The sequence below is a fragment of the Platalea leucorodia genome, assembly GCF_965183815.1.
Source record: "Platalea leucorodia genome assembly, chromosome: 21".
NCBI lineage: Eukaryota > Metazoa > Chordata > Aves > Pelecaniformes > Threskiornithidae > Platalea > Platalea leucorodia.
The window spans coordinates 1,077,816-1,191,237 of record NC_138843.1 but is presented as its reverse complement, the minus strand read 5'-3'; the positions used below and the strand labels follow the sequence as shown (position 1 = coordinate 1,191,237).

The window sequence follows — 113,422 nt, the reverse complement described above, 5'->3', positions numbered from 1 at the left end:
CTCGGGGGCACCTGCGGGACCTGTGTGCCTGAGCTCATGCCTCAAGCCCATTGCACAGGGGCAATTTCCCCTCCTGGGGCACTGAGGGTCTCACCAGAAACACCCGACCTCGCTGCTGGCCCAGCCACGTCCCTCCCACGGGGAAACTGAGGCACAGGCAGGTCCCAGGCCTCCCTCGGGCTGCCCAGCTCTCCGGGGCTCGGAGCCGGGGCTGCTGGGGTGCCCGGCTGCTCCCCGTGCTCGGCATGGCGTGTGAATCGTGTTCATCGCTCCTAACGCAGCGCTGACCTGCAGGGACTTGCAGAGCTTGTGCCCTATTTTGCTGCTTTTTGTTTAGAAAGGAATGAGATTTGAGGGCTTTGCTCTGGAAAGGAGCTTTGCTGCAGGAATGCTGGGCCGGCTCCTGCCAGCCCCCCGAGCTCAGCCGTGTGCCCGGCACTTTGCCCGGTGTGCGATGAGCCCCGAGCCAGAGGGAAGCGAGAGCCCCGACCGTCGCCCCCAGCTTGGTGCTGACCCCCCGCTCTCGCCCGCAGCCGGAGCCGAGTGGGGCGCAGGGCAGGTGCCCCCCGCCCCCCTGCCATGGCCGTGGGCACCCAGCTGGGGCTGCTGCTCTGGAAAAACTTCACCTACCGCCGGCGGCAGCGGGTGAGCGGGTACCCGGGGCAGGAGGGCACCCAGAGCCTGGCACAGGGGCAGGCAGAGCCCTGGGCACCGATGGAGACAGGGACCCCCCCAACCATGGGTCTCTCCCCAGATCCAGCTGGCCATCGAGCTCCTGTGGCCCCTCTTCCTCTTCTTCATCTTGATCTCGGTGCGGCAATCCCACCCGCCCTTCAAGCAGCATGAGTGTGAGTGTCCTGTGCCCCGGGGCGGGCAGACCCCCGTGTCTGCCAGAGACCCCCTTGCGTGGGAGCCCCGGAGGGCCCTGGGGTGGCACTGGGGGGGACAAACCCGGGAGGTGGACGTGAGCCAGGGGCTCGCTGCTGTATCCCACTCGGGTGTGTGCGTGGCACCAGGGGTCCCGTGCTGCCCCCCCCGGACCCGTCCCCCCCTCTCCCGCAGGCCACTTCCCCAACAAGGCCCTGCCCTCGGCCGGGACCCTGCCCTGGCTCCAGGGCATCGTCTGCAACATCAACAACCCCTGCTTTCGGCACCCGACGGCGGGAGAGGCCCCCGGCGTGGTGGGCAACTTCGACGGCTCCATGTGAGCGGCGGGGGGCGAGGGGCTGCGGGGCCTGACCGGGCAGTGGGGCTGGGGTCTCACCGCCCGCCCCGCGCACCCGCAGCCTCTCCCGCTTGCTGGCCGAAGCCCGGCAGGTCCTGCTCCGCGTCGACAGGCAGCAGCTCCTGCGCAGCTTCGCCCGGCTCCTGCCTGCCTTGCGCCGGCTCCGGGGGAGCGGGGCTCAGCAGAGGGGTGAGCACCGGGAACGGGGGGCACTGGGGGAGCGAGACCCCCCCGGCTGACCCCTGCGCCCCCCAGCCCTGCCAGTGAGGGACTACCTGAGAGAGGACGAGACCTTCTCGCGGTTCCTCCGGACCAACACGTCTCTTCCCCCCGCGCTGGTGGACGAGCTGATGGGGGCTCAGCTCAGCCCCCGCATCGTGAGTGTCGGCGCAGCGCCCGCTCCCGGTGCCCGCGGTGCTGGGGGCTGCGGCGCGACCCTCCCTCTCCCGCCAGTTCTCCCTGGCGGGCACCCGCCTCCCGCTGAAGGCCGTGGTCTGCAATGCCTCGGAGCTGGGGGGCTTCTTGGCGGGGGGCGACGCTGCCTCCACCCAGCGCCTGCAGCAAGGGCTCTGCACCCTGCCCGGCCCCCAGCTCCGCGCCATGGAGGGCTCCTTCCTCTCCCAGCTTGACCTCCCCTGGCTCCTGGCGGTGAGCCCCCAGCCCGGCCGGGCGCTGGGACGCACTGGGTGCTGGAAGGCGCTGCGGCAGAGACCCCTGGCCATCCCGGAGGGGCTGTGACCCCCTTCCCATGCTCCCCTTGCAGGAACAGCTGAGCTCGGAGGTGGGCAGCATCACTGGCACCGTGGAAGCCTTGGGCACCTTCCTGCGGGATGCAGCATCCCTGATGGAGGAGGTAGCACCCCGCTCCCCACACAAGTGCCCCCCACCCACTGCCATGCACCCCAGCGGTGCCCCACTCCCCCTGGTGTCCCTGGGCATGCCGGTCCCCCGCAGCCCCGCTCTGCTCCCCATCCCGCTCTCCCCAGGTCTCCTCCATGACCAGCCTTGCTGAGCTGCGGCGGGAGCTCGGGGCGCTGACGGCCCCCAACACCAGCACCTCCGGCTCGGGCGCCTTCGCGGCCCTGTCGCGTGTCGCCTGTGGGCACCCCGAGGGTGGGGGGCTCAGGGTCCCCTCCCTCAACTGGTACGAGGACAACGACGTCAAAGCCTTCCTGGACCGCAACAGCTCGGAGCGGAGAGCCACGGATGCGGGCAGCGCCAGCAGTGAGCGGGCTGGGCTGCGGGGGGCTTGGCCGGGGGCTTGCTGGGCACGGCCCCCCGGGGCTGGCCGGGAGGCGGCAGGGGCCAGTGGCGGGGGGCCAGTGGCGAGGGCTCGGCTCTGTCCCCACCCAGGTCCCTTCTGCCGAGAGCTGCTCCGCAGCCTGGAGTCCAGCCCCCTTTCGCAGATCTTCTGGCGGGGGATCAAGCCCCTCTTCGTGGGTAAGATCCTGTACGCGCCGCCCGGCCCCGGCCCCGACAGCATCATGGCTGAAGTGAGTGGGGGGCTCCGGAGGGGCGGGGGGTCCCACGAGTCCCACCCCGGCCCTGCCTCACCCCCTGCCCCACGCAGGTGAACCGGACCTTCCGGGAGCTGGCAGTGCTGGGGGAGGCGGGGGGCGCCTGGCGGGAGCTGGGACCCCGCATCTACGCCTTCCTCAACGGCAGCCTGGAGATGCAGGTCCTCCGGGTGCGCGACCCCCAGACCCTCTCCCCATCAGGGACCGGGCTGCGGTGGGATGCGGGATCGGGGTGCGGTGGGGTGCAGCCGGGGCTCCTGGCCAGGAGCGGGGTGGGATGCATTGCTCCGCGGTACCCTGGTGCTTTGCAGGACGTGCTGCTGGCCCCGGGGACGGCCCAGCTCCTGGACGGGTTCCTCAATGGCACCTCCTGGAAGCTGCCGGCGCTGGCTGAGTTCCTGGCGGGGCCGGCGGCAGGGCCGGGGCTCACCTGGCACCGGGTGTACGCTGATGTCGACGTGGTCCTGAGCACGCTGTCGCAGTTCATGGAGGTGCGTGTCGCTGCAGCTGCCTGGGCGGGCTGGCTCCCCGAGCCCCGCTGAGCCCTGCCTGCCCTGCCTGCAGTGTGTCTGCCTGGACAAGATCGAGGCGGTGGCCACCGAGGAGCAGTTGGTGGCCCGGGCCCTGGAGCTGCTGGAGGAGCAGCAGTTCTGGGCAGCTGTGGTCTTTGAGCCCCCCACCAACGCCACGGCCCCCGCGCTGCCCCCCCACGTCCGCTACAAGATCCGCATGGACATCGACGATGTCACAAGGACCAACAAGATCAAGGACAGGTCGGGGGACGCCTGCCCCTTCGGTCTCCCCAACCACCCGAGCAACCTGTGCCCATGGTATTGGGGGGGGTCCCCCTCCCAGCACCATGCTCTGCCCCCAGGTTTTGGGACCCGGGACCCGCGGCCGACCCCTTCAGCGACCTGCGCTACGTCTGGGGGGGGTTCGTCTACGTGCAGGACCTGGTGGAGCAGGCAGTGGTGCGGGTGCAGACCGGGGCTGCCCCGCGGACGGGGGTCTACGTCCAGCAAATGCCCTACCCCTGCTACGTGGACGACGTGTGAGTGGGCATCGGGGGCGGCCCTGGCCCCCCGGGACCCTCGAGTGACCCGCTGCTGCGGGGGACGGGGCTGAGCATCCTGCAGCATCTCTGCCCTGGGGAGGCGGCGTGGGGCTGGTCCGTGGCCCGGCCGTCCCCTGCCCGGCGGTGGCCCGGGGCGTCAGGCTGGAGGTGGAAGGGCTGGTGCCATCTCCCCCAGGTTCCTGCGGGTCCTGAACCGCTCGCTGCCCCTCTTCATGACGCTGGCCTGGATCTACTCGGTGGCCATGATCATCAAGGGGGTAGTGCATGAGAAGGAGACGCGTCTCAAGGAGACCATGAAGACCATGGGGCTGAGCAGCGGGATCCTCTGGCTCAGCTGGTTCCTCAGCAGCTTCATCCCCTTCCTCCTCAGCTGTGCCCTCCTCGTCCTCATCCTCAAGGCAGGTTGCAGGGCACGGGGGACAGCGCGGGTTACATGGGGAGCGTCAGGGCTGGGAGCCAGTGCGGGGTCTCTGCAGGCTCCAACCTGCCTCAATCCGCAGCTGGGAAACATCCTGCCCTACAGCGACCCGGCTGTCATCTTCCTCTTCCTCGGCACCTTCTCGGTGGCCACCATCAGCCAGTGCTTCCTCATCAGCACCTTCTTCCCCCGCGCCAACCTGGCCTCGGCTTGCGGCGGGATCATCTACTTCTCCCTCTACCTGCCCTACGTGCTGTGCGTTGCCTGGCGCGACCACGTCACCTTCCCGCTCCGCGTCCTCGTGGTGAGCGGCCGTGGCTGCCCCCTCCCTGATGCCCGTCGCGTGCCCCGGGCGGGGGCTTTGGGGCTGAACCCCCCCGGGCCGGTCTTTCTGCCCACGCCGCCGTTCTTGCCGCCACCAGAGCCTGCTGTCACCAGTGGCCTTCGGCTTCGGCTGCGAGTACTTCTCCCTCTACGAGGAGCAGGGGGTGGGCATCCAGTGGCACAACCTGGGCACCAGCCCTGTGCCAGGAGACCCCTACAACTTTGCCACGGCCATGGGGCTGCTGCTGCTGGATGCCGGCCTCTACGGCCTGGCCACCTGGTACCTCGAGGGCGTCTTCCCAGGTGAGCGCGGCGCCCCCGGCCCCTGGCAGCCGCCCCTGCCCCGGCCCCGCTCAGCCCCCGTCTGCTGCAGGTCAGTACGGGATCCCCAAGCCTTGGAATTTCCCCTTCCTGAAGAGCTACTGGCTTGGAGAGCCGTCCTTGGCCGGGCACCCCCCGTACCCCACCAGCCCCCTCACTGCACCCCAAGGTGAGCCCCTGCCCCTGCCCACCCCAGAGCTGGGCTTGAGACCTCCTGCCCGGGCTTTGCCCCGCAGCGGGGGTCCTGCCCCATGGCAGGGGGTCCTGCTGTCTGTGGCGAGGGGTCCTGCCGGGGACGTGACCCTCCGGTGGCTTCCAGTGCTGGTGGAGGAGCCGCCTGCCCAGCTCCAGCCCGGCGTCTCCATCCGCAACCTGGTGAAGATTTACCGCGACAGCAGCCGCGTGGCCATCAACGGGCTGAGCCTGGACTTCTACGAGGGGCAGATCACCTCCTTCCTGGGCCACAACGGGGCCGGCAAGACCACCACCATGTGAGCTGGCGGGGCTGGGGTCTGCCCAGGGGGGCTGCGTGGCCACGGCCGGGGACAGGAGCTGAGCCTGGCTCTGCCCTGGCGCTGTCCCGACCTGGGTCCCCACGAGACCGGGCTCTGAGTGCCCCATGTAGAACAGGGCACCTGGGCCCCGAGCCCCACTGGTCCTGTGCTCCGTGACCCCCTTTCCCTGCCGCTCCCCCATCCAGGTCCATCCTGACCGGCCTCCTGCCCCCCACCTCCGGCACTGCCTATATCCTGGGCTGGGACATCCGCTCTGACATCGACAGCATCCGCAAAACCATGGGGATGTGTCCCCAGCACAACGTGCTCTTCGACATGTAGGCAGGGGCAGGGCAGGCGGGGGGAGCAGCGCTGGGGGCTGGCGCAGGCAGGGCTGCCCACCTCACCCCTGCCTGCCCCAGCCTGACGGTGGAGGAGCACGTCTGGTTCTACGGGCGGCTGAAGGGGCTGTCAGAGGAGCAGGTGAAAGCGGAGATGGAGCAGCTGATCCAGGACACGGGGCTGCCCCACAAGCGCCGGGAGCAGACCAGGAACCTCTCGGGTGCGTGTGGGGGACAGGACCAGCGCCCAAGCGGGGATCCGTGGCCCCAGCCCCCCCCAACGCTCTCCCTGCTGCCCCGCAGGTGGGATGCAGCGGAAGCTCTCGGTGGCCATCGCCTTCGTGGGCGGCTCCCGGGTGGTCATCCTGGACGAGCCCACGGCCGGCGTTGATCCCTACTCCCGCCGCAGCATCTGGGAGCTGCTGCTCAAGTACCGCAAAGGTCAGGGCTGGGGGGACCCCGCTTTCCCCTCTCTGCATCCGAGCCCCCCAGCCGTGGAGAACTGGCAGCAGAGTCTGTGGGGCGAGCAGGGGGACGTGCCGGTGGGGAGATGCCCACAGAGGGGGTCCAGCCCGCTGCCTGCCCCCAGGCCGCACCATCATCCTGTCCACCCACTACATGGACGAGGCGGAGCTGCTGGGGGACCGCACTGCCATCATCTCGCAGGGCCGGCTCTGCTGCTGCGGGTCCCCGCTCTTCCTCAAGGCCCGGCTGGGCACTGGCTACCACCTCACCCTGGTGAAGCGGGAGCAGGTTGGGACGGGCGGCAGCACCGGCGCTGTCCCCGGCACCACCAAAAAGGTGGGTCCCTGAGCCGCGCTGAGCATCAGCCAAAAGGGTGGCTGGTGCCTCCGTCCTGGGTATCGGGGGAACACCGAGCCCCGGGCTTGGGGCCGGATCCTGCCGCAGGGTGCCAGGCTCCGGCGCCCTTTCCCGCAGGACGGCAGTGACTCGGAGCACAGCAGCGACACGGGCCTGGGCAGCGAGCGGGGCAGCGAGGCCAGCGCCATGGGTGAGGGTCCCGTCCCTCCCTGCGCCCTCAGCACGGCGTCACCCCCCGGGTGCTCTCCCCGTGTCCCCCATCGGCTGGTGGGGGGCCTGTGGGTGCATTCAGCTCTTGGCTCCCCTGCACTGGTGGGGCAGAAGGGGCTCCCTGCCCTCCTGCCCCCGCAAACCCCCAGACCGGGGTGCAGGGCACACGCCAGCTTTGGCCAGCTCCTGTGCTGGCCACCAGCTCCTGCCCCAGGTTTCCAGCCTTCCCTGTCCCCCCAGATGTGGCCCAGCTGTCGGTGCTGATCCAGAAGCTGGTCCCCGGCTCCCGGCTGGTGGAGGACATCGGCCACGAGGTGCTTTTCGTCCTGCCCTACAGCGGGGCCAAGGACGGGGCCTTTGGGGAGCTCTTCCGTGAGCTGGACGCCCGCCTGGGGGAACTGGGCATCTCCAGCTACGGCATATCCGACACCACCCTGGAAGAGGTACTCGGAGGAGCCGCGGCTCCGGGGGTGCCCGCCCTCCCTGGAGCTCTGCCGGGGGCTGCCTGCAAGCTGGGGGATTTGCCTTGCCGGGCGGTGGGTGCTGGTGGCTGTGTTTAATGCCAGCCCCCTCCTGCCCTCAGATCTTTCTGAAGGTGGCCCAGGACATGGGGGTGGACGCTGACACGGCAGGTAAAATCCCTCGGTGCTGGCTGGAGCTGAGCTGGGGGGAGATGCTTAGCAGCCCAGAGCAGAGGGGTGCGGGTGTCCCCAGCACCCCATGTGGCCCTCACCCTTCCCAGGGCTGGGGTCCCCGCTGGGAGCACCCATGGGTGCAGGGAGGTGTCAGGCCGTGGCATGTGTCCCACCCTGCCGCTCTCACCCCCGTTTTGTCAGGCACCAGGAGAGGAGCAGCCCCCGGCCAGGGCGCGGACGCGGAAGCAGCCGACGGGGAGCTGGGTAAAGCTGAGACCTGGGACCCCCGAGCTGCCCAGCCCCTGCCGCTGGGTGCCCCCTGCCTTCACCCCCTGGGCTGGGGCCGGGGCCGGGGTCCGTGTCCTTCCAGGCACATGCCCACCCAAGCAGGCATCCCTTTGGGCACACGTCCTTCTGGGCAGGGGGAGGCTCTGGGACACTCGTGCAGCATCACTCCGGCCCGGCCTCGGGGTGTTCCCCAGGGCGTCGGGCAGGGCGAGGAGCAGGGATGGTGGCGGGTTTGGGGGAGTCCGGCTCTGCACAGGGGTTGGGATGGGACATGAAATCCCAGGGGATGTATCCAAGCCCCTTCTCCTGGAGACAGAGCTGGTGTGGGGGCAGCTGCGGGAGTCTGGAGGGGCTGCGATAGCCTGGGGAGCCGGCTCTGCCCTGGGTCGGTGCTAACCCCGGCCGGGCAGGCACCGGCGTGGCTATAACCCCTCTTTCTTCTCCTTTGCACTGAGCCCAAGGAGCCCGGCGAGGTAGGAGCTGGGGACTTGGGGGGCTGGGGGGCTCCCGTCGCGTCCCTGCAATCAGCGCCCCATCCCCGCTGGGGTGGGGGATGCCTCTGCCAGCGCACCGTCCCCCCGCACGCCACCCGGCACGAGTGCCTGCCCCTCGCCACCGGCTCGGCCGGGGCTGGGGCCAGACCCGTCTCTGCCCTTGCAGCGGAGGAGCCCCGGGAGACGGACCTGCTGCGCGGGGCGGCCGGGCAGGCCTGCCACAGGGTGCGGGGCTGGGCGCTCACCCGCCAGCAGCTCCGCGCCCTCTTCATCAAGAGGATGCTCCACGCCCGACGCAGCACCCGGGGCTTCTTCGCGCAGGTACGGCCCGGGGATGGGGCCGTGGTGCGGAGGGTGGGGAGGGGATGGGGCAGGAGGGTGTGGAGCCAGCCCTGACCCCCGGCCCCCGGCAGATTGTCCTGCCTGCTGTCTTTGTCTGCGTTGCGCTGCTCTTCAGCCTCATCGTGCCGCCCTTCGGGAAGTACCCGCCGCTGCGCCTCCAGCCCTGGATGTACGGGCAGCAGTTCACCTTCTTCAGGTGTGCCCCCATCCCTGTGTCCCCCTGTGTCCCTCATCCCTGTGTCCCACATCCCCTGTGGCCGCCGGCTCACTCCCACATCTCCTGGCAGCAACGACGCCCCGGAGGACCCCGACACAGCTCGGCTCCTGGGCGCGCTCCTGGCCGAGCCGGGCTTCGGCACTAAGTGCATGAAGGATGCTGGGGAGGCGTGAGTGCCTGCGCCCCACGGGGCCGGGGCTGGGAGGGGGCAGCTTGGGCTCGGCCCCCGCCTCGGCGCCTGCCTCTCCCCCAGGAGCAGCCCTGCCAGCCGGTGCCGTGCCGCGGGAGCCCCCGCCATCCCTGTGGCAGGGGGTGATGGCAGCCGCAGGCAGGGGCAGGTCCCGATGCCTCTGGCTCACACCAGGCTGGTAACGGGGGTCTCTCTCCCGGGTGCCCAGGATGGAGCCGTGCCCCCCAGCTTCCCACCCCGACGGCTTCTCAGCCCCGCCGGCCCCCCCGGCCCTGCTGGAAGCACTGCGGCAGGGGAACTGGACACGGGCCGAGCCGTCGCCCCCCTGCCAGTGCAGCGGGCCGGGGGCTCACAGGATGCTGCCCGACTGTCCCGAGGGGGCCGGGGGGCCCCCGCCGCCCCAGGTAACCCCCAGCCTGCAGCGGGGCCAGCCCGGCCCTGGGACACTGGAGCTGCTGGCTGCGGGTGCAGGTGATGCTCTGGGGAGGCCAGCGGGGCTGTGTGTCCATCCAGCCTGTCTGTCTGTCCCCCAGGTGCAAAGGGGCACGGGCGACATCCTGCAGAACCTGACGGGCAGGAACATCTCCGACTACCTGGTGAAGACCTACCCCCAGATCATCCGTCAGGGGTGAGTGGTGGGGCCGGGGACACCGCGGGGAAGACGGGCAGGGCTTTGGCACAAGCTGCCGCTGAGCTGGAAGCAGGGAGGGACGCTGGGGACCAAACCCAGCCAGGGCTGCAGGCAGCAAGGACACCGTAGGGTAAGGGGGAAGCGCCGGGGGGCTTGTGGCTGGGCGGGCAGGCACTGCCCTAACATCTCCTCGGGGGTATTTCTCCCCCCACCCCATTTCTTTCAGGCTGAGGAACAAGAAGTGGGTGAACGAGCAGAGGTGAGCCCAGGGAGCGGCTGGGGTCTCGCACAGATGGGGTGGAGGGGCAGGAGCTCCCCTGCGGAGCTGGGCAGAGCCTGAGCAATCTGCAGGCAGCGTCCTCATCTGGGCAACCTCAGCCGGTCACTGCGTGCCCCTCACCATGGCATCTGGGCGGGTGGGTGCCCAGACCAGGGTGGAGGGGCTGGGAGGGTTTCCATGGGATGGCAGGTTTGGAAGTGCCCGTCTCTCCCCCACAGGTACGGTGGCTTTTCTCTGGGTGCTGGCAGCTCCCAGGCCCTGCCGTCGGCGGCAGAGGTGGACAAGGCGGTGCTGGAGCTCCGGGCACTGTTCAATGTCACCCCGGTACGGCCGGGCCTCTGACCCCCCGGCTCGGCTCCGGCATCCCGGTGCCGGCCCGAGCCCGCTCCTCACCCTGTGTTCCCTCACCCAGGGCAGCCCCTCGGATCGGCTCCTGGGCAACCTCAGCCACTTCATCGAGGGCTTGGACGCTCGCAGGAACATCAAGGTGCGCCCGGCCCCGGGGCGGGGGGTCCCCCAGGGGCGAGAGCTGGGCGGCAGCAGGGAGCAGAGCACCCGGGTCCCCATCCAGGGCTGGAGCAGCTTGAGAGGGACCAAGCCCAGCCGAGGCTGGAGGGGAGCAGGAGCCCGGAGGGGAGCAGGGTGCTGCGGGCGCAGCCAGCGGCGGTGCCGGGGTGGGTGCCGGGGTGGCAGGGGCGCTCTGACCTGCCGGGCTCCCCTGGGCTGTAGGTCTGGTTCAACAACAAGGGCTGGCACGCCATGGTCTCCTTCCTCAACGTGGCCAGCAACGGGCTGCTGCGTTCCCGGCTGCCTGCCGGGACCGACCCCACGCTCTACGGCATCACGGCCACCAACCACCCCCTCAACCTCACCAAGGAGCAGCTCTCGGAGGCCGCCCTGTGAGTGCCAGGGACGGGGGCTCCCCCAGGCCCCCCCGTCCCCGGCTGAGCCCTTTCCTCCACGGCAGGATGGCCACCTCGGTGGACGTGCTGGTCTCCATCTGCGTGATCTTCGCCATGTCCTTCGTCCCGGCCAGCTTCGTGCTCTTCCTCATCGAGGAGCGGGTCAGCAAGGCCAAGCACTTGCAGTTCGTCAGCGGGATGAAGCCGGTCACCTACTGGCTGGGCAACTTTGCCTGGGACATGGTGCGGGACAGGGACGGGGACAGGGATGGGGACAGGGATGGGGTACAGCTCCCGGGGAGACAGGTCCCATTTGTGACCCCCACTTCTTCATGTCTGCAGTGCAACTACCTGGTCCCTGCGCTGCTGGTCATCCTCATCTTCCTCTGCTTCCAGCAGAAGTCCTACGTGTCCTCCGCCAACCTGCCCTCCCTGGTCCTGCTGCTGCTGCTCTACGGGTGAAGGGCCAGCGGATCCCAGCGGGGGCTCAGCCCGCCGGGGCTGGACCCCGGGGAAGGGGGGGCACAGGGGGCTCTGAGCGGGGCTGGGGGCAGCCCTGGCTCGGGGGGTTGTGGTGATGGGGTCAGGTGCCGGCTTGCCCTGCCGTGCCCCCCGGGACGGGAGGCGCACCTCGGCCAGCCCCTGCCTCTCTGCCCCTCCAGCTGGTCCATCACCCCCCTGATGTACCCAGCCTCCTTCCTCTTCAGCATCCCCAGCACCGCCTACGTGGCCCTGACGTGCATCAACCTCTTCATCGGCATCAACGGCAGCGTGGCCACCTTCGTGCTGGAGCTCTTCGTGGACCAAGTGAGCCCCCGGGCTGCCCTGGACCCCCGTCCCGTCCCTGTGGGGCCAGTGCCAGCCCCCCCATCCCTCTCCTCGCTGCCCCGGCAGAACCTCAACAACATCAACCGCATCCTGAAGAAAGTTTTCCTCATCTTCCCCCACTTCTGCCTGGGCCGAGGCCTCATCGACATGGTGAAGAACCAGGCGATGGCTGATGCCTTTGAGAGGTTTGGTGAGTCCGGGGGTGTCGGGGCTGCTCCCCCTCCCCAAAGCCCGGCCAGCGCGGGGGCCCTCCCCGGCGTCCCCCCCTCCTACAGCCCCTCTCACCGCTCGCAGGGGACAAGCACTTCGTGTCCCCCCTCTCCTGGGATCTGGCAGGGAAGAACATGTTCGCCATGGCCATTGAGGGCATCATCTTCTTCCTCTTCACCCTCCTGCTGCAATACCGCTTCTTCCTGCGGCTCGGGTGAGAACCGGCCGTGGGGCGGCCGTGGGGCGGCTGTGGGGCGGCCGTGGGGCAGGCAGCCCTGGAAGTGCCCCACCGCTGTTGCCCCCAGGCCGCGGGCTCTGCAGCTGCCCTCGCTGGGGGAGGAGGACCGGGACGTGGCCAGGGAGCGGGCGAGGGTGGGCAGCACCCCTCCGCACGGCCACCTCCTGCTGCTGAAGGACCTGACCAAGGTGCGTGCCGTGGGGCCGGCCCCTGCCCCGGCCCTCGCTGCGGGGCCCCAGCCTCTCCCGTACCCCCGCTCCCGCTGGCGGGTGACGGGTGGGGAGCACCCAGCACCGCCTCGGCTCTGCCGCGCAGGTGTACCGGCGCAGGAAGGCTCCGGCGGTGGACCGGCTCTGCGTGGCCATTCCCCCCGGGGAGGTGAGTGCTGGACAGACGGACAGATGGCACCGCGGGCAGGGCCGGGGCTGCCATAACCCTGGTCTGCGCCCCGCAGTGCTTCGGCCTCCTGGGGGTGAACGGCGCGGGGAAGACCTCCACCTTCAAGATGCTGACGGGGGACACAGAGGTGACGCTGGGGGAGGCCTGGCTGAAAGGGCACAGGTGGGGGAGACGGAGGGACCCCGCGGCCGGCCCGCTGCTCCCCTCTCCTTGTCCCCGACAGCCTGCTGTCGTCCCTGTCCCCCCCCGTGCTCCTCCTTGCCCTCGTCCCTGCAGCGTGCTTGCGCTCAGTTTTGTCCTCCTCCTCGTCCTTGCAGCGTGCTCATCCCTATTCCCACGGTGTGCTCAGCCTCGTCCCTGTCCCTGGAGCTTGTCCCCATCCCCACCGCGTGCTCAGCCGTGTCCCCATCCCCGCAGCGTGCTCACCGACCTGCAGTCCGTCCACCAGCACATGGGCTACTGCCCCCAGTTCGATGCCATCACGGACCTGCTGACGGGGCGGGAGCACCTGGAGTTTTACAGCCGCCTGCGCGGTGTCCCAGAGGAGGAGACCTCCAGGGTAGGGCCCGCGCCCCGGCCCCCCCATCCCCGGGGACCCCCATCCTCATCCCCGCCGTGTCTCTCTCAGGTGGCTCAGTGGGGCATCGCCAAGCTGGGGCTGGGGCCACACGCGGACCGGCCGGCGGGCAAGTACAGCGGGGGCAACAAGCGCAAGCTCTCCACGGCCATAGCCCTCCTCGGCTCCCCGCCCGTCGTCTTCCTGGTGAGCGGGGGCAGCGGGGTCCCGTGGCAGCGCCTGGCCCCTGCCCGGGCTGACAGCGCCGCCGGGGCCGTTGCAGGATGAGCCCACGACGGGGATGGACCCGCAAGCCCGGCGGTTCCTGTGGGACTGCATCCTCAGCGTCATCCGGGAGGGCAGGTCCGTGGTGCTCACGTCCCACAGGTGAGCCCCCACCTCGTCCTGGGGTCTGCGGCACCCCCAGAGCCGAGCACCCCTCTGCCCCCGCGGGGCCTCACGCCTCCCCCCCGGCAGCATGGAGGAGTGCGAGGCGCTGTGCACGAGGATGGCCATCATGGTCAACGGCCGGTTCCGCTGCCTGGGCAGCGTCCAGCACCTCAAGAACCGGTAACGGGACTCGGGGCTCGGGGAGGGCTCCGGCAGCCGAGGGGCAGCCACCCTGCGGGGACGGGGACGCGGCCGGTCCCTGCAGCGATGCCCCCCTCTCCCGCACAGGTTTGGGGACGGGTACACGGTGGTGGTGCGGGTGGGCGGCCCTGGGCCGGCGCCGGTGGAGAGCCTGATGCAGCACCGCTTCCCCGGCATCGTGCTCAAGGAGCGGCACGGGGGGCTGCTGCAGTACCAGCTGCCCTCCCGCGCCGGCTCCCTGGCCAGCGTCTTCAGCGTCCTGGCGGCCCACCGCGGCCCCTGCCACATCGAGGACTACTCTGTGTCCCAGACCACCCTCGACCAGGTAACAGGGGATGCGGGGCGCGAGGGCGCGGGGGCCGGGGTCCTGCCGGTGCTGCCCCTCACCCTGCCCTCCCCACAGGTCTTTGTGCACTTTGCCAGGGAACAGAGCGACGAGGACCCCGGGGGGTCCGCGGCCCCCGGGCAGGATGCGGCCCCCGGGCAGGATGTGGCCCCCGGGCAGGATGTGGTCCCAGTGATGCTCAGCCCCGGGAGGAGGCTGACACCGTTCCTGGAGGACGACAGCTACCAGGAGAGCGCTGTCTGAGCGGGACCCCGCGGACCCCCTCCCCAGCCATCACCGCAGCACGACCGGGGGGCCCGGGGCTTCTGGCCACCCCGGACCCCCAGAGCTGCGCGGGGGCCTGGCTGCATCCCTCCCACCGACGCGGGGCCACCGTCCCAGTCCGGGCCCTGGGGAGGGCCAGAGCGCCAGGGCAGGGCTGGCCCCAGCTCCCCCTCGGCGGGGCTGCACCCCCGGGGCTGAGCTGGGCGGGGGGGTCCTGCCCGGGTGCTGGGGGGGCCCTGGGACCCCTCTGCCAGAGCAGAGCCTGCTGTAAGAGAGCAATGAAATAAACCCCCGTGGCACCCCGGGGCTGGGTCGCCCTCGCACCGCTGCAGCCCCGCAGAGTGGCCGAAGGTCAGCCAGGGTCTTCCTCGCCCTGGATGGTGCCCGGGCAGGGGCTGGCGGCAGCGGGCTGGGCAGGGGTCCCTGCGCGCCGCCCGCCCTGGGGCTCCTTCCTCTGCGCCTTCTCCCCCTCCGGGGTGCCCCTGGGCGGGGCAGGGGTCTCACCCCCTCGGGGGACCTGAGCAGGGCTGGGCTGAGCCCCCCGGGCCGGGGGGCACAAAGGTTTCGGGGTGCCCGGCTCCCCCCTCGCCCCGGGACCCCTCGCCTCTGGCAGGGGGGCACGGACCTTCCCCCCGCGGCTCTGCCGGGCCCGCGGCGCGCCGCAGCTCCGGGGGCCGCGCTGCGGGGGGGTCCCCGCCCTCGGGGGGATCCTCGGCAGGGAGCGGGGGCCAAAAAAGGGGCCCCCCCGGCGTGGGGGGTGCGGGCGGGTCCGAAAAATATGGAACGCTTCACGAATTTGCGTGTCATCCTTGCGCAGGGGCCATGCTAATCTTCTCTGTATCGTTCCAATTTTAGTATATGTGCTGCCGAAGCGAGCACGAACTGCGCTCCGCCCGCAGCGGCATTTGAACCTCTCCCAATTCGTAATCTACTGGACATGGCGAGTGCGTCGTGCTCGGACTCCCGGCCTTTCCTCACGGGGTCACACCCCCAAGCGACGCACACCCCCGTCTCTACTCGAAATCCCCCTTTTTGTCAGAAATTTTGGCCTTTCCGCGGCCGCGCGGAGCGGCGGCTGCGCGCGGTGCATGGCGGGAGGGCTCCTACTTTGCATCTCGGGGCGGGGCGGGGCCGGCGCTTGTCCGCCACCGTCCCAGAGTTCTCCGGCAGCGCTCGCGCAGGCGCGTTGTCGCCATCGTCGGTGCCGGCGGAGGAAGATGGCGGCGGGGCGCTGAGGGGACGGGACCGGGCCGCTCCGCACCGCACCGCGCCGCGCCAGGAGCGCCGAGCCGAGCCGAGGCCGCCCCGTGCTCTCCGGGCCGGGCCGGGCCGCCCCGGTGACGGACCCCCCATGGCCGCGGGGCCGGCCCAGGAGCCGCGTCCCCGCTGGGCCTGCTCGGGCCGCGCCGCTCCCGGGCCCCGCCGAGGCAGCGGCCCGCTGAGCCCCGGAGCCTGGCCCGAGCCCCGCCGGGCCTGACTCGCCCTCCGCTCGGGAGGCGTTTGCGCGCAGGAGGCCGGGGCGGCGGCCCCTGAGGAGAGCGGGGCGGGGGCAGCGCCTGCCCGGCGCCGAGCAGCTCCCGGCCCGCCCGAGGCAGCGCTTGACTCTCGCCCCGCGGAGCCCCGAGCCCGCTCTGCGGAGGAGGAACGGCTCCTCCGGCCCAGGTCAGCGCCACCAGCGCCCTTCGGCTGCCGGGCTCCCGGCCGCAGGCCTCAGGATGTCCGAGAACCAGCCCAACGCCAACAACCACCACCCGGCCAACAACAACGGGGGCGGCGGGGCTGCCGGGGGCAACAACCGGGGCGTCCGCAATCCCAACCTCAACCAGAACCCCTTGATCAATGTGCGCGATCGCCTCTTCCACGCGCTCTTCTTCAAGATGGCAGTGACCTACGCTCGCGTCTTCCCACCCTCCTTCCGCCGCGTCTTCGAGTTCTTCGTCCTCCTCAAGGTGAGGGGCGGCTTGCGGGGGTTCATGGGGAGGAGTGGACGTTCCTCTCGCTAGCCTGCAGTCGGGCGCTAAGGCATAAATTTCCTTATAAACACAAAAAAGCTTGGCTCTGCTAGAGATCACAGCCTGTGTTTGCGCCACGTACCCCAAGCTGCCCACCGAGCTCCCGCGGGCCTCTCTGCTGCGAGAAAGACGTGAATGGCTGTAACCATCTGCGGTGGTCCCCACACCGCCAGAGCTCTGGTACCAGATCTGGGAACAAAAAGGCAATCCCTGAGCCAGCTTGCTGGACAGCCAGGCCGGTGTGGGTCAGGTCCAGGGGCGTGGGCGTGAAAGGTTTCTGTTGCCAAGCAAGCCCTCTTTTTGGGTATGTTGCATACGTGAGATATTTGATTGTTGGAGTTTTGCTGGAGTCTTGTCTTTTCCGGAAGCGATTAATGCACAACCCCATTTTAACCCCGTTTCTTTTTAGCAGTCGGCACCCTCAGCTGTGCCTGCAGCGTCACACCTCTGTGTAACACGATAAAAACCCGCCTGCTTTCTTGATGTGGGTGCAGGGTTGGAGACCCGCAGAGGGGCCTGGCGGTGTCCGCGGGGTGAACTGCCCGTAGGTGAAACCCTGCACCCTGGCTTCCAGGGCGCACGCTGACGCTTCTCCCCAGCACCGGTGTGGGAAATTAGAGTAAGGGGAAGGGGGAGAGGAGCTTGCCAGGTGACAGCAGCGCCCTTCTGCTCCGAGTTTCTAAAATTCAGCCACTTAAAGCAAGAAAGCATTTAGGACAACTTGTCTTACACTGCACAGATACGTTTTTTTCCCCTCCCAAGAAATGTTTAAGGTTTTAACATCTCTGGGTTTTTTCGCTCTTGTATAACTGGATTCAGGCAGACAGGGAGACTGGAGCGGGGATGGTGCTAACGGCGAGGCTGTCAGGCAGAGCGAGTGGTCCAGCTGGTAGCGGTTCTCGCTGCTGTCTGCTTCTGATCAAAGCGCTCCCGAGGAATTAAGAGTGTTCGCAGGCCATCTGCAGAGAACAGCCTGCTCCCGCCCGCGGGGTTAGGAGTCAGCCAGACTTCAGCCTGCTCTCGGCTCTGGGCACAGGGCGCTGGTAGGAGGCGAAGTCAGAGACCGTGGTCCCGCGCGCTGCTGTTCACGGGGTCCTGAAATCGCTCGTGGTTCTGCCGGCTTCGTCGTGGCTCCTCCGGTGAGGAGGGAGGTGTTTCTGATTTACCTTCCCTGGCGTCTTCCTATGCAGCTCCCCTGCAGATGTGATGTTTACCAGTCTGTTTATTCATAGCAAATAGGTCAAGAACGAAATGGAGCGAGGACGGCTAGCTTAATTAGGAATGGGCATCTTAATGCCGTTGGAAAGTGAGTGTTTGAAACTCAGCTGTACTGCTTACTGTACCAGCGTTTCTCAGAGCTTTCAGCTGTGAACTTTGGATGGTGTTGGGTAACATTGTGCTAGATTTGCTACCTTCACTAGGGAGCAAACTTTATTAATCCACTTTGTTTTGCTGTGTCTTTGTGGCTGTTCCTTGGATTGAGCCAGGGCAAGGGGGCTGGTGCTCCGCCAGCCCAGCCTCGGCAGGCCAGCTCGACCTCCGCTGTGGCAGAGCCCGTACCTCTCAGCGGCGAGTGGCAGATCTGAACGTGGAGCTGGCGGTTCTGCCATGGGTTTGTGTTGTCCCGCTCTTGTGGTGGGTCGTATTTGTAGAGATTTGCTTTATTCTGCCTTTGTAAAGTTGGGCAGTCTGCTCCGGGCTTCAACGGGAAACACTTTGTGCTGAGGAGGGAATGGTTGAAAGCCACGGATGCCTTTCTGTTTCTTTCAACGTGCTTTGGAGCCTCATCACACGTTGGTGCTGTGTTTGATCGGTTTGCCTGCGGTGCAGTGGCTTTGGGGACGGTGTGGTTTGCAGGACCTTACGTGGCGCTGGGGCCTGTGCGTGACCTGCGCTTTCAGCAGGACGTGTGCGTTGCACGGGTATCGGGGGCAGCTCTGGTCGTGTGAGCAGGAGGAGCTTGTCCTTGCTGCTGTCTCTGCTGTGTTCCCGTGTTGATACCGTAGCGCTGAAATTGCCTGATTCTGGGCTGCTTTATTGTTGATGCAGAGATGACCGGGGTTGGAAAGCATGAAAGATCTTGTCCTCTTGCAGATCCATTTGTCCAAATTAACCCAGTGTCTTTATGGGCAAAGAAGAGATGGTTAATATTGGGGAGCCTGTAAACAGGCCGAGGTTGGTTGGGCTGATGGTCTCTGCTTTGTTTCTTGCTGTGTGTAGGCTCTCTTTGTGCTCTTCATCCTGGCTTACATTCACATCGCCTTCTCCCGCTCGCCCATTAACTGCTTGGAGCACGTGCGAGAGAAATGGCCGCGCGATGGCATCTTGCGGGTGGAAATACAGCGCAACTCGAGCCGAGCCCCCATCTTCCTCCAATTCTGTGGTGTTGAGAAGTTCCCAGGAATGGTAGTTGAGCCCACAGCTGAGGAAGAGGAGGAGGAAGAAGAGGAAATGACTGTGGATATGTTTGAAAACAGCTCTATCAAGGTAAAGACGTGTTCCTTGTGTACGCAGGAGATGGGAACCTGGGTGTCGGTTGGGGGAGAAGTGGTTTGTTAGAATCTTAAGTATGCCGCTGTCCCTCTGTGATCCCTCAGTCACCTGGAAGCAGAGTGTGTTCCTTGGCTTTTCCCAAATCTCCGTGTTAGCCGTTGATGGTTTAAGATAGAAAGTAAAGCCTGAGAAAGTGGCCTCTTCTGTCCTGCTTTTGGTGGTGGAGGCCTTTGCCGGGGGCACAGAGGGAGCACAGAAGACGGGAACTGAAGTGACTGCTAACATGAGTTTCCCTGCCATGATTTTCCAACAGTTTGAGCTGGATATCGAGCCCAAGGTCTTCCTCAAGCCATCCCGGGTGAGCAGCACTGAGGCGCTGACCCACAACGAAAGCCAGGAGTTCTCGTTTAGTGAAGCAGCCACTAAAGGTATGCAGCCTCTGAGGGAGACTGTGTCCGAGTTTGAGATGCTAGCCAGAGCAGGTAAAGACAACTTACACTGCTATCCATGCTCTCTCCTTCCCCTGCCCCGTGCATCTTCCCCGCACGTCTCATTCCTTCTGGCTTCTCTGGGCACGTGCATAGTAACCTTAAATGTCTTCCCTGATGCATTCACCTGTGGTTAATCTTGTCAATACTAACACTGGATCCACAGCACGATCTTCCCTTCGGCTGGAGGGGGGCTGGGAGTTGGGGGCTGTCTGGGCTATAAAATTTGCTGGAGCCTCTTGCTCTGGCATCGTGTTTCTGCAGTGATCGGTGCCAGATCTCTCGGGTGAATGTGAACCTCCCTCTTCTGAGCAGCTCGCTCTCCTCTTGAGATCTGCAGGGTTCCCACTGACGGCGCACATTCCTCCTTGTATTAACAGGGTTTGTGCTGTATTTTGGGCCCCTGAGTCAACACCAGTACCTGGAATAGCTAATTAATCCTGAAAGCCACTGAGCAAGTTCTAGTGGATTGCAAGACACAGCGTTGCTGCTCTGCGTCGTTCAGGATATCATCCTGCTTTATCCCTCCCCTTGTTCCAGCACGACTTAAGCTGCTAATGTCTCATAAACTCTAGAGGGAGATTTAGTGGCTTTGTATTATTTCAAATGGAATTCCAGTGTTGGAAAACTTCTGTTTCTAGTGGTTAGGGGAGGAAATCCATTAAAAAGATGGATGTTAAAATAGAAAGGTGGCAATTGGATTCTTACTTAATTTGCCTTTTTCACCTATACTTTTGTCCCTGGAAAGACTGGAATTCTTTGCTCTTCAGAAGTACTGGGTGTTGTAGCTGTGCAGGATTGTGAGACTGGACACTGCAATGGCACTGTTCCCTTGGTCTTGCAGTGGTTTTGCTTGATGCTGATCCAGAACTTGTTAGTCCTGAATTTAAGATCATTCAGTCACATAAGACTAGAGAGCAGTAAATATTTTTGTGCAATACCTTTATTAATAGTTGCCTAATTTCTGTAAGAGAGTCACGTTGTACAGCGCTGTCTGCACTGATGGGCTGTGCCTCGATTTTCTGAACGCCTGGTTGGAAATGATCCAGCAGCGTGGTGGGAGAGAGAATTGGGCTGCCTCCTAACGTAGTTAAAGTCATCCTTTCACATGGGTCCCAAATACCTGTTTTTATTGTTTTTCCAGGTTTCTTGTGCTGTAAGTACACCAAATTTGATGTTTAGACAGAGTATTTTACCATGGAGAAATGTTTTATGATACAAAGGAAGTAATTCTTTTGTTAATATTTAAACACTTTATTTCCATTTGAGCTTACAACTGTTTTATAATGGAAACAGAAGAGGAAACAAACACACCAGCCTGTGTTTGCTGCCCAAGAAGTGGGATCAGAGCGGGGGGAGGAAAGTGGGCATTTCTGTCGGTGACGTGTCGCTGTAAGTCAGAAGAGGCCGGGACGCTTCTTCGAAGTTATTGTATCTGTTTAACGTTTTTGCTGTCTTGTTGTGCGATGCCTGACAGCTGCCTGCCCTCGCCTCTGCAAGATACGCTGTGACAGTTTGAAAGATCAGGGATTAAATTGCTTGTCTCCGCCATAAGCAAGAGGTTTTGTCCTTTCAGAGACAAGGTAGCAAAAAGCATCTATTTTGAACCACTCTTAATAAAAAAAAAAAAAAAAAAGCAAACTTCAGGCACCAAAATTTTTTTGGAAAGCTGTAATTGCTCCTGCCTTTAGTTTTGAGATTTGTAATTACAGCAGTGACCTCTGTCTCCGGAGAAGTGCGGTGCTCTTGCCCCATGGAGCGTTTGCTTGGTGTTCAGCAGGTGTAAAGTGTATTTTCCTGCTGTTTCCTAAACAAGGTAGAAAGCAGAAATTGAACAGAGCAAGAAGTGGCCTAGGGCTCGCCAGGCAAAGATGCGAGCAGATTCCGGGGAGCGCTCGACAGAGCTTGGAGCCACTGCCCTGAAGCTTTCCCAGAAGTTTCACGTTAAGGGCTGGTGTCAAGGGAATGTGCTGCAGTTTCAAAGAATTTGTATTGATTTGCTTTAAATTGGTTGAAGGAAGCCTGGAGCCTGTGTTTGCAACTGATTCTCTTTTCCAGAACGCGGTGGGAGGGAGGGAGTCCGGAGGTGCTATTTCTTCTTGGTAATTGTTTGCAAGCCCTGCTGTTGAGTCTCCCTTCCCGCCCTCTCTCTCAGTGTGGCCGCAGGAGGAGTACATTGTGGAGTACTCGTTGGAGTACGGGTTTTTGCGCCTGTCCCAGAGCACCCGCCAGCGCCTCAGCATCCCCGTCATGGTGGTGACTTTGGGTGAGTGAGGGAGCCAGCCCGCTCTGGTGCAGGGGTGGGTAAGTGCTCTGCAGAGGTACCTACGCGCGCGTTTTCTCTTTAGTCTTGTGGAAACTATTTATAACAGTTGATGGCGCTCATTTTCCGCGTAGGAGAGCTTCTTTATGGAGTCTTTATTGCTTTAGTAGGTCATACCTTTCCAAGAGGAGCAGTCTGAAATGGTGGAGCCTGTTTCTGTGAGCCCTAATGTTATGACCAGCAGTTTTCTCGTGGGGGAAGGAAGAGCCTCGTGGCACTGAAGATCTAGGCTCAGTGTGGAGCAGCAGCAGCGCAATGTTAGAGCCCAGTGGCGAGAGCAGTGGTGCATGTGTCAGGGACGATGCCGAGCAGATCTGCTTGGCACCGTCTCAACGTACTTCTGTGCCCCTGTTAGCACCAGCAGACCGCTTTCCTGGAACAGCGTGCTCTTCTCCTGGCATTTGCTCTGTTAAAACCTGTCCAAGTCAGAAATATGGTCTCAAACTTTCTCATGCCTGTGATCATAATTGATCTGTAATGAGCTGTAGTGCAGCAATCAGGCTAGAGTTCATTACTTGCTCCTAATCAAACTGAAGTACAGCTGGGCTGGAGTATTAGGCAGTGATCCCGTACAGGTAATGGGCAGTTTCCCTGTTAAATGTCTATTTACTGACCTGCGTTTTCCAATTCAGCCAAATTCCTTCGTAAGTTTCCTAGTCATTTACTGAAAAAATATTTGTGTTCATGCTTCCTGTTTTGCTTAGGTTTGGGTTGTTTTGACAAGCTGATCAGGGTTTGTGCAGTAGAATGCAGTACCAGCCTCCTGAGATGGAATCGAACAGCCTTCGTTAGTGCCCAGAGCTGTGGGGAGGCATTCGCGCGTCCTCCAGTGCAGCAGGACGGGTGGGGATGCGGGCCCCAGCAGCGCCGTGCTGGGGCCAGCGGATGGCTGAAAAGTCCCGGCCTGGCCCTCTGAGTCTTACCAGAACTTGTTTCTCTGGGCCATTAGCTGGGGTGAGCCTAGGGAGATAGTCCAAGCCTAGAAGGCAGACTCCCTTTATGTCTGTGCCAACAGAGAGTATGACAGCCCTGATGTAATTCTTAAGGCCTGATTGACGTTAGCGTTTTGACAGCGTGGCTGGATTTGTCAGGGTGTGACATTCTCCCTCCCAGTCCTGCCCAATTTAGTTATACTGCCAAAGGTCCGAGAGCAGACGCAGGTCTGCTGGCAAATGCGTCCTTCTGAGTGACGAGAAGACTCCGTGCTTGCCTTGCCGCCTCTGTGGCTTAGGGTATGAGCGATCTGAATGGGTTTTTTGTCTTCTCTCTAGATCCTACGAGGGATCAGTGCTTTGGGGACAGGTTCAGTCGCCTATTGCTGGATGAGTTCCTGGGTTATGATGACATCCTGATGTCAAGTGTCAAAGCTTTAGCTGAAAATGAAGAAAACAAAGGTAAGGCTTGGAGGAATCGCTTTCAGCAGCTGTGCAGAGCAGTTGATGTTTTTACGATGGATGCATGAATATTGTCTTCTGGCTATTGATTAATCTCTATGCAGGGAGCAGTTCCCTGTGTTATGTAGGGATGTTATTGTCAAGGACAAAATGAAATGAGCAGGAGGGGAGAGATATCTGCAAACGTGATTTCCTGCTGCCTTGTTGCACTGCATAACAATAAGGGTGCTGCCACGAGGAGGTGTTGCCATAGATTTGCTTTAAATCCTATTTCTTTAGAAGGCACTGGAAGTTTGTTCTCCGTTTGTGGGTTAGTCACACTGAGCTTGCGGCTTTTTTTTTCAGGTTTCCTTCGCAACGTGGTGTCTGGGGAGCACTATCGCTTTGTCAGCATGTGGATGGCTAGGACTTCGTATCTGGCAGCCTTTGTCATCATGGTGATATTTGTAAGTCGACAGGAGCCAGGCGTTGCCTGCACTCTGAGCCCGTGCTGGTCAGCCTGTGTTTGATGTTCCAGTACAGGCCTGAGCGCTCATCTGCTTTTAAAGCTAAGCTGGTGGCGTACGAGGTTCTACTCTTGTTTTTTTTTTATTTTTTTTTAATGTGGATTCTTAAAGTCCTAGAAGCGAACCAAACAGAGGAGCTGAAAGAGAATGAAATAACGGGGGTTTTGTCAAAAGGGAGACTCAGGTTCGAGAGTCTCTAAGTGTAGTTAAACACTCAGGTGCTAAGGCACGGGGTGCAGAAGTTTGTCCTCTGAGACTTTTAAGAACAGGTCTAACTAATTTGCCAGGAGTGATCAAGACAGAAGAGAGTCTCCTGCGATGACGTGTGAGGCGATTACAGATGAGCGTTAGACAAGATCCCAAGTTAAGCCTGTGTTCATAGTCTTGGGTGACCGTCTCCCTTTGTGTCTGACCGTCCGCTGATGCGGCTCCTTGCACAACAGTATTGTGGCCAGTGAGAGAGGAGGAAATGAGTGCGGGGTGGCCGTTGTCGGAGGCATCGTGAGCTGCTGGGAGGAGCACAGATGTAGGACGGGAAGGAACCCTAGCTCCAGCTCTGCTGCTGCTGTTTGGTTTGGCCCCTGCTCAAATATTCAGAATCGGTCTCTTTACAAACAAGTAACTTACTGTCTATTTCACTGCAGTAATACAAAGATTAATTGCCGTTTGTGAAGTCCTAATTACTCTGTGGGAAATGGGTCTGCATAGCTCAAACTAACAAACGTGGGATACGCGCAGCGCGCTGCGCAACGTTGCAAGTCCGAGCTTGCCTGTCCAGGCCTCTGCCTAGTGCGATTCTGACAGTGGCTCCCTGGACCTGCGCGGCTCTAACGCTGGCTTCTGTTCTCCTGTTTCAGACTCTCTCCGTTTCGATGCTGTTGCGCTACTCGCACCATCAGATCTTTGTCTTCATTGGTAAGGATTTTCTAAGGGGCTTAGGGTGTACTGGGCACTGCCTGCTCCAGCACAGCGTATTGTGTATATACTCTTGACTGTCGTCATTTAGAAGGGTCCTGCATGTAGCTGCGCAGGGAATGTATCCCCCCCATGCCCCCGTCGCCGTGCTTGCGAGAGCTGTTCTGTCTCCCGACAAGTATCGGGGCCGGTGGACTTGGGAGCGTGGACTTCACTGCACGCCGCAGTGCTCTGAACGGGGAGCAGCGTGGGGGTGGAGGGTTCCGTGGCCCCGCGTCCGCTTTGTGTTATACGGCGTCTTCCTTCTTGCAGTTGACCTGTTGCAGATGCTGGAGATGAACATGACAATCGCGTTCCCTGCAGCTCCCCTCCTCACCGTCATTCTGGCTCTAGTAGGTAAGGACGTTAGCTCGCTTCTTGTGTACGTACAGCAAGTCCCTTGGGGATCTGCAGGAAGTGTAACTCCCTGTTCTGGCAGCGGCAGGTGGTTAGTGTGTCCGCTCCTCACAAGGCGGAAGGCTCTGGAATTTGATGGCACAGTGAGCTGCATTGGCCTTCTGGGTCCCCTGGAAAAGCAGTTTATTTGGGAATCGCGTAAACTGAAGCTTTGTTTGTCACTTTAGTTCATTTCAGATTCATGCGTCCTGTGACCACGTTACATTAGCACAATTTGAATTTAAAAAGCAAACAAAAGAAACCCAGAAATCTGCGCTGTCTGCAGCCAGCCGATCCTCTGGCCTGTGTCATGGCTATGGTCAGCAGTGAAACACGTTTGCCCTTAGCTGCCGCTTTAAACAGAACCGATTTATCCTGCCGCGGTCTCTGCTGTGGTCGCACAGCCCCAGCTCTGGCTGTGACAGAGGATTCCATCACGTGCCCCTCTGGGAAGCCCGTGCCGATCTGGCGCCTGTGCGCTGCGGCGTGCTGATGTCGGCCACCCTCTGTCCCGTAGGTATGGAGGCCATTATGTCAGAGTTCTTCAATGACACCACGACTGCGTTTTACATCATCCTTATCGTGTGGCTGGCTGACCAGTACGATGCTATCTGTTGCCACACCAATACGAGCAAGAGGCATTGGCTCAGGTAAGAGCTGGCCAGGACCTCGTTCCCGTACTGCGCGTTCTCACTGCGTGTCCCCTTCCTGGTGGGAGAAGGCTGCTTCAGGTCCTTTTCCAGCCCTCCCAGGCAGGAGGGCTTCCACTCTGGAGAGCTTCTCTACGTCTCCTTGGGAGCTGCCCTGCCTGTCGTAGGGTCCAAAGTGCCGTCACTTCCACTGTGGTCTCATGCCTGGCTCTCAAGAATCGCCTCAGTCCTTTGCCTGCCCTTTGCTTCGCCCTGTTGAAGACCTGTTCGTAGTGAGGCAATTCTAATTACCTGTTAATGGGAGTCTGCACCACCCTGTGCAAAGTGCCTAGCTCAGAATGGAGTTAGGAGTAGCAAGAAGCTCACATTTGTCCTGTCTGTTGATATAGCCTGATATTTATTGCCTTTCTGTCCAGGTTCTTCTATCTGTACCACTTTGCCTTCTACGCTTACCACTATCGATTCAACGGGCAGTACAGCAGCCTGGCTCTCGTCACCTCGTGGCTCTTCATCCAGGTGAGCAGCTGCCACTTCTGCTGCGCCTCGGTGCAGCCAGCCGCATGCAGGCAGCGAATTCAGTCCTGGCCATTCCGCCCGCCTCAGAGGGGTCTGGCTGCCTGCGACTTAAACTGTTACGTTGCTGATTGCTCACGCTGCCTGTGCTGTTAAAAAGTGAAGGAAATCAACTGCAGTTGGTTCTTATCAAGCTTCTTGTCAAGTTGAGTTTGAGTAGCAATCTTTATTTATATGAGAGATTGAAATAATCCCTGGTTTGGAAATGGAACAGCAGAAGGTGGCTATTGAACAGCAGGAGTTTTTGGTCACTGGCTCAAATCCAGCCACGTGACTGGCAGTAGGCTGATGTCAAGTGAGTTTTGGAAGGTGTTGGGGAAGGATTTCTGTCCTGTCTTTCTGGAAGAAATCCCACTGAGGATCTCCCACGCAGAGGCTGAGGAGCTGGTCAGGTCTGTGCAGTGACAGTGCTGGCAAGACCAGCTCCAAACTGATGTCTCCAGTATCCTGGTTCAAGCAGACCTTTTCTGTGTCTCTGGCTGTTGACCTGACCCCTTTCTCTGCTGCAGGGTGGAGACAGGGAACTGAGGACGGGCCAGAGAAATGCCTTTTCCCTTCTTGTTCTCAGCCCTTGAAAGGGGAGGGGGGTGGTACTCCCTTGCCTGTCTTCAGAGAGAAGCTATAAAAGCAGCTTTCAGGATTCGTAGCAGAAGGGATAAATCTTTCCAAAATTTCAGATAACCGCTTGGCTATCAGAGCAGCCAAATTCTGCAGTCGCTGTCTTTACAGCGAGAGGAAAGCACAGTTTCCTAGGGTACGTCTGGGCTCGCAGCTCAGGCCCCAGGAGTGACTCCTTTCCCTTTGCCTTCTCCAGCATTCGATGATTTACTTCTTCCATCACTATGAGCTGCCAGCCATTCTCCAGCAGATCAGGATCCAGGAGATGCTGTTGCAGAACCAGCAGGTGGGCCAGGGGACTCAGACGACGCTGCAAGACAACCTCAACAACAACACTACAGCTGCGCCCGTTGACGTGGGGAGCCGGCGACCCCACCTGCCCGCCGGACCCCCTGGGGAGAGCAGCGGCCCGGCTGCCCTCACTCCCAGCGAGGCCTCCAGCGTCATCGCCGCTGCCACAGCGGCTTCTGTTGGCAGCGATCTGAACTGGGTAGCTGAGACGGCCGCCATCGTTACGGAGGCCTCGTTTCTCTCCGACCTGAGTGCTACCCTCCTGGAGCCGAACGTGGTGCACGACGCCATGGCCAACGGGAGCCCTCAGGATGCTGCCGCTGCCTCCAGTTTGGTTGCCCGCATCAGGGTCAGCAGCGACCACCCGGAGACGGCCATGGGCTCCATCACCATCGAAGTCACTTCAACATCTGTGGTGGCTGCGGCAGATGTTCCCCCCGCCGCAGAGGCGGCACCAGCTGCGCCCCTCGTCCCGCTGCAGGAGGAGGGGGCCTGCGTCCCCGGCCCTTCCCTTCCTGAGCAGACTGAGGCTGTCGAGGGCTCGGACAGCCAAGCAAAGCCTAGCGGCAAGAACTGCGTTGCAAACAGCAGCGTGGCAGAGACCCCTCCGGCCTTTGTGGAGGACACTGATCAGGACAGACGTTCGGGTCGTGCTCTTGGGGACCGGGGGGAAAGCGGCCCGTGCCCAGCACCAGCGGATAGTGCACCTAGCTCCAAACCTTGCTCGGAGCCAGACTCGAGGAGCCTGTCTTGAGTCCCCGTAACTGTAATTCTGGACTGCCAGGAAGGCATTTGGATTTCGTTTGTTACTGTTTCTCACTTCACCATCATCCTTAACCCATGAATTCCTCTTAGCAGAGGCAGAGCAGCTGGGACAGAGAAAAGGTGCTGCAGTGAACTCCCCTGAGAAAAGCACGCGTGCGCTTGGGTACAAGAGGCTGATGTGCGTGGGACTGCCGGGAGGGAGGGGCGAGGCGCTGGTCCCCTGGCCTGCGAGGCTCGGGGGCCTCATGCCGCGGCTGCGGGCGAGCCGGCTGCCTGCTCGAGCCCCGCAGTCGGCTCCGTGCCCCAGCTTTTCCTTGCCCCAGCTTTGCCTGCTGCGGTCGCGTTTGCGGTCCAGGTGCTGTTCACAAGTGTGAGCTGGTTTGTGACAGACCGCCTGTGTGTGCGTGGCAGCTTTCGGGTTAGAATAGCGGCTGCATATGAACAGGGGAGGGTGTTTTCCGACATCCTTGGGAGAGCCCCAGAAGGCAGAGGAGAAACCTGGTAACCTTTCCTTCTCCTTAAGGGGAAGAGGAGCTTAAGACCTTCCCCAGGCACTAGATCTGCTCGCAGCAGGGCAAAGCTGGGCAATAACCAAAGCAGAAACTCCAGTTCAGCCCCATTTTTTCTGCCCTTGAACTTCCCTCGGTCGGTGGGTTTGGGGGGTAGAAGCTGCCGTGTCCAGGTTAGAGCTTCCATCCCAGGAGAGAGGCGTTGGGCTGGGCTTGGGAGCAGCGGGGTCGATTCTTGTGCTGGTCGGCCCTGGAGAAGTGCCGTCCCTTCTGCTGCCGGCGACCCCGCGGGGGCTTCGGGAATTTGGCCTCTCTGAGGCATACGTGGCCAGCATAAGGCGGGAGCTCCTGGCAGAGGCAGATGGGCTCCAGGAATACCTGCTGGGAGCTGATCTGTAGCCTCGGTGTCTGTGGCAACGCGTGGGACGAGGGGGACAGCAGCTCTGTCTCTGTGCGACTCTGCTTTCGGCACCTGCCGCTGTGGGTGATGTAGTTTGCTTCTCAGTGCCTTGTCCCCCCAGTGGGACACGTTTGCATTTAAGATCAGCCCCATCCCAGAGGAGAGATCGGCTCGTCGCTGGCTGAGCTGTTGCATGAGATGGTTTAGCAAAGAACCAAAACACTAAAGCCACGACATTTCAGCTAATTTTCCCTCCTTTCCGCGGCAGCGGAGGCGAGGCTGGCTGTACCCGGCCCCTCTGCGGTGCAGCTGGGGGGCTGGGACCGGGACCCAGCCAGGGTTTATGCTTGTGGGTGGAGCGGGGCGAGGAGCTGTCGTGTCTGCAGGGCTGAGAGGAGCTCGGGGGAAAGGTGGTGGGAGAGGGCGGCGCTGGGAGGCGACGCCTGGGGCACTCTGCTCTTTGGGGGGAGCTGGGGGCTGCAGGCGCGTCCCCGAGATCGCCCTCGTCTCCCCACAGCTGGGCAGCGTCCGTGGGGGGCTCTTGTGTGCATGGGGGTGCTCCCACCGGGAAGGGGCTTCCCCGTCAGCACCGTGGGGCTCAGACCCCACTGCTTCACTTTCTCTCCACTTCCCACCCACGTAGCCCCCCCTTTTTTTTGGTTTTTTTTTTTTTGCCCCGAGGAGCCCTGGGTGCTGCTCTGGGGAGGGGGCACCTGCTCGTGACCAGCTCGTCAGACCCTTCTGCAGCCAGCCTCCGGGGAAGGGGCCTGGGGGGCAACGGGCTCGCCGCCTCCGGCGTGGACGGCCGCAGCGCAAGGAATAATCGTAGGCTTCTAAGAGGAGAGGGTGGGTGGGAGGGGAAGGGGGGAGACAAACCAAATGACTTGATGAATGAAGAGTAGAGTTCATTTTATTTAATTAATGTACAAAATGTATTTCTATGTAATAAATATTATCTCTAACAGCTGCTGTGGTGTCCTGCTAGCAGTTGTGCTGGGTTCCTGCTGGAGGTTGAGGTGCGAGGATCCTGGGTGCGGGTGCAGCGCGTCGAGCACCCGGCGCTTGGGGTGCCCCTGCCGCCCTCCTGGGGGGCCGGCGCCTGCCCCTCAGGGCTCGGGGGGCGGCGGCCGGGCACAAGTCGCCGTCGCGGCTGCGCGCGCCGGTGTTGGGCAGCCTCTTTGTGCGAGTGGAAAGGCCGCGGGGAGGGAAGGTCTGCTGCTGTGCTGTTGCCCCCGTCCTTTGACGCCCGCAGTTGGGCTAGGGGATATTGCGTCTCCTCCGCGGGCAGCGGCGAGGGCAGGGCGCTGAGCCTGCGGGCTGAGAACCGGGCCGGCACCGGCGGCGTCCACCTCTCGCCGTCGGCCCCGGGGAGGCTCCGTTTCCGTTTGAGGCGGCTCTGGAGATCAGCCCGGCTTTGCCTCCCTGGAGCTGGCTCTCCCGGAGGGGAGGTTTGGGTCTCGGCCCATTCTGCTGCCGCGTCAGTGCACTGCGGGACAAGGGCTACTCACCTTCCTCCTCCTCCTCCTCCTCCTGCTGCTCACTGCTGTCCTGCAGCGGGGCCGGGGGGGGCCGGGCCGCCGTGTGCCTGTGGAGGAGGGAGGGGAAGGGTCACCCTGGCCCCAGGCCCTGCTGCGCGGAGGCTGCAGCTGGCAGAGAAGCAGCAGACTTCATTTTTCTCCATCACCTTTATTTACAGGGTTTAAAACCAGAGCGTTGCTGAAGGGGCTGCCGGCAGGTTGCCGCAGTTTGCCCCGGGGCAGGGGCGTCTCACCTCCCCTTCCCCAAAATACCCCCTCGGGGGAGGTGAGGAGGAGCCCAGTGCCCCGGAGCCGGGGCCAGGACGCCCCTGCCACCATCCTGCCGCCCCACGGGCCTTTCTCCGGCTGTCCCCCTCTCTGCCCCGGCTCCCCACGGAGCAGCCCGAGCTGGGGGTGCTGGGGGGCTCCTCGCGGCCCCGGCCCCTCGCCCTGCCTCACCTCTCCTCCCGGGGCTCCTCCGCCGGCGGGGTGGGCAGCGCCCGGCCGCTCTTCGCTGGGCCCAGCATGGCCACCAGCTCGCTCTTCCTCACCAGGGCCGCGCACAGCTGCTCCCGCATCTCCTGGATCTTCTCCTCCAGCTCCCGGAGCTCGCTCTCGCCGGCCGCCCTGTCCGGGGGCCGCCGCGGCCGCCCGTTCCCGGGGTGCCGCAGGGACCCCTCGCCCTCGGGGGGGGCTTTGTCCAGCTGGAAGCGCACCCGCCGCGCTTCCTTCCGCAGGGTGCTCCAGGGCTGCCCCGCCGCCCGCCGCGCCTGGAGCTGGCACCTTTTGGGGAGGGAGGGAAGGGTTGAGCTGGGAGCTGGGAGGTCCCTCCGTGCCCCCCCGGGACAGCGGGTGCCCACGGGGAGGAAGAGGAGGGGGAGGAGAGCGGAGCAGGCGCCCAGCCCCGGCCGTACCTCTGCTCCAAGCCCAGCTGCTGGCTTTTCTGCTCCTCCGTGCCCGTGTTCAGAGCCCGGTGGATTTTCTGTGGGGAACACGGGAAGGGTGAGATGGGGGTGAGGGTCCAGGGCCGGAGGAGGGCAGAGGCTGTGCAGGGGAAGAGGGGCAGTGGCACGGGGCGGGGGTCTTTCGGGCGCCGGGCGAGCCCGTTCCCGCCGGCCCCACCTGGCTGGTGTGCAGCCAGTAGTTGAATTTCTTCTTGCGCTTGATGCGGGGCAGGACGAGGCGGTAGAAGACGTGCTCGCCCAGCGAGGTGAGCAGGGAACCGCTGAGCCCGATGCAGAGCAGCACGAAGAGCCCCGAGAAGTGGTAGATGCCCATCTGCAGGGTCTGCGGGGAGAGGGGGTGTCGGCCGGGCCGGGGGGTGGCAGCCCCCCAGGGCCCCCGCGCTGAGGGCCCGGCCGCCCGCACCTCCGTGACGGCGAAGACGCGCTTGCCGCAGGGCACCATCTTGTACCACTTGTCGTGCAGGAGGTCGATGAACCCGGCCGACTTGTAGCGGCTGATGAACTCGGAGATGTTGGAGGTCAGCGGCGAGTTCTGGGGGAGGCCGATGCCGTAGCCTGGCCCCAGCAGGGGAGGGGGAGAGAGCGGCAGCGCTGGGGCGGGGGCACAGCCTCCGCCATGGAGCAGGCGCCCTCCCCGCCCTGCGTGGCCATGGCAGGGCACGGCCCCAGCCGCAGCCAGAGCGCGCGCGCGCGCGCACACACACACACACACACACGCAGCCCCCCCCCCCCCCCCCCCCCCCCGCAGCCCCCCAACCTTCAATGGCGAAGGGTTTGCCCACGGTGAGCAGTTTGCAGTCGGAGTCGATGGAGACCTCGTAGTCCAGCAGCGACTTGTCCATGATGAAGGCGTTGAGCTTGGGGGGCTCCGTCCTGCACCCACGCAGGTGGACCCTCAGGGAGGGGGCCGTTTCCCCCCTTCCCCGGGGTCCCCCCAACCTGGCACCCCTCCCTGGGGTGGGGGGGAACGTGTGTGTGCAGGGTGGGGGTGCACAGGCTGCAGGGATGGGGCAATGTCTGCCCTGGGAGGGGGAAAAAGAGGGGACCCCCCCCACGCCCTCCCTGCCCCTCACTTGAGCATGGTGACGCCGGCGGGGGTGGTGGGGACGTTGTAGCGCCGCATGTACTCGTGCATCTCGGGGAAGCTCTTCTTGATGTACTCCTCGGCGCTGCTCTCCCACACCGTGCCGAAGCGGAAGCCCTGCGAGGGGTGATGCAGCTGGAAGGAGGCACAGAGCATCAGGACCCCCGGCTCCCTGGGGACCCGTCCCCGCGCCCTGAGCACGCACAGCCCCGGGCGGGGGGGGTCTGGGCAGCCCGTGGAGATGCAGCAGCTCTTGGCCCCCGAGGGCAGCCCCAGCGTGAGCACAGCCCACTTCTCCCCCGGCCCTGGAGCTGAAGCCAGGCTTAAACACCAGGGTGGGGGGGACATAAAGCTTCCTGGGGGCCTGGGAAGACCCCCACAGCCTCAGGAGGGGCTGCGCTGCAGGACCAGGGCTGGGGAGACCTTTCGTGTCCATCCCAGCAGGGAAGGTGCAGCAGGAAGGACAGAGCCCCCCCTCCCCTTTCCCTGGCCCTCAGCCCCACCTCACCCCCGCTGGAGCAGCCCAGACACTCTCCTACCTTCGGGTCGTGGATGCCCGAGAGCTCCTCAAAGGTCTTGTCGCCCACCATGACGGCCGCGAGGTTGGCCGTGTAGCTGGAGAGCACCAGGAGGCAGAAGATGGCCCAGAGGTTCATGAGGAAGCGGCCAGTGCAGCACTTGGGCGTCTTGCTGGAGACGGTGCGCCCAAAGAGGATGGCGTAGCAGAGGTTGAGGGCTGAGGAGTAGGAGAAGATCTTCATGCGGTTGCGGCCGTGGGGCGTCATGCCGTAGGGGCTCTTCCACTCGTACAGGGTGAGGAAGAGTGCCGTCATGTGCAGGGCCACGAAGATGCCCACCCACATGGTCCAGTGCAAGGGCCACATGAAGGCCCCGATAGGCGACGCCGTGTCCTTGGTCCTCACCAGGATGCCCAGGCTGGTGGAGAAGAAGGGGCTGGTGAAGTCGATGACTTTGCTCCGCGCCGAGTTGATGCTGAAGGAGGTGACGGCCATGTGGGCCGTGCCACTGAGCAGGTCCCCCACCAGCCCCGTCCAGTGTCCATTCTTCCAGGCCCCGTATTTCCCATCACCCACGATGTAGAGCTCGAAGTCGAAGGGCACGTCCTCGGCCAGCTTCTCCAGCAGGTCGATGCAGTACCCGTAGCAGCATTTCTTGTAAGCCTGCGGCACCGAGCCATTGTCGGCGCTGAGCTCCTCGAAGAGGGCGTCCAGCACGGCCGAGTCGTTGGTGCCGGGGTCCAGGCAGAGCTGCCCAGCCGGGCAGCTCCCGTCCTCATCCGCCTCCCTGGTGAAGACGAAGGGGTGCTCCACCAGCGTCACCACCCGCAGCCTCACGCGGGCCCCCCCGGCGCCCTCGCCGGGGCTCTTGCGCTGGCGGTGGCTCTGCCACATGCCCTCCTCCAGCTCCAGCTTGCCGTGCCGCCAGGTGCCCACCGTCACCCAGGTGGGCTCCCCCCGCGGGTCCCGCCGCAGGCTCCAGACGCGGTACTGCTGCTCCGTGCGCACCAGCGTCGCGTTCTCCATGCGCACGGGCCCAGTCCGGCCGTGGAAGGACGTGTTGGCCAGGAACCTGGAGGGAGGAGGGTGTCACAGCTCCGGCGGCACCAGCTCTGGGGCTGTGGCCGGGAGGAGCGAGGGACCGAGGGACCGAGGGACCGAGGGACGGGACTTGGGACCGAGGGACGGGACTTGGGACCGGGAGCCGGAGGTGCCTGACTCGGGTGCAAACAACAGCAGGGAGGAGCAGCAGGATCCGGCCCCGCTGCCCTGCAGCTCGCCGCACTGGCAGGGCCAAGCGTTATTAATATTTACAGAGCAACTGCGCTTGGGCAGCGTTAGGGAGATGTGAAGTGACACGTCCCCCCGCGCAGCCGGCATAAATCGTGTCCTGGGAGGGGAGCGGGGGGCAGCTGAGCCCCGTGGCGGCGGCTGCACACACTGGGGACTGCGCCGGGCTCTGCACACTGAGCCCTGGCTCCCCCCAACTCTGCCCTTGCCCCATCCTGGGGCTGGGGAACAACCCCCCCCCCGTGCACCCCGGTACGATGGAGCTGGGGCAGGGGCACCCGCAGCACCTTCCTTACCGGGAGAGAAAGAGCCCCGAGGACTCGGCCCCCGCCTGGTGCTTGTCGTTGCAGTTCACCATCGTCTGCAGGAGAGCCAGGTCGGGGCGGACGCGGGCGGCGCTGGCGATGGCCCGGGTCACCAGCTCCACCGCATCCTGGATGAAGAACTCCAGCGGCGGCCGGTTGACCTCCCCGTAGGCCAGCAGCCCCAGGGGCAGCCCCTCGGTCTGCAGCTCGCCGGCGCTGAGCGGGGAGCCCAGCATCCAGTGAAACTCCTGCGGCGGCAGCCCCAACTCCTCGGCCGCCCGGAAGATGAGCCGGGCGCGCCGCAGGTCGCAGCCGAGCACCAGCACGGGGCTGGAGAGGGTCCTGAAGCGCTCCCCGTGCTGCCGGAGGTAGCGGGTGGCCCCGGCCTCATCCAGGTAGCCAAGGTCCAGGATGGTGCGGAGGAAGAGCTGGGAGCGGCGGGCCCAGAGGTCGAGGAAGCCAGAGACGTCCCAGGGGTGGCAGAGCACCAGGTTGGTCTCTCGCCAGTCGTTGGCCTGCAGGACGCTCACCAGCACGTCCACCAGCGTCTCCAGTGAGCTCTGCCGGTCCATGTGGAAGTGGAAAGGGCTCTGCCGACACACAGGGGTTGTGGCTGTGCCCCTGCCCTGCTCCTGCCCGCGGGCAGAGCCCAGAGGCAGCACCAGACATGGTCCCTCCCGCCCCGGAGCCACCCCGTGCTCCCTGCCCACTCCCAGCCCCGTCCCAGCCCGGGTAGATGGTTCCCCCCACCCAGTGCTGGCCGTGCGCCCACCCACGAAGCCGGAGGGGTGCCCAGGGGCCGGAGGGAGAGCCCCGGGGAAGAGCCCCCCGCAGGCCCCCAGCTGGGCGGGCGAGAGGGCTCGTGGCCACCCGAGCAGCGAGCCGTGCCCCCCCCGCCTGCCCGCACAAGGGTCTCGCTGCCCGCCGGGCTCTGCCCCAGCGCCCCGCAGCCGGCACGCTCCAAGGACGCGCTGCTCGCCGGGCAGCGGACGGGCACGCGTGGAGGGCGGCGCGGCCTGCGCACGTTCACCGCCTGCCGGGGCATCCCCGGGGAGAGGCCGGCGGGACAGGGGCCGGCGTGGTCCTGCCCCGTGGGGTCACCTCTGCCCAGGCGCAGCCCGGGGTCAGCGCGCACATGGAGGGGCCCGAACGCGTGCGGCCCTGTGCGGAGGTGGTCTGACCCCAGAAGGGACCGGCCCAGGGGAGGGAGCGGGACAAATCCAGCCCCAGGACACAGCGCTGGGACGGGGCTCGGCTTGGCGGGGTTTGGGCTGTGAAACGTGGCACTGGCGCGTACGGACATCGCTCCTGGGCGGCACGGGGGACTGCGGGGATCGGAACCAAGGCACGTCCCCGGATCCCTTCTGGGGCTGGACTGGGTCGGACTGGGGCTGGGGGGGTGTGGGGCTGCCGGAGGAGCCAGGGAAGTTGCCTTGGAGTGGGAGCTGGGATGGGGCTGGGATAGAGCCAGGCAGGGGCCAGGAGAGAGATGAGATGGGGGCTGGGATGGAGCTGGGATGGAGCCCGGACAGAGCCAGGATCGGGCCCGGGATGAGGCTGGGATAGACCCAGGATGGGGGTCAGGATAGAGCCGGGATGGAGGTGGGAATGGGGGCGGGATGGGGCCGGGAGGGAGCCGGGATGCAGCGAGGAGGAGGGGCTGGGGTAGAGCCGGGATGGGAGCCGGGATGACGATCGGGACGGGAGCACGGGCGGGGAAGGGACGCGGCGCTGCGTCCCGGCGGCCCCGGTGCCCGCAGCCGCGCCCGAGCGCCCCGGCGGTGCGGGAGCGGGGCCCCCGGTGCGGTCTCACCTGCGCTCGGAAGGGCAGCGGCCCGCGGCCGTCGAGGAGGCTGACGAAGGGGATCTGGAGCGCGGCGGCGAGGAAGTCGAGCTGGAGCAGCTCCCGGCGGGAGCGGGGCAGCGCCAGGACGGCGGCCACGCCGCGCACCACCAGCGCCCCGCAGAGCCACCGCGCCAGCGAGCCCGGGTCCCGCAGCGCCGGGGCCCCCGCCACCACCTCCAGGCTGAGGTTGTAGGGCAGCGCCGCCCCCCCGGGGCCGGGGCCCCCCCCGGGGCCGCTACCGGCCGCCCTCGCCAGCGCGGCGCGGAGCCGGGCGCGGCCGGGGGCGGCGGGCGGCAGCAGCGCCCCGAGGCGCACGGCGGGGCCGGTGCGGGCCAGGACGCGGCAGGGCTGCGGGTGCCCCCCCGCCGCCCCCAGCGCCGCCGCCAGCAGCCAGAGCGCCCGCAGCCCCGCCATGCGCCCCGCCACCGGCCCCGCACGGCCCCGCACGGCCCCGCCGCTCTGCGCCCCGCCGGGGCGGGCCGGGGGCGGGCGGGGGCGGCTCCGGGCGGGTCGGCAGCGCTCCCGGCTCGGGACCCCGCCCGGCTCCGCAGCCCGGCCCCGCAGCCCGCCTGTGCGGGCAGGGCCCGGCGGGGGCGGGCAGGGCCCGGGGGCAGCGCCCGTCGCGGCAGCGCCGGCCCCTGGCCCCGGCCCCGAGCCGAGCGGGGGGGTCCGGGGCGGCCCCCGCAGCCCCCGCAGCCCCCGCCGGGCGCGGCCCCCGCACGCCGGTCCCGCCCACGCCCACGCCGGTCCCCCCGCCCCGCGCCCCGCACCCGAGCCGGGCCCCCCCGCCCGGCGCCGCCACCATGGGGTCCCCCGGCGGGGAGGGCGAGGTGCCCCGACGCCCCCGCGGCTGCCAGGGGGGTCCCAGCGGCTTTTGCACCACCGGGACCTTCCTCCTCCTCCCCCTCCTCCTCGCTCCCCGCCACGGCCCGGGCTGGGAAAAGCCCCTCGGCGGCTGCCGAGCGGGGCTGGGGGCCGTAAACTGCCCCCCCCCCCGGTAAAGGCCACGACCGGAGCCCTCCACCCCTCCGCAGTCAGAGAGGCAGCGTAAACTCGGGGGGTCCCGGGGTCCGCCCCGCTGCCCGGGGAGGGGGCGGAGGGCCCGGCGCTCGGCAGCAGCTCCGCGGCCTCCCCCCGCGGGGAGGGACCGCGGGGTCACCCTCCGCTCCGCCGGGAAAGCGGGGTCACCCTCCGCGGGGTCACCCTCCGCTCCGCCGGGAAAGCGGGGTCACCCTCCGCGGGGTCACCCTCCGCTCCGCCGGGGAAAGGGAGGCACGGCCCGGGGGCTACCGGGAGCACCAACATCAGCAGGGAGGCAGCGAGCCTCCACCAAATTAATAAGAAAGCGAGCAATGGAGCCAAATACCAGCTGGCAAAAACTATTGATCGCCAGACAAATTTAATGAGTCACAGCTAATGAATTCCCCCTGCCGAGATGGGCCCGGAGGGGGGAGGCCGTCGGAGCTAATCCTGCCAGGCACGGGAGCGCTGGCAGCCCCTTGCTGGGGGTGCTGGTCCCCCGGCGCAGGGTCCCGAGCGCGGGGCCCCGGCTGCTCCTTCCCCCGGGGGTGAACGGGGGCCACCAGGCTCCGGGCGCGAGCCAGCCCCCAGCCTCTCCCGGCGCAGCACCGGCGGGGGCTCGCAGGGAAGCCCCTTCCTCCCTCCCACTCTGCCCAAGCTCCGCGCCCCGACCCAAACCCCGCTGGCGGAACCGGGAGAGAGCGTGGGACAAGCGGGAGGGAGGGCTGGAGCGGGGGCGCAGGCCGCCGGCCCCCGGGGCTCCCTGCTCCCACCGCGGCCCCCGCGCAGCCCCTGGCGCAGGCTGCTGCTCCCGCTGCAGCCGATTAACGTCGATCCAAGCTGCCGGGGAAGGTGAGGAGCACCAGAAGAGCGAAACGCCACTTATTAAGCTAAAAGCATTATCTAAGCGAGCTGGCAGGAGCGCGGTCTGCACGGACGCTTGCCTTATTAAAGTGCACTTTAAATCAGCTGCGCTTACTTCTGGTGTATTGAACAGGGCCGTGCGGGTGCGCAGGGGGACGGCCGCGGCCCAGGGACCCCCCGCCGGCCCCGTGGGGACAGGGAGGGACCGTCCCTGCCGCCAGCCCGGCCAGGAGAGCGGCGGGGGGTTACTGAGCTGGGTGGCCACCAGCGGGGTGTTAAAGAAAAACCTCAGGCATCTTTCACTATAAAAAACAAATCTTTTATGTAAAAAATAAACCTAAACAAAACCCACAACCCCCGCTGCCATGCTCGCGACAATACAAAAGGCCGATTCCCCAGAACACCGTGAAAACAAAGTAGCTGGATCCAAATATATATAAATTGTCAACTTACGAGATCGGAAATAGCACCTTGCTGGCCCCCCCGCCCCTCCCCGGAGGAGTCAGCCCCGCGCCCCAAAACCACCACCCGCGCGCCCCGCGCCCACGGACGCCCCCAGCCCCCGCCCAGAGGACGGACGGGGCGGCGCGGGAGCCCCGGCTCCAGGCTTCGTACCCCAGGGCCCCCGCCTGTCCCCAGGCGGCACCGACGCTGCCCCTGGCACCCCCAGGAGCAGGAGCTGCTCAGCCCCCGCTGTCAGGAGAGCGGAACCAGCCCACAGCGGGATCCCGGCTGCGAGGGGTCCAGCGATACCGAGCAGCGTTTCCCAGGGCGGGATGGGCAGAAGGGGTCTCTAAAATCCAATCTCAAACCGGTATGAAGAGAAAAAACACTTTTCTGTCTGCACTGCAGGGTCAAGTAACAAAAAGAAACAACCAAGGGCCAGGGGAAGAGACGGGGAAGAGCAGGAGCTGCGTCCTGAACCCCTCCCTCGGAGCCGGAGATGCTCCTCCTGCAGCCGGCCGCTCCGCGTCTGCCCCCGCCGGCACCGAGCAGCGAATCGGGGTGAAAACGGTCCCTGTGTTGTCCCGCACGCAGCAGCCCTGCAGCCCCCGCGCTCGTCTCAGTCCCGTGCCATCAAACGGCCGCCAGACCGAGCAGGCAAACGCTCCGGCGTGCGCCGCGTGACAGCGCTGGCGAGGACGCGAGCCAGGCGAGCTTGCCCGGCTGCGTGCGCAGGTGCCCGAGGGCGGGCGGGTTCTTCCCCAGGAGCTGGGCAGGGAGAGGCAGAGGGGTGTGAGGGCAGGGGGTGCCTCTTCATTTGGCTGGTTTGGTGATGATGCGAGCGGAGAAGTCAAAGAGGTTCTTGTTGATTTTCCGGAGGGTGCTCACCTCCTCTTCCAGCTCACTCACCTGGATCGTCAGATGCTCCTGGTCTCCCACCAGGTTCTGCGACAGAAAAACGTGACAGAAAAGCTTCAGGCGCCTGGGTCTCACCTCTGGCAAGCAGAGGTGCGTGCTCCCCCGGACAGCAGCAAATCCCAAACTTCTTGTCCTCTCCCTCCTCCATCTCCCACTCAAGCTGCAGCCCCTCCCGCCTGCCCCGTCAGCGAATTCCAGGGCGCGTCCTTCCCCCCGGCTTTGCGCGGTCCCTAAGGACCGCCTCAGCTGAAGAGAGGACCCCCCACGGGATCCGTACCAGACGGACGCGATTCCCCCTTCTCGGAGCAGCGCTCACCTTTTCCCGTGTTGAGTACATCTGCGAGTACATCTTCTCTGCCTTCTCCAGGTAGCTCTCCCCAGACTCCTGCAGGGACCAGAGAGGAGACACTGGTACAGAAGACCCGGGCCCTCTCCCAGCACCCCCGGGCAGGGTTCCCCACTGGAGGGAACCCTGCGGGGTTCCCCTCCCGGCCCCGAGCCCCGCGGGCCAAAGCGGCGACCGAGCAGACTCCAGCAGGGTACGGCCAACGCTGCGGCGCTGGCAGAGCCTGGCTGGAGCTGGAGCCCCCTTCAAAAAGGGAAGGTCCGTGCCCAGGGCTGGTCCCCTCGAGTGTCCCTCATGCAGGGGTCTGCCAAGCTCCTCTCCCAGCACGGACAGAGCCCTTTGCCTGCGCAGGGGGAAGCGCTGGGCTCGCCACGCCGCAGGCTGCTCTCCCCGGCACGGTGCTGGGAGCGGAGGAGCCTGACTGACTGTGGGACTGACATTTCCAAAGCAGCACCCGAGCTGGCCCTGCACTGCCGGCGTGCCGTCCCCGCCGCCGAGCAAACAGCTCCTCCTGGACCGGCTGACACCTCCCCTGCACGGGGCTCATCCGTCAGCCATGGCAGGGCTGTCGCTCGCCCGGGGACAGATGCTGACAGAGGAGAGAAACTCTGGGACTGCCGGCAGAGAGACAGGGGACGGACGGACCGGCACGGCACGCAGCGAGGCTGTGATCACGGACGGTGCAGGATACCCCAGCGTGGCCGTCCCCAGACAGGGGGGTGACTTCAAAGGGACACCCTGCGCCCCAGCCAGGACCCTGCTCCACTTGGAGACCTCGGTCCGGGGGCTCCTCTCCCCCAGCCAAGAGCGAGGGAAGAGCCTGCCTGCTGCCTGCCTGGCCTGCCCGCAAGGCTCCCACCACACATCAGTTAACTGGGCAATTCCACTGCTTTAAAAAATGGCACTTGGGGAAGTTCAGCAGCATGGGGGAAGGTCAGAATAGGCCGTGGAGCTGCTGCCCATCAGCAGCGGATCAGCACCGACCAGCCACCGCCACTGGAGGAGAAATTTTGCACCCTCTGGCACAGACCCCCTGCCCGACCTCCGTCTCCCCCCCCCAGCAGCCTGCTCATCCCCGTACCTGCTGGTGGAGCCCGAGGCGCAGCGTCACTCCCTCGCTCCCCTGCTCGTCGTTGCTCTCGGTGCCGTGGAGGTGTTTGCTGAATTTGGGGAGAGGCACGCTGGGTTTCCCGTCCGGGTTGAACATGTTGGCTGGGGCCAGCACTATGAAGGCGTTTGTAACCGGACCTGGGATGGGACAAGAGGAGGGGACAGGTCAGACTTCTCCCCGCCGGTGGGGCTGCCTCTTGCCCGGCGCCTCAGGCAGCCCCAAGAACAGAGTACAACCCCTGGCACAGGCAGCTGCCGGGACTCCTGCCTTCCTCCCCAGCACCCGGGAAGAGGCAGAGCCCCTCTCCCCGTCCTGGGCGGTGGGGAGCAGGGACACGGCTCCGCAGCCTGGGCCCGGCAGGGAGGAGCGGGGCGGCCCGGCCGTCCTCCGCAGAGCCAGCCATCCATCAGCGGCTGCTCTCGCAGCTGTCTCCTGCAGTGATCTATCACACACTCTCGTTTGGCAGAGCTAATGAGCGCTTTAATTACTGCATTTACCCACACAGGCTGCTGCTTTCTGTCAGCAGCCCCCTCCGCCCCCCCTTCCGAACTCGTGCTCGCTGGCGAACTCCCACCGCTGCCCCCCACGCCCCAAACCTCTCCCTGTCAGGCACAGCAGCCCCCCAAAGACCCTCGCTGCCTGCAGCATGCCGCCAGCAGCCAGCGGGCTTGTGTGCGAGCAGAGCAGCTCCGTCACCGCTAATAAATCCCCGACCATCCATCTTCCCCCGGCCGAACTCGACAGCGTGAGGGAAAGGTTAAAAGGATCCAGATGCACCTGAGCGGAGGCAGGCTGCCGCAGCGCCCGCCCGGTGTCCCCACCAAAGGCAGCGGGGAAAGGTGCAGGACGGGGCTGCGAGGGAGCGAGCCCGGGGGGGCCTGGAGCTGCCCGAGGCTTTCGGTCTCTCCAGAGATGGACAAAAGCACCTCTGATGCAGACCTGGGCTCCCTCGCCATCATCTCCCCCTCCAGCTAGACCAGAGCCTGCTCCGAAGCCTGACCCTCCCAGGATCCAAGGCTGGATCCTGCCGGCAAAGCAAAGGCTCCACGGAATACTGGGTCCAGAAGCTGCAATGCCAGCAGTCCCAGGCTGGCCCCGAAGCTGCTCTTTGCCAACACTGTGCTGTAACAAACCATTGTTTTACTCTTGCTCCTCCCTAAAGACAAGATGTCTTCTGTTTCTTATGAAAATATCCATTAGTGAGATTACCACTGCTGGTTCGCTGGCACTTCGAGGAGCAATTTGAAAGGAAGGGACAAGAAAGGCGGAGAGGAGAAAATCACACGAACAAGCCCACAGATCCCCAGATCTGGTCACCATCCAGCACAGACCCCCCCAGCCGCGCTCAGGCTCAGTGCAGATCCGAGTCCCATCCAACCCCACCTCATCACGATGGCTCGGGCACCAGGCGGTGGGTGACACCCTGCCAGTGTGAGCAGAGGGACTGGACTCAACTGGGGAAGAATAAACAATCTGGCTCCCAACACTGGCAGCTGCCGGCCAGCCAGACTGGCTGGAGCATCCCCGGGGTGGCCTTGCACGATCGAGCCCTTGGGGACGGTCTGTGCCACACGGGGTTTGCAGAGAAGAGGACGGAGCTTGTGTGACAGGACAGGAACCAAGGCTCAGAGGGATTCTGGGGCAGTGCTAGCGAGAGAACTGGGGAGCGCTGGCCTCCCCGTCCCAGAGGTCCCCTGCTTCCCCTCGGAGCGGTGCCAGCCGGGCCGGGTGACCGGGAGCAGCCCTGCCTTGCCCGGCACAGTCACGGCTCATCACCCGAGGGCAGCAGCCCAATTTCTCAAAGTCCATCTGCCTGCCCATGCTCTGCCCCCCCGCCTGCCCGCCCCCGGCAAGGACAAGCAAACCTTGCTGGAACAGCCCCCTGCACCCGTCCTGCCTGCACAGCCACGCTCCCCTCGAGCCCTGAGCCACGCTCCAACCTCTCCGATCTATTTGCAGCACCATCATGTGGGGAGGGCAGCAGTTCCTGCCTTGCCCCCAGCTACCCGCTCTGCCCTGCGAGCAGAGGGACCTTGCTCCCCCAAGCACACCGGGCCAGAGGTTGCTGTCATGTCAGCCACGGCAGAAAAGCCCACATCATCCCTGCCTTGGGAAGGGAAAGGCTCAGGGAACGCGCTGGAGGGGCGAACAGCGGCAGCAGGGAACAGACCTTGCTGGGAGGCTCACGTCACTGCTCGGAGAGGTGGCGAGGAAGGCCAAGGGGAGGTGACGACCCGCTGGAAACCAGCGCTGCAGGGAACCTGCCGCCCCACTAAGACGGGGTGGCATGGCTGCTGAAGAGAGGCAGCGCTAGGACAGGAGAGCCACAGAGCCCCCGACGCAGGGAGGCTGCGGGGAGCCTGCGCTCTGCGCAGGGACCCTCCACCTATGGTACAGCTCCCCTGGATGGCAGCTCCCGGTCCATAACACAGCTCCCACCCTGCTCCCAGGCTCAGATTAAGAACGCAGCAGCAGCAGGGTGGCACTGGTGCCAGGGCCGCTGGGGAAGCCAAATCCCTGCCCGCAGGAAGAAGCGAGGCAGCAGAGGCTGCAGAAAGCACCCGCACCTCGTGGCCCTGGCACCCAGCGGCATGGCCAGCCTGGTCCTGCCCCTCACGGGAAGAGCTTGTGTCCATCCGCACTCCCCTGCAGCCTGAAAGAGGGTTTCAGTGCCTGGCTCGCAGCGAAAGCTTGGCCCCCTCTCCTCTGATGACTCACACAGCTCAGATTTTGTCTGCTTTCACCCCTCTAGTGCCAGTGGAGCACGGCTGGATGGGCGCTGCCGTAGGTCCCCATTAGAAACGGTCCTTGGCAGCAAAAGGAAGAAAGGAAAGGGTCTGCGGGCAGCCCGGCTTTCAGCGCCTGTCCTGGGGCAGCAGCTTGCCCCGCTCTGTCCAGGGGCAGCATCCCAGAGGAACGGGGTCTGACTTGCACCACTGTCGCCTTCTGGGAGGGTTTTAGGCAGTGCCCAGAGAGCAGCGCTGCCAGCCCCACCAGCGAGAGCGGTGTTAAGAGACCGGAGACCACCACGGTCATAGAAGAAATCCACTGTTAGCAACAGCTCAAACACAACAGGAGGGTTAAATCATCGGCTGCTCTGAGGCACCTAATTGCTGATCTGAGCCGGTAAAGGTTTGTTTGCATGGTTTATCAGAGCCATTAGGCTGAAATCCCAGACAACTGCTTATATTGGATTCTCTTCAGGCCTAATGAGCTCATGGGTGCTGTTGCAGGGGTCACAGAGACAGTCTCTTCTCCAGACACATCCTCCCCAGGCCTTAGGGTGCGTGTGGGGCAACCGCTCCCTTTGGAAAACAAGGGGGAAGATCCCGGACGTCCTCAGCAACAGGGTGAAATCTATGACTCACTCCCCGACAGTGCACAGAGGGGTTGTTAACAGACACGGGCAAGGTCAAAACATTACTGCAGACAGCTAAGGCGTCCCTCTAATGCCTCTGCCCTTCCTGGAGCTGTGAAGCAAGCAGCAGAGAAATGCCTGAAGTGCCCAGGGCAGCACCAGAGCAGCAGAAGTGAGACAGCAGTGGCCTTTGGCAGTTGAGGAGGAAAGGATCCTGGAGATAAGGGCATGCCTACCTTTGTGATTCATCGTCTTCAGGCACTGCTTGCTCTGGATGTCCCACAGTCGGACTGTTTCATCATGTGAGCCGGAAAGCAGCAGGCTGCCATCCGTGGAGACCGACAGACAGGTCACCTGGTTCCTGGAATGGGGAAGAGGAACTTTAAACTCGGGATGACCCAAGGACTGCCAGAACCTGGTGAGGTGGGCAGACGGGGGGCGATGAAGGGTTTGGCAGGTATGTCTGGTCCCTCACCTGTGCCCTTTGAAGACCTTCCCATTCTCCTGCTCTGTCTGGAAGGTCCGGTCTCTCTGGACCGGCTGCAGAAATGAAGGAAGGAAGGGAGAGAGCGGTTTGAATTCAGGAAGCCTGAAGCCAGCAGGTTCATCACTGTGTCTGAAGGGGGCAGAGGAGATACAGGGGAACCCAGGCCCTCCCACGCCCTGGCAGGTCACGCCAGTCGCATAGGCGGGGAGGTGACAGTAGCTCAGGGTGCGGTGCCAAGGCTGGGCACGGCAGCAGCCCCGAGCAGACCTGCAGCCCCGCGCACTCACCCAGGCGCAGAGGTCAACCTGGAAGATGGATCCGTCCATGCCGCCGCAGAACATGTGATACTCGGAGAGGTCGAGAGTCACAGCCATGATCCCCACATCGAAGAGCACGGAAAGCAGGAGCTCCCCAGATGAGATTTCCCAGAGCTGGAGTGAGAGGGTTCAGGACAATTAGGGGCTTAAATGTTAACGGCAGGATTGGAAGAACACGCTGCTGCTTATCAGCACCTGCCCGGCGGCAAGCTGGCAGCACGTACCGGCATCCCCTCCCTCCTGCGGATGGGGAAACCGAGTCCGAGGCACAACCACGGCAGAACCCAGGATCGGCCTCTTCGTGACCATGAGACCACAAGTTTCCTAGGCAGCTCCGAAACGGCCTTAACCCCATCCCGTGCCCGTCCTGCCCCCCAGGGCAGACCCCTCCCTGCAGGGCAGGAGGAGCAGGCTGCGGGCTCTGGGCTCCAGCCTGCTCTGCTCCCTGCCCTTCGAGACTAAAGGACATCAGCGAGGGGAATCAGAGCTGACCCCAACATTCCCCAGGAGAAGAGGGACTGCAAAGCATGCGGAGGCCCAGCCCAGCCCCAGGGCAGGTGCAGAGAAACTGCTGGTGTTTGGAGAGGCAAAGCCCATTAGGTCTGGCAGCTCTGAGTCATCACGGAGACAGCCAAGAAATTCAGCTACTGCAGCCCTCACGGACAGCTCTGCTGCAGCCCAGCAGAAACTCTGCTGTAACCCTCTGGGGCCTGCGCGCCTCTGGGACTCCTGTTCGGTGGGACTGAGCCGAGCCTTACCTTCGCTGTCTGGTCAAGGGAGGCCGTGGCAGCTCGTGCCAAGGGCCCTCCGAAGCCGCAGCACAAGTCCGTGATGGGGAGGCTGTGTCGGGACCACACGTGGCGAGGGTCAGGGATCTGGGAGGGCTCTGCCTGCAGCACGCTGTAGGGGAGAAGAGAGAGACGGGCTGGCACGGCAAGTCAGCAAGAGCAACGCTGGGGATGCCAGAGGAAAGCGGCTGCGAGGAGAGCTGGCCACGGCTCTGCTTCCTCCGGGATGGCTCTCCTGGCTGCGAGGACCAAGGAGGACACAGAAGCACATGCGATACCGAGGACGAGGGCCACTACTGAGCTCTCCATCCCAGAGGGGACAGAGACCTCAGCTGCCATTAGCAGCAAAAGGGCACAATCCACTCTGTGTCAAGCAGGGAAAAGAACTCAGAGCCATATGCCGCAGCCTGGGAAACTCAGATGAGACACTAGGAAACACCTCTCCGGCAGCGAGGATAACAACAGTGGAACAGCGCCTAAGGAGGGCACAGACTCATCATCACCAGCAGGCTTTACAAACAGCTTAGGCACACGGGCTTAGGCAGAGCTGATTCCGCCTCCGGGAAGCGGTGGCTGATCTCTTGTTCTAAGATTCCTCACCCAGATGCTCTCTGTCCCCCGTACAAACGGGCCGAGACCTCCCCGCAGGCCACCGTTACCTGTAAAGGTTCCACACCAGGGCCAGGCAGTCCTTCGCCCCCGAGAGGAAGTGGCTGCTGTCGTCGGTAAAGCAGAGGCACGTGAGGTCCTGGTAGTGTCGGTTCAGGATGGCTAGGAGGTTCCCGTTGGAGACCTAGAGCAAGGGAAAGGGCAGGACGATATTGAGGAAGGAGCACTGAGACGCCCCGGCATACCGCAGCGCCCTGCCCTCGACGGCTGTGGGTGCAGCAGCACCTGCAGCTCCATCCCCAGCCGGGCGTCGCTGTGCCAGGCGCGAGCAGAGCAGAGTCCCCGCGCTGTGGAGCCGTGCGGAACAGGGCGGTGGCAAACGGAGTGAAAAGGGAAGGTTGTGCCGACCACGTGAACCCATTTGCGCCTCACTGGTGGCAACTGACACGATCAAGGTGCAACCAGTACAACCACATACACTTATGACCAAAGGTAAATACAGCAGAAGACAGTTTGAAGAGGTCCTGCCAACATTAACTCTGGAACCTAGTGATGCCAGTGCCATTTCTCTGGTCAATACACAAGCATGCAGTAAAGATTTCCTGTTTACTGCTAATATTACTCTGATGGCTTCTTCCAATCTCCCACAACATCTAATGAGACGGCTGCGGGGGTTACGAAAGCCGCAGGAGGCTGTGTGCCACCCCAGGGGTTGCTGCACTTCAGCACGGCTGCACGGTCTCGGGCCAAGGGAGGTTTTAGGGTGAACGAGGAGTTCCCTAAATCCGGAGCTTTCCTTGTTGAAAGGCAACACCGCAGATAGGGAGGGAACTAAGGAGGCAGCGAGGGAGCCCTGTACAAAAAACCAGAATCAACTCCCTCTCGTTGTCTGAATTACACCTAAAAATAAAACCAAACTGCAATTCAATGGAGAACAAGTGGTTTCACAGAGAAGGCACAAAACTAGGGCTCCTGGGCCCATTTCCAGCTCTACGATGGTTTCCACGCAGCCTCTCCAAGGTGTCTGTTCCCTCTGCCAGGAGGACAGCGCCGTCACCCACTCCAGGCAGACGCTCGGAAGCGCTCACAAGGCAAGGCTAGCGGGGGGCAGCCAGAAAGGGACGCGTTCTGCAGCCGAAGCAGAGCAGAGACCGGCTCAGAGCATCACGAGAGCAACTCCCACTTGCTGCAGTCTCAGCCCAGCATTCCTTGTGAGGGCTTTTTTCCCCCAACATTGCCGCAAGCACGTTTTTAAAAGAAAAATCTGATGAATTAAGACAGAGCTGCCCACATAACAAGGCTCAGAAACATCCCCCAGGAGCGAGAGCTTTCCAGGTTAGACATCTCGGTGTTTAATCCCGGGGCTCAGAACAAGCTTGTTCTTTTATTTGCTTGGTGAAGTGCTTAGAACGTAGTGTAATCCCCACGTAAACACACCACTAATTAAAAACAGAAGGATGATGACCAGAGCCCAGCAGTCTCTGCAGACATCCAGATCACAAGTCACATACAAATATTAGGCTAAAATGTGGAAGGAAAACTAGGTCCTGTGTTTCTGCTCTGAGGGAGCAACATCTGACCCCTGAGGCATCTGTAGCAGCTCGGAGAGAGAAGGAAAGCACAGAGCCAGGCCTCATCCAGCACCTCCCACCACAATTCCTTTCCCTCCCTGCTTTGACGAGCTGCCCCGTGGTCTGCATGCCCGCGGAGGCCGCCGAGCGGCCAGCCCCAGCCCCCCAGGGCAACACGGAGCCCAGGCCACACCAGCAACAGCTGTAATGTACACAACCCAGCAAAGCCTTCGTCCCCCTGTGGAGCCCAGATAACGTGGATTTCCTGACACCTGAGGGGACAGGGACACTCGCTAAGCTGGACAGGACGCGAATCTCTACACCCCGCTGCCCGTGCCAGCCGGCAGCCCCCTTACCTCCCACAGGTAGATGCTCTCAGCAACCCCAGCCAAGATGTAGAGCCCGTTGGGGGAAGCCGTCAGGCAGGTCACTGGCCCAGGGCATATGATCTTCTGCTGGAGCTGGTCCTGGGGGGAGAACGAACACAGGGACCCTTCAGTAGGGGCTGGAGTACGGGAGGGAGAGAGAAACGAGGCCCTGGTTCAGTTGAGACCGGCCCGTGGGAGAAGAGGCAGCTCAGGCAGCGTCCGACGTGCTGCGGCTGCCTGCGTTTGAGCCGTGCCCTCAACCCACATCAGCGCTGCCGCCGTTCGGAGATTCAATGCCAAAGAGGAAGATGATGGAGGAGCACAGTCCGTGTGTGCAAATCACATCGAACTGCTCTGCATTTTGCTGGTTTTGTTGCAGTTGCTTCATGTTTAGCCCTGCAGGGAAAAGGTAAATTCCCCTCCCACCCTCCTCCACCTGCAGAGCTCCAGCCACACGCAGCAGGAGGGGTACCAAAAGGCAAGGGATCTGGATGCAGTGATGCTCCACAGCTGGGGAACCTTGGGGAGCCAGCAGAAAACAGGCTCAGAAGATTACAGCACAACATTGATAAAAGATGAAAAAAAGAGGATGCGAGCTCACAGCCTGGGAGAACAAGCAGCAGGTCCGAGAGCAGCTCCTCACCGCTCGGGGGGACTGGAAAAACCAGACCCTGAGCTGTGGCGGCGAGGGGGCTGCGCGTGCCGAGACCCCCGGGCTGCTGCTGCTCTCTGCAGCAAAACGGAGGGGAACGGCAGGGAACGGTGAAATCACGGCTGTGTTTGCTGCTGTTGGCCCTAGTTCAAGCGCAGGCGGGATGCAGGAGGAAGGGGGACGGCTGCGTAGGGACGGGTGAGGTTTGCCCGGCTGCTCCCATTTTTGGCTGGCCGGCGCAGAGAGCGGACGGAGGCGACGGGAGGCTCAGGGGAAGCAGGGCAGCCCCCGGGCTCTGCCTCGGCGGGGACGGCCGCGTCCCCGGGCAGCCCTGGGAGCCGTGCGGCTCCTCCCCAGCCTCGGGAAGGGGAGCCGCGGCGGGGGCGCAGCCTGGGCACGGCTGGGGGGCGCCGGCCCGGAGAGGAGCCCACCAGCCGATTCCTCCCGCAGAAAACACCGTTCCTGGCGGCTCCCGTGCGATCGGCCGGGACCCCCGGGAAGGGAGCCGGGACGCCCGGGAGCCGTGGCCCCGGGACGGGGGGGGGCAAGGCAGGGAGGGGCTGCGGGCAGGTCCCCCCGGGGAGGGGGGGCTCCGGGGCACCACTGGGGGTCTCTGCGGACAGAGGGGGGTCGGGGGTCTGCCCGTGGTGACGGGGGTCTTATGGAGGGAGGTGGCCTGGGGGTCCGACCATAGAGACGGGGGGGTCTGTATGGAGAGAGAGGCCCGGGGGGGGCCTGGCCATAGAGACCGGGGGTCTGTACGGGGAGCGGGGCCCCCGCCACGGGGGGGGGGGGCTCCGGGGAAGGAGGCCCTGGCGCATCCCCAGAGGGACGGGGGGGTCCCTCCGCGGGGCCCGGGGGCGCCCCCCGAGCCGAGGCCTCCCGGGCCCGCCCGCCGCGCCGGTACCTTCCTCTGGAGCTCCCAGACGTTGATGTAGCTCTTGCCGAGCTGGGCCCCCAGCAGGTGCTCGCCGCCCAGCAGCGCCAGCCCGCGCGGGCCGCTGTTGCCGCCGCGGTAGCCGGGCAGGGCGGAGCCCGAGTGCAGCTCCCAGACGGAGCAGTTGCAGAGCGGCCCGGCGGCGTCCGACACCAGCGCCACCTCCATGGGCGCCGCCATCTTCGCGGTCCGCCAGGGCCAGAGAGAGCGCGGCGGCCGCCTAGAGCGCCGCCCTCCCTCCGCCCGACGGCGTGGCGCCGGCCAACCAAGAGCGGCGCCGCCGCGACCGCGCGGCTGCGCGGGGCGGGAGCCTCCACAGCGCCCGCAGGCGGCCGGAAGCTCAGCAGGGTCCGCCCCGGCCCGGCCCGGGATGGGCGACCCGGGGCACCCCGTGGGCACCCCATAGCCCCGCAGGCACCCCAGGGACACCCCGTATCTTTGTGGGCACCCCACAGCCCTACGGGCACGCCGTGGGGACCCCATGAGCACCCTATAGTCCTATAGGCACTCCATAGGGACCCCATAGCCCTACAGGCACTCCATAGGGACCCCATGGGCACCCTATAGTCCTATAGGCACTCCATAGGGACCCCATAGCCCTACAGGCCCTCCATAGGGACCCCATGAGCACCCCACAGCCCTGTGGGCACCCCGTGGGGACCCCATAGGGACCCCATGAGCACCCTATAGTCCTACAGGCCCTCCATAGGGACCCCATGAGCACCCCACAGCCCTGTGGGCACCCCGTGGGGACCCATAGACCCACGGACACCCCATAGCCCTATAGGGACCCCACGGACACCCCACGAGCACCCCACAGGTGCTGGAGAGGCTCCCCACAGCCCTGTGGGCACCCCTGGACACCCCCAGGGACAGAAACCCCAGACAACACAACTTTTTTTTTTTTTTTTAATATTTCATCAACTTTACAGGGTTACAATTGTCTTAAATATTCTGAAGTTTAAATACAATCTGTATAATAATGTTATTATAAAATGTAAACTTTCAGTGTTTTTATTTTATTTTATCTTTTTTTTTAATAATCAAAAGTTTCAATACCTGAATGTTTGCAAAACTGAAATATTTCACCGGGGGCCCGGGTGCGCCCAAGGCCGCCGCTCTCAGAGGTAGAATGTGGTTTTTATTCTTTTTCTTTTTTTTGTCTTTTGTGTTTTTTTTTCTTTTTCGTTTTTTACCTGAGTTAAGATATGCACGCTGGGTAAATGCATCTGCAGCTGTGTCCGTTCCTTTTTTCTTTCCAAACCCCAGAGAAACTGATTTAGGCTTTTTTTTTTTTTTTTTAAATCGATATGCAAAAAGAAAAATAAAGTGGAAGGTAATATGCTTTCAAAAAAAAAGGGGGGGGGAAGGAGGAGGGAGGAGGAAGGAGGGGAATAAAAATAATTAAAAAAAAAAAAAAACCAACCAACCCAAAACAGTGACTGTACAAATGCAAAAACTCGCTAAGAAAATCTAACACCCACCCTGGGCACGAGAACCCCCGGGATTTCTCCCTGCGGGGAGCTGGATCCCGACAGCAGCAGGAGCCGGACGGAGCCCCCGGACCCCACGGGACGGGGTCCACGAAGCCACCAAGGGGCATTTCCAGCTCTGGAGAGGGGGGAAAAAGGCTGGGGAAAAAAAAAAAGGCTGGAAAAACCCCAAATCCCCTGAGATCGCCGCTTCCCCAAGCAAAAAAAGGGAGGGGGGTGTCCCGCCAGCACGGGCCCCCCCGGCACCCGGGGAAGGGGGAAAAAACCCTGTGCTCGAGGTCGAAACCTGAGGAATTGATACCGAGTTGGGGGAGGGGGTGTTTCGGTATCGGGTCGCGATTGTGTCTCACGCAGATGTGGGTGAATGTTTCGGGGGGGCAAAAAAAAGTCTAAAAAATTGCAAAAAACTGAAACCTGGCCGGCTGGAGAGAGAACGATGCTTAAAATAAATCCTGGGGCTGGGGCTGCGGGACGCTCCGGAGGTCCCGAAGGATGCTCCATGTCCTTGGGGACGGCCGGAGCATCCCGCAGCCCCCCCGGCGCATCCCCATCATGGATAAGAGCTCCTGCATCCTGTAGCTAAACTGGATATTTTATGCCGGTCCCCTCCAGACCCCCCGCCGTACACCGCCCGGATCCTGCTCTCACCACGCTGCTGATTTCTGGAGGGAAATATGCCCAAACTGGCTTTGCACAGCAGCATTACGGGGAGGGGGAATAAAAGCACAGATTTGCTAACACAGCCTGGCTCCCGCTCCGCTTTCCCCCGCACCCGGTGGGGACGGTGGGTGGGATGCAGGGGGAGCGTCGGCCCCGCGGTAAAGCCCGGATTGCCACTGCGGTTCGGTGCCGGGCCCCTCCCCGGCGTTGGCTGGGGGCTTGGGGGGGCAACGGCTTTCAGCTCCATTTTCTCTGCTGAGAAAATAAAGCAAGAGCCTGAAAGCAGCGGGTTCCCAAGGATGCGCCGGCCAGGTGGGCTGGGCGGCGGGACAGGCAGCGGGACGGGCAGCGGGACGGGCAGCGTGTACCCCCCGGCATCCCCGAAGGCGGGCACAGACCCCCAGCCCCAGCCCCTGCGCAGAGACTGGGGAAACTGGAGGCTGGGGGTGCGGGCAGGCTGCCCGTGCCGGGGGCTGCCAGCTCTGCCCGCTGCCGGCACGGCCGCGCTGGGACGGGACCCCCCGGCCCCTACAACCCCCAAGGTCTCGGGGCGCCCGCGGGGGTCCCAGGGGAAGGAGCAGAGCTGGACCCGGCCACCGACAGCAACGAGAGGAGAGCAGAAAGGAGGTTACGCGGTTTCCAAGCTCCCGTTTCCCTGATGAACACTAATATATATCATTTGCATGTTAAAGTTCGATTCTTTTCTCTTCTTTTCTTTTTAGAGAATAAAATAGAAGCTATTTACAACAAAACAATCAAACAACAACCTCTTAAAATCCCATATAGTGAGTGTAGTTCTCAAAATAAAGGGGGAGGGAAAAGGATCTAAATGAATAAAATATCTCCCGATTTCCAATTTTTTTTTTTTATCTTTTTTTCCTTTAGAGAGTGCCGGGGGGTTTCACTAAAGCTCGCGTCGGCAGGCGTCCGTGCGTCTGTCTGGAGGTAACACGAATTAAAAAATAATAATAATAATAATAATAATAAATGTACAGTGCAAAGTGTGATGTGAGTGAGGTAAACGGTCCCGGACCGGCGCGGCGCAGCGGGATAGCCGGCAGCTCCGGCAAAACCCCCGGGCTAAAGCTTTTCTCCTCGCAAAGGAAAACCCAACCAACATGAGAACAAGGCCGGCCCTCGGCGAGACCCCGGCGAGACCCCGGCCCCCCGCGCCCCGACCACTGCCGGGCGAGGGCGAGCGCTGCCCCTGCCCCGGCCACCGGCGCCGGCGAGGGGAAGGGGCCGGGGGCGTTAAGGCGAAGCGTTGGTGGAGGTAGAGCTGGGGGGCACGGCCAGCCCGGCCGGGGCTGCAGGGGGGACGCTGCCACCGCCGCTCCCCACCCCGCTGCCGCCACCGCTGCCGCTGCTCCGGCTGCCGCCGCTGCCGCCATTGCCTTTGCTGTAGGCAGAGGAAGGGAGCGAGGAGGAGGAGGAGGAGGAGGAGGAGGAAGGGCCGGGCGTCTGGGCGAACAGCACACCTGGGGAGAGAGCGGGGGGCTGAGCCGGAGGGCGGCAGGGCCGTGCCAACGCTGCCTGCGCAGACCACGTCCGCAGCCAAAAACGGGGCGAACGCCAGCGGGAGCGAGGCCGGGTGGTTGCGGCGGCGGAGGCTGCTGGGGATGGCAGCGTCAGGCAGCCCCCGGGCCGTGCCGGCGGCAGGGGAGCCCCTCACCTGTGTAGACGATACCGTTGATCTCAACCGACATGCTGATGCTGTTGGTGCCGTTGCTGCTCAGGCCGGTGGCGGAGTCCTGGCGGTTCTCTGCCGGGGGAGAGCCGGGTTACGGACCCCGCCGGGACCAGGGGCCACGGCGACTCTGCCGGGGCGGGGGACCGGGGCCGGCACTGACCTGGCGAGCGGGTGCCCTGGCTGTTGATGCGGATGCTCATGGGCAGCTGGGCCGTCATGGCCAGGAGGTTCTGCTGCAGCGCCCGCTGCATCAGCCGCTGCTGCTCGTCTGTCACCAGCGCCATCTTCTTCTCCGGGGGCTCCCCCGACTCCAGCTTCTCCCGCAGCTGCTCCAGCGCCACGGCTTGGGCGGCCGCCGCCACCTGCACCGCGGCCGCCTGGGCTGCCACCACGGGGTGGCCGGCCAGCGAGACGGGGAGCCGGCTGGGCATGGAGATGGGGATGGGGGAGTCCTCCTCTGCAGGGGCAGAGCGGGCGGTCAGGGATGCAGGGGACAGGGACGGATGGGTGCCACCACCCCGGGGCATCCCCGGCCACGGCACGCCAGCTCGGGGCCCCTCGGTCCGCACCAGGGGCTGCCCAGCACCTCCTGCCCCTCCAAGGGGAGCCAGAGCTGGGTGACCAGAGTCAGGGTCCCCGAAACAAGCCCCAGTGCCCAGAGCCCAGGAGGGGACAGGATTGTGACCCCCCAGCCCGCTGCACCCAGCTCTGCCCCTTTCAGGGCTGTGTCCCCAGTGCCGGGAGGGGGCTCAGCCACAGCCTGGACCCTGCGGCAGCCATTACCTTTCTTGATCTTCTGGACGGGAGCGATGGACCCGCCATTGGTGGCGGAGGCCAGCCCCAGCGCCGGCACCGGCAGCTTGGGGGAGGAGAGGAGGCCGTGGGTGCCGCCAGGCGAGTAGGCGAAGAGGGAGCTGCCGAAGCCCTGCCGGCGGCCCTCCCGCCGGTTGCTGTCGATGGCTGCCTGCAGCTCGTTGGGGTTGCTCAGCCCTCGCTTCTCACATTCGTAGGGGTACAGGTACTTCATGTACCTGCCGGCGGAAAGGGATGGGGATGGGGACGTGGCGGCTGGGCACCCCCTGCCCGTGTGCCGCCCCCCCCGCCCCATGCCACCCCTTCCCTCTCCACCATCCCCGGGGCCGGGGTCCCCCCGCATCCCGTGCGGGACAGAGGGAGCGCGGGCAGCACCGACTCCGCTGGCGTTGCCCCCTCCCCAGCCCACCGCACCGCGCCGAGCCCCCGCCGCTCACTGGGTGCGCAGGGTGAAGGCAGCGCTGGTGATGGAGGTGGGCAGGTTCAGCCCCTTGGTGATCTCCCGCCACAGCTTCTTGTTGATCACCTCCACCAGGCCGCCCTTCTCCGTTACCAGCGTGTACAGCATGTACAGGTCCAGCACCTGCTTGGCCATGATGGGGATCCGGTTGACGGGGGTCCCTGGGGAGCGGGGGGAGGAGAGAGCGGGTCTGGGCTGCTGCTTTCTCACCCCCGGGGCAAAGGCGGGGGGAAGCCGGCGAGACCCCCCGCAAGGCAGCCTGGGGGCCAGGGGGCTCCTGCTTCTCCCTTCCCTTCCAGCATCCCCTTCTTTCCCCCGCGGGACCCCCGGCCTCGCTGCCACCTCGCTGAGCATCAGCCCCACGCACAAAGGAAACAGAAACTCGCAGTTTTCAGCCACAGCCCCCGAAACGGGGCCGAGCACCGTTTCTCAGGCTGAGGTCGGCGGCACCCGGCAACACGAGTTATTTATAACGGTGGCGGCGCTTTCCCAGCCGCGAGGGTCCCGCCGAGCCGGGGGCCGCACGTGCATGGGGGGGTCATCCCTCCAGTGACGGGGAAGGGGCTGCAGCACCTCCTCCCACCCGGGGGTCCCTGCCCTCCGGTGGGCAGAGGGGGCTCAGGGAGGACCCTGGCGGGACGTGGCCAGCTCCGGCAGTGCTGGGCCAGCGGCTCCCCGGCCCCCCCGCGCACGCACACGTGCTTCCCCCATCGCCCGCCTGACAAAAGGCTGAAGGCAGCGATGCGTCAGCATTTCCAGCGCTGTTTTCCACGCAGGAACCAGACCCTCGACCAGGCGAACGCTTCGCTTTCAGCCCTTTCCACCCCCTCGGCCCCCCGGCACCCACCCCCTGCCAGCCCGGGCAGAGCGAGAAGGCAGCGGGGGGCTTCGCCCTTTGCGATAACCCGGGGAAAGGACGGCGGCGGGAGGCAAAGCCGGGGGCGACGCGCCCAGGAGGGGCCGGACCCCGCGGGGAAGGGGCCGCAGGTCCCAGATGCGATGGGCGCGGGGAGCGGGGCCGGGCGAGGGGGGCCGCAGGCGCCAGTGCAGGATCCAGCCCAGCAGGTTTGACCTCGCTGTGCAGAGAGGTTAAAAATTAACCAGCGGCCCGGCCGGAGCTGTGACCTCAGGGTTGTAACGAGGGGCGAGGAAATGAGCCCCTGGCCCCAGGGAGGGGCGGGCGGGCGGGGGGGCTCACCTCGCTTCTGCATGAAGCTGAAGAGGTCGTCCAGGAACTCCTTCCTCCTGGGGTCGCCATCCAGCTCGTACAGCTGCGCAAGGAGAGCAGAAAAACGCTCAGAAAAACCCCTTACCTGTGCCCCCCGCTGCCCGGAGAGCCCCGACCCTCCCAAAGCAGCATCCCTGGGGCTTGTGCCCACCGCCTGCACCGTTCAGCTCGCCGTTCGGCTCAGGGGGGCCCCGGCATGGGGCCCCGGCATCCCGAGGGTCCCTGCGGCTGGGGGCTGACCTGCGCCCATGCCCTGGCAGAAGCCCCGGGACGGCGGTGCCATCCCCTGCCTGCTCCGCTCAGAGCTCAGCCCCGAAACACCGGTGCCGAAATCGCGGCGCTGCCTCACGCTTCACCCGCAGGCCGGAGCAGCTCCCGTGCTGCAGGCACCGCCATCGGCCCCCGGCTCCTCCCGGGAATGCCGATCCCGGTTATTTTTAGCATCCACCTTGTGCTCAGCACAGAGTGGAGCAACTCTTCGGTGTGATCCCTCCTCCGCACCTGCAGTGCCGGAGGGAGCCTGTGAGCTCCCGTGCCACTGTGCGAGCTCGTGTGCCGTGCTGCCAGCTCCTGCGCCATGGCGCAAGCTCGTGCCTGCCGCGGTGTGCTCAAGGGGTGTCCTTGGGGGTACAGCCCTGGCAAACGAGGGCTGTGACGAGGCGAGGAGGGTGCTGAGCTGGACCTGGTTGCAGGACGCCCTCCCGGCTGTGGCACACCACTGGCTGCCATGCTGCCCGGCAGAGCCTGCTCCCTTCTGCCCGGCAAGGCCGGCGCTGAGCACGGTCTGCCCCGGCGAGACTTCGCGCCCATCGGGCAGCGGCCGTGGGGCTGGCAGCCTCTCCTCCTGCAAAAGCATCTCCCGCTCAGGCTGCCACGCTGCTCGCGGCACAGCTGCCAGAGCAAACCCGGCAGGATGAACCGCACCGCGCTGCACTGCGCTGCGCAGCCAGGACATGTCTTTCTGAGCCGGGGCAGGCAGACCCAGGCAAGGCTTCTGGCACAGCCGCGCCTCGAGCACCCGGTTCTGCTGGGGCAGCTTTTGTTGAGACCCCACCCCACGCCCGACAGCCCGGCACATTCCTGCCTGATTTATGGCAGCAGGATCTGCTGGCCTGAGCGCCGCGGCACGCAGGCAGGCACGCCACGCCGGCTCTGCCTCTCCCTAGTGCTGGCAGCCGAAGCCCAGCACGGTTTCTGCCTGGAGGCAGTGGCTGGTGGATAACCCCCCCCAAGGAGGGGTGTCAGAGCAGGGGCTGCGCGGGCAGGAGCTGCCCAGACGCCACGGGGATGGATGCCGCAGCCCTCGCCCCGGCCCCGCTGCCCCCGGCCCCTTGGTGCCGAGCGGCTCCCGCTTTTCTCAATGATAACTTTGAACAACTGCCAGCAGAGCCGCAGCCGCGGCGGCCGGGAGGGGGCTATAAATATTACCACGTAACTCACCAGGCACGCACCGCGGGGCCGCCGACCACGCGGCGGCACATCAGCAAATTAACCGGGTCACTGATACACCCGCTCGTCCCGTGGGCATGCCCGGCACGGCACCCTGGTGGCACTGGGACCCGTGGGCGGCCGTTGCCCCGGCTGTGAGCGAGGGGTATGACCCCCCTCCTCCCGCTGCCCCCCAGGGAGGATCCGGATCCCGTGGGGCTGAACTCGCCCGCCGGTGCCGATCAAAGGGATCAATGGGGCCGCGCGATAAGAGGGGCAGGGCGCTGCAGGAAAGCCATAAACCCCCAGTTCCCCTGGAAACCTCGCAAGGCTCGCCCGGCCCCCAGCAAACCCCCTGGGAGGGGGCAGGAGCCGCCACCGCCGGCCCAGGCTCCCCAAAGCCCCTCTCCCGCCCCAGCGAGGGGTGCGCATGCAGGGGTGCCCGGAGGGACCGCAGCACAGGGGAGCGGAGCGGTGACCCCCGGCAGGGCAGGGACAGGACGCGGCGCAGCGGGCACCGCCGCGGTTTTTCAGGCTGAGCCGCGCAGACTGCTCCCGACCGGCCGAGGGATGTTGGGCCAGCGCCAATCCAGCCTCCCCCGTTTCCTCGAGCGGCTCTGAAAGCCGCACGCAGAGAAAGGGCTTCCCCGGCGCCCGCCGCCACGGCACGATCCTGCAGGGTGCTGAGCCCCGCTCCGCTCACGGGGCTGCACTCGAGCCTGCGGCTCCACCGCCCCGGGCACCTCTGGCACCCACCATGGCTCACCCCAAGCCTAACCCCCCCGCCCCGTTAACCCCGCTAATGGGGCGACAGCCCCGCCTGCGCAGCAGGAGCTGGGGCAGAGGCTGCAGCCTCCCGGCACCGGCGATGCCCCAGAGGTGCTGCACCACAGCATCGCAGGGACCCCCAGCATCGCGGGGACCCCCAGCACCGTGGGAACCCCCAGCCCACGGAGCGGCACCAGCGCCGCTGCGCGTCCCGCGTGTCAGATACAGGCGCAGCAGGCGGTGTGCCGGGCGGCCGGGGCGCGCTCAGCCCGGCCAGGGGATTAAACCCGGGGAGAGAGAAGTGCCATGGCGCAGCGGAGGGGAGCAGGGGCTGGAAAACCATCGCCCTCCTGCTCGGGAAAAAGGAAAATGTGAAAAACCAGAAGTGCTGGCAGCATGGAGCCATGCCCCCGGCGCTGGCAGGGTTTTGCCCATCCCCAGGGAGAGCTGGCAGCGGCGTTGGCCTCGGTCCCCGTGCCATCCCCAGGGCCTGGGGTCCTGAATCGCAGCGGGGCACGGGCACGACCGGCCAGCACCAAACACGGAGCCGTCCCGGCGCAGCGCCCAGCACAGCACGAGGGGATCACGAGCAACCTATTAACCTGCAGAGCTCTAAAAATCGATTAGCCGTTTATGAAAACATCGGTTCATTCAATTTTTATAAAGCCAGCTCTTAAATAAAGCTGCTCTCCCCCAGCTGCAGGTGGGAGCTGCGGCCGCGTTTGGGAAGGGATGAACGCGCCAGTTCGTTTACTGCTGTGACCCCCCCGGCTGTGAGCCCCCCCGGGCTCAGTCCCAAGGGGAACGGATGCGTTTAAGAGGATGAAAGAAAATTAACCATCAGCTGAGGAAAGCGTGCGCCGGCCAGGCCGCGGGGATTAGCGTCCTTCCACGCGCCCCCCACCGCCCGCTGGCCCCGGTGGTCCCATGCTGAACTCCGCCGGCTGTGGCCACTCTCCCCCTGCAGCCGGGACAAAGGCACGGGGGGCTACCAGGGCCAGCGAGCTGAGGGAGCCCCGTTCCCGCCCGGCGCCCTCGAGGCCCTGCCGGCACACCCAGCCGCGGCTGACGGGCAAAGGACATTTCGCAAGCTGCCGCTTGTGGTTACTGGCGAGATTTCGACAGCTCCGCTGCGCTCAGCTGCTGCTCGCCAGCCACCGCCACCCCGGAGCGGGAAGAGGGGCTCAGCCGGGCCAGGGCTCCCCCGGCTGCACCCCCAGGAGTCCCCCTGGACCCTCGTCTGGCTCTGCCGACACCAGCAGAACCGCCCGGCGCGAGGGCAGCTTCCCAGGGAGGTCGGCCAGCAGCGCCGCGAGGCAAGGACGTGCTCTGCTGTGGTCAGGACGTGCCCTGCCTGCACCGTGGCGGGCGCTGCGTGACCGAGCAGCATCCGCCGAGCTGCCCCCGTCCCCCCTCGCCCCCCGGGCACAGGCAGAGACGTGGAAGAGGGCAGAGACGAGCGACTTCCAGCAGCCCCTCGCAGGATTTCCTTGCATTGACAGCATCCCGCGTTCGCGGGGACACCTCGCTGGCAGCCTGCGGCGCTCCCGTGCTGGCGAGGACGCAGCCGAGGAGCCGTGCACCCCGCAAACACCAAAAAGGCAGCGTGGGCATCGTAGGAAAGCTTAGATATTGGGTCTCAAAATAAAAATTGAGGAACAGAAACATGTTCTTGTTTCAGCAGCATGCGAAACTGAACACACAGCCGGGCTCGGCACGGACCGGCTGCCGCTGGCACCACCAGACTGAAATCAGCAGGTGCTGATCCCCGGCTGGTGCCGATCCCCGGCTGGTGCCGACGGCCTGCCCGCCACGCTCGAGCACGGCTTCTGCTCGGCACAAAGCACGGTTCCTCGCTGGGGAAGCGTGGGCGGAGGTGGTGAGGCTCAGTGCAAAGGTAACGCCGGCCGCCGGGCAGCGAGCTGCAGGGAGAGGCTGCCCTGCCGCCGCTGACTCAATAGATTTACATTTCATAATTAGGGAGGCCGCAGGGAGGTGGAAACGACTTAATCTGTAACGCAGCTGCCCCGAGAATATCCTCTTACCGTGGGGAGGCCGCCCGGCCGCGCCGCCCCACTGACGGGTCCCCACGCCGAGAGCGCGGTGCCAGGGGATGCTGTGGCACAGCCGACCCCAGCCCGGCCAGGGGGACAGGAGATGCCCCCCACCTCCCCAAGAGCCCCCCAAGCTGGGGGATCCGGTCCCGTGCAGCCAGTGCTCCCAGTGCTCACCCAGCACAGGGCAAATGCCCGGCGCCACCGGCACGGCTGGCTCTGTGCCGCAGTGCCAAACCCGCCTCGCCGCCGGTGCAGCCCCCGTCAGCTCCAGCCCTCCGTCCTTGCGGCCGGCTGAGGACGAGGTGCCAGATGGCCATTGCCAGCAGATATATAACTAAGTGGAGGAGGAATTAGGAAGGCGGTGGGTGGGTGGGCGGTGCTGACCCCGCACCCCAGCGCCCCGGCAGGATGCCGGCCCGGCGTTTGGTGTGGATGACCGGATTAACGTTTCAAACCAGATTACAGGAAAATCCCAACCCGTTGGCTTTCAAAGGGCTGGCGGGGAGGCGGCCCCTCGGCAATGCCAGGAATGCAGGAGAGAGCCCTCGGCACGGGAGCAGTGCGTGCCGGGGGTCCGCCGGGAGGCACCGCGATAACACCCCCTCCGGAGCAGCCCCCCGCCCTACTGACGGCCCCCCCGAGCTGCGGGCAAGGAGCACAATTAAAGCAGGGAGGGGAAGCGCCATTTAACGAGGCTCCAAGAGCACAGCCCCGGTAATGCTGGGGCTTATGCCAGAGCCAGGCGAGTCTCCCCGTCGGCAGGAGCCCCCACCAGCAGCCACAGGAACCCCCCAACCAGAGAGCAGGGGTGTGCGGGGCTGGGTCTGCAGAGGAGTCCGTGTCCCAGCCTCCTGAGCCAGCGTCCCGCGTCCGAGTCAAAAACAACCCCCCCCCCAGCTTGGTTCCGGGTTTTCAAGCCTCAGGGAATAATTTTCAAGTTTCTTTTCCATTGCCAGGAAGTCTCGACACTCTCAGCTTTCCTCCCTTCTCTTCGAAACCGGTTTGGGACGTGCACGCCGTGAGCTGGGGGGGGACAGACCCCCCAGGGCCACAGCAGCAGGGCCGGGGGGCTGGTGACTCCTCCAGCAGGGCCACCGCCTTGCAGGGGCTGAAAAGGCCTGAATTTCTGTATTTGGGGAAAAAATACAACAAAGGCAGGCGCAGGGGAGAGCCCACCCCGGTGAGGCGCCCGCGGCAGGTAGCAGGGCGAGCGTCCTCCCTGATTGATTCCAGCCGGCGGCGTGCGGGGAGGGGGCTCCTTCTCCCTCTCTTTCTTTTCTTCCTTCCTTCCTCCGAGCCGCCCCCGGGGACGCGTCCCTTTGTCCCGCTGACAGCCGAGGGGCGATGCCGGGAGGGGGAGAGAGACCGTGCACGCTAACGAGTTATTTAACGAAGAATAAACACGCGGGTGGTGTTTCCCGTCCTGCTCCCGGCCGGCGCACGCAGCCCCCCGGCACACCGAAGCCAGGACCTGCGCTCGGGGGCGGGGGGGGCACTTATTCAGAAAAAGAAAGTTATTTGTAAAAACTGGAGGGAAGGGCTGGCGAGGAGCCCCAAAATGAAGTGTTTCGGGTGACGGTGGTGAGGTGGTTTCCCATAAGATGGTGGCTGAGTCAGGGCTGGGGGTGCCCGAGGCCACGCAGCCCCTTCCCCGGGCAGCGCCGTCGCGGTGAGCGGGGGCAGTGCCAGCGTGGCCCCCCGGGCGCGGGGGCGTTGGGTTTGCCGGGCAGATTCCTCCCGGCAAAGGGAGATATTGGCCCTGGCACAGATCCCGCCGCAGATAAAGCACTCAGCTTAGGGACAGGTCACCTCTCGCCGTCCCCATCCCTAATCCCCTGCAAGCCCCCCCAGCGCACGCCCTCTCCTCGGGAAGGGGCTGCCAGGGGGCTGGGGCGTGCGCCCCCTCCCCCAAACCCCAGGGGCGGCCCCCCACCACCTCGCTTGCCAGCTCCAAGGCCGGCTGAGAGCGGGATGGTGCTGCCGGGAGCCTCGGGACGAGGCCGGCTCCTGCCGCCAAGGGCCGAGTCCGCTGACCGGCCCGGCGGGATTCCTGCCACCGGAGTGCTGCCGGGGCCGCCCGGGGCGGGGGGCCACTTCTGCGGGGGGAACCGGGGAGGGGGCCGAGGAGCGCTGGGCCCTCGCCGCCGCGCTTCCCGTCGGCACTATTGTTCCCGCTGGTTCCCAGCATTGTCCCCTCCGCGGGCCGGCACCGCCCGGACTGGGACACGGCCCCACCGCAGGTGCCTCTCCACACCGGTGCCCCCTCCTCGGGCCAGGGGCTGCAGGACCCGGTGGGCGGCAGATCCATCGGCGCTCCTGCGGCACAGGGACAAACCCAGTCCCAATCCCCAGCCATCGCCCCAAAGGGCTGAGGGTCCTGAGACCACCTGGGCTTCCACCAGCACCTGCAAACCCCCCGAGTGATACTGCAGCCGCATCCTGGCCGTGGTCCCGTGGGAGCCACCCCACCAGACGCAGGGCAGGGGACAGGGACCAGCAGGAGCCCACAGCACCGCGGGCAGCGTCCCATCCCAAACCGAGCCCCCCGACGGGACGGGGTCCCACGCAGCCCCCATGCCCGGCCCCGCCGCCTCCCCGGCCAGGCTGCCGGGAGCAGCCATACGGGCGACCCAGGGGGACGCGGGACGGTGTCAGCGCTAACATGGCGGGTGTCACCGCGCCGCGGAGGGGGACGTTGAATGGGCGAATTAGTCACCGTTTAACCTCCCTGACCCCCCATTGTCCGTGCGCCGTCGGCCGCCCTCCCCACCACGCCGCGGGGCCGCTCCTGCCCGGCCAGCCGGCAGCCACCGGGATTCTCCGTGTGGATCCACATCCAAACACTGGAGCCATCCCGGCGCAGCACGCTGCTGGGCCCAGAGCAACGCTGGCTCCCAGGACGGCTGCGCCGTTGCTGTTTTTCCCCTTCCTGCAGAGGAGGAAGCGAATCCTGCTGCAACTGCATTTCAAACGACGGTTTCAGAGGGACCTGCTGGGCGGCAGCTTGCCCGGCTCCGGCTAAAACAAAAACCGGTTCAGTGTCTGAACGCTGACGCGTGGCACAGGCTGCCGAGAGGTCACCGCCGAGGGGCCGGGGGAGGCGGATGGGAGTCAGCCGGGCAGCGGCGGCTCTCCCGGCCCTCACCGCGTGCGTGCCGGTGCATGCCCTTGACACATGCTCGCTATCGCACCGGACCTTGTGCAAATATTAATTCAGTGGAGTCAGGCAGTGTTGAGAAAGCTCGTCCCAGGGAGCAACACCCAGGGCCCGGCTCTCATGCTGCTGGTGCAGCTCCCCGCCACCAGCCGGGCGGACCCCGGGTGGGCGGCCGAGCCGGAGCCACACAGCACGGACCCGGGGAAACCACGGCCAGAGCAGCAAAGCTTTTCCCAATGAAAAAGTGGTGCAAACCTTTGGGGCACCTGGCGAGCCCCCGCCTCGGGCCGTCCCTCCCCGTGTGCCCCCAGACCTCCCCGTGGTGACACCCAATGGGGCTGGCAGGTCGAGACCCCCGGGCGAGGACCCGGCCTGGGTGCAGGGGCAGCTGCGCGGGCAGAAGCAGCAGCTCCGTTGGCCCTTGCAGGCGAGCTGGGGTTTAAATTCCACCATATGTAAATGATCGCCTTAGAAAGGGGATCGCTGTAAGCCAGAGCAGATGAGTCACCCGGGGCTTCCACCACCCGGCTGGGGATTTGTCTAATTGCAAATCTGTTCCTGAAATGCGAGGTCCCGCACCTCCGTCTGCCCATGGGACGGCCGCTCCGCCGACCCCGCCAGCGGTCCCTGCCGCGGCGGGGGTCCCGCCAGCCCCGCGTGCCCCGGCCCTGCCCGTGGGAGCTGGAAGGGGTCCAGCAGCCGCAGATGGTTTTGACAGGCAGCCAGCTGCAGGCCATCAGCCCTGGGAACCACCACCGCCGAGCTGCTCTGCCAGCACCGAAACCTCGCTGCTTCCTTGCACCACTGGTGACCCACGGTGGGGAGGGGGACAGCAGGGGACACTGCCGCAGCACCAGAGCAATGCTGGCTCCGGCAAAGCTGCTGTCCCACCGCAGCACCGGAGCGGGCGGCAGCCCGAGGCGGCACACCGCAGGTATTCGAGACTCCGAAAGCAGGCGCTGCTGCCTGAGCCGGGGTCTCCACGGTGGCCACGGGCAGAGGGGTGCTCGGGGGGGACAAGGAAGCCCTTTCCTGAAGGGCCACTATCACCGGTGACAGGGTCACCCCCTCCCCGCCGTACACATGGGGAGCGGGAACCGGCGCGCCTGCCCCTGCCCGGGGAGCAGAGCCCTGGCGCGGGGTGGATTACCACCAGCTCCGTCCAGAGCGGGGACCCAGGCACCGGCCGATCAAGTGACTGACTGGAAGCGTCGGGGAGCGGGTCAGGAGCCGAGCCGGGAGCTGTGCCCCGACCCCCCATCCGGTGCCCCGGCAGGCTCAGAACCCGGGGAGCGGCCGCGCGGGCAGAGCAGGCAGGTGCGCTGTCAGGGACGTGCCCAGGGGAGAGCGGGGAGCTCCCCCCGTCCCCGAACCGCCCCTTGCCCCGGCCCCCGATTGCGGCACGTCCGGCTGGGCCCCAGGACCGGCTGCCATTGCTCCTGCGGTTTGGGCCAGAAATAGGGTGATGGAGCAACGCCGTGCCCTTGCCCAACCACTCCACTGCCGGGCGGCTGTTTGCTTTGCTGACAAAGGACCTGCTCTTGTCTCTGCTCTTTTTTTTTTTTTCTTTTAAATAAACCTTCATTCCTGTTAGTTCAGCTGTGCTGGAGCTGGGAGGCGGCCGCCTCCTCTGCAGCCCTTGAATCAGCCCGGGGACTGGGGCCCTGGGGGACACGGGGCGCTCAGGGGGACGCCAGCGGCGATGCCCAGGCTGGGGGGAGCCAGCCCAGCTCCCGAGCCGAGGGGTGCCGGGGGGACAGTCCACCCAGGAGCAAGCCAAATCAGCCAGGCAAAGGCGCTAGCCGGGCACCCGGGGCAGGAGGGACACATCTCCCATCCCCACCTCGTTAATTATCCCGGGTCTCACTGGGACAAACGGCCTGACGCAGTCCCTGGACGCTGGGCCTGGCACCCGCAGGCTGTGCGGGCACCCAGGCGTCGGGCTGGGGGAGGCACTCGGCAGCTAAGCTGCTCTCGCCGAGGAGAAGTCCCTGACCCCCAGCCAGGGGTCCGGCAGGATTACGGCTCTGGGAATGCTCCCTGAGCGCTGTGAGCCGATTACCGGGCTGGATCCCTGGCCAGGAACACCCTTCGGCGAGCTGGACAACGGCACGGGGCGAGACAGGCGATGGCTGTGCCGGGGTCGCGGGGGAGGACGCAGCCCTTCTCCCGGCACGGGTCCACCTGCGACTGAACCGCGGCCCCCGGCACCCCGTCCCACTCTGGTCCCCTCCTCGCCCCCGTTATCTGCCGCCAGCCTGGCCAGGCGCCGCAATCGCCTCCTCCCGGCGCAGAAGGGCCGGGCTGGGGGCCCCAGGGCGCTCCCCTTTATCTGTGCCCCTGCCACGCCGCGGCACCAGCCGGAGCAAAACTGCCTTTGGGGTGGGGGGACGGCGACCCCCGGCCGGGCGATGACGCTCGGGTGCCCCTTTCCCTGCGCAGGGGCCCCCTCGCCCTCCCCGGGGGCGGCTCATCCGCTCGGCTGGCTAATGCAATAAAGCTCTAATCAATATTTTAAAGAAAGTAAATGGACCCTCCCACCATTGTTAAGAGGCTGTGGGGCCCTCGCTCCCGACCCTGCTCCCCCAGCCAGCTTTGGGCTTCTTAAATAAAAATAATCCACGGGAGAAAGGGGTTCAGGGCCCCGCACCAGGGGCTCTGCCACCCGTGGGGGCAGAGGGGATCCCCCATGCCTTAACCAGAGCCCGGAGCTTCTGCGTGGGGCTCTGAGCCCCGGGGGTCCGGAGGAGAAATGGGCTTTTCCTCAGCCCCTCCCGCAGTTCCCCTAGGAAAATCCCAGCTTCGTCTTCCCAGGAGCTGCTGCGGCCCCGCCACGTGTGCAGCCCCGGATGGTCCCCAGGCCGGGGAGCGGGCAGGGCACGGGGTCCGGTTTTGCCCCTGCCGTGCCCAGCGTGCCGCCCGCCGAGGTTGCAGAGTTGCTTTCGGTTTATTTTTTTTTTTCCCCCTAACCGTTGCACTTTGAAATGCCGTATCTCAAGATAAAGGCTGAGGTTTTCGCCCCCCACGTGCCACTGGCATGGTTCAGACGTCCCCATCTGGGACAGTTTAAGAAACCTCCCACCCCCCCAAAGCACCGGCACCCCACCGCCGGCACAGCCGCCCCCCAGCACCACGCCAGCTTCTTAAAGCCTCCAACGCTTCCTGCGAATGGAAGCCGAGACGGGGGGTTAAACATCGGCCTGGGGCACCCCAAACAGGGCACCCCAAACGGGGCCCAGGGGCTGCTGCAGCCATGGGGAGCGGAGGGCGCACCGGGGGTCCGGCCCCCCCATGCCGCCGGCCGCCCTCCTGCGGGACGCGGTGACGGGGTGACTGGGTACAGGCGCCCGGGGGGAGCGCAGGCAGCTGCTGCCTGTTGCAGGCAGCACAGGAAACTCCAAAAGGGGCAGAGGCAGGAAACTCCGGCCCCGTGGGCTGCCGATGCGCCCAGGGCTCACGCTCCCGGTATTAGTAGGGCGCAGTAATAGCAGTTAACGAAACAGAAAGGTCAGGAGGGGGGTTCTCCGTGGGGCAGCAGCAGAGCCCCCCCGCTCACCCGCTGGGGCATGGACATCAAAGCAGGTTTTTCCCCGGCAGCCCCATGCCGACGGCAGCAGCTCGCCGGCCAGGCATTACGCAGCAGTTTGTGGCGGCATGCAGCAGCACCGGATTTTTGGCAGGGGTTGGCTGAGCCGCTCATGCTCCAGCGGCTCGTCAAAGCCCAGCTCTCACTGCAAGCATTGCCCTCCGGAGCGGCGGCATGATGGCAAACGCCCATGGTGCAAGCCCCAGCACCTGGCCATGGTGCCCTGAGGGGCGGGTGCCAGGGCTCACCCCCCATGGCACAGCCCTCCGTGGCCGCCCACGGCCAGCTGAGACCCCCACGGCCGAGCCCAGCTCCAGGCTGGCAGGCCAGACACGCCAGCATCGCCCCGGCCCCCCGGGGACCTGTCGTGCCTTTTGGGGTGAGGCTAGAGACAATCCCAAACAGGAGCAAACAGGCCCTGGCCTGGCCGCGCAGCCCGGCATGGCAGCACCGTGGGGCAACGTGCCAACATCCCACTGGACCCCTCGGCCCCCATGATGCCGCCAGTGAGGCTACAACAGGCACAAGATCAAAACGAAAGCAAGCCTGCCCTCGCTGCCGGCCAGCGTGGGAGGATGACATGATGGCCATTCCCCACGGGGAGCCTCCTCCCGCTCCAAAAATGCCCCTTTGCCCCCCAAGGAGCCATCACGCCCTCGGCAGCCGCTGCCCCCTGAACCCCCCGCCGCGCCGGGGGCTCCTTTGTTCTGCTGCCTGCGCGGGCAGCGCCCCAGGTCAGCTGCCGAGCTGACCTCTGCCTGCGCAGTAGCCGTCCCCGGGGATGGGGAGGTGCCACGCGCCAGCTCCCTAACCTCCATAACTCTTCCTCACGCCCTCCCCTTCCTCCCCCTTGAACTGGGCCCCCTCCTCCTCCTCCCTGACCCCCCACGGCTCAACGCAGCCAAGCCTCAGTTTGCAGGAATCTGTCCCACATGGGTCAATAAAACCTCGCGGTGGAGGACAGGGACAGCCGCCTGGCAGGCACGGGGCACCTGGGGTTTTGGTGTGGAGATGGGTGCAGGGACTCGGATGATGGCAGTGCCCGGCAAGGACCGCGTCCCCGAGCACAGGGCCAGGGAGGCCGGGGGGCCGAGGCCAGGCTGTTCACCGGCACATACAGCGCTGAAGCCAAACCGCAGCCGCAGGGAGACCTGCAGAGTCCTGGCGGTGGTGGGGGCCAGACCACCAGCCCTGAGCTGCCTGGGGGGAACCCGAGCCTGCTTGGAGGCAGGGAGAAAGAAATCGGAGTCACCCGCCTCCCCAGACTGAGCCCATGCAGCTGCAGCTCGGCCCCAGGAGGTGCCGGGGGGGCCCGGTTCAGCCGACGCGTGCAGGAGGCCACACACTCCCCGCAAGCTTGTGGGAGAGCAGAGGTGCTCCCAGCCTGAGGAGCAAATTTGCAAAAAAAGAGGAACCCCAAAATAGCCCCTTCCTCGAGCAGCGTTCCCCCACTCCAGCGGGAAGGCCCAGTGCTGGCACGGCCGTGCTTGCGGCACCATGCCCCCATGGGCTCTCCCGCGCGGGGGGATGCGGCCGCGGTGCACCAGCACCCTGGTGCTGCCGGGGTTTCCCCTAACGCGCCTCTTCCCCGGCGAAGGGGCGGCAGCAGTGGGAGCAGGGGCAGGGAAGGGGTAAAGCATCCCCTGCCAAGCAGCGCCGGGGCCACGGCGGCCGCCCCACGCCGACGCTCGCTGTTTACATTCCTGCTGCTCCTTCCCAGGCCGCGCCGGCCCGGCTGCGCCAGCTGGGCTGGAGCTGGAGCGCTCGGCGGCACGCGCTGGAGGGCGGCCAGGAGGAGCTCCCAGCCAGCGCCGCGCCGAGCAAACCCCTGGCCCGGGTCCAGCGGCCGCGATCCAAGCACCGGCACGCTGGCGGGCTGACGGGCCGGGGAAAGCCTCTCCCGGTCGGACGCTTCGCCTCCTCTCCTCTGCCCACGGCACAGTGGTGGCAGCCGCTTTCCTCCCCCCTCCGGCTGCTTCCACGATTAACTGCCGTGCAGGGCTCTCCCTGCCCACCCCGGGAAGCTTTCCGCTGGGAAGCGAAAGCGGGGGAGCGCAGTGGCTCAGCCCGGTTCACCGGCACAGCTTAGGGGGAAGAGGTGGGGAGGGGGCAGAGGATGCGCTGGGACTCGGGCTGGCGGCCCCAAGCGCTGCAGCGGGGGACTTAACGGAGAGTACGGCACAGTCCATGGCACGTCTACAGACCACTGTGGCAGCGTGGCACAGGTCCTGCAGGCACTGCCAGCCACCCAGCCCCAGATTTTCCTGTTGGATCCCGAGGGCTGGGAGTGATTACCAGACCCCCGGAGCTGGCGCACAGGTCCAGTACAGCATCAAGCCAGTGACAAACAGGAAGATCACAGCTGCGGTATCAAAAAAGCCTTTTCACAGATACGAGATCACGTCCCCGGCCTCTCGCTCCCCGATGGCAGGAAGCACAAAAGAGAGAAACCACAAGAAGAAGAGGCAGCGTGGGTGCAGCGGCACGAGGGACCCGCGGGGCAGAAGCATCCCTCCTTCCCCGCAGCCGGGCAGGATCACGCCAGGGACGGCGGCCGCACGCTCCACGTTCACTTGTGCTTCCTCCACCAGCCCCATGATGAGGCTGCCCGCATCCAGATGTGCCGGCAGATCCCGGCAGCCCCTTCCCCCTTTTGGGGAAGGGGCAGGGGCCGTCGCATCCCTCCCGAAAGGCCACCGTGCCCTGGCTGCTCCATCTGGGTCCCATCTGCTGCTGTTGGCTCCCGTCCCTTCCCCCAGCCCGAAACTCAGATGTATTTAAACATACACATCAAAGGCACCGGGCAGCCCCCGGGGAGCCCCAGCTCGCAGCACATTTCCTTCTATTAGCCAAAAGCGGGGCGCAGCGAGCTCCAGCGCCGGGAGAGAGCGGGAGCATGCCTGCCTCCTGCCAGCCCGGCTCAGCCGGTGCAGGGAAGGCGGCGGAGGGGGCAGCCGGGGTGCTTTCTCCCTGGTTTCACTTTTCAATGGCATTTTGGCAGTGGCAGGGGGGCAGAGCATCCACACGGCCGGAGCCGTCCCACCTGGCATCACCTCTGCGGTGATGGTGATGGGGAGGAAGCCAGGTCCCCACCAAAAATGGCTTAGGGAGGGTGGAGAAGAGGAAAACAGAGTCCCTTCAGATCCGCAAGTTTGGGGTGGTTTTTTCCATCATTTTCAGCAAGAATCCTCCCAGGACCCTGCGGCAAACCCCATCACGCCGTCCGCCTGCACTGGGGCCAGGCCACGGTGCCAACTGAGACGCAGGATCCCACCGGAGCCACCGACCAATGTGACGGGGAGGGGCCGAGGCTGAGCCCAAGCACTAAAACCCTGGAGAAATCCCACACTTTCATAGCGGCAACAACGCAGCTCGATCGGAGAAGAACGTTGCCGGAGGCGGCACTGCCAGAGGCGTCTCACCGCGGCTCGCAGGGACGCACAGCAGAGCTGAGGAGCGGGGGGGGACGGGCGCGGGGGGACACGCGCGTCTCGGCAGGCACCTACTTGCTTGAACTGCTCCTCGTAGGTCCAGTCGCCGTGGTCGGGCGCCGGCGGCGGGGGCTGCGCGTGGCCCAGTCCGGAGGGGAGCCGCTCCTGCCCGCCCGGCAGCCGCTGTGGCTCGCCCCGGTAGTGCTGGGGCGCCGGGGGCTTGCGGAGCAGCAGGGATCCCGCGCCCGCCCGCACCGCCTCTGCCGAGCTGAGCCCTTCCTCTCCCATGTCTTCCTCCTCCTCATAGTCTTCCTCTTCTTCCTCCTCCTCCTCTTCCTCTTCCTCCTCCTCTTCGCCCAGGTCCTCTTCAAAGTCATCTTCATCCCACTTGCCCTTCCTAGAGCAGGGAGCAGAGGAGAGATTTGGTCCCACGCTAGGCAGGGGGCTGGGTCCCCAAAGCCAATCCCTCTCCCCCGCCTGCCCGCCCACCCCACGGGCGCCCCACAGCCGTGGGGCTGGGACCACCCGCCCGGCACACGGGGAACCCAGCAAAGCCCCGGCAGACCCCGTCGGCGGGTGGCAGCCCCGTGGGGGACTGCCGGCCGCCGGCATCCCAAGACAGAAGCTCCGGCAGCAAGCGGAGCTCTGCCAGATGGCTCCCAGCCTGTTCCCTGCCCCGGCGAGGACGCGGGCTGGGAGGAGGCAGCTGCGAGGGCCCTGCATAATTTAAAGCCAGAGCAGGATCCTCTGTCGCGGCCCCATGTGGCTCCCTGGGCAGAGATGAAAGGTTGCCCCACACCAGCCCGGCATGAGGAATCACGGCTGCCGAGCCGAGCTGCCGCTCTCAGCACCTCCTGCTCCGGGACATCCCGATGGCGCTAACCCCCCTCCCTGCCCCGAGCTACACAAACCCGGCCGCCCGGCACAGCACAGGCGGCCCCCGGCAGCCTCCACCGCCGCTCCCCTGCCCCAAAGGGAAGCCCGTGTCCCCAGCCGGCCATGCCAAAGCCCACTGGGGCCAGACCGCGTCCCTGCCCCTCCCCCGAACCCCTAAGAGCTGCTAGCCTGCGCTAGCGTATACTCACAGATCCTCCTCATCCTCCTCGGAGCCCATCTCCTGGTGGTACCCGCCATCCTCCTCCTCCTCCTCCTCGCCGCGCTCCTCCTCCTCTTCCTCGGAGGCCTGGCTCTCATCCGACAGCCCCGGGCTGGACGAGTGACTGAGGCCAGCGGCTGCTGCCCGCATGGCAGCCAGGGCGGCCATCTGCGCCCGTTGGATGTGGGCGCTCTCGGGCTCTGCTCCTTCCTCCGAGGGTGCCAGGGCCGGATCCTGGCTGCGGCCCCGGGCCGGGGTGCTGGCAGGGGTCTGCCCCGGGGCCGGCGGGGGCTGCGCGGGGGGTGGCGTGGAGCGCTGCTGCTGCTGCTGCTCCTGCTGCCGCGCTTCCAGCGCCTGCTGCAGCCGCGCACGCTGCTGCCGCTGCAAGTTCTCCATCACCGCCTGCAGCTTCATGGCTCTGCCGGCGGGCGGCGGGTCCCCGGGGGAGCGGGGGGCGATGCACCCAGGGGGCAATGCCCGGGAGGCGCGGGGGGCAGCGCCCGGCAGGCTGCCGCGCTCCAGCGGGGCTGGAGGCCAAGGCTGGGCAGCGCTGGAGCGGGCAGCCCTGCCAGGGGGCTGCCGGGGGCGAGGGCAGCGGAGCGTCCGCAGCACCGTCAGGCTGTCAGGGCAGGAATCGCTGCCGGGTCAGGGCAGAAGGATGTGCCCCCTGACCCCCCTCAGCCTTGCTCCGACGTCTCCTTCGCTCGAGGGCTCCGACAGGATCTGCAGGCACGGGACCACTCAGGATCAGGGCCACTCGGGATCAGGGTGCTGCCGCTGTCGGCCGAGCGCGCCCCAGGCAGGCACCGAAACCTTCGCAGGCTCAACAGGCAGCAGCGGCAGCCCGGCACATCGTCCCCTCCCTCGCCGACCGGGCACTTTCCGGGGGGACGGCAGCTTCGGGGTCAACACGGCGTCCCTCTGCTCGGGGCCAGGCGTCTCTAGTCCTCGGCCGGCTCGGCTTCCGGCAGGCGTCGGCGCAAACCTGCTGGGAGAAGCGGAGGAGAGGGTCAGCGGAGCTGCCGGCAGGAGCTGGCGAGCAGGAAGGAGTTAAAGACAGCGCAGGAGCCTCATTAATCTCGAGCTAATGAGATAGGGAGGCCGGGCCCTGCTGCTGGAGGGGGAAGGGGCCTGCCGGACCCGATAGCCCTGCCTGGCCCTGCAGGCAGCGGATACCAGGATAGCAGGGCCCGCAGATAACAGACCCACAGGGAGGGCGCTGGGAGAGCCGCCCGCCGCGTCCCCCACGGGGGACAGGGCACGTCCCCACCCGGGGACACCAGGGACATGCTGCACGAGAGCGAGGGGAGCAAGGGAGCTTGGCTGCTGTGATGGCAGGAGCAGGCAGAAGCAGGCAGCTGCCAGGGCACGAGCGGCACCGGGGTCCGCACGGCGCGGCAGAGGGGCCCCTCGCCCGGCAGGGTCCCAAAGCGCGGGGGGATCCGCCTGTCCCCGGGGCTCCAGGGCAGCTTCCCGTGGGATGGGCAGGCAGAGCCTCGCTCCTTGAAACCTCGGCAAACAGGCTGCTGCCGGCCGCCCCCGCGCGCCTCCCCTTCCCCGGGGGCTGTGGGTCCTCCGGGGCGACGTGGGGCTGCGCGCGGCTCATCCCTGCTTCACCCAGCCGGCACGTTATGGCCAGGCCCCGCGACACCCCCAGCACCCCGGCCTGGAGACCCCCGCAGCACCAAGCCCCAGTGCAACCAGCAGCTGGCCCCAGCTGCCGGACAGACAGAGCTCCACCGGCAACAACTTTGGCACAACCTTGCTGCGCCCAAGGCAGGGAGGGAGCTTGCTGCGCTGCTGCCGTGGTAGTGCCACGTACGGGCATTGACTCAGCCGGGCAATCACCCCGTTTCTGCTGCCGGGGGGCCGGTGGAGCGCGTGCAGCCCGGGACCCTCGCAGGGACTGACCCGGGGCGGGACCCGGGGCCGGCTGGGGACGCTCCCCGGGGACACGGGCAGCCCCCGCGGCGGGGGCAGGACAGCTGGCGGCACGCGGGAGCTGGCAGCTACGGCATGATCCCGCAAATTCTGGAAAGGGGAACCTGTTTCCAGCGCGGGCCGGTGCCGCTGCCGATTGGGCGGCCAGGTCGGAGCCGCTTCCCCCGCGCCTCGCTGCGGCGGCGGCCGCATCCGCTCGCAGCCCTGCCGCGCTCTTGCTCGCGAACGTGCTGCCGCTGCGGCCGGCCCGGGGTGCCGGCTGCGCCTCAGCCGCTGCTGCCGCCTCCGAGGGGAGCCGGCCCCGGGGCAGCAGGACCTGGTCGGCCACTCGGGCGCTGCCCAGCCTCTGCCCGTGCCTCAGTTCCCCCTCCTCTACCCCAGCCACCTCCATCTTGCCCATGCTGAGGGGAGGCGTTGGGGCAGGGACCCTCCCCTCTCTGCACAGGCAGGGCTGCCCGCATGGGGCTGCCCCGGCGCAGCGGCCACTCACCGGCTGCGGCCACGCTCCCCGCCACGCAGCCATCCTGTGCTGCGTCTGAACTCTATCCCCTGCGCCTGCAAGAGCCACGAGCAAAACCAGAGCGAGACTCGTCCCAGGCACGTGCTCCTCCGGCCGCACTCCGCTGTGGCTCTGCCTTGCCACGAGTTGCCAAATTACTCAGTGCCAGCCCCGGCGGTGCCGAGAGCTGGGAGCAGAGCTGCCTCCTCGAGCTCCCTGGGCCGTGGCCGTGCCGGGGCCACGCTGCCGCGGCCCTGTGGGGAAGCAAAGCCCAAGCGCAGCTGAAGCCTGCCGGCGTGGCGAAGCCGGAGCCAGGGGACTGTCCCTTCGCAGAGAGGCCCCGGCCCGGTGGCCGCGGTGACCTTGAGCCGTGCCCCTTTGTCCCTCCCGGCTACATGGGGCCGCGGGGTCTCGGTGCCTCCCCGCCGTGCGGGCGGTGCCGTGGGGCGCGCGGGGGATTTGGGGCGGCGGTGGCGGCACCCGCATCCCGCGGGGCAGGTGCTCGAGAGCGACAGCGGCTACGCCGCGCTAAAAATAAGCGGCGGTGGGTGGGGGTGTGACGGACGGGGCCTTTGTGCCACCAACACCGGGCCCGGCCGTGGCTGGACACCCTCACCCGCTGCCCCCGGACCCCGCGGCCTGGGAGGGGGCTCCGAGGGCAGCACCGAGACCGAAGCGAGGAGGAGGAGGAGGACGGGGAGCCCGGGCCCAGCTGGTGCCCGTCCCCGGCGATGGACGGGGCTGGGGGGCGGCGGGAGGGACCCCGGGGCGGGTAGGGGGCTCGTCCCCGGGGCAGAGCCCGGCCCCACTCCCGGTGGCACGTGGCAGCGGCTACGCCTCGCTCGGGGCCGGTGGCCCCCGGCTGGACCCGGCAACGGGGGGGGCCCGGCCCCGCGAACCGGGAGGGAACGGCCGCCCCCGGCACGGAGGGACGGGCCCGGACTGGACCGGCGGCTCCCACCCAGCCCAGCGCGGAGGAGCCCGGCCCCGGCCCCCGCCTCCGGCCGGAGCCCCGGGAGGCCGCGGGCCCTGGGCTGCCCCGGCCGGGGGCAGAGGGCGGCGGCGGCAGCGTCCCGTCCCCGCGCTGGGGGCCGCCGGGCGGGGCGGGGCGCGGGGGGCTCTAACCGGCCGGGCCGGTAACGCCCGCAGGGGACGGAGGCTCCGGGCGGCCGGGAGCGGCCGCGGGCGGGGGGGAAGCGGCCAGTAACCGGGCGCGGGGGGAGGGAGCGCCCCGGTCCCGCCCAGCAACCGGTCGCGGGGGTCCCAGCCCGCCCCAGGGGACGCGGCCGATGCCCGGCCTCGGTCCCGGTCCCACCCAGCCCCCAAGTGCGGGGGGAGACCCCGACCCCCGGTACCGGCCGCGGGGTGCGTGTGTGGGGTCCCGATGCCGGTGCGGCGGCGCGTCCCCGCTTACCCGGTAGAGGCCGTGCGCCGCGAAGCCACATAGCAGCCGCGGCCGCCCGGGGCTCGGGCTGCGGCGGGGCCGGGGTGCGCTCGGTGCCCGCACGACGGCTGCTCTCCCGGCGGGCGGGCGGCAGGGCCCGGCGCCGCCCCGCCCCTTCTCCCCATTGGCTCGCCGCGTCTGCCCCTCCCCCCTCCGCCCCGCCCCGCGTTCTCATTGGTCCGTCGCGCCCGCCGAGCCCCGCCTCGCCTTCCTATTGGCCCGTCGCCGTCGCCGCATGCAAATACCGAGCGCGGCGGGGCCGCGGGGCCGGCCGGGAGCGCAGCCGCAGCGCCGCCCAGCGGCCGGGCGGGGGAGCGCCACTGTGCGGGGCGCGGCCCCTTTAAGAGGGGCACCTCCGGTGCCGCGGGGCTCTTAAAGGGGCCGCGCCCCCGGGGCTCCGCCGTCACCGAGCCCCCGTTTTAGCGCCCCCCCCCCCCCCCCCCCGTGACCCCGCCCGCACCGTCCCGGGGCGGGGCTCGGCTCCCTGCGGCTCCACCCCCTCCATGACGCCACTTCCTGCGGGGACGCGGAGGCCCCGGTGCCGCCTGTGCCGGTCCGGTCCGAGCGGGGACCATGGTGGTGCTGCGGGGCGGCGCGGGCCCTGAGGAGCCCTACCCGTGAGTGCGGGGCCCCGGGGCCGGGCTGGGCCGTGGGGGCGGCTGGGGCCTGCGAGGGGCCGCCCGTGGGCCCGGTTGCGGCCTCGGCTCCGTCCCCGCTTCGCCCCCAGCCCGCGCCGCTTCCTCCCGCGGGCTGGGCGGGCTCCGCTTCTCCGGGGGGGGACCCCCGAGGGCGGCGGGAGGGGGCGGCCGCCGCGCCCCGCGAGGGCTGCTGCCCCGTCGCCCTGGAGCGGGAAGGCGCCCGGGCCCGGAGGCGGCCGTGTCAGCGGCAGGAGGCCGTAATTAGGAACGGGGGTTAATTAGTGTTTACCCCGCCGAAGGTCACGGGTGCTCCCTGGGGAGCCGGGCCTCGGTCTCTCGGGGGGCCCGGTCCCGGTGGGCGCAGCCCACGGCCGGGGGCCGCTGGCCCTGCGAGCCAAGGCGAGCCCGCCGCTCCCAGCCGGGGCTAGCGGGGGCCCGGGACGGGGCTGCCGGGAGCCCGGCAGCCGCGGGGCGGCTCGGCACGGCGGGGCTTCTCTTCACCGGTGCCACGGCCCGGCAGCGGGGGCTTTGCTTGGGGCGCCGGTGCCGCGTCCCGCTCGCTAGGCGATAAATAACAGGAACCGGTTAAAAACAGCTCTCCTGTCGGGGAAGAAGGGGCTTCTTCTTTCTTGGAAACGCGAAGCGGAGGAGAAGCCGCTGAACTTTCTGTGTGGGGCCCCGGAGCTGCGGAGCTCGTCCCCGTGTTTGCTCCGGTCCCCGGGGAACGAGCTCTGCTGGGACCCCCGCTCCCGCGGGGCGGCCGCGGCTTGCGCGGGATGGGATCCCGATGCCAAAAGCGGAGCTCGTCCGAGACCGGCTGCTGGCTCCTGGCTGGGCGCCCGCTGCTGTAAAGCCCGGCTCTGCTGGCACAGGCCTAAGGTCACTGTCACCTGTGAGCCTCCCGGCTTGGAAACGGATCCCGCAGCGCCGGCGGGCGGGGGCGGCAATGCCGAACGGTGGACGTGGCAGCGCAGGGTGCCGAGGCGGGGTGCCAAGCCCGCGAGCACGCACCGGGCAGCCTCGGCACCGCCGCAAACGGCCCCGGAGGCTTTGGGGAGCAAGAGGCGTGTGCGGCTCAGCAGCCCGTTCTGCTGGCGAGGAGCTGGGGCTGCGCCTGTCCCGAGGCCCAAGCCTCGGTGCGGGCAGGGGAGGGCTGGGCCGGGGGGTCCCGGCAGCGCCGGGGGTGCTCCCACCCTGGTGACGCGCAGCTGGTTTTTAGCATCTTTTTTTCCCCCCGTCCAGCAGAGGCTGGAGGATGAGCCCTCCTCCTTGTCCCGCTGCCCCGAATTGGGGCTCCCCCGTCTGTGAAAACAGGGTAAATATTTACTGCACGTTGCCTCGGACCCCTTCTCTTTGAAGGGCTTTTTCTGTGGCACAGCCATCCCAGGGCCGTGCCGGTGAGCCGTGCCGGCGCCTGGTCGTGCCAGGCTCGCAGCTGCTGAGCTCTGTGTACTCAAACCTCCCAACTGGGGCCAGCAGTAAGGTGACTCCTTCTGTTATTATTTTTTTTTTAACCACCTTTGTATCAAAACTTGATCCGCGAGTGCTGGTCGCTCTCTGTTTGCAGCTTGGGTTACAGCTCCCCACCCCGTCTGTTAGTCATCGCAGGGATACGTGCGTCCCTTTTATTTCTTCCAAGGCCACCTCTGCTGCTGTTTTCTCTCCAGCTGGAAGGGGGAGAGGTGGGGCTTTTCCCCCCCCCAGCAGCAGAGGCCCCATCACTGCCCCTGTCCAGGGGAAGGAGAAATACAAAAATCAAGGCTTCGGTGTGGGTGAGCAGCTGGCTGCCTTCCCGGGCTGGCAGGCTGCAATCGGGCGGCACAGCCCGCTCTGCCCCGGCTGCTGCGGGCGGCTGTGCCAGCGCCCGATTGCGGTGCCGGCTCTCCCGGGGCGCTGGAAAGGAGGGGACGCGGTGGGGACAGCCGTGCCTGGCGGGGGAATGGCCCCGCGAGACCGTGGCGCTGCCGTGGCCGGGGAGGACAGCGGTCAGCCTTGCTGCAGCGGTGCAGCTCCCCTCCAGCCCTGCCCTACGGTCCTGTGGGGGTGGTTTGTTTTGGTGGCGTTGGTTTTCTCGCCCACCTTCTGCTGCGCTAAAGGAAATCCACACAAACCGGAGGGGAAGCTGTGATGCAGAGACCTCGGCGAGTGGGCAAAGAACAAGCGAAAAGATAGTGAAACTTCCTGTCTTCGGCGGAGTTTTAGTGAACTTTGAAACCAAAGCGGTTGTGTTAAATGCCCAGTGAGCTTCTTGCTCATCACTTGGTTTAATTTTCACAGGACATCATCTAAGTTTTATGGTCGTTCCTAAATTGTACCTACGTCTGAGTAACGCCCTGACCATAGAATTGTTGTTAACAGAAGCCGAACACCTTTGGGTGTACCCGGGAGCGGCGCAGCCTTCCTCCCGGGGGCTGGAGCTTTATGGCAGCGGAGGCGCCTGCTGCCTGTTCCCACTCTGGGCGGTGCTGGGGTGGCCGGTGTCTGCTCCAGGCCCCGCCGGCTCGTGCCGCACAGCAGCTGGTGGTGCCGTGCGCCGGCCGCATCCCCGAGGATGGAGAACCAGGGAAACCAGCCCTTGCTGGGGCAGGGGAGCGCCTGGCTCCGGGGTGGTGGTGGGGAGCAGCCGCAGCAGCGTAACGGTCTGGAGGGAAGAGCCACCCCAGGCAGTAATTGTATGGCCAGGGCGGGTGCTACCGCTGCCTTCGATAATCAGGTGATAGGGCCCATTGCCGATCGCTGCGGAGGCCGCGTGGCAGCATGGCGCCGGCGGCTCCAGCGGCACGCTCCCGCTGGGCGCTGGCAAATGCAAGGTGCAGCGGGTGTCTGGCTGCGTGGGGCACCTCGGGGTCCCTCCCCAGCCTCTGCTCCACAGAAATGAATCTCTACGCCTTGCCTTGCATGTTGGTGGAGTTAATTACCCTGAACGTCTAGCTGCTAACGCGCAGCTGCTTTACACAGACCATATCCTTGGAGCAAGCTGTGGTTCAGCAGCGTAGCATGCCGTGAGGCTGTTAGCTGTGACCGGAGGGGTACAGGGCCCCGTGGAGGAGGATGCGGTGCCTATTGCACGAACGCTGATGGCTGATGCTCTGCCTCCTGCATCGTCCCTGCCAGGGGCTCTCCCCGTGCACCCCCCTGTCCTCGCGCTGCTGCAGCCACCCTGGGGTCTCAGGTGGGCTCAGTCCCTTCTGCCGCCTGTCCCTGCAGGAGGATCGAGGACTGCCTGCCCCCGCTGGAGGACTCCCCATCCAAGAGGTTCTCCCCCTCCAAGCGAAAGCAGTATTATATCAACAAGGCCATCCGCAACTCGGACCTCATCCCCAGGGCCAAGGGGCGCAAGAGCCTGCAGAGGCTGGAGAACAGTAAGGATCTGGGGCAGGGTCTGAGTGCTGGCTCTTCCCGGGCTGGGTCCCTTCCCCAGGGCAGGCGGCCGCTGCCCCAAGCCCTCCGCTGTGTGGCAAGCAGGGGGTGCTGGGGGCGCAGGGCCTCTCCGAGGGCGCTGCCTCCCCTCTCAGGGGCTTTGCTCTTTCCCCCTAGCTCGCTACCTGATGACGCTTCTGGAGCGAGATGAATGCGGCAGTGACGAGGGAGAGCTTGCTCACTCCGCCACCCCGAGCATCTTCACTGAGGCCTGTAACAACGAGACCTACGTGGAGGTAGGCGCAGCCACCCGCCTGCTCGGGGCTCGCTGGGGCGGCCCTGGCACGGCACGTGCAGTTCTGGCAGTACGCAGTGTCCGTACCTCCTTCCTCCGACCCGAGGAGCCCTCTGCCTCCCCAGCCCGAGCTGCTGTGCCCTAGCTCCTGCCCGGTGTCAGGGTCGGGGCTGGCATCTGTGCATTCAGTGCCTGGCTGCCGCTGCGTGTGCCGGGGGGGAGATCAGGTCCTGGGGCCCCTGGTCCTGCAGCCTGGGGGATCTCTGGGCAGGTCGTCTTGTGGAGGATCCGCACAAATGTGCGGTGCAAGGGCTGAGTCCCGCTCGGAGCCTGGCCAGGCCGGCTTAGTGGAGGCTGCTGCCGAGTGCCCCAGCGTACAGCGTTGTACCTGCGGGACCACTGACGCTGGGTGAGCTGCAGCACTTCCTCCGAAACCGGCCCCTTGCCAAACCCCTCTTGCTTCATGGTGTTGCGATACCGGCTCTGTAACCGAGCGTTTTGAAACTTGGCTCCTCTCCGGTTTGATGCTCAGGGCTTTGGCTGCAGAGCGACCTGCGTGGTCTGTGTGCGCTCTTGGCTCTGCAGAGCTCCTCTCTCCCTCAGTCAAGCCAGGCTTAGGAAGCCTGATGTAGATGGGGGTTTGAGGCTGGCTTGCACGGATGGGCTGCTGTGTCAGCACTTGGACTCCCAGTAACTATTAAAAAACCACTTTGTATGTTGGCTCCAAGTGTTAAATCTGCATCTCCTCCCAAAGCAGTTGTTAGAAGCTGTAATGGATGATCGGGAGCCGGAGAGACGGGGAGAAAGGTTGTCATTGCTGCAGCTCGTGTCCACCGTGGTCTGCCTCCGCGCTGGCTGGGGCAGCGTCACAGCTGCGGAGCTCTGCCCAGCCCCGTTCGTTCCCCGCTGCGAGCTGCTGTTCCTGCTCTGCCTGGGCCGTCCCTGGGGACGGGTGGGTGAGGAGGGGGCTCGCGGGCTGCCAGGTGGGGCTCTGAGGGTGGCCGTGCACCGCTGGGTGCTCCCCGGAGACCTCTACAGTGGGGCCTGGTGACTTGTGTTGTCAGATCTGGAACGACTTCATGAACCGGTCGGGAGAAGAGCAAGAGCGAGTCCTGCTCTACCTGGAGGAGGAGGCCAGGAAGAAGCACAAGAGGAAGCTGCCCATCAAGAATGAAGACAAGTGGAAAGGTGCTGGGAGGGGAGGGGACGCTGGGTGGGGAGAGCCTCTCCCTTTCCTCCCTTGCATGCTTTTTGGGAAGGGCGCTCTTCCCTGAGGGCCGTGTCCTGCTCCCTGCACCATCCGCTCGTGGTGGGGCCGGGGGATGACTGAGCAGACCCCTTGGGTGCTGCAGCGGGGGGTTTGTGCCTGGCAGACCCCCATGTACCCGGGAGGGTTCGTGGGAGTCGGGAGTAGCCGGGGCGATGGGCACAGCAGCCGTCCCCCGATCGCAAACCCCCAAATCTCAGCACCCTCCAAACGCTCCTTTGCTGGGGAGGGCGTTGCTGGTCTGGGGGTGACTTTGTGCAGATCCACAAACGAAGGAGGTGGCCAGCTGGGGTCCTCTGGGGCGGCTGGGGGACGTCGGGCTCCTTCCGCGAGGTGATGCTGTGTGGCTGCAGCCGGAGGCGTCCCGTGGGCGGTGGGGACGTGAGCAGTGTCTGAGTCCCTTCTATCTTCTCTCCGCCGGCTCCAGAGCACCCTGCCTACACGCCCAAGGAGTGCTTCCAGCGCATCAGCCGCCGCCTGCGCTCCACCCTGAAGCGGGGCAGGATCCCCATGGTGAGCTGGGGGCGACTGGGGGGCGGCGGGGCTGGGGCAGGCAGGGCTCCGGCTGCGTGCTGCCGCGTGCTGCGCGAGCGGCTGCCTCCGGAGCCACGTCGCGAGGGCTGTCCCCTGGCCTCGCGCGCGGTCACCGAGCCAGACGAGTGCCTGGTTTCAGATGAGCTCCTGGGGAATGTGCTCCAGTTCTTGTATGACCTCTGCAGTGGCGGCCGATTGCAAACAGACATTCAGCTCCCTGTGCAGATGGGTTTTCCTGGCTCAGTTCAGATTTTTCTGGTAGTTACAGGTCACTTGTACGTGGTTGTTTCCCAGTCTCTGCTTGACGAGCAGCAGGTGATGGGGGAATCCAGTGTGTTTGCCCACAGGGGCAGCAGGGGAGCCTTTGGGGTCTTCAGAACGGCCCACATAAGGCTATTTGGAAAAACTCAAATGCGTTTTGAAAGGGGTCAAAGTGCGTAAACCGCTGAGCAGACTATTAAGCCTGAACGGAGAGGCAAGCGTGGCCTTGTGCCGCCTGGCTCGGGGAGCCGAGCTGCCACGCGCCGCCCCTGCGCCGAGCTGCCTGCCCAGACGCTTGCTCTCCTGGGCCCCGGGGGTGCCTGGCTCCCTGCTCCCTCTTCTCAATGGTGCTGTTTTCCTGCTCTGTTTGTTTTCCTTGCTCTAATTAGAGTCTCTAAAAGCGGTCTCGGCTCCTCCTGCCCGCTGGCTTCTGCTCAATTTGTTCTCAAATGAGACTTGCTTCTGCTGCTTGTCTCTGGGGTCACGGTGCTCCGGAGAGCTGCATCAAGCTGATCTTTGCCTGTTGGGAGAAAAGGAGACGCGAGGCACGAGGCTTTCCTGGCTGCCGCCGCTATGAGCGCGGGGGACGATGCCAGCCCTTGGCACACAAAGTGTGGAGTTGGCAGGGGACAGATTCTTCCCTGCCGCGGGGGCTGGAAAGGGGAGTTGTCTCCTCTCCTTGTGCCTTCCTGCTGTCTCGCATCCAGATGATTTGCCTGGGAGCTGCTGGCGGTAACTCCTCGGGAGTCGGAGGCCCTGTCGCGCTGGGGCTGTGCGGACGTGGCAGGGGAAGGCGGTTGTGGTCACAAAGTGCCCGTGGCTCTGCCCGGCCCTGGCTGGGGCAGCAGCTCCTCAACGGCGGAACGCGGGCGCCGCGAGGGGCGCAGAGCTGCGTGGGGGCGGGTGGCTTTGCCCGCGTTGGGGTGCACCCGGCGAGCGCCGGCTCCCCTCGCCCGGCTCCTTGCTCTCGCCTGTTGCCGCAGGGTCTGAGCAGGGTCCGGCCACCGCTGCCCTCTCCTCGCTGACAGCCCCTGCTTCTCCTTGCAGGGGACGCTGGAGGGCCTGGAGGAGGAGCTGCTGGCCTTCTTCTCCGTCACCCCTCACTCCGTCTACACAGCGCTGATGGACAACAGGTATTTCTGCCCCTCGGGCTCTGCAGGTGTCGGCGCTCCCCACGGAGCCGGGGCCGGGGTCCTGAGCCATGCGCACCCCGTGCGCGGGGGTTCCCGGCTCGCCACGGCCTGAGCCAGCCGCCGCGCACGCAGGCTGCTCCGCCCGGGCTCCCTGTGCCCCAGCCTGCGCCCCAGAGCTGCCCCTGGCTGCAGAGGGGCGCTGGGGCGGAGGAGACCCCTCGGGCTTCCCTCGGCCAGGCTCGGTCGCCAGCTGGGGACGCTCGCCTGGCCCGGCCCCTGCGGAGCCCCCGAGGGAGGGATGTGCTGGGGGATCCCGGCACAGGGGCTTGTGGCACTTTGTGCTCCTGGTCTCTGATCCGTGGGAGGGACCGGGGCAGGGCAACACTCGGGAGATGCTGGTCTGAGACACGGCAACTCTAACCCTGTCCCCCGTCTCCCCCAGCTTCGAGCGACTCCTGCTCCACGCGCTCTGCCAGTACATGGACCTTGTCTCTGCCAGTAAGAGCCTCATGTTTGGTTTTGGTTTTGTTGTTGTTTTTCCCTTCTCTTCATCACTATCTCTCCTCTCCAGCTCAGCCTCTTCCTCCCTTCCTCCTCCTGGCCCCACCTTGCGCTGCAGCTCACAGATAACCCCGCTCTCCGGCCTCCGCTGCCCGAAGCTCCCTCGGGAGCCTCGGCAGTGGTCACGCTGCTTCGCCAGCACTAGTGGTGGGTGGGCAACGTCAGCCGCTGCCAGGGGTTGAAGCCCAGCGGCCAGGGTGATGGCCAGGCCCAGCTCTGCCTGGGGGTGTCCCAGTCACAGCAGCGCTGCCATTTCTCCTCTTGTTTCTGGGTCTGGATGTCCCGCGGCTGCTCACGGGGCTGCCTCCTGCGGCCGCTGCCTCCTCCCACGGAGAGCAGCCGTGCCCGCGCCCTGCCTGCGGGTTTCCCTAGAAGGTCTCGTTGCCAAGGCAGGGGAGGAGAGGCACCGGGCTCTGTCCCTGCGGAGGAGTCTTCACTGCTGAGCGTTTCATTAGCAGCTGCTTGTGGAAAACAGCATGAGAGCGCTAATGATGTGAAGTGGAGCCCGTGGTGCCGGCAGGGAGGCGTGGAGAGGGCTGGGGGGGGGACAGTTGCCTTCTCTGCAGAGCACGGGGGAACCCGTGCTCGCTGCGAGCCGCAGGCAGGAGGGGAGGTAGCTGGGCTGGGAAGGCCGTGTTCGGGACCCACGGCGGGGACGGTGGCGTGCTAATTGCTCCCTCTCGCCCCCAGGTTCGGACATCGAAGGGAAACGTCAAATGAAAGTGAGCAACAAACACCGTGTCTTCCTGCGCCCCGAGCTCCTGCTCTCAGACTACCTGGGGCAGATGAGCTGATGCCCCGCGGGACGCCCTGCCCCTCGCTTGGTGCGCTGAAGGCTTCCTTCATCTGCTCCTGGCCTCTCCCAGCCCTGCTGTCCCCTCGGATCCGGCCCGCTGCCCGCCTCTCCCCTCGCCCGAGCGGGGCGCGGTGCGGGCCAGCCCCCTCCTCGCACCCTCCTTGAGGGGCTCGTCCTTCCCCTCCTCCAAGAGCAGATGCCTGGTGCGGAGCCGGGGGCTCACGCTGCGCCCGGCCGGCTCGCGGAGCAGCGCTGCGCTCCCCTCGGGATGCCGGGGCTCTCGCCCGCGGGGCGGCAGCCAGCGCGGCCCTGCCGGCTATCGCCGCGCTCCAGGCGCGAGGTGTGGTTGGAGCGGGTGCCTATCTGTCGTGCTTGCCCTGCTCCCTGGGTTGCAGCGCTGCTTCCCGGCCGGAGCTGCTCTCCCTGGAACTGTTTGTGTGTCTATTTATAGCCCAGGTGCTTTTAAAAATAATCGGGCTGGGCCAAAACCACCTCTGGCACTGACACTCGTGGGGTGGTTTTGGTCCAGATTTTTCTGTGGTGAAACAGCTCCTCGCGGCTGCTGAGCAAACGCTGAGCCAGCGGAAGGGCCCGGGGGCCGCCGCGTTCCCGGCGTGGCGCGGCGCTTTGTCCAGCACCCGCAGCTCTGCGCCCGGGATGGGGCGTCGCGCAGGGGGGCGCGGGCAGGGCGCGGCCTGGGGAGCGCCCCGGGGCCCCGCTCCGAGCCCCCGGCCGCTCTCGCCCCGCTGGTGTTTCGGCTGTTCCCTACCTCGCGCGCCAGCCTGGGGGTGGTCCGGTGCCTCTGGACCTGCCTGCACCACGGGGCGCCGGGCTGTTTTTAAATGTAATATAGCCTGTGTTTTTTAACGTGTGTGCGTGTGGGTATGTGTGTGCGCGCTGGGGGAGCGCAGCCGGGCCCCGGTGCTCCCCGCCCGCGGCTGCCGTGGGGGCAGATGGGGCAGTTTGTGGGTCTCCCCGCGTCCCCCTGCTCACAGGGGTTCATCGTGGGTGGGGGCCCTGCTCTGCCCCGGGGGTGTCGGACCCCCGCCCCGCACTGCCTCTGCCTGTGGCGGCAGCACCCCCTGCCCCGGTCGCCTGCTGGGGGTCTTCGCTGGCTGCTCTGGCCCTGGGCTCCCTGCGGGCCATGAGGACACCGGCCACCATTGAGCGAGGGGACCCCGGGGCTGTGCCCGGGGGGCAGGGGCACCCCCCAACCCCCCGTGCGCTGTTTGCCTGTGACTCGGGTGGTCAGCAGCAATGACCCCGGTGGTCAGCAGCAATGACCCCCGGTGGTCAGCAGCAATAACCCCGGTGCTCGGGAGCAATAACCCCCGGTGGTCAGCAGCAGTAACCCCGGTGGTCAGCAGCAATAACCCCGGTGCTCGGGAGCAATAACCCCCGGTGGTCAGCAGCAATAACCCCGGTGGTCAGCAGCAATAACCCCCGGTGCTCGGGAGCAATAAATGACGGCGCTGCCGGGCTGCGGCCGTGTCTCCGCCGGCGGAGGGGGCTCGGGGGCGGGCGGGGGGCCCTCGGGCACAGCCCGCAAAAGGAGGGGGCGGGCGGGTCCGAAAAATATGGAACGCTTCACGAATTTGCGTGTCATCCTTGCGCAGGGGCCATGCTAATCTTCTCTGTATCGTTCCAATTTTAGTATATGTGCTGCCGAAGCGAGCACGGAACCACCCGCTGCCGCCGCGGTATTTAACGTTCCAGAAGTACGACACAGTCCGGATAGGGCGATCGGTTTCTCGTGCGGATAAATCCCTTGTGAGCCCTCCCCCGAAAATCCCCGACCCCTGAACCCTTCGCTTCGCTCGGCTTCACCAAAATCTCCCAAATCCACAGGTTTTTTTTGCTGTCCATGCCCGCAGTGGGTTCTGGGTAGGCGTCCATGCAAATTAGAGCCCCTGACTGGCGCGCCCAGCGCTGGGGGCCTCCGGCCTGGGGTGGCCGCGGCGGTGCCTGAGCGGGGCGGGGGCGCAGGCGCGCGGCGGGCAGCCCGCGGGGGCGGGGCGCGGCGGGGTCCTCGCGGGAGACGGCGCGGGCCGGTGAGTGCGGCCGCTCCCGCCCGGTACCGGACCCCGCGCCCCCCTCGGGGCCCGGCGCCCGTGGGTGCCCCCCGCCAGCGCCCCGGCCCCCCGCTCCCCCGCCGCGGGCCCGGCTCCCCCCGCCCTGAGGGGCGCCGGGGCTTCTCCCGGTGCGGGGCTTGTGCCCGCCCGCGGCCTGGGGGGCTGTGCCCCCCCCCCTCCCCCGGAGCCTGGGGTCCCCGCCCGCCCCTCGGGAGCGGGGGCTGACCCCCCTTTCCCCGCCCGGGCGCCGGGGTCGCGGTGCGGCGGGGCCTGGGCGGGTCTCGCTGCGGGAGCCGGTGCAGCCGGGCCGGTGACCCGCGGAACCGGCTCTTCCTCGCTTCCAGGGAGGAGCGGGCGCCTTTCCCCGCTCCGCGCGGCTTTGCCGGCGGCGCGATGGACCTGGCGTACGTCTGCGAGTGGGAGAAGAAGCCGAAAAGCAACCACTGCCCGTCCATTCCCTTGGTGTGCGCCTGGTCCTGCCGCAACCTCATCGCTTTCACCACAGACCTCAAAAACGAGGAGGAAAAAGGTAGGCGCTTGTGGAGGGCCGGGTTCCGTCCGCTGGGAACTCGCGACGCGTTCCGGCGAGTCCTGCCATCGGGAGCTGCTGGGCCGGGTGGCCGGTGCTCCGCTTCGACCCGGACACCCCTCCGCTGCACTAATCAGCACAGGAAACCTGTGCTCTTTCTTTCCCTTCCATTCCCGAGATTTGAGGGGTATTTTCTTCGCTGGGGAGTGGTTCCCGCTCTGCTAAACCAGGGCAAGCTCTGCGCTGGCATCTGGTACGTCCCCTGAGTTGCCAAGCACAGTTGTTGTCCTTCCCAAAATTGCTTGATGCAAAATATTTTATGTCTTCCACTGCATCAGCGGAGGCTCCGTGGGTTTAGAAATGCCCAGCTGTGCAGCTGGTAACGGGGGACGGCGATTCACTTCTCTTTTCCTGTAGATCTCACTCACATGGTCCATATCATCGACACCGAGCACCCGTGGGACGTCTATTCCGTTAACTCTGGCCACGCTGAAGTCATCACTTGTTTGGAGTGGGATCAGTCAGGTGAGCTTGGATCCCTTCCGTTATCCCTGCGTCCCGCCGTTCACGTGCGTGCCTTCCCTAAAACGACGGTATGCGATTTGTTGTGGAGAGGGAGTTTGCCTGCCGCTTTGCAGCCACGAAATGGCTGCCTCCGTTCGAAGTGCGCCGGGGCGGTTGGATTTCTCGGTTGATTTCTTGGCTGTACCCCCTGGTTCTTACGAGGCGCCGTTGTCGTAGGCTCCAGGCTGCTCTCGGCAGACGCGGACGGCCACATCAAGTGCTGGAGCATGACCGATCACTTGGCTAACAGCTGGGAGAACACGGTGGGCAGTATGGTGGAAGGGGACCCGGTCGTGGCCCTGTCCTGGCTGCACAACGGCGTGAAGCTGGCCCTGCACGTGGAAAAGGTTTGTCCCAGCTCTGCAGGGGACCCGCTCAGGAAGGCTGGCTCGGGTCGCTAGCAAAGGGCTTGGGAAGCCTCTGCCTGTGGTCCTCTGCTCTGGGCTTCCTCCGTGGCCTTGGGCCAGGCGGGGAGGGGAAATTTTCCAGTCAAAAAGAAAAGTCAGATTCCTGGTTCCTGCTAAATTTCAGCGGGGGCTGGATGCCTGTTTCTCCTGGCACTTCAAACGTGTCTTCCTTAGTCTGGCGCGTCGATTTCCTTGGCTGTAAAACGGAGATAAAAGCATTTCTTTGCCTACCAGTAGTGATTCATAAGAAATACGTTCGAGGTCCTGAGGTTTGATCCAAGGATTTGGGAATGGGAGCCATATGCGCATGGAGATAAGCTGCTCGTTTAGAAACGTGTCTAATTCTGTCAGACTCGAAACGAGCAAGTCTGCCAAGTAGAAGTTACCTGCTTACGTTTTTTAAACATTAACTCTTAGGGCGTCCCGCAGAGAGAAGCCTTTCCCTCTCTGAGCGCTGGAGGGCCCGAGGCCCAGGGACGCAGAGGGTTGCACAGGGGTTGGTGTCGGAGCTGGATTTGGCCGCAGAAGGGCAGAGGGGCTGTCGGTCTTCCAGGCTCAGTCCACGTCAGTGAGGTTGGAGCTCTGCGTCCGGGGTGCTCCGAGGGCTTTGCTGATGGGCCGGGGCATTCCTGCTGCCGCCTGCGCAGCTGGAGCCGCTCGGGCAAAGGGGCCTCTCCAGGGCCACGTAGCAGAGCGGGGCGCGTGAGCTCAGTGCCCTCACCTGGCTCCGCTCACCTCCGCGGCCCGCGCTGCAGCGACTTAACGAGGAGAGCTCCGCAGTCGTGAGCGCGCTGCGAGTATCGGGTGCAAATGTCTTTGTGTTGTTGATCTTTGTTCGCAGTCTGGAGCATCGAACTTTGGTGAGAAGTTTTCCAGGGTCAAGTTCTCTCCCTCACTGACGCTGTTCGGTGGGAAGCCCATGGAGGGCTGGATTGCTGTCACCATCAGTGGGCTGGTGACGGTCTCTCTCCTCAAGCCCAACGGGCAGGTGCTGACGTCCACAGAGAGCCTGTGCCGCCTCCGCTGTCGCGTCGCCTTGGCAGATGTCGCCTTCACTGGTGGGGGGAACATCGTGGTGGCCACGTCGGATGGCAGCAGCACCTCCCCCGTCCAGTTCTACAAAGTCTGCGTCAGCGTGGTGAATGAGAAATGCAAAATAGACACCGAAATCCTGCCTTCCCTCTTCATGCGCTGCACCACGGACCCTGCCCGCAAAGACAAATACCCAGCAATCACTCACCTGAAATTCCTTGCTCGGGACATGTCAGAGCAGGTGAGCATCTGCTGCTAAAGCAAGCAGGAGGTAAATGAATAGCGAGGAAATAGCTGTTTGCTCCACCTTTGGCTTCCCCACATGGCTCTGGAGGTGAACAATCGTGTCCTGCAGTGCCCTTTGCGTTGCTGTTTCTGGAAGTGCTGCTGGTTCAGCTTCGCTGTCGAGCAGGCTGCACTTAAAAGCTCTGGGGGTGTAACGGCTGAGCCCGCCAGTTCGTGGAAAAGCAGCCTGAAAAGCCCCCTCCTTCGTTAGCCTGATTATGCTTTGCTTTGTTTGTTTCCTGGATCTGGCACTGGCCGTTGGGGGAGCTCTGCCGGGCTGTCCGGGAGGCTCTGGGATGTGAAGTCTTTCATCTTTAGGTCTCAGCTTCAAAGCAGCCCCTCTCCAGAGCGCTTAAACCTCTTGAGCTGTGTCACTTAATTTAGTAGCTTAACTCTGTTTGCCAGGGGATTGATAGTATGATTCTGGAAAGGTACGTGATTCAACGAAGCCCAGCCTCTCCTCTCTCTCCGCTGGTTAGGACGGAGTGCCCTGTTGGAGAGCGCGGTGTCTGCTCTGGCTTCAGAGTCAGTTCAGTTCCTGCCCTTTCCTTTATGTTTAGTTTACGATGTGCGTGAGTGACATCAGCAGGTCACAGCTCAAGAGAGATGAGATCGTTTGTGATGTGGAGAGGCCCGGGCTGTGATAACACATGGCAGAGTTCTGCTTCTCTTTCCTTCTGGCTGGAAGTAGGGACTTCACCATTACGTATTGCTGATGCAATCCTCTGCTTTTCGCTGGTGGAATATAAGCTAATTAGGGGAAGGAGCCTCAAAATAGAGGGGAGAGGGAGGAGCGGAAAATGCGACGGGATAGCGTCTTTCCCTATTGTAAAGTTTGTGTGTGTGGTTGCAGTACGGGTTTCTGTTTTGCAGGTGCTGCTTTGTGCTTCCAACCAAAACAGCAGCATCGTGGAGTGCTGGTCTCTGCGGAAAGAGGGCTTGCCAGTCAATAATATCTTTCAGCAAATCTCCCCTGTGGGTGAGTTTCTGCACCGGGTACCCTTAAAAATAGGAGCATGGTCTAAGTGAAAACGCAAGGCAGGTTCTCGAGCCCGTTATCGCTTATATGGGATTATCCAGAATCCTGTCTTTATTTTTCAGGTGTTCTCAGTCACATGCTCTATTCCATCTGTTTGCATCTTAGGGCACAAATTGCTGGTTTCAGGAAGTGGTTTAATTGTTACTTTCACTCAATAAAAGACATTTTCTGTGTTATGCTGTGCAACCACTCTTCCTGCTGAGAAGCAAGTGAGCCAAGCCTTCTAAAGGAAAAAGATCATGCAGCAAAGCTAGTTTAATCAAGCTATCCAGTCTGCATGTTTTTTCCACCTGATTTCAGATATAACAAAATCAAATCTACGCAGTTTGTTCCAGTGAAGTATAAAGGATTATTGTACGTAAGGATTTTTTTTAATCACCACCAGCAGAGCCTTCCATCAAAAGAGATTTAGCAAAACAAGTTATTGGTTTGGGTTTTTTTTCTGATCTCAGTAAGTGTACAAATAGGGAAATATGAGGGAAATATACTGGTCTGGTAGAACGAACAAATAGTCAGGGCGTGATCTGTAATCCCATGTAGCTGGGGAGCGTGGGCGGAAATCAGCGGGGGGGGCACGGCATTTTCTGATCCCTCTGGGGAGAGGTGTCTCACTTATTTACTTATTTTTCAAAGTTGGAGACAAGCAACCCATGATACTGAAATGGCGGATTCTTTCTGCCACCAACGACTTGGATCGGGTTTCGGCTGTGGCTCTGCCGAAGTTGCCAATCTCCCTGACCAATACTGATCTGAAGGTGGCAAATGACACCAAATTCTTCCCTGGATTGGGTAAGGAGTCTCTCTTGTCTTTCTCCTAAATACGTAGCTTCTGCCCGAAACGTCACCTTCTTCATCTTCTGAACTGTAGCTGAAGCGAGAATGTGGAGCAAACCGTATGAAATGCTGATAGGAGAACTTTCAAAGGCAGGGTATCTTCCTAGCCGCCCCATTTAATGCCCATGGAAAGAGGCGTATCTCTGTCGAACGCTGACGTGGCCTCCAGATACAAACGTGCCCGTGAGCCCGCAGCCTTTTGAGTGCTCTGTTGTTGCCGCGTGGGCTTTCGGTGGCGGCTGCTCCTCTGGGCGAGGTCTGGGTTATACCCAGAGGAGCTGCTTGCTCAGCCTCCGTCGTCTTCTCTCCCCAGGTCTGGCTTTGGCTTTTCACGATGGCAGCGTCCACATTGTTCATCGCCTGTCCTTGCAAATGATGGCTGTCTTCTACGGCTCTTCCTCCCAGCGCCCGGTGGACGAGCAGACCATCAAAAGGCAGCGAACTGCTGGTCCCCTGGTTCACTTCAAAGCCATGCAGCTCTCCTGGACGTCTCTGGCCTTGGCTGGCATTGACAGTCACGGGAAGGTATTGTGCTCTGTTACGGGGGGGCGTTAGTTCTTCTCGTCCGGGCTCTCTCTTTATCTCTCTAAGTGGCAACAGATCATTCAGAAACGTTCTGGGAATGTTACTTCCAGCTGTATGATCCATGTTCAACAAGAAGGGATGTGTCCTGTTACAGCAGGAATTGTATCTTCGGGGCAGGGATGAGCGGCAGTTGCCCATGTGTTGCGTGGTAGCTTTGTGGAGCGTTTTCAATCCGGTTCTTGATACGGATTTCCCTTTGCCTCCTCCCTGCAGCTGAGCATGCTTCGTATCTCCCCCTCCATGGGCCATGTGCTGGACATGAACATGTCCCTCCGTCACTTGCTGTTCCTGTTGGAGTATTGCATGGTGACTGGCTACGACTGGTGGGACATCCTGCTCCACGTCCAACCCAACATGGTCCAGAACCTGGTGGAGAAGCTGCACGAAGAGTATATGCGCCAGAACGCGGCCCTGCAGCAGGTCAGCGGGAGCGGGAGCTCCCCGGCTTCCCGCAGAGGGTGGGCACGTGGAGGGGTCTCGGTGACCGGGAGGGGGGAGTAGTAACTGCCAGTGCTCGGAAGTCAGACGGCTCTGCCTACCTGGCCGTGCTGTCTCTGCAGACTCTGCTCGAGCAGTATTTGAGGCGTGAAGAACCTCCGTTTAAGCAGTGTTCGTTTTCGCTAACGTTAATGGGTCTCTACCTGTTGGAAACTTCTGGTGAGGTGGTGGAGTCTATTTTTGGCAGCGATTCTGGGAACGGTAGCACTGTTTGTACATGCACAGGACGGTATTCGCTATTCATGTCATTCTTGTAGCAGAAATGGAGAGTAGAGAATAAAGCAGCTTGCTTTAATGAGCTTATTCTAATTCTGCCTTTACTTCTGTATTGTTCCTGGTGCCTCTCTGTCAATCAGGTCCTCTCCACGCGCATTGTTGCCATGAAGGCATCTCTCTGCAAGCTCTCCTCCAGCACAATAGCCCGTGTGTGTGACTACCATGCGAAGCTGTTCCTGATCGCCATTAGCTGCACCTTGAAATCGCTGCTACGCCCGCACTTCCTGAACACCCCGGACAAGAGTCCCGGGGACCGACTCACCGAGATCTGCTCCAAGATCACGGATATAGGTAGCGATTGCTCATAACATCAGGCACTGCGTTCCAAGAGCCTTGTATCAGATCGTTCCCCTTTTGGGTTCTTTATGAAGTGTCACGGGCTCATAGTAACTCCCTGGGTCTGAGGAAGAGGAGGGTGGCCTCTCTTGGCACCGCGGGGACAGGGGGTGAAGTTTGGATCCATCTTCTTCCTGAGCCAGGAGATGTCTTGCTTCTGTTTCAGACATTGACAAGGTGATGATTAACTTGAAGACGGAAGAATTTGTCCTGGAGATGACCACGTTGCAGTCCCTGCAGCAGCTCATCCAGTGGGTGGGAGATTTCGTGCTCTACCTGCTGGCCAGCCTTCCTAACCAGGTGAGAGCCTGGGGTCCTGAGAACAGACCAAGAAGAGCAAAAAAGTCTGCGGGCAGTGTTGGGGTAGCTTTAGCCAAGTCACACACGAGCCCGGTGTTCCTATCGCAACAGGCACTTGGGAGAAGGGTGTGAGAAACAGCAGAAATACAAAATGGCCCTTTCTGTGCCCAGCTGGGCATCGGTGGTGTAGTGACGGGCAGCCACATTCAGAGAAGCGGGCTCAGTAGCTGCCTGACTTGTTTAAACCTTTTACGAACCTCTGTGTGCCTCTGACCTCCACGGCATCCTCTGGCAGCGAGTTCCACAGGCTGCGTGCAGCTCGGGAAAAGGAGTTGTCTGAAAACAGAGCGGTGGTTCCAGCAGGCTGCGTGTGCGTCCCAGTCTCAGCTGGTTTCTCCCTCTGCAGGGCTCCCCTGTGCGGCCGGGACACAGCTTTCTGCGAGACGGAGCGTCCTTGGGCATGTTCAGGGAGCTGATGGTGGTGATCCGTATCTGGGGACTGTTGAAGCCGAGCTGCCTCCCCGTCTACACAGCGACCTCCGACACCCAGGACAGCATGTCCCTCCTCTTCAGGCTCCTGACTAAACTCTGGCTGTGCTGTAAGTGTTTGCCAGTTTCCCTGAACAAAAGAATCCTTCCTTAATGTGGATTGCGCGTGAAAGGAATAATTGCGGGGCGTAACTTCTGAGCGAGGCTGTAGTGTTTAGAAAGGGCAAGTACAGCTGCCAAGTTTATTGTTTTCTGTGCTGTGTTGGCGGATGGAGGAGGAAACTGCACGCAGCTCTCTTGAACTCTAAGTGAGAAATTTAAAGATCACGCTGGTTCTCTCTCTCTGCTTCATTTTCCATGCAGGTCGTGAGGAAAATCACATAACGGAGCCAGATGATACCCTGATAGACGAATGTTGCCTTCTGCCCAGCCAGTTGCTCATTCCCAATATTGACTGGTTGCCCATCAACGATGGCATTATCAGCAAGCTGCAGAACAAACAGCTCGTCCGGCTGCAGTTTGGGAAAGCTCCTGGGCTCGTTGGTCACACCGTCTCGTCCCAGTTCGATGCCTTTGTCAGGTACAGAGACCTGAAACGAATGGTGGCGCGGTGAGAGAGGGTGTCGGGAGGGCTGGGATCTCTTCCCAGCTCTGGGAGGTCAGTGGCTTTGGGACGCCTGTGGTTTTTGGTTCGTCCGCTTGCTGGTGTGACCCAGGAGCAGTATCCTCTCTGCCTAAATTTGTGTCTTAACTTGCAATGGGCTGGGAATTTAAAGTAGTGAAGAGATGGCAAATGGAAGGGGGGAAACGCTCCTTTGCGATTAGGTTCCTGTCAGCATGGCCTCGAATCCCATGGCGCTCAGTGGACCAGGTAGTCAAAGCCTGTGTCATGTTGGCCACTGAAATGCAGCTCACTGGCCTGGAAACAGCTTTTAGAAAGTGATATTCTAGAAAAGTTCCTGTTCTTCTTCCTACCCAGGGCGCCTGGACAGCCCAAAATTGATCACCTGAGGCGGCTTCATTTGGGAGCATACCCAACGGAGGAATGCAAGTCGTGCACCAGGTAAGCAGTGCAAGCGCAACCCCTTCAGTGCAGAGGAGGGCTCGGCAGAAGCTCAAACTGTTCTTTTTGTCATTCAGAAGCTCTCCTAGTCTCTATTTACCATCCTAGCCGGCATCCCAGTAACGTTGTATGTTAATTGTGTCTGCAGGAGGAAATGCTGCTTCTCTCATAAGGCTTTTGGTGTATGGCGCTGCCCCTTGCACTGGAAGAAAGCCGTTGTGGTTGTGTTTAGGGCATCCCTAACCTGGGAGACCGAGATCCTTACAGGGCTTGCTGAAGAGCAGCTCGCTGACTCGAGATGGCTGCTGCTGTATCGTTGCAGCATGGCTGTTAGATTAAAAACCTTATTACTTTGCCTGGTGCAAAGTAACCCCAGCTCCGTGCGAATTAGCTGCATTCGTCATTGCCAGTGACTGAACTACATTTCCTCTGAGGGCTGACTTGTGCATCGTGGAATAAATACGATGCTGCTTTTGCAGGAAAATCTGAGGGCAGTCAGGCTGCACAGGTAAATGGAGACCAGAATCTGGCCTGGAGGAGTCTTTATTAGTGATGAGAGGTCCCCAGCTTGTTTTGCAGGTCTGGTCTTTAAATAAAACTACCTGTGTTCTTGGGGAGGAGCTGCTGAGAGGAAATAACCACGGTATCCATGGTGCCATTTTTGGGTCATCTTTCAAACTAGGTTTGCATTTTAAGTCCTTTTGTGCTGTCCTCTTCATCCATCCTCACAAAAGAGCCTGGATTTCAAAATAATGGTGCAGGGAGCAAACTTCCATCTAATCATGTGATTGAATTAGCTTTAATTATTGGTTTTAATAGAAAGTCTCTGTAGCAGATCATTTTTACAAGATGCCTGTCTGCTGTTTTATGTATAAATAGCAGCTGGGGTCTGTTGTGTTGAAGACGGCCTCCTGTTCCAAGATAACCTCTCTTCATTTAAGATAATTGCTCGCATGGTTTCAGCTGGTTTTCAGTGCTCACAAATGTCACCTGCAAATGACAAAAGCTGGTTTCCTCCTCCTCGGAGACCCGCGCAGGTGCCCCAGCAGCGCTGGCTTTTTTTCCTGGGCTTCTGTCTCTCCTGGGCCTGGCTGCACCTCTCTTTCCTTCCAGGTGTGGCTGTGTCACGATGCTGAAATCGCCAAACAAAGTCACCGCGGTGAAGCAGTGGGAGCAGCGCTGGATCAAAAACTGCTTGTGCGGGGGGCTGTGGAGGAGGATGCCCCTCAGCTACCCCTGAGCCCCCCGCCCGGGGGCACGGGGGAGCAGCGGGCGCCGCAGGGGAGCTGCTCCGAGCCTCCTTCCTTGGAGGCCTTTGGGACCGAGGAAGCGCAGCCCTTCTCCTGCGCTCTCCCGAAGCATCGTCCTGATGCCGCCTGCGAGGCGGCGCCGAGCGGCTGAGCAGCAGTGCTGCTGCTTGTCTTGCCTTGATCTTTCTGCCTTAAAAAAGAGGGGAGGGAGCTCTCCCTCTTTTCCAGGGAAGAGCTGGGAGGGCATGCCGGAGGCTTCCCTGTCCGTGTCAGCTGGGGCCAAGGGCCTGGGAGGAGCGAGCCCGGCTGCAAGAGTCTTGGCCGGGCCCCGGCGCGCGCCCGTGCGTGGGCAGAGAGGTGATGGGTGGTGGCTGGGGGTGAGCAAAGTCCCCGTGAAAGGGGACTTGTGTTCATCCTTTGCTCCCGGCTGCTTGGAGGTGAGCGTGGGCTGGTTCCTCCCTGTTGCCCTGCGCTTCTCCAGCCTTGCCCCTCTGATGGGAGACTCCGCCGTCGTACCCGTCTCTCTTTTAACGGAGCGATTTCCCCCTCCGGAGGAGCAGGAGCACAGGAGTGCTGCTGCCTGGAGCAAACCCCTCTGGCTCTCACTGAACCAGCAGCTCTTTTGTAAATAAAAGTTCCCTTAATTTTGTACAGAATGTTTGCTTTGTTTTCAAAACTCCAGTGCTCTTTCGTGTGACTTTGGTCGTTCAGCGCTTGGCCAGGATGACTGGCGCACGAACAGAGGCGAAGCAGGAAAGCCCTGGTAATTGCATGTCCGTGAGGAAAGGAGCTGCCGTCATTTGCAAAATTGGAAGGGGAAATTAATGTTTTCGAGCTTCTGTCAGGTTATTATGGACACCAGAGGAGAAAACATCAAGTCGTTAGGATTGTTGTAAGTCCCCGGCGTCGGACAAAGCCGGACCCTTGAGCGTGTCTGAGGAAGAGCGTTGCTGCTGTACAGCGCTGCGCCGCTCCCAAGGTCAGGCGAAAATCGCATCAACCCCTTGCCCTCGCGACAGCGCTCAGCGACCCCTAGAAATTCCTAGAAATTGCAAATTAAGGGTGCTGATGGTGCATCTGCTGAACGTAGCAGCCCTGCCTGCTCCATCTTTAGCTGGGTGACCGAGGCTGTCGCTGTGTGCTTGCTCCGCTCTCTGAGGCCCTCGGTTCTTGGGGTGGGCTTCTGATTGCCTGGATATTTAATTTTAAAAGCCTCCCGCGCGTCGGGGCGTAGCTGGCTCGCTGCGCAGCGCAGCCTTGGGGCTCCCAGGCAGCAGGAGCTCCTTCAAGCTGTTGCTGCGGGTTTGCCGGAGCGGGAGCTGGAGGGGGGAGCTGCCCTGGGCTCCTGCCGAGATCAAACCAGGCTGAGGGCGGTGGAGAACCGGGCCGAAACCTCCGCGCTTTGCCGCCGCGCAGCAGAGGGGCCCGGAGCCGATTCCTGCCCGGCCGGCCGGCTGCTGGGCACCCCCAGAGAGCCCTGACGGGAGAGCAGGCCCCGCTTTCCCCGTTCCTTTCCCTCGGGAACTGCGTGTTCGTCGGTCAGTGAAAAACGCAGCTGATGGCAAAGAGCTCGTCTTGGCTCTGCTTAACGTTTTGCTGTACGGAGCTGGTCTCTGCCTCGCTGTTCTGCTGGTAATTAAGGAAAGTCAAATGGCTAATTAGGAAACTACACCTTCTTGTTAAGGCTCTTTTTCCCCTGTAAGTAAAACTGTAATCAGCCCGCGCCTTCGTTAATCTTTTTCTCAGCCAACAGGTCGGGGTTAACGTTTGCTGCTGTTTGCAGGGAGAGGGGAGCGAGCGGCCGCTCTGGGGGAGCGTGGATGCTCGGTCCCCGCTTCGCCTCCCGCCCGGGCTGGAGCCCGCGGCCAGGAGCAGCTCCCCGGGCGCTGGCCGAGCTCCGCCGCGGCTGCGCGCACAGCGAGGGGCGGAAGGTGGGCTGTGAAGTCCAGAACCGCTTTCTCCTCCTCCGTCCCCCCTGCCAGGGCCTCCTGCCCGTCCCTCGCCCTGCGCTGGGCCGCGCGCCGGCCGCGTCCATCGCTCCTTGTCCCGCTCTGCCCTGCTCCCAGCTGGGGATGCTGGAAGGGTCTCGCAACTCCCTGCCGCGATGCTGCTGCCCCGCTCTCGTCCTTCGTGCCTTCGCCCTGGCCCTGCTGCCCCTAAGGACTGGGGGAGCCGCGTCGGCGGGAGGGCGAGGGGCTCCTCTGCGCCGAGGTCCGGCGCTGGCCCTGCCGCGGGGGGGACACAGGACAGGCGCCAGGGCCTGGCCAGGGCCGCGGCGGTGCCGGCCGCTCCTGGGGCCGGAGGAAGGAGAGGGGCTCTGCCTCACCCCCGCCCCTCTTGAAAACAAGCGTGGGCCAAGAGCCGAGCGCCAGCGTCTCCTGGTCCAGCCTCCTTTGCCTCTCCCTGGGACAGGGAGCGAGGGTCCCGGCACGGACCCTGCCCGCCCTCGTTGCCCGCCACCTTATCAGCCATTTGCAGATTCTGTTTCAGCACAATGACCCTGCCGGAGGCCCCAGCTTCGGACCGTACCGCCCGTGGCCGTGCAGCAGGATGTGTCCCCTGCTCCCCCGAGGCGCGGGCGCCCGGCCGGGGTGATGGGCTGGGGCTGCTCGGCTGCGGGGCTCGGGGGTGGGAGCGGGGCCCCGAGGGGTGCTGGGGTGTCGGCGGAGTCCACGCACCCCTTGAGGAGAGCCCACGCCGGGGCAGAGCTGGGGTCGAGCGCTCACAGCGGCGAGTTTGGGGGGTCTCAGCACATGGCCAAGGCGAAGGAGGGGATGGGGCTCCCTCCAAACGCATGGGCGGTGGGGAGCGGTGGTGGGGAGCGCAGGGGGCCCTGGCCACGCCGTCCCCACGGGCTCAGCATCTCCCCACCTCGTGCCCAGCTCCTCCCGCTGCTGCCCGCACCCCCGGGGCAGGGGCTCCCCTGCAGACCCCCCCACGGCCCCGGCAGCTCTGCAGGAATCGTCATCGCTTTATTGCAGCGGGTCGCGGTCAGCGATACAGGCGCATTCAGCAAAGCCTGTGGCTTGCGCCAGCGTGGGGGGCTGTGACCCCCCGCCCTCCCCCAGCTGGGCCCTGCGCTTTGCGAGCCGGGGGCCGGGGACCCCCGTCCCCTGGTTTCTTGCTGGCCAGCCCTCCTCCTGGCGCGGGGGACGCTCCGGGAGCAGGTCGGGGCAGCAGCGGCAGCCCCCAGCAGCAGCGCGGGTGCTCTGGCTGTGCTGGCAGCAGCAAGCCGTGGCGTGGAGCCGGGCCCCTGGGGACGGCTCAGCGAGTGTCTCCCTCCCCAGCCGCCGAGGCCATGACGCTGTCGATCCAGGCCGCGTACGGGGCGATGCGGGTGTAGATGGCGGGTTTCTTGTAGTTGCCGCAGACGCGGGAGCCGGCCGTGACCACCCCCTCGGCCACCCCGCTGCAGACCAGGGGGCCGCCGGAGTCTCCCTGCAGGACCAAGGCTTATCAGCACCACCGAGGGGTTTTGCTGGCTGTCCCAGCCCGTCTCCCACCCCGACCCTGGAGCTGGGGGTCCCTGCCTGACCCAAGGCTCTGCGGGGGGCAGAGCTTCAGCCCCTGGGTGCTCTCAGCCACGGGTTTCACCCACAGGAGCCGTGGGTTGGGGTCAGTCCTGTCCTCCCTCGCCAGCCCTCGCTCCTCCCCTGCTCCGGCAGCCCAGATCCCGGCTCTGCCGGGACGTGGTGGGGCAGGTGGGGGGGGGCCTCCAGCGTGGCCCCGGCATCCTGGCAGACCCACCGGCGGGTACCCTGGGGCACGCTGGGTTGTGCCCGTGGCCTCATCCCTGGCTCCAGGCTCACGGGAGCTCCTTTGCCGCGGCCAGCACAGGGCAAGGAGCCCCCATCACCCTGGGGACGCAGCCCCGTCCTGCCCCGCAGCCCCACCCCCTCGCCTCTTCTGGCTGCGGGTATCCCCCCGCCCCAGACCCCGAGTGGGTCGGCAGCCCCAGCCCGTGGGTCCGGCCGCGGTTCCATGTCCGGGAAAGGAGGGAGCGGGAGGCCGGGGGAGCGGTACCTTGCAGGTGTCCTTCCTGCGGGAGTCGGTGCACATCATCTTGTCGGTGATGGTGTGGTCGTGGTAGGTGCGCTGGTTGCAGATGTCACGGCTGATCACCGGCCGCTCCACCTCGTAGAGCTTGCCCGGCCGGCGGCCGCTGTGGCTGGTGGTGCCCCAGCCCGCCACCAGGCACATCGTGTCGGCCGCCACGTCCCTGTCCTCCCGCTGGAACGGCAGCACCTGCACGTGTGCGTTGAGCTCCGCTTTCTCCTCCAGCTGCAAGAGGGGACCAGTGTCAGCAGGGGCTGGCTACGGCCCGGGACCCGGTGGGGCACGGCGAGCCCAGCCCTGACGCCGGGACGGCCCCGGCCTTGGCCGTGCTCCAGGCTTCACCGTTCCGCCCACAGCCCCCGGCGCCGCAGCCACAAGAACCACGGGGAAGACGGAGGCATTTGGGTGCAGCCCAAATGGGAGAAGCGAGGACGGTCCCACAGGACAGGGAAGAGGGGACGGAGCAGTCCCAGCCTGGCCTCGGGGGCTTCCCCCATGTCATCAGGGACCCCACGGGGTCCCAGGGGGCAGAGGGATTTGCAGGAGCAGGGAGGAGGGTCCCGGCGGCCCCAAGCCCACCTGGAGGAGGAGGAGGTCGTCCTTGTTATTGTGGATGTTGCTGCCGGGGTGGGGGATCTGGGCGCGCACCCGGTACAGGCGTTTGTGGGGCTCCGGCTCCGTCAGCGAGTGGGCGCCCAGGAGGACCTGGAAGACTTTGCCGTCCCTGGAAGAGAGGCAGCGCGTGGGGCACGCGGAGCTGGGGCTGTCACTGCACCCAGCCACAGAAACAGGGTGCTGTGGGGTGCCAGCGAGCCCCCACCGGCTGCCGGGAGCTCCCGGGGGGTCACCGCGGGCGGGAGCAGAGCCCTGGTGCTCCAACACCGGGGTCGGGGCTATGGAGCAGGATTTGGCCTGAGCCAGCAGCCACCCCCAGCACAGAGCAGCCCCCACGCTGACCCCTGGCACTCACGTCTCCTCGGTGCAGTGGGCAGCGCTCAGCACCCACTGCTCAGCGATGAGGAAGCCCCCGCAGACGTGCTGCCCGTCCAGCTGCAGCGAGGCCATGTACGGCCTCAGGTGGGGCTTGGCCTCGTAGCCCCCCAGGATCCGTCCCCGGGGCTGCCCTGTTGCAGGCGGGAGAGAGGCTGGGTTAGCGGGGCATCGCCCCAGCCAGCCCGGACGGAGCACGGGGCAGGGTCACCCCGGCAGCCCCCTCCCGGCGTCCCTGGACCCTTCCCCGTGCCCCACGGCAGCGCCTGGCTGCGGACGGTGGCAGGAATCGGGGGGCTGGGCAGGACCCCCACCCCATGCTGGGGACGTCGCTGCCCCAGCCTGTCCCCGTCCCGGGGTGCGGGGGGACGCGCTCACCGTTCACCAGGGCCCCCAGCAGCAGCAGCAGAGCGAGGACGAGGACGGGAGCAGAACTCAGCCCCATGGCTGCGGTGGAGCCCGGCGCTGCCTCTGCCCTGGCCGTGGGGTCCGTGGGCTCTGTGGGACGGACGCGGCTCGGCCGGGGCCGGGGCTGGGGCTCGCTTTTATGTCCAGCTTTGGGGCGGCGGCGGGGCAGGAAAGGGCAGCGCAGGGGGAGCCGGGGGGGTTTCCGCAGCGTGGGCCGAGTGTTTTTAAATATTCAGCTTATAAAAGGGATCAAGAGTTCCCGTCACGAACAGCGCAGGGAAGGAGGAAACAACAGCCTGTCCCAGCTGCCGGGCCTGGCACCCGCTGCGGGGGATTTCTGCGCTGTTGTTTTCAAAGCCAAAACCGAATCCGGCTCTTGGCACGTGAAGGCTCCGGCACATGCGGCAGCGCCCAGGCCTGGCCCCAGCACCCCCGGACCAGGGACCCCCGCCCGGCTGCCCGGGGAGGGTCGGCGGGAGCGTGGCGGTGGGTGCCGGGTGCCGGCGCGGTGGGTGCCGGGTGCCAGCTCGGTGGGTGCCTGGGGCCGTGGCGCGGAGCTGAGCATCCCCATGGGTTTGCCCTTGGGGCTGGCGAGGACAGAGACAGCAGGGCCAGGACCAGCAGCACCTGGAGGGGGTCCCCACGGGAGACCCCTGCCCCGCGGGGAGCTCCTGCGAGGGCTGGGGGGCGGTGGCGGTGGTGGCGGTGGTGGCAGCGGTGGCGGTGGTGGCGGCGGTGGCAGCCCCGGTCCCCTCTGCCTTTCTCCCCGGTGCCGCTGAGCGGAGCCACCGCCTCGGCTCCCGCCCGGGCCCCGCGCGTCCCCGCGCCCCGGAGCCGCGCTCGCCCCCGTCCCCAGCGCCCCTCACCCGCCGCGGGTCTGCCCCGCGGCTCGGCTGGGCTCCCGGGGAACCGGGCAAGGGGCTGGAGCCCACCCTCCTCCTCCTCCTCCTCCTCCTCACGCACCGCGAGCCTTCACAGCTCAAAACTGCCGGGTTGCCTTTGTCCGGCCGCGCAGACACCCCCCCACCCCGAGCCATCGGCCGCCCGAGCCCCCCGCACCTGCCAGCCCCCGACCCCCAGCACCAAGGAACTCCCGGCCCCGGCCGGCCGGGGACACCGGCGAGGAGGGGGCCGGGCCGCAGGGGCCGGGGTGCGAGAGGGGCGAGGGGTCCCTCCGCGGGGGCGGCTTCGGCTTCCCGCTCTCTCCCGCATGCTGGGCAGCACATGGCGGGAAGGGGTCGGACCACGAGGGCGGCAGGAGAGCGGCGCGGCGTGGCCAGCACCGGCGGTGGCCCGGTCTGGCTCAAACCGGGGATTTTCCGCAGGGAGAGCGGCTTAACCGTGGCTTCCAGGGATTCGGGATTTAGACGTTAAATACGCCGGGAGATTTCTGCCCACTTAGGGCCGAAAATGGAACAAGGGCAACGCGTGGTGGCCGGCGCCGCGGCGTGGGGCCGCGCAGAGCCCGGGCGGGACCGTGAGTGGGTGGGCGGGGGGGAGGCGAGGGGCCGAGCGTGGGGTGCAGGACGTGGGCACGGGGCGTGGGGGACGGGGTCGGGCTTGGTCAGTGCTGGGATCCGCTGCGAGCGTGGGGCGGCAAAGGCCGGGGAGGACAGGGCCTGGGGTGCCTCCTCCTCCGCCGAGAGGTGCTGGAGGTCCCTGGGGGAGCACAGGGAGTGGCACCCGCTCCCCCAGCCCTGAATCTGGGGAGACGCGAGGCTCCAGCTGGGGCTGGCCTCGGGCTCCATCCCCGCTGCGCCGGTGCTGGCACCGGCCTCGCCGAGCACAGCAAAAGGGTTCGTCCCCAAGTCACCCCCGAGGCCCCCGGGACGCAGCGGTGCCCGTGGGGAGGGCGGGTGCCCCATGGCCCCCGTCCAGCGGGGCCCGGGTGGGTGCCGGGGGCTGGCAGAGCTCCGCGGGGGGCTCGGGGGGTCACGCACCCACGCTGCGGGAGCCCCGGCTTGGCAGCCCTGGGCTCACCCCAGCCCCGGGGTGGGGCAGCGCGGCGAGGGAGGGGGCTCTGCAGGGCAGGAGGGTCCCCGGGGCGGGGTGCGACCCCACTGCCCCGCAGCACATGGGGGAAGGGGCGGGGGGCCCCGCGCCCCCGGTGCCTGCAGCGAGCCCCGGTGCAGCGCAGGCTCGGGGGCAGAGCGGCGCGGGGTCGGTGCTGCGCTGCCCCCGGCCCCGCCCGCCCCTTTGTCTCGCCCCCCACCCCGGGCCCGCGGGGGCGCAGCGCCCCGGGAGGGGCCGGGAGCGGCGGGGCGGGGCGGGGGGCGGCGGCGGCGGCGGCGGCGGAGGAGGAGGCGGCGGGGGCGGAGGAAGCCGCCGCTCCCCGCGCTCGGCCGAGGCAGGAGCATCCCGGCTCCGGGGGAGCCCCGCGGCCGCCGCCCCCGCCGCCCCCGGCCCCGCTTGGCCCCGGGGCGGCGCAGCAGAGGTGAGTGGGGGGGCGCGGGAGCACAAAGGGCCGCGCCCCCCGCCCGCCCCCGCCCGCGGCTGCGGCCCCGCCGGGAGCGGCCGCCCTGGGCCCTGCCCGGGGAGCCCGGCTGCCCCCCGAATCCCCCCGCTATTGCCCCCCGACCCCCCCGCCGTTGCCCCCCGCCGTTGCCCCCCCCGCCGTTGTCCCCCGCCGTTGCCCCCCGTTGCTCCATCCCCCTTATCCCCCCCCGCCTTTGCAGCCGGGGCTCGGTGGCGGTTTCGGGGGCTGGGGCCGGGGGGTGCCCGGGGACCCTCACCCCGGCTGGGCTCTGCGGGCGGCACACCCCCCCTCCACGCCCTCCGCAGCAGCCTCGCCGCCTGTCGCGGTAGTGGCCTCCTGTCGCGACAGCCGAGCCTCCGCCCCACCTGTTGTCGCAGCCCCCGGCTCGGCCGGGCCCCCCCCCGGGTTGCTGGGGGTCCCCTGGGGCGGCGATGCCCGGGGGGTCCCGGCGGGGGCAGCCCCCCGGTACCGGCAGCTTCTCCCCGGTGAGCGGCAGCGGGGCGAGCGCGGGGCTGCCCGGTTCCCCCGTGGGGTCGGGAGCCGGGGGTGACGCTGCTGCCCCACGGCAGGGCAGAGGCGCAGCGCGGCGGGACCCCGGCGCCTGCCCCAGGACCATGATCCCCCCCAAGGAGAAGGCCAGGGCTCCCAAGGACAGCATGACGCTCCTGCCCTGCTTCTACTTCGTGGAGGTGGGTGTGGGGTGCGTGGGGTGGGGGGCTCCTTCCCCTGGCCCGGCCCGGGCATGGAGGGGACGGGGGCTTCGCCCCTTCACGGCGGCGCGGCGCGATGCCAGTGCCCGTCGTACCGGGCGGCGCGGTGGTCCCGACGCTCCTGTCCCCAGCTGCCCATCGTGGCCTCCTCCATCGTGACGCTCTACTTCCTGGAGCTGACGGACCTCTTCAAGCCGGCCAAGGTGGGCTTCCAGTGCTACGACCGGGCGCTCTCCATGCCCTACGTGGAGACCAACGAGGAGCTCATCCCGCTCCTGATGCTGCTCAGCCTGGCCTTCGCCGCGCCCGCCGCCTCGGTGCGTCCCAGGGCTCGTCCCGCTGGGGGGGAGGATGGAGCCTGCCCGGGGCAGAGCCAGGGCGTGGGGTCTTGGTGCCAGCAGCACCAGGGGACCGGTGCGGGGAGCCCGGCGGTGCCCTGCATCCGCAGGGCAGCACCGCCGACAGCCCGGACCCCCCGATCCCCGCGGGGCAGCACCCCCTGAGCTGCCAGTTCCTCCCCAGATCATGGTCGGGGAGGGCATCGTGTACTGCCTGCAGTCCAGGCTGAAGGGACGCACCAGTGCCGAGGGCAGCATTAACGCCGGCGGCTGCAACTTCAACTCCTTCCTGCGCCGGACCGTAAGGTTTGTGGGTACGTTGTGCCGCAGCCCGGGCAGGAGCCCTGCCTACCGCAGGGGCTGGAGGGGACGCGGGGGCACCCTGGATGCGATAGCAGGAATGCACAGCCCCACCCAGGCCCCAGTGACCGCACTGGACCCTTCCCAGTGCCTGTGGGTGCCCCGGGGCTGGGTGGGCCCTGGGTGCCCTGTGTGGGACAGGGGGTGACTGCTGCCATCCCCAGGCGTCCACGTGTTCGGGCTCTGTGCCACGGCCCTGGTGACGGACGTTATCCAGCTGGCCACCGGCTACCACGCCCCCTTCTTCCTGACCGTCTGCAAGCCCAACTACACGCTGCTGGGCACCCCCTGCGACGCCAACCCCTACATCACCCAGGACATCTGCTCGGGCACGGACAAGCACGCCATCCTCTCCGCCAGGTACGTGCCGGCGGGAGACCTGCGCCGCGATGCCAACCCTCCGGCCCCATCCCAACTGTGCCCCCCTCTCCCCCGCAGGAAGACTTTCCCATCCCAGCACGCGACGCTCTCGGCTTTTGCTGCTGTCTACGTGTCGGTGAGTTCCCGGTGCTGCCCAGCTCTCGGCCGCGCGTGTGCCGGCTCGGGGGCAGCACGAGCGCCGTGCCGCCGGGCAGCAGCATCCCTCTCCTGTCGGCACACAACCTCCTTGCGCAGACAAGCTCTGCCCGACACCCGTGTTGGGGCGTGGGTGTGTGCACACCCCTGTGCACAGTGTCTCACCCATGCACGCTCAGGCACTTGCACCCAAAGCGCTCTGCATGGCCGGCGGCTGGGGAGGGGAGAGGCTGCGGTGCTGTGGTGGCAGCGGGTGCCGGTGCCACGAGCCGTGACTAACAGCCTATTCCTGCTCCATCATCGCCACCGCCAGATGTATTTCAATTCCATCATCTCGGACAGCACCAAACTCCTCAAGCCCATCCTGGTCTTCGCCTTTGCCATCGCCGCCGGCATCTGTGGCCTGACCCAGATCACCCAGTACCGCAGCCACCCTGCCGACGTCTACGTGGGCTTCCTGATCGGCTCCGGCATCGCTGCCTACCTGGTGGGTGCTGGTCCCTGCTCTCGGGCGGCTGCGGTGGCTCAGGAGGGAAGGATGCTCAGCATGGGCCGCGGTCCCCGGGGCTGGGCTGATCCCGCGCTCCCGCTCCCGTAGGCTTACCACGCCGTCGGCAACTTCCGCGCCCCGACGGAGAGGGTCCCGGTGCCAGCGCCGGCCAAGGACGCGCTGCGGGCGCTGACGCAGCGGGGCCACGACTCCGTCTACCACCAGAACAAGTCGGTGAGCACCGATGAGCTGAACCCACAGACGAGGCTGGAGGAGGTGGCACGGCCGGTGCCGCGGGAGAAGAACTCCCTGGGCAGCCTGAAGCGGGCCAGCGTGGACGTGGACCTGCTGGCCCCCCGCAGCCCCATGGGCAAGGAGAACATGGTGACCTTCAGCAACACCCTGCCCCGCGTCAACACCCCCTCCATGGACGACCCCGCGCGGCGCCACATGACCATCCACGTCCCCGTGGACGCCTCCCGCTCCAAGCAGCTCATCACCGAGTGGAAGCAGAAGTCGCTGGAGGGCCGGAGCATGACGCTGGCAGAGGAGGCGGCGCAAGGCCGGGGCGCAGGGGACGCTGGCGAGGACGTCCCCCCCTCCCTCTACCCCACGGTGCAAGCACGCTCAGCTGAGCGGGCGGCCATGGGGCCCCGCGTCCTCATCCAGCCCCGGCCGGGCGCCTCGCAGCTGGTGCACATCCCCGAGGAGAGCCAGGCAGGTGCCGGCGTCCCGGCCGGCAGCGGGGCGGCCGTGCGGGCCAAGTGGGTGATGGTGGCGGAGAAGGGGGGCGCGCAGAGGGTGGCCAACCCGCCGCGCTTGATGCAGGTCATTGCCATGTCCAAGCAGCAGAGCATCGTCTCCGTCACCCCCAAGCACTCGGAGACCTCCTCCTCTTCCACCAGCTCCGACTCCTCCCAGTACCGCTCACCCTCCGAGCGGGACAGCTCCAGCATCATCACCATCGACGCCCACGCCCCCCACCACCCCGTCGTCCACCTCTCCGCCGGCAACGGGCCCTGGGAGTGGAAGTCGGGGCCGAAGGGGCCGGAGGGGCCGGACACCTACGAGCTGGGCGAGATGGGGAAGGATTTCCGCGGCTTCCGCCCGGCCAAGAGCGCCGGCATCTCCCCCGGCTCCTCCGTCAGCGACATGGAGCAGGACGAGCCACGCTACGGCAGCCTGGCCGCCATCCCGGGGGCGGCGGGGGGCAGCGGGGAGCGGGGGGACGCCGCCGCCGAGGGGCTGCTGGGTACGGCCAGCCGGGAGTCCACGCTGCGGAGGAAGCCGGCTGAGAGGGATGGGCAGGTGGACAGCGAGGTGGACCACTACTACAAGAAAATGCAAGCCAGCCGGAGGTTTAAGGACTGAGGCCCTGTTGCCTTTCCCGCGCCCGGACCCCCGCTCCCCTGCCCCGGCTCAGGCGGGCTCCATAACGCTGGGGTCCCTCTTTGCTGGGGGGGCATCAAGACAGGGCTGTCTTTGGCATCGGGGTGACCAAGCGGCGCGAGGACACGGCAGAGCACAGTCACGCCGGACGCTGAGCCAGCCGAGACGTGTGCGGGACCCTCCGACGTGGGACCCCGCTCCGCCCGGGCAGCTGGGAGGGCTCGGGGCTCTGCCCCCGGCCTGCGGGGCTGCGTGGCTCCAAGCACTTTTGACTTTCTTTTTCTCTCTAACACAGGTGCTGACATTTCTGAGGGGTTAATTTATTCTGGCTCTGGAAGTGTACGGGGGGCAGGTGGGGAGTAAACGGTGCTGAAGGGCTTTGGGGGGGCTGGATCGAGGGGTCCTGGGGAGGGGGGTGCTGCCATGGGGGTTTGTGGGTGCTGGGGGTCCTGCGAGAGCTGCGCAGGAGGGGTCATCACAGGCCCCATCCTGCGCCACTGGGCCGTGCTGGGGGGGGGACGGTGCTGGGAGGGGGCGGTTTGCCCAGGGGCTCTGGGCACGCAGAGGCTGTAAATACCGTACGGGCCGAAGTGGAGGGTGGGCGTTGGGGTGGGGGCGCGGGGCCCGGGGCTGGCACGGGGGGAGCCAGGGCTGAGCTCTGTCCCCAGGAGCAGCAGCCCTGGGCTGGGGACTGAGGTTTTGGGGGGACGGGGGGGTCTCTAGGCTGTGAACGCATCTGTCGGGCAATGGCTGGAGCTGCTGTGGGTTGAAAAGCAAATAAACACGTGGATGTTCCCCGGCTGGGCTCCTTTGCCAGGATGGGGGGCTGCTGGTCCCATGGCTGGTGGGGGGCAGGACCGGGGCTCACCAGCGGCCGCTGCTCCAGGCAGGTGAGCGCCGTGGTCCGAGGGCCAGGAGAGCCCCAGCGCTGCCAAGGGCAGGGCTCGGCGCGCTGGACTCGGGGGGGCTCTGCCTGAGCGCCTGAGCCTGCGCCGTGGCCAAGCAGCCCGGCGCCGAGGGAGGGTGTGGTGCTGCTGGTGTGTGCCCCCCTTCCCAGGAGCGAGGTGGCCGGCCGGGGGCCCCACGCCTCCAAAATGGGCTCAAGGTCCTTCTCCCCCTCCCACAGGCCAGGCTAAAGCCCTTCCAGACCCCAGCCCATTAACCACCAGGCAAGCACAAGCAGTCCCCTTACTGCACTCAATGCGTGACCACCCGTCGGCTGCCCGGGGTGAGGAGGGGGCTGCGAGCTGTGCTGGGTGCTCCATCGCACCCCAGGGAGCGGGGGGCTGCGTGACCCAGGGCACTGCTGCCACATGAAGCGTCCTGCAAAGCCCCGGGGACGGAGGGGCCCAGCGCACCGGGACCCCCTCGCTGTCCTCCCGCCGCAGCAGGAAAGCGCCGCTGCTGCAGTTTCCTGCCGCGTTGCTGTGGCAACGTGGGATCCAGCACCGCGCCGGGCTCCCGCGTGTCGCCGTGTCACCGCCAGCAGTGGCACAGCCACGAGGCCGGGTGACCCCAGCCGTGCCCCGTCCTCCCGCGGGAGCGGCCGGCGGAGCCCCGGCACAGAGGATGCCAACCCAAGGGCAGGGACTGGCAGTGAAGGCAGCAGCAGCGGTGCAGACTCAGATCTCATTTGGCGTCCTCCCGCGCCACCGCCTCCCCCAGACCCATCGCCGTACGGTGGCGGCGAAACCCCGCGCGACCCGGCACCGCGCAGAGGAGCATCCGCTCCCATTTGTCACGGCTTGTAAATCACCGTGGGGAGCGGCGGCCGCCCCCGCGCACGGCCTTCCCGGGAGACCCGCAGGCAGGGACGGGGACAGCCGGGAGAGCGGGCAGGGTTGGGCAGGGTTGGGCAGAAGAGGGGGAGAAGCAGCCAAAGCACAAGGGAGCACAGCAGCAGAGCCGCCACGGCGCTCTTGTCCGGCGGGCAGAGCCGGACGGGCCGAGGCGTGGCTGCTCGGAGGGGTTCACAGCGGCTCCAGAGCACCACGGTCGAGGCCGGTTTTGCTCCGCAGCCCACGGGAGCTGCCACGGAGCAGGGACTGAGCCCCACGGTGCCGCCGGCGGAGCCGCCCCAGCCCGGGGTGCGGCGGCAGGGGCAGCCTGTGCCCCTCAGAAACAGGGCGATGTGATGATGGCAGTGAACTGCCGCTGCCAATTGGATTAACAGAGGATATGCCAAAGCCTCCGCCTTGCAAACATATGGATTATCCAGCATAACCCTGACTCGGTGCTGGAAAAGCCACCCAGGGATTAGCAGGAGGATTGCCAGCAGCAGCTCGCGGCGCAGGGGGCTGCGGCAGGGGCACCGGTGGGTCGCGCCTGCCCGGTGAACGGGTCGGTGAGCCGGGGGTCCGGCGGCAGCACGAGGGCCATGGTGCTGCAGGCTGCCGCGTCCAGCCTTGCTGTGGGCGACCCAGGAAGGTGAAACGGAGCCATCGGTGACGGCCGAGGCCGGCTGGGACGGAGGCCTTGCTCCGGCAGCCTCGGCGGGGGGAAGGGGAGGTGGGGGAGCTCACATCCCCCAGCCCCACGCCGCCATCGCCGCTCTCACGGCTCATTGCGGTGAGCGATGGCGTCACACGCCGCTTCGCGCTGCCTCTGACCCAGCGGTTTCCATAGCGACTGCCAGCCCCACACCGCTCCCGCAGCCCCCCAGCAGCCGCCGCCGCCTCGCCTGGGGACCCACGGGGCCCGGGGGGGAGCGGGAGCTTCCTCCCCCTCCTCCTCCTCCTCCTCCTGCCCCCCCCGGCCCCCGCCCGGGACGCAGAGCACCCCTGCCCTCGGCCGCAGGCAGGAGGAGAGGGGCAGGGTGCCAAGGCGGCTGCCAGACCCCATCGCCCCGCGGGCGGGGGCACGGCTGGAAGCTGCAGCAGGGGCTCTGGGTGAGCACCCCGGCCCCGCGGCTTTGAGAGGGGCCACGGCTCCTGCTGAGCCCCCAGGGAGCGGGCAGGGATGGGCAGGGGAGGGAGGCCCTGCCTGAGCCCCGCTCCCCCGGCATGGGCCTCAGCCAGGACCCGGCCTTGGGCCAGGGAGGGTCCCTTGAACCCTGAGCCGACCTTTCCCCCCTGGGCCGTCCTCTGCCAGGAGCCCCCTGCACACCCCCGGACCTGGGGGCGTAAGGCGGGAGCAGCACCCGGCTCTGTGACCATCAAGGGCCCCGTGCTGCGTCCGGCCCCGTTCCTGCCGACGGGCGCCCATTGCCCCCTCCCGCCCCCCGCCAGGGGCACCTGCACAGGGGCTTTGCGACCCCCTCCGCAGGGAGAAGGTGCCGCATTAACCAAACCCCAGCTGCGCCCGGGGCGCCGGGCGTAAACACAGATTCCCCCCAGCCTTGTGGAGTATCGACATCGGCCTGAAGGGAAGGCACCAGCGCTGGTCAGGGCCAGGGACCGAAGGAGGGATTCGCTTTCCTAAACCCTGCGCTTTAGAGCGAGGCGGCCGCTTGACAACCGTCCCACAGCATCTTCGTCCGAGAACCCGCACCTTCTCTCCCCCGGGAGAGCTTCGGCGTCCGGGGCGCCGCAGCCCTGGGCGAGGGGGTCCCGTCTGCTCCCGCTCCCCACCGCGCCGCTGGGGCAGTTTGCAGAGCGCTGCTCCCCTCGCTGAAGCCCTTTGCGAGACGCCGAGTACACGACGGGCACTTGGCAGCCCGGGAAGTCTGGCTTTAGCAAATATTGGCTGAGGCCCGGCCGCGTGAGCCGGCTGGGAAGCCCCCTCGCAGCCGGGGGCAGCGTTGGCGGGGCTGGGGGCTCAGCCGCGGTCACCAAACTCGCTTTCCGTACCTGGAGATGCTGAGGGCGCTGGAGAGACCGGCCTTTCGTAGGGTGTTCGTTCTGCAGCGACCTTCTCCCCCTTGCGCTGGGCAGGGGCTCGCGGGGAGGAGTGTTTGACCCAGAGAGCTGGCGACAGCGGCGTGCTCCCCCTAAACACAGCCCAGGTTTCTGCAAGTCAGCGTTTTCCCGTTAAAGACGTCCTTAGAGAAGTTCCCTCCACTGTCAGAGGAGGTGGCCTACCCAGCCGCACAGGTAAGAGCTGGCTCTGCGGTGCAGGACCGCAGACGGGTGCTTTCCCTCCCGCACCCAACACGGGCTCTGCCCCATCCCTGCCCTCCCCTTGGCGGGGCGGCAGCGGGGCTGGAGAACGTCCCCGTCCCCGGGATGCTGGGCCCTGCGGGGGTTTCGGGATCGGGCCCCCGGCAGGATCGGGCCCCCGGCAGGCGGCTGCCGCCGTTGCCATGGCGACCCAGCCCCTCGCAATCGATCTTCGCTTTGCCTGCAGCAAGAGCCGGGGGCCCTAATTACTGCACCGGCGCTAATTAGCAATGCACTCCTCGTCGGGACGGGCGCGGGGCTCCCGCCTGGCGGCGCGGGGGGGGCCGCCTTCGCAGGGCGCCGCTGCCTGCTTTTCCCGCTGCGCTGCCTGCTTTTCACTGGAAGGAGAAATAAATGCCGAAGTCGCTGCCCGTAGCTTTACCCCATTTCCATGAACCTGCCGAGCACCAGGAGGTGCTGCCACCTGCGAGCAAGCCCGGGGCAGGGCTGGAGGCGCCACGGCCGCCTCTCCGGAAGATCAGCTTGCAGCAAACCTTCCTGGCACGAACGCCCACCAACCCCACCTAGAAAAATCAGAGGCCCAGGGGTGCGGGCTTAAATAACAACCTTGGGGGCCAGGAGCGGGCTCTGCACCTCGTAACCGGAGCCCTGCTGAACCGGACACTGCCCGTCCCCGCGGGCAGCGATGCTTCCCCACGGGCACGGGGGCGAGGGAAGAGGCCGCCTTACGAACCCCGTTACGCTCTCGAGGAGCCCCAGGCTCCGGCCGGACCCCGCTCAGCAGCCCTGGCGGCTGAAGGCCGTACCCAATAAGCTCCTGCTTAACCTTAACGTGCTCAACACAAGGGGAGCGTGGCCAAAGGACAGAAAACGGCAGAGCCACAGAAGCAACAGCTCAGTTGATTCTTTCTATCCCCACCCACGCGCACCAGCGTTGCCAGCTCGCGGACGCGGTACGGCACCGCGGCCCTGCGCCCCTCGGTGCTGTTTTGGCGAGGCCGGCACCGAGCCTGCGGGCAGCGAGCGGCCCAGGGCGCTGGCTGCCCCCCTCCGAGGGGCTCGGCTGCACCCCGCAGAGCCAGGACAGGCTTGGGGGTGCGCCCCATCGTTCCCCTGTTAAGCTCCCACTGCTTCCCTCCAAAACAAAGCTTTGGGAGCACCGAACCCTTGGGTTACCTCCGCGGTATCCGAGCACGCTCCGGGGTCTGCATTCGGGAACATTTTAACCGCGTTGAGCAGACAGGTGAGAAACCAAACTCTGCAAGGGCAAGCCCCGCTCCTCGGGGAGCTCTTCAGCTCCGTGTGCCCAGCGCAGCCGGGGCGTTTGCACATCGGAGTCACCCACGAGAAGGAAAACCGTCCTTGGCACCGCTTCTGCGGGAGCTGACGGGAGCCTCAGCTGCTGACCCGGGCTGTGAAGCTGCACTACATCCAGCTAGCCAGAAAGCTCCGACACATCTAAAGCACAAAACTACAGAGAGGATTACGTATTTGACTTGAAAGGGGGTTATTTCATGGATATTAGCTAGAACGTATGGAAAGTTTAGGAACATGAAGTAAAAAAGTGTTGGAGCGTGACAAAGGCAGAGCATCAGTTACGGCCCTACGACCTCCGAGCTCCGCGCCAGCAG

The 113,422-nt window shown here is 65.4% G+C and overlaps 9 protein-coding genes across 14 annotated transcripts; 5 read left to right on the top strand and 4 right to left on the bottom strand.

The window, feature by feature from the left end:
• Positions 1–579: 579 nt before the first annotated feature.
• On the top strand, positions 580–14,137 carry ABCA7 (ATP binding cassette subfamily A member 7; the record flags this gene model as incomplete). The annotated part of the gene is made up of 50 exons (XM_082331115.1): positions 580–645; positions 755–848; positions 1,063–1,204; positions 1,287–1,414; positions 1,481–1,602; positions 1,679–1,873; positions 1,989–2,078; positions 2,212–2,449; positions 2,579–2,718; positions 2,796–2,912; positions 3,054–3,233; positions 3,307–3,515; positions 3,617–3,793; positions 3,993–4,215; positions 4,318–4,539; positions 4,658–4,862; positions 4,933–5,049; positions 5,200–5,371; positions 5,581–5,712; positions 5,797–5,936; positions 6,019–6,156; positions 6,305–6,516; positions 6,655–6,727; positions 6,988–7,190; positions 7,331–7,379; positions 7,584–7,646; positions 8,126–8,143; positions 8,331–8,485; positions 8,578–8,702; positions 8,794–8,892; positions 9,122–9,317; positions 9,447–9,541; positions 9,771–9,803; positions 10,043–10,148; positions 10,237–10,311; positions 10,554–10,723; positions 10,792–10,969; positions 11,069–11,184; positions 11,389–11,533; positions 11,621–11,744; positions 11,849–11,978; positions 12,070–12,190; positions 12,318–12,380; positions 12,457–12,563; positions 12,819–12,960; positions 13,030–13,164; positions 13,241–13,344; positions 13,435–13,527; positions 13,636–13,873; positions 13,952–14,137. The coding sequence occupies 50 exons, from the start codon at positions 580–582 to the stop codon at positions 14,135–14,137; spliced, it is 6,801 nt and encodes a 2,266-aa protein (XP_082187241.1).
• Positions 14,138–15,370: 1,233 nt separating this feature from the next.
• On the top strand, positions 15,371–29,367 carry TMEM259 (transmembrane protein 259; the record flags this gene model as incomplete). 4 transcript variants are annotated; one of them, XM_082331227.1, is made up of 11 exons in its annotated part: positions 15,371–16,107; positions 18,391–18,657; positions 18,977–19,091; positions 21,307–21,417; positions 22,746–22,868; positions 23,214–23,314; positions 24,232–24,289; positions 24,602–24,685; positions 25,242–25,374; positions 25,791–25,890; positions 26,762–29,367. In XM_082331227.1, exons 1-11 carry the CDS (start codon positions 15,874–15,876, stop codon positions 27,608–27,610), a joined length of 2,175 nt encoding a protein of 724 aa, XP_082187353.1. In that variant the 5' UTR covers positions 15,371–15,873. The 4 variants fall into 4 exon arrangements, with proteins under 4 accessions (XP_082187353.1, XP_082187352.1, XP_082187355.1 ...); XM_082331226.1 differs by having other exon boundaries at positions 18,977–19,145; XM_082331229.1 differs by lacking the exons at positions 25,791–25,890; positions 26,762–29,367 and having other exon boundaries at positions 15,374–16,107; positions 25,242–25,378.
• Positions 29,368–29,703: 336 nt separating this feature from the next.
• On the bottom strand, positions 29,704–36,469 carry GRIN3B (glutamate ionotropic receptor NMDA type subunit 3B; the record flags this gene model as incomplete). The annotated part of the gene is made up of 10 exons (XM_082331219.1): positions 29,704–30,115; positions 30,507–30,830; positions 30,962–31,029; positions 31,170–31,334; positions 31,416–31,567; positions 31,770–31,885; positions 32,086–32,231; positions 32,636–33,686; positions 34,201–34,799; positions 36,023–36,469. The coding sequence occupies 10 exons, from the start codon at positions 36,467–36,469 to the stop codon at positions 30,031–30,033; spliced, it is 3,153 nt and encodes a 1,050-aa protein (XP_082187345.1). The 3' UTR covers positions 29,704–30,030.
• A 2,012-nt stretch (positions 36,470–38,481) lies between these two features.
• Positions 38,482–50,052, bottom strand: WDR18 (WD repeat domain 18). The gene is made up of 10 exons (XM_082331257.1): positions 49,816–50,052; positions 48,245–48,355; positions 46,368–46,501; positions 45,679–45,820; positions 44,891–45,034; positions 44,592–44,656; positions 44,353–44,477; positions 40,729–40,895; positions 39,618–39,686; positions 38,482–39,328 (listed from the first exon to the last, which is right to left on the bottom strand). Exons 1-10 carry the CDS (start codon positions 50,023–50,025, stop codon positions 39,197–39,199), a joined length of 1,299 nt encoding a protein of 432 aa, XP_082187383.1. The 5' UTR covers positions 50,026–50,052; the 3' UTR covers positions 38,482–39,196.
• Positions 50,053–50,900: 848 nt separating this feature from the next.
• On the bottom strand, positions 50,901–75,651 carry ARID3A (AT-rich interaction domain 3A). Its single transcript, XM_082331232.1, has 9 exons — positions 75,567–75,651; positions 71,702–72,697; positions 70,692–71,013; positions 56,160–56,232; positions 54,939–55,122; positions 54,472–54,719; positions 53,849–54,145; positions 53,671–53,760; positions 50,901–53,476 (listed from the first exon to the last, which is right to left on the bottom strand). The coding sequence occupies exons 2-9, from the start codon at positions 72,124–72,126 to the stop codon at positions 53,250–53,252; spliced, it is 1,866 nt and encodes a 621-aa protein (XP_082187358.1). The 5' UTR covers positions 72,127–72,697; positions 75,567–75,651; the 3' UTR covers positions 50,901–53,249.
• Positions 75,652–76,081: 430 nt separating this feature from the next.
• Positions 76,082–86,084, top strand: R3HDM4 (R3H domain containing 4). Of its 2 annotated transcripts, XM_082331273.1 has the most exons (9): positions 76,082–76,213; positions 79,442–79,596; positions 79,772–79,890; positions 80,954–81,077; positions 81,584–81,669; positions 82,999–83,084; positions 83,527–83,582; positions 84,336–84,367; positions 86,058–86,084. In XM_082331273.1, exons 1-9 carry the CDS (start codon positions 76,170–76,172, stop codon positions 86,067–86,069), a joined length of 714 nt encoding a protein of 237 aa, XP_082187399.1. In that variant the 5' UTR covers positions 76,082–76,169; the 3' UTR covers positions 86,070–86,084. The 2 variants fall into 2 exon arrangements, with proteins under 2 accessions (XP_082187399.1, XP_082187398.1); XM_082331272.1 differs by lacking the exon at positions 86,058–86,084 and having other exon boundaries at positions 84,336–85,308.
• Positions 84,455–96,655, top strand: MED16 (mediator complex subunit 16). Of its 2 annotated transcripts, XM_082331222.1 has the most exons (16): positions 84,455–84,469; positions 86,096–86,169; positions 86,858–87,042; positions 87,460–87,567; positions 87,784–87,953; positions 88,855–89,286; positions 90,204–90,309; positions 91,003–91,158; positions 91,517–91,728; positions 92,002–92,208; positions 92,643–92,853; positions 93,065–93,198; positions 93,605–93,797; positions 94,051–94,267; positions 94,667–94,750; positions 95,864–96,655. In XM_082331222.1, exons 3-16 carry the CDS (start codon positions 86,907–86,909, stop codon positions 95,988–95,990), a joined length of 2,493 nt encoding a protein of 830 aa, XP_082187348.1. In that variant the 5' UTR covers positions 84,455–84,469; positions 86,096–86,169; positions 86,858–86,906; the 3' UTR covers positions 95,991–96,655. The 2 variants fall into 2 exon arrangements, with proteins under 2 accessions (XP_082187348.1, XP_082187347.1); XM_082331221.1 differs by lacking the exons at positions 84,455–84,469; positions 86,096–86,169 and adding an exon at positions 86,185–86,325.
• A 2,304-nt stretch (positions 96,656–98,959) lies between these two features.
• CFD (complement factor D) lies at positions 98,960–101,557 on the bottom strand. Its single transcript, XM_082331265.1, has 5 exons — positions 101,425–101,557; positions 101,027–101,180; positions 100,636–100,780; positions 100,024–100,281; positions 98,960–99,438 (listed from the first exon to the last, which is right to left on the bottom strand). The coding sequence occupies exons 1-5, from the start codon at positions 101,489–101,491 to the stop codon at positions 99,265–99,267; spliced, it is 798 nt and encodes a 265-aa protein (XP_082187391.1). The 5' UTR covers positions 101,492–101,557; the 3' UTR covers positions 98,960–99,264.
• Positions 101,558–104,544: 2,987 nt separating this feature from the next.
• PLPPR3 (phospholipid phosphatase related 3) lies at positions 104,545–107,715 on the top strand (the record flags this gene model as incomplete). Its single annotated transcript, XM_082331231.1, has 7 exons — positions 104,545–104,619; positions 104,772–104,957; positions 105,163–105,292; positions 105,503–105,698; positions 105,777–105,834; positions 106,168–106,341; positions 106,453–107,715. The coding sequence occupies 7 exons, from the start codon at positions 104,545–104,547 to the stop codon at positions 107,713–107,715; spliced, it is 2,082 nt and encodes a 693-aa protein (XP_082187357.1).
• Positions 107,716–113,422: the final 5,707 nt, after the last annotated feature.

Excerpts from the sequence above, each read along its gene's own strand:
- WDR18 (XM_082331257.1), bottom strand. The coding sequence starts at position 50,025 with ATGGCGGCGCCCATGGAGGTGGCGCTGGTGTCGGACGCCGCCGGGCCG. Across the intron at positions 39,687-40,728 it reads GCCTCGGGCTCCACCAGCAG|GAGTCTGGGGAGAGCTACCT; the intron begins GTACGGGGATGA and ends TGGTCCCTGCAG. Across the intron at positions 39,329-39,617 it reads TGTACTCAACACGGGAAAAG|AACCTGGTGGGAGACCAGGA; the intron begins GTGAGCGCTGCT and ends TTTCTGTCGCAG.
- ARID3A (XM_082331232.1), bottom strand. The coding sequence starts at position 72,126 with ATGAAGCTGCAGGCGGTGATGGAGAACTTGCAGCGGCAGCAGCGTGCG. Across the intron at positions 71,014-71,701 it reads GAGGAGGATGAGGAGGATCT|GAAGGGCAAGTGGGATGAAG; the intron begins GTGAGTATACGC and ends TCCCTGCTCTAG. Across the intron at positions 54,146-54,471 it reads CGTCCAGAAGATCAAGAAAG|AGGAGGACTCCCCCATCCCC; the intron begins GTAATGGCTGCC and ends CTGCCCCTGCAG.
- R3HDM4 (XM_082331272.1), top strand. The coding sequence starts at position 76,170 with ATGGTGGTGCTGCGGGGCGGCGCGGGCCCTGAGGAGCCCTACCC. Across the intron at positions 79,891-80,953 it reads ACAACGAGACCTACGTGGAG|ATCTGGAACGACTTCATGAA; the intron begins GTAGGCGCAGCC and ends TTGTGTTGTCAG. Across the intron at positions 81,078-81,583 it reads GAATGAAGACAAGTGGAAAG|AGCACCCTGCCTACACGCCC; the intron begins GTGCTGGGAGGG and ends CGCCGGCTCCAG.
- MED16 (XM_082331221.1), top strand. The coding sequence starts at position 86,306 with ATGCCCGCAGTGGGTTCTGG. Across the intron at positions 90,310-91,002 it reads TCAGCAAATCTCCCCTGTGG|TTGGAGACAAGCAACCCATG; the intron begins GTGAGTTTCTGC and ends TATTTTTCAAAG. Across the intron at positions 91,159-91,516 it reads CAAATTCTTCCCTGGATTGG|GTCTGGCTTTGGCTTTTCAC; the intron begins GTAAGGAGTCTC and ends TTCTCTCCCCAG.
- CFD (XM_082331265.1), bottom strand. The coding sequence starts at position 101,491 with ATGGGGCTGAGTTCTGCTCCCGTCCTCGTCCTCGCTCTGCTGCTGCTG. Across the intron at positions 101,181-101,424 it reads GCTGGGGGCCCTGGTGAACG|GGCAGCCCCGGGGACGGATC; the intron begins GTGAGCGCGTCC and ends CGCCTGCAACAG. Across the intron at positions 100,282-100,635 it reads ACGACCTCCTCCTCCTCCAG|CTGGAGGAGAAAGCGGAGCT; the intron begins GTGGGCTTGGGG and ends CCCCTCTTGCAG.